Raw genomic sequence first — 144179 nt, forward strand, 5'->3', positions numbered from 1 at the left:
TTGTTGAGTCTGTGCTTCCACAGACCCCGCTAGTTTAGAGACTTACAGTGGCTTGCAAAAGTATTCGGCCCCCTTGAACTTTTCCACATTTTGTCACATTACAGCCACAAACATGAATCAATGTTATTGGAATTCCACGTGAAAGACCAATACAAAGTGGTGTACACGTGAGAAGTGGAACGAAAATCATACATGATTCCAAACATTTTTTACAAATAAATAACTGCAAAGTGGGGTGTGCGTAATTATTCAGCCCCCTGAGTCAATACTTTGTAGAACCACCTTTTGCTGCAATTCCAGCTGCCAGTCTTTTAGGGTATGTCTCTACCAGCTTTGCACATCTACAGACTGAAATCTTTGCCCATTCTCCTTTGCAAAACAGCTCCAGCTCAGTCAGATTAGATGGACAGCGTTTGTGAACAGCAGTTTTCAGATCTTGCCACAGATTCTGGATTGGATTTAGATCTGGACTTTGACTGGGCCATTCTAACACATGGATATGTTTTGTTTTAAACCATTCCATTGTTGCCCTGGCTTTATGTTTAGGGTCGTTGTCCTGCTGGAAGGTGAAGCTCCGCCCCAGTCTTAAGTCTTTTGCAGACTCCAAGAGGTTTTCTTCCAAGATTTCCCTGTATTTGGCTCCATCCAGCTTCCCATCAACTCTGACCAGCTTCCCTGTCCCTGCTGAAGAGAAGCACCCCCAGAGCATGATGCTGCCACCACCATATTTGACAGTGGGGATGGTGTGTTCAGAGTGATGTGCAGGGTTATTTTTCCGCCACACATAGCGTTTTGCATTTTGGTCTCATCTGACCAGAGCACCTTCTTCCACATGTTTGCTGTGTCCCCCACATGGCTTGTGGCAAACTGCAAACTGGATTTCTTATGGTTTTCTGTTAACAATGGCTTTCTTCTTGCCACTCTTCCATAAAGGCCAACTTTGTGCAGTGCACGACTAATAGTTGTCCTATGGACAGATTCCCCCACCTGAGCTGTAGATCTCTGCAGCTCGTCCAGAGTCACCATGGGCCTCTTGGCTGCATTTCTGATCAGCGCTCTTCTTGTTCGGCCTGTGAGTTTAGGTGGACGGCCTTGTCTTGGTAGGTTTACAGTTGTGCCATACTCCTTCCATTTCTGAATGATGGCTTGAACAGTGCTCCGTGGGATGTTCAAGGCTTGGGAAATCTTTTTGTATCCTAAGCCTGCTTTAAATTTCTCAATAACTTTATCCCTGACCTGTCTGGTGTGTTCTTTGGACTTCATGGTGTTGTTGCTCCCAATATTCTCTTAGACAACCTCTGAGGCGGTCACAGAGCAGCTGTATTTGTACTGACATTAGATTACACACAGGTGCACTCTATTTAGTCATTACCACTCATCAGGCAACGTCTATGGGCAACTGACTGCACTCAGACCAAAGGGGGCTGAATAATTACGCACACCCCACTTTGCAGTTATTTATTTGTAAAAAATGTTTGGAATCATGTATGATTTTCGTTCCACTTCTCACGTGTACACCACTTTGTATTGGTCTTTCACGTGGAATTCCAATAAAATTGATTCATGTTTGTGGCTGTAATGTGACAAAATGTGGAAAAGTTCAAGGGGGCCGAATACTTTTGCAAGCCACTGTATTCCTCATGAAGAACGAAAACAAGACAGAACATCTTCAACCGGTCTTTTACTCGCTAGCAAGGGAAGGCTGATCGGAACCAGGCTGTGGAGCTTAACGCTCCTCACCTGTCTCCAGCCCAACTCCTTCAAAGAGCAGCCCTCCTCGTAGCCTTTTATTGAAAAACTGTTACAATACACAATAGTTTACACAAGCACCTCCCCTCGTAAAACCCCCCTTGGTTACAAAGACAAGGCACTGTGTGTATGTGTGTGCACGTGTAAGCACGTGTGTGTGTGTGTGTGTGTGTGTGTATGTGAGAATGTGTGTGTCATGGAGGTGCGTTTGTGTGACCTCCTGCTCACCAAAAGGATCATAAAAGCAGGAAGCTTACAACACAACAAACAGATCTTTCAGATAGGATGTGCCTAATAAAGCCTCCCCTAGCACCAGAGTGGCTGGAGAGGCGGTCAGAGACAAAGGAATGTCTTTGATCACACAGTTTGAAACAATGTAGAGATGGTAAGCATAAAAATGACAACATTTAACAATTCACTTTAACACGACTCCTTTCCTGTTGGATGGTATCCACACAGAGAGAACGGGCACGCCCTGGCCGACATCTGCCCCTTCTCTCCAGTTTCTCTCCTCACAAAGAACACGTAACGAGACAATGGACCCAAAGCAGAGCAGTGATGTAGGACACAGAAGTAAAACAGGAAACAACACAGAGACACGGAGTTGACAAGGGGATATATCTGACAGGGAACACAGAGACAGAAACCAAAAGACTGAAAACTCTAAATAACACCGAAACCAAAGACTAGAGATTCAAAATAAGACAAAAAAAGACTATTAATAATAAACAACATAAAACACTGGGTCACTGAGCCAGGACCACGACACCCAGGTGGGAGAGGGGTTCTAGCTTGAATAACGCGATATAGATTCATTAAAATCCTGAATCGACTCCGGCTTCCTCCCACCGTCCAAAGACATGCAGTTTGTGGGGATAGGTTAATTGATTAATCCAAATTGCCCATAGGTGTGAATGCGGGAGTGAATGTGAGTGCGAATGGTTGTCTGTCTCTGTGTGTTAGCCCTGTGACAGACTGGCGCCCTGTCCAGGGTGTACCCCGCCTCTCGCCCTATGACAGTTGGGATAGGCTCCAGCACCCCCCGCGACCCTGAAAAGGATAAGCGGAAGCGAATGGATGGATGGATTTTTAAATATAAATGTATTTTGCCCGAAACGCCACAATCTCAGGTTAAACCTCGCAAAAATTTGACAACCGCCAAACAGCTGAAAAGGTAAATGAGAGCAGGTACACAGATTCTGCACAAAGACGCAAACACAAAGCGCGGACCTGATGCATCAATTAGTGAGATGTGGCCTTTCTCACCCCACGGCCCATACACGGACACACCGTCGGAGCTGAAAGCCAACAGCTCACTGATTCTGATGTGTCGGGTCCGCGCTTTGTGTTTGCGTCTTTTTTTGCGCTGATTCTGAAGCTGCAATTTTGTCTCTCTCCAACCAAATTTGACTGAACCAGCAGCAAAAGAACTCTACGCTTCACATAAACATTGTCATGAATTCTCTTTTACACTTCATGCACAGCTCTCTCTCTCTCAGTGTACTTCAAGAACAGTTTCCCATTTAAAAATCTGTTTTCTGCATTATTCGCTTGCTTATTACACACAAGTCTATCGTTCTTCACAGCGCTGTCGGCCGCTGTCTTTTTTTAAAATTTTTATTTAACTGACTTCCGACAAGAAAGCCTCATTTCTGCTGTTCAATGCTGAAGAAATTTAAACTTTTTAATATTATGCGAAATTGCAAAATGCTTAGCTGTGTCTCAAATTAAACCTATGTTTACATGATGATTCATGGTTGTCTTCTGTTTTTGTTCTACTGCAGAATATTTATAAGGTTATCTGCTATAAAAAGCAGGAACATCGCCTTCATGTTTTTCTGTGTTTTATGCTCTGTTACTTTGACACAAAGGCATCTGCTGTGATGCTTGCATCTTTGATAAAGTCTCACAAGTGACAGCTTTCTCTTTATTGATATAAAAATATGGAAATGTACAGATAAATGATCAGAATGATAATATTTCTGCCTGAAAAAGCAATGGAAGTTCTTTTAAAAAATACCATTTCATTTCATGGTTCTATGATTTTTATCAGTTAGCAGTGATAGGACTAATTGGATCAGCCAATCAAATAGTTTTGTGCTTCCACAGCAGCTCTGTCTCTGTCTCTGATCTTCACTGCTTCATTTCTCTGTTGTCTTTGTCATCAGTCCAATGACACAAGAATCAGAGGTTTAACAGTGTGTGGCTCCCTCTAGTGGATGTTGTGGAGTATTCTGTTGTCTTTGCTCCAAAGGTTTTTGTACAGAGTTTTGGTGTTTCCTGTCACTGTGGGCCTCACAGCACAGTAGTACACAGCAGAGTCTGTCACTGCAGCAGAGGAGATCTCCAGATCTACACGTTTCTCTGTTTTGTCAATGTGAGCTGAGAATCCCGACACAGCTTCATGAACTGATCCTCCCTCTGTGATGTAGAGCAGGAACTCTGGTCTGGATCTCTGGTATTGTCGGTACCACTGGATATTGTAGATAGAACCATCATATGTACAGGTCAGGTTGATGCTTCCTCGCTCTGCAACAGCTTCTTCTGCACGTTCCTGCTTTATGCTGTTCATGGAGCCCAAAGCTGCAAATGAATGATTCATGTCAGTCAGTCTTTTTCTTTCTTTGTGAGCATAATGACGCGAGTGGCAGCCATCCTAGTAGCTCCGTATGTTTCGTGTGTTTGAGTGCTTTTTTGGTTTACTTTCGCTTACTACTTACTTCGGATTATATATTCTAAGGAGTATTTTTTATTTTTTCCTATGGATATGGATCAGACATACTCTTCTGGCGACAGCAGACTTGTCTACACAAGGAAACAACTGCTCGCATTGCGGAAACACGCCGGCAACGTACAAGCGACCATCCCGGAGGAACTGTGGCTTTTTCGCGGCTGTAGGGCAGGAGACAAAGTGAGGACGAGGCAACGGGAGAAGAAGTGGAGATTTAAGCCTGCAGTTCCATCGATGGTGATGGGGAACGTGAACTCACTGGCTAACAAAACTGACGAACTGGCTTCCCTGGTAAGAAATCAGAAACTGTACAGAGAATGTAGCTTAATATGCCTCACAGAGACGTGGCTAACTAGCTGCATCCCAACAGCTAATGTAGAGCTACCCGGCTTCAGTGTGGCTCGTTTGGACAGAGACATTAAACTTTCGGGCAAGAAGAAGGGAGGTGGATTGGTGATGTACATAAACAACAGATGGTGTAATCCCGGTCATGTTACAGTTAAGGAGACTGCATGCTGTAAGGACGTGGAGTTGCTTGCTGTCAGTCTCCGACCATATTACATGCCGAGAGAGTTTTCGCACGCCATTGTTGTCTGTGTTTACGTTCCGCCACGAGCACTACCGGACGTAGCGTGTGACATCATTCACTCTACAATCGCAAGGCTTCAAACTCAGCATACAGATGCTCTCTTTGCGATCTCTGGCGACTTCAACCACATAACACTGGATTCTACGCTAACGAACTTCTACCAGTTTGTTGATTGCCCGACTAGGAAAAACCGGACAATAGACCTCATGTATGCAAACGTGAGAGACGCATACAACGCCACCCCCCTACCACCACTAGGAAAATCGGATCACAACCTCATTCATCTACAGCCACTGTACATACCAAAAGTACAGAGGCTACCTTCTGCTACACGCACTTTCAGGAAGTGGACACTCGGAGCAGATGAGGCTTTGAGAGACTGCTTTGAGTCCACAGACTGGAGTGTACTACAGAATGGAGAAGATTTGGAAGAGGTCACACACTGTATGACCGACTACCTGAACTTTTGTATGGACGTTGTTGTCCCCACAAGAACTGTACGCTGCTTTCCAAACAACAAGCCTTGGATAACCAGCAATGTCAAGACCCTCCTGAATAGGAAAAAGATGGCGTTCAGGGAGGGGAACCAGGCAGAGCTGAGGCGCGTGCAGGGGGAACTCAAAGTCAGGCTGAAAGAGGCCAAGGAGGATTACAAGAAGAAGGTGGAAAAGAAGCTGCAGGAGAATAATATGAAGGAGGTCTGGGATGGAATGAAGACCATCACAGGCCTGGGGAAGAAGAGTAGCAGCTCTGTGGAGGGAGATTTGGACAGGGCAAACCAGCTAAACCACTTCTACAACAGGTTTGACTGCCCTGCTCAAGCCTCAATGGATGCGGCCTGTCCACCACCCCCGGACACTGTTTGCATAACTGCCCAATTCACACCTCCCCTCTCATTCTCAATGCAACACGTACCCCTCCCCCACCGGACCAATGGCAACCCCACACAGACACACTCCCCCTCCCTCTCCACCCCCCCGCCTCCTCAGGGTGACCAAGACCAGGGTAACCCCTCACACCTGCCCCTCTCCCTCCCTCCCCCCCCCTTCATCACGGCAGATCAAGTCAGGGGACAGCTGAAGAGACTCCATCCCAGGAAAGCAGCCGGGCCGGATGGACTGTGCCCAAGACTGCTTAAGGTCTGTGCTGCTGAACTGGGAGAGCCACTGGAGCACATCTTCAACCGGAGCCTGCACCTCGGGAGAGTTCCAACACTGTGGAAGACATCATGTCTCATCCCTGTCCCTAAGAAACCACACCCAAGTGAGCTTAATGACTTCAGGCCAGTCGCGCTCACATCACACCTGATGAAGACCATGGAGAGACTGGTTCTGAGGATACTTAGGCCACAGGTGCGCCATGCACTAGACCCGCTGCAGTTTGCATACCAGGAGAAAGTGGGCGTCGACGATGCCATCTCATACCTCCTACACAGGACACACTCACACCTGGACAAGGGGAAAAGTGCAGTGAGAATCATGTTCTTTGACTTCTCCAGTGCTTTTAACACCATCTACCCCCCCAGACTGAGTGATAAGCTCCTGCAGATGGGTGTGGATGCTCACCTAGTATCCTGGATTGGAGACTACCTGACTGAACGGCCACAGTTCGTCAGATTGAAGGACTGCCTCTCCGACACTGTCATCAGCAGCACCGGAGCTCCACAGGGAACAGTGCTCTCTCCAGTCCTGTTCACCCTGTACACTTCTGACTTCTGTTACAACACGGAGTCATGCCACATGCAGAAGTTTTCGGACGACACTGCAATTGTGGGCTGTATCAGGGACGGGCAGGAGGAGGAATACAGGAGCCTGGTGGAGGACTTTGTGCAATGGTGCAGACTCAACCACCTACAACTCAACACTGCTAAGACCAAGGAAATGGTGGTGGATTTCAGGAAGTCTAAGCATGCCCTGCTGCCAGTCACCATCGAGGGGGTCAATGTGGAGGTGGTGAACACATACAAGTACCTGGGAATACATCTAGACGATAAACTGGACTGGTCAGCCAACACTGCAGCAATCTACAAGAAGGGGCAGAGCAGGCTGTACTTCCTGAGGAGGCTGCGGTCCTTCAATGTCTGCAGCAAGCTCCTCAGGATGTTCTACCAGTCTGTTGTTGCCAGCGTCCTCTTCTATGCTGTGGCATGCTGGGGAGGAAGCACTAAGAAGAGGGATGCTGGGCAACTAGACAGGCTGGTAAGGAAAGCTGGCTCTGTTGTGGGAGCTGAACTGGAGTGTATCACTTCAGTATCAGACAAAAGGACTATGAACAAGATACTCAACATCCTGGACAATGACTGTCATCCACTCCACACCACTATCATACAGCAGAAGAGCTTGATCAGCTGGAGACTGCGCTCCCTGACATGCGCAACAGACAGATTCAGGAAGTCATTTGTACCCAGGGCCATACAACTTTACAATGCTTCACTTAAGGGAAAAGGAGAGTTGGTCTTCTCTGCATAGTCTATCTGCACCGCCACCCTCTAATACATTCACAGGACTTATCTGCCCATATTGTGTATTGTACCTTATCCCTGCACTGCTGCTAGAACTCTTATACTACTATGTTTACTTGCACTAATGCTATTACTCTTATACTAGCCTACTGTTATTCTGTTTTATCTTATTTGCCAATATATTTATACTTGAACTGTTATATTTCCATGCGTACACTTTATTCTGTTTTATCTTTTTGCCCATATATTTATACTAGAACTGTTATATTACCATGTTTACATTTTTTTTTTTTTTTTTTTTTTTTTTTTTTTTTTTTTTTTTTATTGTCCATATATGTCATTCTTGACCAATGATTGTATCTGACTTGCACTGATGCCATAATTCTTATACTACTGCTGGTTAGTTTTTTTATATTATTTGCCCATATATTTATATTAGAACTGTTAAATTACTGTGCTTACATTTTATTGTACATGTTGACATATGCACACATTTACTGTTGGTTACTAGATTTTAACCTTGCACTGTTGCACCATTGCATTATTATCCTGACACACACTTCAAACAGGACTGCATCCCCAGTATATTATACGCTTGCTACTGTTGATTTAGATTGATTTAGATTTAGATTGATTTAGATTTAGTATATGTTGTTTTGTTGATTGTTGTGTATCATCCTGGTACATTGTAGTGAATGCTGTGTGTGTGGTGTTCTTAAGCTGCTGGAACCTTGAATTTCCCCTTGGGGATTAATAAAGTATTTATCTATCTATAATGAGATGAAGAAATCTGCTAATAATAACTCTGATCAAATCTTGTCACAATGAGACTTTTCTGTGTTCTAACACGCACCTATGCAGTGAGAGAAAAGTACAAACAGGTAAAGGAACATGTTTCGGGTGTTGAAGTCACACAGCAGATGAACAAAGTTCAGCAGAATGAAAAGACTAAGCAGCCTCTCTGCTGCACAGCCTTCTCCTCAACATCAGGCTGTAGTTCTGCAGAAAGAGACCATCTCATTGGCTGAGTTCAGCATCAGTGGGTGGAGCCAGAGAGAAATCTGTTTAGGGTCTGTTGGAAGAGCAAAACATCTGTTGGTTATTTTTACAACTGTTCTTGTTCAAGTCAATTCCGTTTTATTTACACAATGCCATATCACAACATAAGTTGCCTCCAGTTGCTTTGCACTATAAGGTAAAGACCCTTCAATAATACAAGAAACCAGAGAAAATCCCAACAATTATAGGATTATGAGCTAGTGCTTTGGCGACAGTGGGAAGGAAAAACTCCCTTTTAACAGGAAGAAACCTCCGGCAGAACCAGGCTCAGGGAGGGGCGGGGCCATCTGCTGCGACCGGGTGGGGTGAGAGAAGGAAGACAGGATAAAGACATGCTGTGGAAGAGAGACAGAGATTAATAACAGGTATGATTCAGTGCAGAGAGGTCTATTAACACATAGTGAGTGAAGAAGAAACACCCAGTGCATCATGGGAATCCCCCAGCAGCCTACGTCTATTGCAGCATAACTAAGGGAGGATTCAAGGTCACCTGGTCCAGCCCTAACTATATGCTTTAGCAGAAAGGAAAGTTTTAAGCCTCATCTTAAAAGTAGAGATAGTGTCTGTCTCCTGATTATGAAACACCTTGTATGTCAGGAGCAGAATTTTAAATTCAATTCTGGATTTAATTTGGAACCAGTGCTCAGTCCACTCCTGTACACCTCTTCAGTTACGACTGTGTCCCCTTCCAGAGCAACACCTCCATCATTAAGTTCATTGACGACACAGCCATCATCGGGCTGATCACTCGTAAAAAGGAGGCTGCTTACAGGGAAGAGGTGGCTCAGCTGGTGTCATGGTGCCTGGAAAATTATCTCTCCTTAAATGCTGAGAAGACTAAGGAGATGATTATTGACCCAAGAATGAGGAGTGAGCAGCACGCCCCACTATACATCAACAGGACTCAGGTGGAGAGGGTGAAGATCTTCAAATTCCTCAGCACCCACATCAATGAGGATCTCACCTGGACCCATAACACACAGTAGATCATCAACAAGGCTCAACAACGACTCTTCTTCCTAAGAAAGCTGAGAAAATCTGGATTAACCTCTAAACTGCTCAGCAACTTTCACAAATGCACAGTGGAGAGTATCCTGACAAACTCCATCACAGTGTGGTACGAGAACAGCATCACTCAGGACAGAAAGGCTCTCCAGCGTGTAATCGACTCATCTGTGGAGTACCCCTCCAACCACTACAGGACATTTACAACACTCGGGTCACGCAAAGGACTCACAACATCATCAAGGAAAGGCCCCACCCACAGCACACACTGTTCACACTCCTGCTATCTGGCAGTCACTACAGGAGTGTGAAAGCAAGGAAGAACAATCTCAAAAACAGTTTCTATCCACAGGCCATCGGGCTACTGAATCATTGACTAACTGTCAAACTGTTATTATCTGTCACAATGCCCTCAATAACCTGACCTGTAAATTTGCAATTTTGAGCTTTTATATAGAATATAATACAACTTCATAGAATATAAACAATTTTAATATTTGCACATTCTGAATATCTCAACAGCTGTGACAGTGTTGCATAACTGCTTACACTCTTGTGTACATAGCACTCATTTTACTTTATTATTTTCTATGCTTAGAGTTAGTTAGAGTTTGTTCTAACCTATTTTAGTCAGTTGTCCATTTAGTTGTGTGAAGGGAACTCACAAAATAAGAATTTTATTTCTCTGTGTAACCATCAGTGTTTTACGGTGTATATGACAATAAATAAAACAAAGTTAATAAAACGAAGTTATTACTGAGATGTGGTAGCAAATCTTCTCACAATTACACTGTTATTTAGCAACAGGAACAAACAAACATGAGCCTGTTATTTGCTTGACGTGGCTGTGATCTGTGACTGTGTGGTGGATGAGAGAGAATTCTCTCCACCTGTTTGGCGCCCTGGGCGAACACTCCCCCGCCGCCCCGCCCTCTCCTCCCTGTGCTGCAAGCAGCAGGCGCACCTCGCAAACGGAGGGCGCCCTTACTCCCAGCAAATGGGCGATAGAAAACCGATCGGTGCCTATGCCATCCCCCAAATGCGCTGGCTGATGTCGGAGCAGTATGGGTACGAGCATTTTTTTTTTTTGTGACCGGTACTCAGTGTTGATTTTTCTCAGTTGGAACCACCAGCTAGAAACAATCCTGTAATAACTGCAGCTAAACTTATGGTCAAGCAAAGCGTTAAAAAACATATTTTTTCCAAAAGCAGTCATCAGGCTTCATGTCGTCCATTGATCCAAAGAAGAGACAAGAAATACTGAATTATTATGAACCTTTATTTAAGTAGGAAGTAAAAATCTTAAGATGGAGAATCTCTTTTGTGAGAGTGTCCTGGACCCACAGTGACAAGAACCTTCACCTTTCAGATTCTTTTTATTTCAGGACCACTAACAGCGACAATGTTTCCTCCTGACTGTTGATGCTGAGGGGAACCACAGAGGGGTTCATGCGTCGTGTCAGAGCGCTCTGTCCACACATTCATCAACATATGTGTCCTGCTGCCTTCAGGTGTCTGCAGGGCTTCAGTGTGACAGAAATGAGGTGCAAACTGAGTCGCTGTCTGGGTATGTGTGGGTGTTACTGTGGGTTTGTAAGGACTCTGCTGCTTTGCTCCTTCAGGACTCCTCTGGTTGTGTCAGGGCTCTGCCTTGCATTGTCTGTGCTGCTGCTCCTGACTTTAAACCAGAGGCTAATGTTCAAGGGTTATAGAAGAGGACGAGGTAGCTGAGAACATTATTGCAGAGGCCACAAAAACACCAGCTGAAAGTTCATCCCACAAGAACTGTTTATTTTAAAGAGTTACTGTTATTTTATACTTCAAACATTTTTCATTTTAGTCAACACAACCTGCATCCTAACAAATCACAGAGGTTTAACAGTGTGTGGCTCCCTCTAGTGGATGTTGTGGAGTATTCTGTTGTCTTTGCTCCAAAGGTTTTTGTACAGAGTTTTGGTGTTTCCTGTCACTGTGGGCCTCACAGCACAGTAGTACACAGCAGAGTCTGTCACTGCAGCAGAGGAGATCTGAAGAGTCATCAGTGTTTTATCTTCACTCACATTAAAAGTTATTCCAGGAACTGGATCTGATATTTTCTCTCTTGTCCCTGAGTGAAAAAACAGGAACTCTGGTGGTTTTCCAGGATATTGTCGATACCAGAAGAAATAATCACCATAAACTGCAGCTTGGAAGTATTTATAGGTCAGAGTAACTGTGCTGCCTTCTAAACTGGACTCTTTATCTTTGACTGCAGTGAGTTCTTCACAGCTGACACCTGAAGAAACAGATAAATGTTAGAATTGTTCCAATAAATAATTGACATGAATGAATCATTTGAATTGAACATAGTTTCCTGTGTAGGTGAGCATACCTGTGAGAGTGAGAAGAATCAGAGGAAACACACAGTGATGTAATGACAGCATGTTGAGGAACATAAAGTTTGTTTTGTGTTGAACTCTGTTGAATGTGGAGGTTTTTCTCTCTTCTATAGTTCAGTAACAGCTCAGCTCCTCCCTGAATCTCTCCTCCTCCTCTCTGCTCTCAGTCACTCCTCCTCCTGTTGTTAACACACTTGAAACCCTGTGAGGTGGGAGGGTCACTGGAGTTAAAAATACAGGGACATACTTTCCCCCCCATTTTTCTTTCTTCCTTTGGGCCAACAATTATTTCCAGATTATGTCACCTTTGAGCTGAACTTCTTCAGAAACATTTAATATATAAAAAAACAGCTGCTGTAGAATATAAAGTATGATGTTGTCAGGTAAACAATGGAAGTAGATCCCAATCAATTTCAGCATCAGATAATATGTCAATAAAACATACACTTTATGTATATATCTATTTCTGCCATGAAGTTGTTGTGCAGATGCTAATCATGGGCGAGGTTTGGACTTAGCAGAGCAGTGACGTCATTTCATTCAGCATCCCTCTCTACAGTTATGAGCTGCTTAAAACGCTTCACCTTGTAAGCAGGTCTAGGCTACTGGTGTGTTTCTTATTCACTCACTATGAGTTTAGATAACTGTCTGCATTTTAATCAATAGTTATTATTATACTCTGGCTCTCTTCAACAGCATTTCTTTATTGTGTCTTCCTCCCCTCACCAACTGGTTGCATTGGCTGTGTCAGGTGGACTCAGACAATAACTTTTCACTCAGGATGTAAGGATGTGTCTCAAATTGTGTTTAAAAGAGAAGAATGGGTTTATAAGAGTGCAGGAAATGTGGGGAATGTTTTTATGGCTTAAAATATATAAAAATATCAGAATAAACATATAGATTGAATTAAACTGAACTGACTTGATTGTTGTTGTTTTTTTTTGGTTTGTTTTTGATTTTTAATCTTTGTGAGTTTAAATAAGTGGTTTTAATGTTTGATGTTTAATGTGCATACAAGTATGATTTTCTTTTTGCATCTTGCCCATGTTTAGCTGTACTATGACCAAATGTTCCTTTCAAATAAACACAAGCTTAAACATCTCACCCCAACAAGTTGATGAAGGGAAAATATTGACTGTGGCATCATTTTAACATCTCAGGCACGGAATAACAATTATGAAAGGACGGCAGCAAAATGATTTGCTGCTTCTGAAGGAGTTTCCACAAAAGCTTCAACTTATTGCAGCCACTGCTTATCTGACTCTGATTTTACTCCAATAATCTTCTTTCTGATGAAGATTTAAACACCATTAAGCACAAAATTAGGCACATTTTAAACATGCTAAATCTGATATATTTGTTTATCAAATATAGCTTTTCCTGTTTGACTGTATTCACTATTTTCTTTGTGTCTGAACGTTCCTACAGTTGGTTTGTGGTTGATGTGGATTTGCTGCTCATGTGAATCCTCCCACAGTGTTTCATTAGCAGCTGTAACCACAGTGACTCTGATAAAACAGGAATTAGCAGAATCCATCTGATATGAAGCTGTGCTTTGAATACCACTTCCCTCCTCTTTGAAGAGTAGTCAGATATCTGTGTTCAGCTTTTTGTACAGCCTCTTCTACACTTTGTATCACTGTGTTTGTAGAGCACAGTAGTAGAGAGCTGTGTCTGCCAGGGTTAGGGCTGTTATGGTCAGATTAGTTGATCGATCTGATGTTTGGGTTTTATAACGTTTATCAGGAATATATTCACCACTGCCTCCTTTTCCTTGTTTCCAGAGTATAAACTGAGGAGCCTGAAGGTCAGTATGATGTCTGTACCAGTAAAGCCAAGCATTACTATCACTTGTCTGATAGCTACATGTGAGTGTGACAGATTCTCCTTCTGTTTCAGTGACTTCATCTCGTTCAGGAGTGATTGAGTCTCCAGCTGTTAGTCCTGAAAAAAGTAGAGAAAATGAAGCCATCAGATTAACATTGTCCATGATGCTGAGAGGAGAAGACAGTGGAAATGAGGAAAAGTAGGAAAGACGTGAAAATCTACAATCCTCCAGACCAATGATTCATTTCTAGCACAGGGTTCAGAGCAGAGAAAGAAATGTTGCGTTCTGAGAAAGAGACAAAAGTTCACCTATGAAGTGAGATGAAAACAAAAAGAGGTGCAGCAACATGTCTTTGGAGCTGCTGAAGCCAGACAGACAGCACATGAACAATAGTATATTCACCAGTTTGTGCTTTTATTTCCTCAAACTTTTTGCTCTGCAGACAGACATCATCTCATTGGTTGAGCTGGACGTATGTGGGCGGGGCCTGTGGTTGATTTTGAACCTCCAACATCGAAGTGAGTGAAACAGTAAAATATACAGTGATGTTAAGTATTAAACATTACTGACAGGCTGGATTCAGTAGGATTGATCCCTTTTTCTGTTAGCAAATACATGAATAAACCTCTTTTCTATTTTACGCCGCTCGTTTACGCCGACACTAACGCAAAAACTTAGAATCTGATTTCCATTCTTGATTAGATGAGACATAAGTTGAATATCATCAGACAGTTTGCAAGATGAAATTCACAGTGTTTTATTAATGAATGTCTGGAAGAACAGAACGACACGTGTAGTATGTAGCATAGACCTTTTTCATCAGTGTTTCATGTTTAGAATCTTTTCGGATGTATTTTTGTTACTGAGAAATCCAGAAAAAAATATCCCAACTAAAACCTCAATGATAAGAACTTTTTTAAAAGGCGGAACACCGAGTAAAATGTCCTGTTTTGGCGGAACATCCTTGTGTAACAGTGTTTATGTGGTATAATTGACTATGTGCACGATAGCATATGCTAGTTCCGGTGCAGAAAATCCTGTGTGGAGCTTTGTTTCCGGTGTCCTATTCGCGCCCTGTTTAATGTCCAAAAGAAGTTAACCAAATGAATGAATTAAGCGTCGATTTACATTTCTATAGATGTCTTGGTCATTTACCCAATATAACTGTAAATGATGTTCATGGACTTGTCGATATTTTGCCCCCACGCCTCGGAGCAAAAGAGAAAAGGGATTCAAATGTTATATTTCTCAGCTGTCCCTCGTTTATTGCGGGTGTTATGTTCTAAAAATAACCAGCCATAGGTGAAATCAAGTAGCCAATTTTATTTTTTTGATGCGTGGACATCGTGGACATCCAGTACTGCACTTTTTAATTTAGAAGGTAAGTCACAACATACCCTTCGTACATACTAATGTATAGAAACCCTCACCAGCAATCGTTCATTTTTTGTGTGGCTTTTTTCACGGTTTGTTAACATGCTGTGTAGGTGTGTACTTGACTCGCTGATATCGACATAACGGGAAACATCTGACTGTTGTTCACCTGTAGTTTGAATGCTGAACATTTGCCTGTTTAAAGAATAAGACCAGTCACTATACAGAGATGTGCTTCTGAATGTGGACGATGTGTCTTATGCTGCAGTGATGCAGTTCTGCTTGTGTTGAGTGATGCAAACAACCGATCGATCTAAACTCTTTAAACGTCAATCACGTGGTTACCGGCTACCGGCGAAAATAATCGGGACGGTAAGCCAATTTCTGTCTTAGCGCATTTGCGCCGCTGTGTGTTTTTGTGGTCTTCTTTTGCGGCTAATTCAGTGAATTTTGGTCTGATCGTGGTGAAACTTGGTGTGTGGAGTCAGTGATGGCTCTGGGAGCTAACCAGCCTATCTTTAACCGGTTACTTTTATGAAGTCTGAAGAATTTCTGGTTCGGTTTTGTTTGTTTAGCGGACTTCTGCGCATTTACGTAACTGCTCGTTTAATCGCGGCTTATTTTCGGTGTGTTTGGTGGTTGTAGAAATGGTTTATATGACATTTTAGCTGAGATTATGAGGTTTCTGTGGATACCACACATGTCTGGACTTGTATTTCTCAACCCGCGTTATAACCGATTAAACGTGATCTCCTCCTTTTTGCCCCCGGTACCGGAGACGTGGGGCTTAAGTGGTTAAACATCAAAATCTATCATTAGATTTTTTGTGACACAACAGTGGTGAGTGTTCCCACCTTCTGCTCTTTGGAACTTAACGCAATCTTTCCGTTTTCAAGTTTTGGACATGATTTTGGAGTATATCTTAGCAGTAGCGATTTACCGTAAAGTAAAGCTACCGGAAATGTGCAACCCCACATCCGGCCTCAAACCAGGAAGTTAGCATTTTCTCGTGCACATAGTCAATTCCACTTGCCACAAATGTCAGTGTAATGGGGAAACAGCGCCCCCACCTCTCGGTGTGGCTGGTTAGGTGAGGCTGGCTGCAGTAATCGCTGCCAGTCTGCCGTAGCCATACGAGAGGTGAGTTGTATTGTTCCGCACACAATATAGTTAAGTAGTACAGACACATAAAACATGTTTGATTAGCTGATGGGCACTGAGTGTAATAACTGCTTAGTGGACACATGTCCAGCACCAGTTTTATGTACTTTTCATTTGTTTATTATTGTGTAAAACTGTATGCTAAAGCGGAATGCTAATGGGATGTTCTGCCGTAGTGTGCTGTGCGGAGTGGTGTGTGGCGAGCCTGTGCACTGATAAAACACCGTTGTTTCCATTCAGGAAATAAAGTGGCAACGATCGATCAGAGACTCTTTGTCTTCTTAAAACACAACACAACGCAGAGTCGAGGAGTCTGTTTGGGCCGAAATGTTGCAGCAGGGTGAAGCAGAAACCGGTTACACTTGTGCAACATTAGACGGAAGTGAACTACACAAAGGCGGAAGTAGCATTAACTTTCCTCCTGTGTGACTAAACAGAGACTGTTGTTGTTGTGTGAGCTGAGTGTGTGAGCTGAGTGTGTGAGCTGTGTGTGTGAGCTGTGTGTGTGAGCTGAGTGTGTGAGCTGTGTGTGTGAGCTGTGTGTGTGAGCTGTGTGTGTGAGCTGAGTGTGTGAGCTGAGTGTGTGAGCTGAGTGTGTGAGCTGAGTGTGTGAGCTGAGTGTGTGAGCTGAGTGTGTGAGCTGTGGCAGTAACAATGCCTTCAGTTCAGTCTCTGAGAGAGTTTATCAACGAGCGACTAACTGCTGCTGCTGAACAAATATTCTTGGAGTTTGAAAAAACGATCGTCCAGTACGAGGAAGAGATCGACCGTCAGCGCAGACTGCTGGATATCACCTGGAAACCCCAAATCAAGCTGCACAGGACAGGTGAGTGTCACTCTGAGGGAGGATCCTAATCACAGCTCTGCGGGACGTTTATGATTGTGAGGACTTTTTGGAGATGTGAGCTAACAAAGAGCAAACAGAGGACAGGACTGCACTGTGCTCCATTCAAACAGCAGGCGCTGAAATCAGCCTGGATTTTAGTGTTCTTTATGTAACAGCATAAAGTTAGAACTGTGAAGGTGTCACTTTAAAATAAAATGTAATGTAAAATATCCTCATGTATGTATGCATTAAGATGCAGAATACAGATGCAGATACAGCAATAGAAGTCCTCCTGTGGGTTTCCAATAATATGAATGCATCAGTGTCATTTCAGGCAGCTCATGGTCATTTTCATCACAGACATTCTGCTGATTGTGTCCTCAGTTCTCAGTAGCTTGGTTTGTAAAAGTTCAGACTCAGAGTGTGACTTAGCGTTGCACTTAAGTGCAGCATATAGGTTGTTGCTTAGTTACAAGGCATCAACTACGTTGCCTTTCTTTATCCCATCCATAAACAGAGACCAGTACTTGCTGAGTGTTTGTGTTGTGAGCTTGATTAGATGTAGGAAACATAAAACAGGTTTTCACCTTCAGATGTTTGAGCACTGAGGATGCAGCCTGGTCATGTACAGGTAGATCCATACTCTCAGTGTCAGGGCTTTGGTGCACAGGAACAACATCAGCATAAAACAGACACTATGAGAGCCGTTCAGACTACAGGTGAGAAGCAGCTGCTGATGTCTGGTAATCATGATAATCTTATTGTCAGTGTTTGAGTCACCTGCTGTACTCGAGAGTGTAAAGAGCAATGGGAGAGAAATCGGGTGGATTTGGACATGAATTTGTTGTCAGGTTTTCGCACTCTAGTTATAGTATTATTTATTGTATTGTCTTATTACTTGTCATTTCTGTTTGTTAAAAAAACAAAAAAACAACTATTTATTATAACTTTAAGAAAAAAATTTCTGTTTCTTCATTATTTTTGTTTCTTTTCACTCCGGACCGTGTGAACATAATTTCGTTCCACCTCATGTTAACATGTGATGCAAATGACAAATAAAGCTCCTTGAATCCTTGAATGAATGTGCAGCTTTGAAACCATGTACTTACTGTTTGCTAACCAGACCTCAGTTTGTTTGACAACAGTGAAGATCTCAGCTCTGACTAGAATTCCTTTAGTCTGTTTCTGTGTGACACATTATAGAGTGCTGTGGAGCCTCGTGTTTGAAACAACAATCTGCCTGCTTAGATCTCTTCTTTACATTTCATTTACATTTGGAGCTGGCTTAGATCTGGCTTATCGAAGAACAAGAAGCGGCTACAGCTGTTCAAAATCCCACAAGGCTGGCTGAGATGAGAGACGATTGGCAGGGCTGCGAGTACTCAGACTGTGTTTTCAAAGCAATATGGATAAGATCTTGGTGAAGAACAACGGGAATTGAGATAATTGGTGACCAGTGATGGACATTAGACCAACTGTAAAAATTGGATGCAGTTGTTCGCACTAAACCCAAACATTCAAATCAAATCAAATCAAATCAAATCACTTTTATTGTCACATCACATGTGCAGGTACACTGGTACAGTACATGTGAGTGAAATTCTTGTGTGCGAGCTTCACAAGCAACAGAGTTGTGCAAAATACAATAATGTAAAACAAGCAAAATATAAAAATGGCTAATCTAAAAAGTAATAAATATATGTACAATATGTAAAGGTATATACATTACTGAATGTGTATACTAAATATGTTTTTCTACGTGTGTGTGTTTGAGTGTGTATATAGTATGTATATACATGTTTTACAAATGAAATAAAGTAAACAATAAAATAAGATATATAAAATATACAGAGGTTGGTATGTGCAAAACAGTGGTATTTATATACAGTATGGCGTGCATAATGTTGAAGTTCCAGTAGTGAGGGTGAGGTGTCTATGAAGTGTTCAGCAGTCTGATGGCCTGATGGAAAAAGCTGTCTCTCAGTCTGCTGGTACGGGACCGGATGCTGCAGAACCTCCTTCCTGATGGTAGTAGTCTGAACAGTTTATGGCTGGGGTGACTGGAGTCCTTGATGATCCTCCCCGCTTTCCTCAGGCACCGCTTCCTGTAGATGTCTTGGAGGGAGGGAAGCTCACCTCCAATTATCCGTTCAGCACACCGCACTACTCTCTGGAGAGCTTTGCGGTTGTGAGCGGTGCTGTTGCCATACCAGGTGGTGATGCATCCAGTGAGGATGCTCTCAATGGCACAGCGATAGAAGGTCCTGAGGATGCGGGGGCTCATGCCGAATCTTTTCAGTCTCCTGAGAAAGAAGAGGCGCTGCTGCGCCTTCTTCACTGTTTTGTTTATGTGTACTGACCACGTAAGATCCTCAGCCAGATGTACACCAAGGAAGCGGAAGCTGCTCACTCTCTCCACAGCGGCGCCGTTGATGGTGATGGGGGTGTGTACTCCTCTGCACCTCCGGAAGTCCACTATCAACTCCTTTGTCTTTGCGACGTTGAGGGTGAGATGGTTGTCTTGACACCAGTGGGTCAGGGCGCTGACCTCCTCCCTGTAGGCCGTCTCATCACCGTTGGTAATAAGACCCACCACTGTAGTGTCGTCCGCAAACTTCACAATGATGTTGGAGTTTCTAGTGGCCGTGCAGTCGTAGGTGTAGAGTGAGTACAGGAGAGGGCTCAGTACACACCCCTGTGGAGCACCAGTGTTCAGTGTGATGGGGGATGAGGTGGTGCTGCCCAGTCTGACCACTTGGCGTCTGTCAGACAGGAAGTTAAGGATCCAGCTGCCGAGGGAGCTGCTCAGTCCTAGATCCTGCAGTTTCCTGTCCAGCTTCGAGGGAACGATGGTGTTGAATGCTGAGCTGTAATCTACAAACAGCATTCTCACATACGTGTCTCTCTTCTCCAGGTGTGACAGGGCAGCATGGAGTGTCAGGGCTATGGCATCATCAGTGGACCTGTTGTGGCGGTATGCGAACTGTAGAGGGTCCAGTGAGTCGGGTAGTGCAGAGCAGATGAAGTCCCTGACCAGCTTCTCGAAGCATTTGCTCACGATGGGGGTCAGGGCTACGGGTCGCCAGTCGTTCAATGAGGAGATGGTGGAGGATTTGGGTACAGGGACGATGGTGGCCATTTTGAAGCAGGCTGGGACTACAGACAGAGAGAGGGAAAGGTTGAAGATGTGTGTAAACACTCCAGCCAGCTGAGCCGCGCATGACTTGAGGACGCGGCCGGGAATCCCGTCCGGACCAGTAGCTTTGCGTGCGTTCACCCTCCTGAAGCACTTCCGCACATCCTCCTCAGACACAGTGTGCGCACTGACGTCATCCGCGGTGCGCACACTGTCCGGTCTCGTGGTGTTCGCTGTGTCGAATCTAGCGTAGAATACGTTCAGATCCTCACACAGAGAGGCCACCCAGATAGCAAGGAAACATTGAAACAATGTTGAGTCAATATCAGGCCACGTCATTGAAGCAACGTTGAAGTGTGACATTGACCCAACATCACTCTTGCACCCATTTTTAACGTTGAAACAACGTCAGGTTTTGATGTTGAATCAATGTTGAAACCTGACATTGATTTGACGTTATATTTTCTAACACTGTTGACATTGAAACAATGTCAGATTCTGATATTGAAACACTGTTGAGATATGGTATTGATTTTCCACCTCTTTCGCACAGTTGCTTTTTATTGAAAAAAAACAAAAAACCAAAAAAGGTCAATAGACATGTATCATTTGCAAAATACTTTATTAAAAGACAAAGTTTCCTATTTACATTTCTATGTTTCACGTCACTTTTTATTATTTACTCCGGGATGGGGATGGATGATGTGCTTCCTGCGCGCCACCCGTACGATCTGGAGCATATCTGAGCCATTTCTGGACTGCTTGAGCAAAGACCAACTCAGACATAGAGTTCGCCCCTACCTGCTGCGCCAGGCCATCTAGGACAAAAAATAGACACACACACAAAAAAAGGGAATTAGAGCACATGAATAAGCTCTTGTTAATTGTCTTCAGCAGGGAGAAAGTATGTAAACTCCTAGGCTGATAAACATGAAAGTCACCAGGCGGAAATCAGCAAACTGCCGCATTTGATTCCCAAAGAGCTATAAGCTGAAAATGCGATATGTCTTAGCATGGTGTGCCGTGTATCCTTTAAAAAAAAAAAAGAAAACATGGGTCCTCGGGCTGTACAAAGTGTACAACCCGAGGACAAAACAAGCCGAAGACCAAAGACTCCATCTCCAGATTAACCGGACATGAAAGACTTGTTATTAAGAAAGACAAAGTAATATAGCAAAAAACAGACATAGGAAATGTGAAACGCACCCAGCACATCAATTGATCCCTTTATTGTTCACTTTAGGCTCATAAAACTACAATAAATGTTAAAACTTACCAAATATGCATCTGCACGGCGCTGTCTCTTTAAATGCCCTTTTTTGCTTTGTCTGGTCCTTGTTTTTTTTCCCCTGTCCAGTTGAGTACAGAGGCCAGCTCCTTTGTAATGGCATAAACCATTACACGGCGGACTCGCACCTCCAGTGTGGTCCAGCAGCACCAATCAACGCAAAGCGTCTCACCTATAGACACATTTTAAGAGATGGAATTAGCGAGTCTCATGTCTTAAATGTGTATGCAAGTGCTTGTGTGTTTACTTCATGTAATTGATGATAGAAACATGTCATTTGGTTTTCCCTAAAGCCTGATTTTCAAGTCATACAAAGAATAAACCAAAGTATTGGCAGTGCAATGTATTTCTATTCCCTTTTGTTGGATATTCATTTGTTAGTTCTTGTAACTGCTAAAAGTGTTTACTAGTTTTTGCCTGTCACATATATTTGTTATACCATGTAAACTGTGAAATTCCAAGATTTTCAAACTTGCCTTGTAATAGTGGCCTCACAGAGTCTCTGGAATCTACAGAAAAAAAAAATCACAACAAGATGACATTCAGGAGTATAAACTGGTGTTTTGAAGATAAGAGTACAATGACATTGTGATGCAGCTTTAAAGCTTTTTTAAAAGCATACCATCTATAGGGAAGACAGACTCTGCATGCTGGCGAGATCGCAAAGCTGTGTCGGTTTGTGCCGGAGTGGCGAAAGGTGCCGGAAGCTGGGTGGGGCATTATGATGGTTGCTATCAGTGGGCTGGGGGGCAGACTGCGGAGTGATGAGGGCTGTTTAGAAAAAGATAATTTTTTAAGTATTTAAGAATACAGACAACTTGTCAAAAAAGTTTCCTCGTGTCAGACACAGATATGTACACAGACACTAGACAGTATTTTATTACCTGGTATTTTCACTCGAGGGGCCTGGGGAAACCGTTTTTTTGTAGGCTGCTCATCCTCTGAGTCCGTATATGTGTACAGGGGATTTGGTCTAAAGAAAATAAATTAAAAACGGTCTTAAGTAATTGTAAATATGCTTTTGGCATATTGTTTCCTAAAGTTAGTTTGATTTCTAACAACACACACAGGAAACAGAGACGTGCAAGAAGGTACAGCATACAATGAATTTTTGAAGTGCACAAGTGTACACGGCTTTGCATTTTTAAAAAGTTTACAAACTTCCACTTTTTGGACTATATTATGTGGCGATATTGCAGTATGCAAGCACCACAGATATGTATAAAAGACAAGATCATAAATTCTTAACAATCAAAGATATGTTTGTGAATATAAAGGTTTTACTTGTGCTTTCTTTTAAGACTGGTCTGGGTTTCTTCTTCGGACTGAAGGTCAGACGTATCACAGCGTTCATGTGGATATCTCTGAAGACTGCGTTCTGCTTCGTGAAATGTGCCTGGAAATACAAACACAATGTACGGCCAGACATACATTACGTGTGGACAAAAGGTGCAAACGCATAGAAAAATCAGCGGTTTCAAAAATACGCTGGTACGTGTGGACGTAGCCTTATTCATTATTCAAGGCACAAACGGAAAGTCATGTACGCGTGCAACGTAAAGTTAGGTGAGCGTGCAACGTACAGTCACGCATGCTGCGTGAGCATTCAAACTGAGTCTAAAGTTTTCGTGTGCGCATTGAAGCGAGTGCTCTCCAATCATCAAAAGTAACAAAGTCATTGAACACGTTTATACAGTTAACTTTACGTTTATCAATCATATATCACAGATTTAGAATTTTTTGTAGTACTAAGCAACTACAGAGCGAAAGTCTGGGTCAAGCGCCGAGGCGACGGCAAGAACAAAGGAAACCTCGAAGCGTTAAAGCTAGCTTTGTAAGGGAATATAACGAAGAAATTATGAAACGAAAATGTTTTCTTTGTTGATATACTTTGTTCGCAGTGCAATTTATTTGTTGCCGGATTGTAAGAAGTAGACACAATTTAAATAACAGTAAAAAAAAAACTCGTTAATGTACAACATTAACAAGTTTTTTTTTACTGTTATTCAAATGCAAACATGGAAATACCGAGTAGGAAAAAAAATCATTCATTCTTACCTTATACTAATCGTGGTGCAGGCCAGTGCAGTGCATGAACTGATGCCTTCTCCGGTCAATTCCGCTGAGAGTAAATTAAATGTCCCGCTCTACTGTAGAAGACAATGAATACCGGGGGAGGGGGGGGGGGGTGTACTAATGTGAGAGGGGTGCTGCGGAATAGTCCAAGTGATCGCTGCTTTAATTTCCCGGTCAACTATACATAAATTGCACGTAGACACGATTTTTTAAAGCTGGTGAACTAGACCAAGTCATTGATAACAAATGAACAATAAATCTACTTTCTCTGGTACTTTATACCCGATCAGTTGCAATGCAATTTAATGCTCAACTACAAATCGATGGTTTTTGATGGTGACCGGAGCCGAATGATCGTCAACTATAAATAGACGTTTTCTCGACGTTGTTGTTGTCACCTGGTCGACTATAAATAGATCAAATATCAATGACAAAAAAACAACGGTGAATCAACATCGTTACAACGTCTCTATAGTAAGACCGTCGGTTTACCACAGTATTTCAATGTTGTTACAACATTGGCATTTCAACCCCGACCATATACGACGGTTCGGATGAAAAATCAACATAGATTCAATGTCGTCTTGCTATCTGGGCATGGTCTGCGGTGTGCTGGTTTTCCCTCTAAAGTCTGTGATCGTGTTTAGTCCCTGCCACATACTCCGAGGGTTGTCAAAATGTTGCTCCACCTTGTCCCTGTACTCACGTTTGGCTGCTTTGATCGTCTTCCGGAGTTGGTAATGTGCGTGTTTGTAGTCCGATGTGTTCGCGGAGGCAAAAGCGGTGCTCCGTGCCGCCAGTGCTGTGCGAACATCTCCGTTAATCCAGGGTTTTTGATTTGGGAAGGATTTAACTGTTCTGGATGGGACGACATCTTCCACGCATTTTCTGATAAATCCGCAGACTGAGTCTGTGTACTCATCAATGTCTTTAGCAGCCACGTGAAATATTTCCCAGTCCGCGTGATCAAAACAGTCCCGCAGCGTAGACTCCGATTGGTCCGACCAACGGTGCACCGCCCTCAGGGTTGGAGCTTCCTGTTTCAGCTTCTGCCTGTAGGCGGGCAGGAGCAGGATGGAGCGGTGATCTGATTGGCCGAATGGGGCGCGGGGGAGGGCTTTGTATGCATCCCGGAAAGAGGTGTAGCAGTGGTCAAGAAGCCGGTCTCCACGAGTGCTGAAATGGATGTGTTGGTGGAGTTTTTGTGAAACTTTCTTCAGGTTACCCTTATTAAAGTCCCCGGTCGTGATAAACGCCGCCTCTGGGTGTGCGGTTTCCTCACTGCTGATCGCGCTGTACAGTTCCCTGAGTGCTCGGTCAGTGTCGGCTTGTGGGGGAATGTAAACCGCCGTAATAATCACTGCTGTGAATTCCCTCGGTAGCCAGAATGGCCGGCACTTAATCATCAGGTACTCCAGGTCCGGTGAGCAGAAAGATTTGACCGGGTGCACGTTCGCATAATCACACCAGCTGTTGTTGATCATGAAACATACACCACCGCCTCTGCTTTTCCCAGTAAGCTCCTGTGACCTGTCCGCGCGGTGCACAGAGAACCCCGGTAGTTGTATTGCGGAGTCCGGTACCTTGTCCGATAGCCAGGTTTCTGTGAGGCAGATCACGCAGCAGTCCCGCATCTCTCGCTGGAATGAGATCCGTGCCCGAAGCTCGCACAGCTTGTTCTCCAGAGACTGCACATTAGCCAGTAATAAACTGGGTAACGGTGGTCTGTTAGTGCGCCGTCTCAGTCGAACCAGAACGCCAGATCTTCTCCCTCTGCGTCGGCGTTTGCGGCCTCCACGGGCCCAGAACAAAGGCATCTCAGGTGAGATGAATGGGGGGTCTGCAAACGGAGGGTCCGTGTTGCAAAACTTGAACTCCGGAAAGTGATGAGAAAGTCCATCTTTTATGTCCAGTAAGGTTTGTCGGTCGTACACAAGGAGACATGTGCTACTCGTGAAAAAATAAAGAAAAAGTAAAATTAAACACAAAAAACAGCTGTTGCTTGGGGGAGCTCGCGACGAGGCTGCCATACTCGGCGCCATCTTAAACATATCACCATCTTCACTCATGCAGCTATCCCACTGGTGCCAGCTGAAGGCCTGCCAAGGTCGAAGCTGACTGGAACAACAAATTCTTCCCATGATAACAGGATTGTTGTCAGAACTCTTTGTCCCTCCTTCAAGGCCACCTGGGTCCACTGGAGACTGTTGACCTTCGCTTAACCGGGCGTGGTGACACTTTCTCTCAGCTGAACATGGGATACACACACACATGCATGAAACATGTACACTGATACTGATACGCCCTCACTATCACCCTCCCTCCCCTGAATCCAACGCCTCCTCCCATGCTTGCCTCCCATCCGATGTGGACACCGGATCAGCTGGAGGCGCAATCGAAGATTGCAGCGGTCCCAGATCAGCTGTACACACTGGAATACTCTAACATGTGGCATGTCTGTGTTTTATTGTGTTATAGTGTGTTGATATCTGTGCATTCCTGTATTATTCTTTTGTGTTACACATTTCACTGTTTTTTTTTCCCTTGCTACCTAGCCTGACCCGTCTCCCCAATGTGATGTTTTTGTATTGTATGTACGGTCGGCAAGGTCTGTCATCTCAGTTGTGGGCAACTGCAACTGACAAATAAAGTCTCTCTCTCTCTCTTTTATAGTCTCATTACTGGTCTTTTTTTTTTTCTTCCTCCAGACGTCCCTCAGCAGCCTGTCTGTAAGGAGGAGGAGGTTCTCATTGAGCTGCAGCTCTGTGACCGGGAGGAACCAGAACCTCCACAGATTAAAGAGGAGCAGGAGGAACTGTGCAGCAGTCAGGAGGGAGAGCAGCTGGGACTGAAGGAGGAGACCGATACCTTCATGGTGACTGCTGCTGAGGAAAGAGACCACAGTGAACCAGACAATGATCGGCTCATCACTAATAACTCCCCTCTTGCTGAGAGCCAAGATCAGGGAAGAAGCAGGAGTGCAGATCCAGGATCAACGAAAAATCCAAACAGAAGTAAAAATGCAGAAAGCTCTCCTTCGTCAGAGAGTCGGTCCAGTACTGGTGCAGGTACAAAGTCGTTAAAGTGTGATGTCTATGAACAAACCTTTATGCATGAGTCCCAAATGACTTTACGTAACAGAGCTCACACAGGTGAGAAGCTGCATGTTGGTAACTCTGCTGGGAAAAGTTTTAATCAGAACGGTGCTGTGTTGGAGCGCGTGAGAGTCCATGCAGGTAAAAATCTCTGTAAGACTTGTGGTAAAATGTTTTCTAGCCCATCAGTACTTAGAAGGCATACACAGATCCACACAGGTGAGAAGCCGTATTCTTGTGAAACATGTGGGAAAAGTTTTTATTTTTCATATACACTTAAAAGATATATGACTGCCCATACAGGTGAGAAGCTGTATTCTTGTAAAACATGTGGGAAAAGTTTAACACAGAAGGGTGGTTTGACCATACACATGAGACTGCACACAGGTGAGAAACCGTATCATTGCAAAAGATGCGGGAAAATGTTCCCATACAGAAGTCATCTGTTTGGACACACGAGTACTCACTTCATTGACAAAGCATATGTTTGAGAAGTCGTAGTCTTGAAGCATTTAGAGAGAACAACATCTGAGAAGCCAAGCGTGACAGAAGAGCTAAGGATTTATACATGTTCACAGGAGAGCTGTTCAGAGAATATTTATCTATCGGCTGGTTGAAACTCAATTTGAATATCAAGTTTTATATTTGCTGTCTATTCGTGGATAACTGATGGCTTTTGCTGATTTGGAGTTGGTGTCTTGTGATGTAAAACTGCATTTGAGCTATTTGTTTTTTAATAAATAGTAAATGTTGAAGGTTTTTTTTTTTTTGTTTTTTACATTTTGTAGCTATTCAGTTTATTTGGTTCATATCACTTTTGGTTATTTAGTTCATTTCAACTGACTTTGTTTTGTTTTTGTTTGTTTTTTACTTTTCAGTTTTGTAAGAATGTAGACGTTGTTATGCGATCATCAGGTTATAACAGTACCAGCATTGGGGAGGGTTTTTGTCTTGTTGTGTTTTATCTGCATAGCAGTAACTAATGAAAGAATATTTTACAGTAATAAAGTATAAAATTTGGAGGGGATGATTGTTTCCCTTGGACTCCTCCAGCCTGCAGCAAAGACATCGTTCCTGTAACTGCACATATGTTTCTCTGCTTGAGAGCACAGTGTGAGGCAAAGGTTTTTTTCCTGTGTCATGGGGACCTGCGAGAGCTGAGCTCATCTTTCATCCAGCACCGCTTTAAGAGATCAAAGAGGGTTTTAAGCAGAGTAGAATAAGATGGAATAGGGATAAGTGAAGATAAGGGTTTACTTCAATTGTATCCTTTATAACTGTTGAATAGATTTTTATATATTATTGCTGTTAGCCGTCTGCCTGCATTAAATAAATTGAATCTATGATTATATTAAAGCCCACCTGTCCTTACTTCATTTCATTCAGTAGTTTCTTTCAGTAGTGTAACCCAACTTACGAATTATTATTAAGAATGACTGAACTCCCACTAGCCAGTATCAGATAATCTAGGATCGGCAGGAGCCCAAGGTATAAACATCAATAAGGAGGGGCCACACCACAGTAGACTGTTCACAAATTTCTTATATTTGACACGCAGCAGCTGCAAACAATGTAATTAAAGCAATGAAATAAAATACAAAATATTTCCCCCAAAATAACAAACTAAATAAAAGTGCGCGCATACAGCTTTCTCTGAGTCAATTGTATGAGTGGATAATGTCTGGTAACTGATGGATCGTTGGGGCCCGTTCAGTTTGTTTAACGTTTGTCCTACCACACTCCGATGAAGGAAGAAAGTTCGTAGTCCTGCAGGTATCTGAAGCTTCAATTGGAACGAAACTTTGGCTTCAATAAAACCTTGGCAAATCCTATTCAATTTTTGGGTTGGCTCGCCATCCAGTTAACTGGAACTGTGGAATCACTGCTCCTCGATGGGGCTTGCTTCAGACTGGGTCCGTCTGTCGAGTCATCCTTTTACCAGATAACAAAAAAACCTGACCTATAAACAGGTCACAGGTCCATATAGTCACATACACCGTTGTGAAACAGCCACACTTACTTAGAACATTCAGCATGAACAATAAGTATCAGTGTAACTCTATATCTTGATTCAGCTAGCTCTGTTGTACAACAAAAATTATATCACTGCAGCATCATATCCTCTTAGGTGAGCTATAATTTTATCAAACTGAAGGGTTGACAATGTTCACAAAAACACCGCTTCTAGAGTTAACACTGTAGCTGCAGTCAGCAACTCACAGTAGCTCACCAGACTTGTACATTATAAACAACTCAAAGAACACAACTGAAAATACAAGAATCGACTTACAATTGAATTAAATTGTTACACATAAACTGATTGGGACCATTTCTTTTGTTTTAGTTTCTTTTCTTTTTTTTTTTTCCTTAAACGTAATACGGTCGCAGTCGCTAGCCATTTCACACACAGAAACACATTCAATTCTGCTAGCGTGAGCGCTAGCTGTTAGCTTAGCGGCTAGCGGACTTTCCGTCCTGTTAAGTCCGCCCTTTTATCCATAACAAATTAGGTTTTCCCCACTTTTCGTACTCACCGTTGACCGGGTGAGACTCTGAACGACCAAAAACAACTGCAGCAGACTTGCTTTTAACTCCTAGCGATTCGACTTCGGGAACATTAGTTTCTATGGCACATGGCATTGTATGAACAGGAACGAAATGGCAACACAGGAAATCATGTGATCAAGGTCAACAGCAAGGGTCACAGGGAGCTCATTGCTGATTGGCCAAGTTAAACGACAATAGATAATCTTATTTTTCCACATCTTCCTTTAAACAAAAAAAAAGAAATGACTAAATTGTTTACATCATACACGGAAAAAAAACTACTTTCCACTGCTCTTTTTTTCTAGCTGGGCTACAGTAGTCTTTCCTGAGTGATGTAAAATCCAGATTGTGTGTTAGAGAAACAGTTTTTCCCCTTTACTTCCATCATTTTGGTTTGTACACACCTGAACTTGAAAACTGTTACACAGGGGTCTATGTCTGTTCCTCAGACTCCTCCCACCTGAATGCTGTCATTGTAAAGCCACTTGAACTCGGTCCTTAAGATGTTTCAGATTAAATATCTGGCACTATGGCACCATGAATATGGAGAAGTGGAACTCACTGAATGATGATGGAAGTCCCTAAAATATTTGGTTGTCAAATCTCTGATGCAGATTTGGAGGTGTGTAGAAAACAGAATTTTGCAGGTAGGAGGCTGATGTTTGAGTTCCAGCTGCTCATATATATGAAGTTCAGAACACATTAGGCCTGGGCGATATGGCCCAAAATTCATATCTCGATATTCTTTAGCTGGGTGGCGATATACGATATATATCTCGATATTTTTTTAAAGCCATAAAGTAAGAACAAAAAGAGCTCTTAGTCTAAGCTGTGTCCCACATCTCACACAGGCACTTTTATTAACATACGCTGCAGATGTACATGAGAAAATGACTCAGAAATAAATTATCAGCATTTATTAAGTAATAATGCTCCATAAATAAAATGAAACAATGTTGTTTTTGTGCATAACAAAAGGCTCACAATTATGCAGTCAAAATGACGCTGAGCATAATAACAAAGACAGATTTCACAGCTGCTCTGTTCCCAAGTTCTACTGCGTGACTGACAGCCTGGAGTTTGAAATCCTCTTTGTAACCGTGTCTCTTAACAGGTGCCATTTATGGTCCTTATACGCACACAATACGGTAATATTACGTTGAAGCACAGTACGTATCACTCCGCAAGGCTCCTGGCTGCAGTAGCTGTGATGCTCCAACAATCCATGCACCGGTGTGGCCTCGTAGCTTACCAAAGTCGTACTGAAACATTCTTTGACAGATTGCTGAGTGCTGTGTACCACATAAAAAGGGTTCGCGGTCAGTAAGCACAACCAGAATTCATACATAAGGCGCACTGTCGAGTTTTGAGAAAATGAAACGATTTTAGGTGGCGTCCAGCCACACACACGGGGTCATCCGCGGTAACTTGTTAACGGAGATTTGCCCTGTTAATGCAGTTATGCCATTAACAGCATTTTAACGAGATTTACGCTACCAGCACTAAAATAGTAATCTCCAAATGTTTTCTTTTTACCAACCAGCTCCTCTTTGATAGCTGCGTGTCCATATTGTTGTTGCCTGCAGGTGAAGCGATGGTGGAGTTGTGTTCAGTGAAGGAGAGAGGCGAGGCAGAGTAACGTTGCGTAGAGACAAAAGTAGACGAAAGAGAGGCAAACTAGCGGCTCCACAAGTATAATTATAAGGTAACATACACAGCAAAAATGCCAGTGTTGATTTTTCAGTGTTAGTTGAATTCAACAGAGTTCGGAGTCTGATCAACACTTAATCGAGTTAAAATACCACATCGGGAGTGGATTCCTGAAAAGTGTTAGTGTGGATTTTAGTTGTTACTGCATTTTAACACTATGAGTTTTAAATTAGACCACACCCTCATTTCCTGTGGAGCAGCGCATTTCAGAATCTTCTTCGGTCGCCATCTTTTCTTGCTGCTGCGGTAAGTTTTATTCGGTTAAATATTAAGTTTTAGATTGATATTAGTACAAGTAACACGATAACTAGTAAGAAAATAGCATTTCTATCAAAATGCATGATCTTTAAGTGTCATATTTGAATTTTAACTGTTTTTTTTATTAAGCTGGTCTACTGCTAGCTAGAACTCCACCAAAGTACCACTTACTTTCCTAATATTCATTTAGCATATTCTGGCTGTTGGGAGAATATAACAACTACAACTTGTTAATATATATCTCAGTGTTTATTAAACGCCCTTTATTTAATTTCGAATCAAACTTCCCAAAGCCTTAGGTCAGGCGGGGCCACTTGCAATCCACGTCACTCCTACATGCAGCCTGTATATTTAGGTGAAGAAACAAAATGCGATTTAGCCCTTGAAGTGATTTTTTTCATTATTCATAAATGATTTAATGTGAAGGCAATATGTGCAGAGTGCTACAGGCCCTTGTAGGCAGTGTAGTCGGTGCTGCAGGGAGAACGTGTGGGACTCCCCCTCCCGTTCTGTGTGGGAGGGAGAAACTTAGGAGTTGCTACCCTCGAGAAACGCTAAATGAAAGCATGTAAATATAATAATAACCACTGCAGCCAAAAAGAGTGGTTGATGAGCCCAGCGGTAAGTAAGCTGTTAAGACTCGACTGTACACTGTGTTTGCTGACAGTAAAGCTAGTTACTGGCTACGAACCCAACCCAACCCGTTTATTGCTTTGGGAGCTAATTAACATAACGCTACATTAATCTGCCTTCTCCTGTGCGCTCACCAAAGAATTTAACCATTCCTTTGAAGATGTATATTTTAATAGGCTTGGTTGAGTTATCTGATATGACTTTTTATTATTTTTGCAATATTTACATACATTTTACACACGTCAAGCCCTAACACCTACTTTTCCTCTTTTTGGATTTCTTCTAAGATGTCATCATGTTGCTGAAAGTCAAGTACCAAAGTTCCAAGAAGTACATACGGTTACAGCCAGGTTTCACATACTTGGAGTTCATCAGTGAAGGTGGGTGGCAATCTTGTAAATCTTTATAACAAGCAGGACAAGAAAAAATATTTTTGATATTTTGGCATGAAGCAGACCTTGGAGATAGCCGAAAAATGCACAGTGTGAACTGGCCAGATTGACTGCTTGTGGGACTAACAGTGTTGAGTTAGCACACATAAATTACTCAAATTGGTTTTGCAAACACACAAGTTAGTGACTGAAATGTCACATTGCTAAACTGCTTTTAAATAAAAGCAATGTGGAATTTCACATTAGCTTTGGAGATACAGCCTTTGTTCCATTCGAATTCAATTCTGTTTCAGATATGTTTACGTCACATGTTATCATCTTCCTTTAGTGAAAAACAAGTTTGGACTTCCTGATGTTACTGAACTGCACATTTTTGATGAGACTGACACAGCGGTGGAGGAAGACATCTTTCTTGAACTTATAGAGGCCAATCCTGACATATGCCTGACTGTATGTGACAGTGCAGCAGGAGATGGTAAGGTTTCATTTCATTGTTAAGTCTTGTTTTAACGAGTGTTCAGGGATTTGCAGCTGCACATTTTTTTACACTATTTGGCTGTGGCAATTTGGATATTAAAATGTATTAAGACAAAACTGAGCATACAATTAGCAAACATTTCAAACTACAATTGATACATTATTGTATTTTACATATTAAGCACACTCTTTTCATGAAAGCATAAAAACAAATTGCTTTACATAATTAAAACTGATGAAAAAACTTTACACATGTTAATTGATCCAAAATACATGAATAAAAGCTATGGCACACATGCACTCAGAAACACTTATACCCTTATCACACTCATTTATACACTCCATCCCCCTTCCTGCAAAAAAGCTATTTTCTTTTTAGTTGAATTTGGAATATAAATAAAAATAAAGAACTTAAATGACTCTGCCATATTGTCATTCTGATTATTTTAAGTTGTATGTAGTTATGTTATATGGTAGTATGATACCCCAGAGTTGCACCCCTCTTCTAGGTCAGTCATCCATTAGTTTTGTCTTTCTTTTTCATGTTTTTAAGCTTGTTTTTTTTTTCTATAGCTCATTCAACATCATCGTCCCTCACGGATACCATGTCTCTGTCCTCAAGTGACAGTGATCTTCACAGAGATTTGGGGATCCCCGTTACTGGAAGTAGACTGAGCACTGGGGCCAAGAACAAGCCTACCACAGAAGTTTCAGAGTCAGAGGCTGCAAAAGAGGTACTTTAGATGCATTTTAAAAATGTAATTAGCTAATTATTATTGTAAGTTTAGCTTGTCACAATATAAATATGGTTTCATTTAAACTTTTAAAATTTTTGCAAGGTAAGATAAGCACGGTGGCACGGTGGTTAGCACTGCTGCCGCACAGCAAGAAGGTCCTGAGTTCAATTCCACCATCAGGCCGGGTCTTTCTGTGTGGAGTTTGCATGTTCTCCCCGTGTTTGCGTAGGTTCTCTCCGGGTACACCGGCTTCCTCCCTGTGGTAAGGAAGCCGGTGTACCCGGTTAGGTTAATTGAAAAATCCAAATTGCCCGTGGGAGTGAATGTGAGTGTGAATGGATGTCTGTCCCTGTGTGTTAGCCCTGTGACAGACTGGCGACCTGTCCAGGGTGTACCCCGCCTCTCACCCTATGACAGCTGGGATAGGCTCCAGCCGCAACCCTGGAAAGGATAAGTGGAAGCGAATGAATTGGATGGAAGATAACTTGTGTGTGTGTGGGAGTGGGGTTGCTCTGTACCCTGTTAATGTTAGTTTTTTATATATATGAACCTGTAATGGTGGGTTAGATTTATTTAATAACATACATGTGCTAATTGACAATTCTTTTGTTGAAGATGGTAGAAAATGCATTGCGCATAAAACCTGGAGGTGAGGATGTCTTGGAGGAGTACAAGTCTGAGAAATCACTGCAGCATCGCACGCGCAGGCAGCTTGTTAACATACTAGCTAGTCACATGACTGAGATGCATGGGTAAGTGGTTTTGAAGAAACAAAACTAATTCAGATCAAAAGAGGTGATCTAGGACTGCTTTGTTTTCAAGACGTGTAACACTGAATTATGTTTAGGAAACCACATTATTATTAAAGTGGCAGGGTTTATTTTGATTTTTCTGTTTGTATTTGTTTTCTTTGCTGTAAAGGAGGATTCCTTCACGTAAGCAGAAAGAGAAGTATGCCTTGGGAATCATTACACTTTTTCCTTCGCTGAAGGATCCTTTTTCTCCAAAAGGCTATGTAAGTAAAAAAAACAAACTTCATACCTGAAGACAATTTAGCTTTATAGACTGTAACTTTTCAATGTTTGTTTGACATATAATTCATCAGTTAAAAAATTGAAAAACAAAAACTTTTAGTACATTTTTTTCTTAGTTGCTTATCTAAAAATGTAATTGATTATTAAAATCTTTGCTGACAGTAGGAATTTATCATAAAATGCATAACAATTGTTGAAAACATCTATCTATCAAACTACAACCCTATAGATTAAAATGTAATTTTTTAGGTTATAAAATTATAACTGCAATTCTAAGATCACTTAGTGATTTACTTATTTTTCCACATTTTTGAAAATACATTGACAGGAGCACTTCTATGATGGAGAAAAAGGCACAGGATATTTAGCATGGCGCCTCAAAACCATGTCCAGGAGTAGAGATCGGAGGCCAGAGAAGGTAGCCACATCTCCTCAAGCGCAAGGACCAAACCGCAGAAGATCAACAGTGACAGTGCCTCAACAGCTTGATGGAGATGCCTGCAGGGAGGCACAATTTCTCTTTGGACATAATGCACGACATTCTCGAAGGGGTGGCTCAGTATGAGATAAAGTTACTGATGGAGTGTCTTTCTGAAAATGTTTTGTGAAAAAATGATCTGCTTTCAAGAGTTTACGCTTTTGATTACGGGTATTTGGAGCACAAAAATCGTCCTACAAGGATTAACCTGGACAGCAGTGGTAATAGCATAGGGCTCAATTCCATGCAGACTCTTTGCCTTGTAAGAAACCTTCCACTCATTTTTGGTGATCTTCTGCCTGAGGGAAACCCAAACTGGACTTTGCTGTTGCTTTTATTACAGATCATTAACATAATATTTTCTCCTTCTCTTACATTAGGCATGACTATACATTTGAAGCATTTGATAATAGAACATCATGTTTTGTTTAAACAGTTGTATCCAAATAGGAACCTCATCCCAAAACATCACTTTATGATACACTATCCTTCCTGCATAAGAAAAATTGGGCCTCTGATACATATGTGGAGCATGCGATTTGAGGCTAAACATAAGGTTTTCAAAAATACTGTAAAAAACTTCAAAAATGTTACAAAGTCACTTGCAAGAAAACATCAAATCTTCATAGGATACCACTGGGAGACGTCACCTTTAAACCACATCGAATATGGACCCTTAAAATCATTTAATTTGGACCGTGAGGACAATACACAGATGTTTGCAAGAGCACTGGATGCTGCACCGAGAGACTTATTTTCTTCTAGCTGGATCAAATTTTCTGGAACAGAGTACAGAAAAGGACTAATCATTTGCATTAATGTTGAAAATGATCCTCTTAGCTGACAGTACTACGTTCTTCCTTGTGGACAAACTTCTGGTTGATAACTTCAATGAGCATTTTCATGCCTACAGAGTGTTTGAGACTGATGAAAAGGATGTTATAAAAGCAGACAATCTTATCATTTACAAACCCTTTGACCTGCAACATGCACATACTGGTGTTGACTGTTTATATGTTGTTCCTTTATTTTATTTGTAGTTGTATTAAGGCAGCAAATTGGTGGCCAGTTTGTATTGGTGCTTGGAACACTTCCTTTGGAATAAAATGTTTATTGTTTAATTTGTTTATGCATCTTTTTTCTTGAGCCTTTAAATCAAGCACATTCAAGCTTGGTAGAGATTAATTACATTTATTTTTCTGTTGAAATGATATATATAAAACACTCAGTGTTATTTTGTTACACTTTTAAGTGTAACAAAAAAAACACTCGCAGTGTTATTTTGTTTAACCACGTTAACACTCACAGTGTTTTGTTTTACACTTTAAAGTGTAACAAAATAACACTGTGAGTGTTAGACAATTAACACTACAAAAGTTATTTTGTTACACTATAAAGTGTAACAAAATAACACTGTGAGTGTTAGACAATTAACACTACAAAAGAGTTAAAATATTAACACTATTGAAAGAGTAATTTTAACACTGGACCGGTGAGGATTATATAAACACCGGGATAGTGTTAAAATTAACACTAAGAGAGTTAAATTTACACTTACAATTTTGCTGTGTAGACTATATCGATATAAACTATATGAGATATTGTCGCATCTCATATCCCGTATAAGATATATTTAGAAACTCGATATATCGCCCAGTACTAGAACACATAACCAACCATTATTGTAAATTAAAAGAAATGTGGAAAGGTTGACAGTATCTGGTGAGTGTGTGGAGGTCTGAAAAAGAATGAAAATTAAACCAGTGCCAGAGAAACCACATCCCCGCCTGCTGGAGAGAAGACTGAACATTTGTTACCAGGTTTTTTTCAACAATACCACAGTGGTAACAGGTGTGCCTCCTCTCATCACCTGCCTCACAACCTACCTAATCCTACACAAACCCAGAAAAGGCAAAGACCTGAGTGGGCGGGGTTATCTCGGAAGTGGTGAAGATTATTGTGTACAAGGCTCATAATAATCTGTAAAACAGTCCAAAGCACATCGATGTTTCCACATTTACTAAAGTTTGTGAAAAGAAAAAACTTTCTTGCTGTGAGGCAGGGATGCTAACCACTATGCCACTCTCTTACCTGTGTGTTAAAGTTTTACAACAAAAGTCTAAGTGTGATTTTTTTTTTTCTGGCAGGTCTCGAAACAAGATTTCACAGCAAAAAATGGTTAGAACAAAAATACAATGTCATCTCAAACAGTGTCATGGTGATATAATTTAGCCTGAATCCTCCCTTGGTTATGCTGCAAAGGTGTTGTCTGCTGGAGCACTCCCATGATGCACTGAGTATTTCTTCTTCAGTCACCTTTCTCACTCACTGTGTGTTAATAGACCTCTCTGCATTGAGTCATACTTGTTATTGTGGCAGATGGCTGCCCCTCCCTGAGTCTGGTTCGGCTGCAGGTTTCTAGTTTTTAGGTTTTGTCATGGTCCTCAGTCTGGTGACTCAATGTTTAGGTTTTTAATTATTAATATTCTTTGATTCAGTCATTGCATCCAATTCAAATGTTCCTCTACTCTGGAAAGGTTTCTGAAGAAATCAATACTAATGAAGAAAGGCATGAAAAATGAAAAACATTTATTTATTTTTTTGTTTTATCTTTTTTGTTTTTGTGTTACAGATGGGAAGAATCCCCTTTCCTGCAGTAAAGACTTCCTCCCATACCTGCAGAGGCAACTGTTTGTTTAATAGTTTCTTTATTTTTCTTTATTTTGATATTTTTTGTGCATCATTTTAATACTGATGCTGTGCATTGGGGTTTTGTTAAAATCTAGACATGATTTGGCGACTTTAGAATCCAAAGACGGGTAAAGGGCCACCATGTGCTCGGGAGATTTTGGGGGGGGTTTTTACACAGCAGCACAGGAGTGCAGTTTCTTGTCTGTGTCAAAGATTTTGAAAAAGCAGATGCTGATTAAAAATCCTCACAGGCTGTTTTTGTTCCTTCGTACTCCCTCAGCCTGTTCCTGGACCCACCTAGAGGTGTTTGGAGGCCTCTGCTCACTTAGCCAAGGAGCACAAATGAGGCCACAGCCTGAAGTAAAGATGCTTTTTCTCCTTCATGGGGACCAATCACAGCTGACAACAGCTGCCTCATTCAACTCATTCACAATGAATCCTTCAACAATTTTTGTTTCCAACAAACAACTTTCACTTCAAACAACTGTTTGTAACTTTTGTCACTAGACTGCTTCATTAGTTTGCACCACTTCTTCAAAATAGCAACAAGTGAAACAGAATGTGAACGTGGCCAGACATGGGAAAGAAAGTTCAGTCTTATAAAGAAAAATGTGGTTGGGTCTCGTGCCACTGTAAAAGATGCACAACAGACCCGACCACATGATCGCACTTTTCAGTACACTCCTTTATTGCAACTGTCGACTTACACATGCGGCTGCAGCTTTTCAGCAGATGCTTAACATGAGGAACTAATGTTAAACATTAGTTGCGCATGGTTTTTCTGCCAGGTAACTTGTGCCCTCCCTGTCAGAACCCCACCAGTGGCGCACGCCACATACTATGAGAATAACTGTTTTAAGCTCATCTATTATCCAGCCATGTTTCAAGATCCAAGGTGGTTACAAGTACAGGAAAAGAGAACTAAGGACAGATTAGAATAGTTGACTTTGTGTTTTTTCTGAATGCATTTATAACTGCTGCAATAAAACATAAAACCACTTCTTTAAAATGTCGGTAGTCTCTCCTAAGTTATGTGAAAATACAGATTTTGTGGCTGAGTCAGATTCTTAGTTGAAGCTTCTAAACAGTTCCATCTAAATTGCACATAACTAAGTACTAAGAACATGAATTAACATTTTAGTGTTAAAAGTATAAATATGTATTTAAAATCAGTGGGTTTTGAATTTCAGCTGTGTGAATTTGCTTTTTTATTTCTTTGTGTCTGAACGTTCCTACAGTTGGTTTGTGGTTGATGTGGATTTGCTGCTCATGTGAATCCTCCCACAGTGTTTCATTAGCAGCTGTAACCACAGTGACTCTGACAAAACAGGAATTAGCAGAATCCATCTGATATGAAGCTGTGCTTTGAATACCACTTCCCTCCTCTTTGAAGAGTAGTCAGATATCTGTGTTCAGGTTTTTGTACAGCCTCTTCTACACTTTGTATCACTGTGTTTGTAGAGCACAGTAGTAGAGAGCTGTGTCTGCCAGGGTTAGGACTGTTATGGTCAGAGTAGTTGTTGTAGAAGATGTTTCTGATTTATATCGATCATCAGGAATATATTCATCACCACTGCTGTCTTTTGCTCCTTTCCAGAGTATAAACTGAGGAGCCTGAAGGTCAGAATGATGTTTGTACCAATAAAGCCAAGGATCACTATCACTTGTCTGATAGTTACATGTGAGTTTGACAGATTCACCTTCTGTTTTAGTGACTTCAGTTTGATGAGGAGTGATTAAGTCTCCAGCTGTTAGTCCTGGAAAAAGAAAGAAGAAAAGTAGTGAAATGCAGTCTGTATATCTGCTTAATGCAGCAGCTTCAACTAAACTTTAATCCCTGTTCTTAAACTCACCTATAATGTGAGATAGAAGCAAAAAGATGTGCAGCAACATGTCTTTGGAGTTATTAAAGCCAGACAGACAGCACATGAACAATGTTCTTCCACTGCAGCACAATGACCAACAAATAATGTCATTGGATGAGCTCAACTTCAGTGGGCGGGGCCAGTTTAATAGCTCTGCCAATCAAATAGTTTTGTGCTTCCACAGCAGCTCTGTCTCTGTCTCTGATCTTTACTGCTTCATTTCTCTGTTGTCTTTGTCATCAGTCCAATGACACAAGAATCAGAGGTTTAACAGTGTGTGGCTCCCTCTAGTGGATGTTGTGGAGTATTCTGTTGTCTTTGCTCCAAAGGTTTTTGTACAGAGTTTTGGTGTTTCCTGTCACTGTGGGCTGCAGAGCACAGTAGTACACAGCAGAGTCTGTCACTGCAGCAGAGGAGATCTCCAGATAAAACTCACTTTTGTCTTGATCTTTTCTAAACTTCAGCTTTTCTGTTTGATCTGAATAATCTGCCATGAGAAGCTGTGGACGTGAACCAGACTTCTGATGGTACCAGTAGAGGTTCAGGACAGAGCCTGAATATTTGCAGGAGAGAGTCACAGTGTCTCCTTCCAAACTCATCACTACATCTTTAGATGGTGTCAGTAAATCCTCAGAGGATCCTGAAAACAACAAAGACATATTTCACCATCATGTTTCTGTATCTTTAAACTTAGTTTAGTTTATAAAAAGTGAATCAATTCAAACAACATCCAAATATTTTCATGTCTATCATCTCCTTTTACATCTCACTCCATCTTTTGATGACTCACCAGTCTGAAAGGAGACTATCATCATCCAAATGAAAAGCAGGAACATGATTTTCTCTTGGACTGAATGAACAATAGAGAGAACACAGCAGCTCTTCAGCTCCTAAATGAAGCCTTTCATATTTACTGGTGTAGCTCCTCCTTTTGCTGAGCTCTGTTTCCTGCCACTGTTTCCTCATATCTGCAGAGCGCAGAGTCCAACACCCACCAGGAACAAATTCGCTTTATTGCCAGCTATGAGGATCAAGCTCTTGGAATGGTTGCAGAAGGATCAAATTGATTGATTGATGATATACCGTTATTAGTCCTACATGGGGAAATTTCATGTTAAGGCTTAATGGCTTAATAACAGACCACACACCCCATAGTCCCAGAGCACCTCCCACAGAACACTCTGAGACACAGTTGAATACCTTCTCCAAATCCACAAAACACACGAAGACTTGTTGGGCAAACTCAAATGCAGCCTCAATTATCCTTGAGAGTGTAAAGAGCTGATCCAATAATCCAGTGATGAAAACGGCATTGTTCCTCCCGTATCCGAGGTTCAACTAATGGAAAGACTCTACTTTCCAGCACCCTGGCATAGATTTTCCCGGGGATGCTGAGGAGTGTGATCCCCTTGTAGTTGGAGCACACCTTCCAGTCCCCCTTCTTGAAAATGGGATCCACCACCCCAGTCTGCCAATCCAGACCAGGGTGGTGCTGATCCTGATCGACATGCAACATTGTAGAGGCGTGTCAGCCAAGACAGACCGACTACATCCAGAGCATTCAGGAACCCAAGGATCCTGCCACCAAGGAGTTATTAACTTCGTCTGTGAACTCAAACCCAGGCTAACCATAACCTGGGTTTGGGGCTTACCACCACAACAGGCACCAACCACCTTGTGGCCAAAGCTCAGTGCAGGAGCTTCAGCAATGGAGGTGAATGGGCTCAGTGTACCCAGTCTCCCTCTGAATGCTCGAAGGTGGCAGTTAAACATCCCATGGACCGGGACCTCAGCCAAGTGTTCCCATCCTAGTTATAGGTTTAGGCATGCCAGGTCTGTCCAGCATCCTCCCCCGCCAACTGATCCAACCGACCACCAGGTGGTGATCAGTTGACAGCTCAGCGTGTCCAAAACATACAGCTGCAGATCTGATTATACGATTACAAAATTGCTCATTGACCTGCAGTCTATGATGTCCAGGTGCCACATGCATTTATGGACACCCTTATGTTCAAACATGGTGTTTGTTTTTGACAAACTGGTTTGCACAGAAGCCCAGTAACAGAACATCGCTCGGGTTAAGATCTGTTAAGATCTGAAGACGGTGCTCCTCCCAGTCACGCCCCTTCAAGTCTTATTGCCGTTGTCCACATGAGCAATGAAGTCTCCCAGTAGGACAACAGAGTCCCCAGGTCAAGCATCCTCAAGCACCCCACCCAGATACTCCAAGAAGGCCTGTGTAGATAACTCTTTGAGCTCTTGTATGTGTGTGTATGCGTGGGCGGACCTGAACGAGAGTGTGCAGCTGTTTTTTGCCGAATTGTTGGCTGAGCCACTTACTCCTTGTAAGTGGTTGGGGAGCTTGAATTGGTGGGAACACTGCGTCTGGGTTCCATTCAGTGAGCCGCTGAAAATTTTAACCGATTATTGGCAGAAAGCAGGAGAGAGTGGATGTGAAGTGCTGACAGAGAGGAAGTGTGACTGAGCTGGAACAGGAAGTGCTAGGAGAGTTTGAGTGAGTGTCTGAATAAGGGATGTCAGTTTACACCTAGAGGTTGAATGGTGACACTATCTATCTATCTATCTATCTATCTATCTATCTATCTATCTATCTATCTATCTATCTATCTATCTATCTATCTATCTATCTATCTGTGTTCAATGTGTGGGCTGGCAGATGCATGTATATTCCAAATAATACAGCTCCAGATGGGTCAGTCGTCGTGGGTGTTGTCTAATCCCATGTTTGATAACTCTAATTAACAGATAACATTAATTAAATAATTAATTTGCAACAACGGCACTAACGGAAGAACATGCAGTACCATCCTATCAAATGTCTTTGCTGGTTGGGGTCAGTGACGAATCAGGTGAGGAGGATTCAAGACTGAGGCGAGAGATAAGAATGTACACTGAATGTACTCAGCTGCATGAAGAGCACATGAGATTTTCTCAGACACAGTTAAATAAAACCTGAGGAAGGTCAAAGGTCATCACTTGTGTGTTGAACTAAAATCTTGTGATCTGACATTCTTTCACTGTTTTTTGCCAGTAGCGTGTTATTTACCATAAAGTAATTCAGAGTAATTCATACCACAGTAACCAGAGATGATAATATATTTTTAAATATATAACTTTCTACAGGACTAACTATAATATCTTTATGTAAAAGTCCAGAGCCTCTGAGGAGTATCCAAGTATTTATGACATTACACAAACCAAAGGTCTCCATCACAGTGTTCATGAAATGCTGGGTTTATCCATCTTCTGGGTGGGCCTACGGAGGAGATTTCCCTGTGAAGGAGCTGGTGGTGACCAGCACCAGAGGGTCTAATTTAATAAACAATATGCCAAATGTTTAACAGCTGAATATAATAAAAATTAATTTGTAGCCAGTCAAACAATAATAATAATTAATTAATAACTTATTCTGGCATTACTTTGTAAGTTTTTAATCAAACTTTATATATTTTGATTAGAAAGCATATTTTTTTTGTTTGTTCTGAACTCACCAGATCCAAACAGTATTTAAACCAGTTTAAGGAGGCACTGGATTCAAGATAGGAATCATGTTGAAGTTCAAAATAAGAAACGTATTCAGATAATTTCAAAACAGAAAACTTAAAATTCAAATGATAATATCTGCGATTTTCTTGTTTTCCATGGATGTAGAAAAAATTGATTTCAGCTGGAAACTGATTTGAAACAGAGAGAAATCTTCGACAGCGGAACAGTTAAAGGTAAATGCCCTCTGCCGGAGCAACACCGTGTGACACCAAGCGGAAATAAAGAAAGGAAAAGCGCGTGTGTGAACTGAGCCGAGAGTGTGGGACCGAAAAGAGTCAGCTCATCACTGTGGTGTTAGCGGCTTTACACTGACTCCCCGAGCTCTCTGTAATACTTTACATTCATTAATAAGAGAGAGAGAGAGGGAGGTGCGTTAACAGTCCCGCACTGGCGGAGCTTTATCACGTGACACCAGGTGGAAGTAAACAAAGGAAAGGCGCTAATGCCGTTAGCTTTCAACGTGTGTGTCTGAGCGCAGAGACTGTTGTTGTTGTGTGTGAGCTGTGTTTGTGAGCTGAGTGTGTGAGCTGTGGCAGTAACAATGCCTTCAGTTCAGTCTCTGAGAGAGTTTATCAACGAGCGACTAACTGCTGCTGCTGAACAAATATTCTTGGAGTTTGAAAAAACGATCGTCCAGTACGAGGAAGAGATCGACCGTCAGCGCAGACTGCTGGATATCACCTGGAAACCCCAAATCAAGCTGCACAGGACAGGTGAGTGTCCCTCTGAGGGAGGATCCTAATCACAGCTCTGCGGGACGTTTATGATTGTGAGGACTTTTTGGAGATGTGAGCTAACAAAGAGCAAACAGAGGACAGGCGAGTCTCGTTCTGATGGATGAACTCACTTCAACTCTGTCCTACGTGTTGAAATTTCAGTGTGCAGGGGGTGGACTAAAATACATATTTATTCACCACAGACTGTTATAACCCTGTTGTTTTACACAGCTCATATAAACAGCAACAAAATATGAAAAATATTCATTTCAAAAGTCTGTGAAGGTTCTCAGTCATCCAGGTCACCGTAGTCTAAGTGTAGCCGGCCTGGCCTTAAACTCTGAGTGCCGCTAGTTCTCTGCGTTGTGTTGTACGAATGACCAGAGGAGTCAACTCTCACTTTGCCAGCTGGGCGGATTTATTCTCCCAGAACTGTTTAAAATAAAAACAAAACAGTACAGCGACTTCACTTTACTGGACTTCTGCATGAACACCTCTCCTCAGTGGGGCCTCTAGGCGACTGAGGTGCAACATCACAACAAATCTAATTAACAAATGAAACTTCTAAAATGCTGCTAAAATGTATTTATAAACATATATAACAAATTAAAATGCACTTCATCGTGACCATATAGTGACAATTACCTCATCAACAAAATTATGCTTTAGGGAGACTTCATTTTCCAGTGGCAATTTTACATATTTTTTTAGTTACATATATCTAACAGTAATTTGAAACAGTGACCATGCATCACAAACAAACAAAAGATATAACCAGTACACATGACACAAAAATAAAAGAAGGAGCTCACATACCTGTTTAAAATAAAAACAAAACAGTACAGCGACTTCACTTTACTGGATTTCTGCATGAACACCTTCAAGGGAGAGAGAAGGATAGCGGACCACATGAGAAACCACCTGCATGCTCATATGCTCTCATCTGAGAATGGCTAACTAGTAGAGCTGGGCGATATGACCCAAAATTCATATCTCGATATTTTTTAGCTGGATGGCGATATACGATATATATCTCGATTTTTTTTTTTTTTTAAGCCATAAGGTAAGAACAAAAAGAGTTTAGTCAAAGCTGTGTCCCACATCTCACACAGGCACTTTTATTAACATACAGCGTAGATGTACATGAAGAAATTACTCAAAAATAAATTATCAGCATTTATTAAATAATAATGCTCCATAAATAAAAGAACACAATGTTGTTTTTGTGCATAACAAAGAGCTCACAATTGTGCAGTCAAAATGTAAACTAAAAGACGCTGAGCATAATAACAAAGACAGATTTCACAGCTGCTCTGTTCCCAAGTTCTACTGCGTGACTGACAGCCTGGAGTTTGAAATCCTCTTTGTAACCGTGTCTCTGAACCATTGACTGTAGAAAAGATGGACGACGCGACACCGCCTCCTCCCATTGTGCAAAAATGAAGCCAAAATATCCCGCTTGTGGAGGCTGCCATCTTGCAAATTTGGAGCCAGAGTCTGCGCAGTAGTGACTTGAGGTGGAGCGACTGTGTAACGCTCGGCCCACACACCCGCTGGACGTGACCGCAAACATGCCCCCTACACTTTTTACGTAGCCCGGCTGCTCGAGTTTTTTTGCTGGTTTACCGCGACTGACGACTCCTTTAATTAAGGTAAATACAACCATGTCACTGTTATAAAAAAAGACGCACAGCTTATCATCTTATAGTTCTAAAATCACTCTGTTGTTAATTCGTTAGCTAGATTAGCTGCTAGCATACGCACTGTGTTGGAGGCTTGTTGCTAGCTAGTTAGCGATGCTACACACCTAATACTCTAATAGTCTGTGTTATTGAAGGATTCAGCACTTCTTATGTTTTTTTTTTTAATCCATTTTTAGACAGCGATGAGATCATCTGCTCACTCTACAGAAGCCCAAAGTTACTGTTAATATCAAAAATATAACGCTGTCCTTTGAGATTTTAACATAAGACTGAGTGTAATGGATCTAAAACTGTTTAAATCTTCAGAGCCCTCTACAGCCTGGTAACATGGAGACTTTAAAAACATCAGCAGAACGTTTCAGTAGTGTAGTCTAATTTGTTCTTTTCATTTAATAATAGAGTCCATATTATATCAACAGCTACATTCACCCTGGAGAGAAACTAGTGAGGGAGACCATCAGGACCAAGCTGGGTTTCCTGGGTCCAGAGGTTTGGAGAAACTTCTTCCTTTTCTTTCATCACAGCTGTCCTGTGCCAGATGTTCTGTTGACCCAATGAGAGAGGCTTCATTTAAGAAACACCAGGAAGACTGAAGCTCATCGCATTGATCAAGCAGGACTCATGATCTTCACCAGCAGCTCCCTCACAGGGAAATCTTCAGCACTCCTCTGTAGGCCCGCCCCAGGAGATGGATAAACCCAGCATTTCATGAACACTGATGGAGACCTTTGGTTTGTGTAATGTTATAAATAGTCAGATACTCCCCAGAGGCTCCAGACATTTACATAAAGATATTATATTCAGTCCTGCAAGTTATATATTTAAAAATATGTGATCCTCTCTGGTTACTTTGGTATGAATAACTCTGAATTACTTTATGGTAAATAACACACTATCTGCAAAAAGCTGTGAAAGAACTCCAGATCACAAGTTTGTAGTTCAACATACAAGTGACGACCTTTGACCTTCATCAGGTTTTATTTAATTGTGTCAGAGAAAATCTCATGTGCTCTTCATGCAGCTGAGTACATCAAGTGTTTAAAACTGAAGCTGTGCAGGTCTGAGATCAGCAGCTTTGTGAAACACCAAACTGAGGTCCTGTTAATGCTGATGTATAGTGACACAGTTACATGAGTGATTAATCCTTTTGACTTTTTGTCTTTAACTTTATCAATAAAGCTGCAGCTTTCACTACAGCACGTGTGGTACTTTAACCTTTGTACTGTTTTCATCAGTTCATTTTCCAGTTAACATGTGAACATGTTGGATGATCTGTCTGCTGTCACTGGGTGGTGCTGAGGTCTGAATCTGAGGGCAGCTCCTGTAATCACAAAGAGAACAGAACCATCAAACCCAGATATAAATTTTATCCCTCAAAATTGAAATAAAGCTGATTCTTCTGTCCTCACACACTCAGGATCTGAAGTTCTTCTCTTACATTTTTTCAGTATTACAGTACACTACAGTACTTTAATCCATAGTTCCTGATTAATGAGGAGTTACTGAAGTACAAGCTTTTAAAAAAGATGTTACTGTCTTTACAGATGTGGCAAGAGACTGAAAACATGCTGTTGTTTGCACATATTTAATATTCAGCTCTGCACAGGAGCTGCAGCAGGGTGCAGCCTGTTGCTTTTACAGTATAATACTTGTAATAAAAGTACAGTAACAGTAATTAGTGACTGAGTAGCCCGGGGCGTTTCTCTTGATTTCTTTAGTAAATTTCTTTAGTAAATTCATTCACCTGCACAGATTAGCTGAATGAACCCCGACAGCCGAGTGCTCATTTTAGCTAGCTAGGTCTCAGGACCTAGCTAAGGACGGTAGTTACGGATTAGCTTACAAACACGTTTAACTTACCGAAAAAGTGCAGCGGGGCTTCGGGTCCTTCTGTCGGGTAGTCCAGTTTACTGAAGAACACCTCAGGCTGTCAGGTTAAAACAGTCGGTCGTGTTTTCGTAGCGTAAACGCTGGCCCTCCTCTCAGAGCCTACACTCTATCTGCTATTCCCGAACAGAGATACGCAAGTTTCTCCGTGACTGCAGCTGTCAGTCAAAGCTGTTATGATGACGTTTCACCCCAATTTAACATCACCGCGGTAGGAATTAGAATCAAACTTATGGGAGAGGAGACCCTTTGGACATCAATCAGCGTGATGAGAACTGTTAAAAAAAACGAGGTGGTTTATGACCTATACTGCAGCCAGACACCAGGGGGCGATAGAGACGTTTTGGCTTCATTTTTGGGGTGCTGTCGCGTCGTCCATGTTTTCTACAGTCAATGCTCTGAACAGGTGCCATTTATGGTCCTTTTACACACACAATACGGTAATATTACGTTGAAGCACAGTACGTATCACTCCGCGAGGCTCCACTACGGTAGCCGTAATGGTCCGACAATCCATAAAGCGGTGCAGCTCTGTAGCTTACCAAAGTCGTACTAAAACATTTTTTGACAGATTGCTGAGCGCCGTGTACCACATAAAAACGGTTCGCGGTCAGTAAGCACAACTAGAATTCATACATAAGGTGCACTGTCGATTTTTGAGAAAATGAAAGGATTTTAGGTGCTGCATGTTGTTAGCGCAGTTAGCTCGTTAGCGTGGTTAGCTCGCTGACACGTTGACGCCGTCCAGCCCCACGCACGGGGCGATCCGCGGTAACTCGTTAACGGAGATTTGCCGTGTCCATCTTGTCGTTGCCTGCAGGTGAAGCTATGGGGGAGGGGGAGTTGTGTTCAGTGAAGGAGAGGCGAGGCCGAGTAACGTTTGCGTAGAGACAAAAATGGACGAAAGAGAGGCAAACTTGCGGCTCCACAAGTATAATTATAACGTAACATATACTATATCGATATAAACGATATTGTCACATCTTATATCTCGTATGAAAATATATCGATATTTTTTTAAAAACTCGATATATCGCCCAGCTCTACTAACTAGCATGTTACAATAAAGTGCTGTACTTGGCAGAGAAACAATAATTCACACTAAAACATCTAGCAGAACTGTGAGACAAAATGCACAAAGGGAACGAGCAAGGCAAGGCAAGGCAAGTTTAGCACAATTCAACAACAAGGTGATTCAAAGTGCTTTACAGAGACATTAAAAACAAAAACAAATAAAAAGCATGATTTAAAATTGATTAAAACAAGCAAACAAACGAACTAACTAACAAACAAACAAAACAGTATATAAAATCAAAAATCAAAACTGTAGATAAAATCAGTAGTTAAGCTTAAATTTCAAAACTTACATTTTAAGTGCGGATTTGGTGCTTTATTCAAATGCAGCTGAGAATAAGTGAGTCTTCAACCTGGATTTAAATAAACTGAGTGTTTCAGCTGATCTGAGGTTTAATTGGAGTTTGTTCCAGATATATGGAGCATAAAAGCTGAATGCAGCTTCTCCGTGTCTGGTTCTGACTCTGGGAAGTAAGTAAGTAAGTAAAGTTTATTTATTAAGCGCTTTTCATAGACATGTAGTCACAAAGCGCTGCACACAGAGATTAAAATAAACAGTGCAATAAATAGCAAAATGCACAATATACACAATATAGAATTTAGATGTAAATTAAAAAGATATAAAAATGTAAAAAGCATTGGTCAACAGAAAGCTTGTTTAAACAGTAAAGTTTTTAACTGCTTTTTAAAGGATTCCACAGAGTCAACCAAACGTAGTTGTAGAGGTAGACTGTTCCACAGCCTTGGTGCCACAGCCTGAAAGGCTCTGTCCCCTTTCGTCTTCAGACGTGTTCTGGGAGCAACCAACAAACTCTGAGTCTGTGAGCGGAGACGGCGAGCAGTAGTGTGTTTTGTGAGAAGCTTGGATAAATAATCTGGGGCTTGGCCATTTAGTGCTCTGTATGTTAAAACAATAATTTTAAAATGAATTCTAAAATCTATTGGGAGCCAATGTAAAGAACATAAAATAGGAGTGATGTGAGCTCGCTTGCTAGAGCGAGTCAGTAGTCTGGCTGCTGCGTTTTGTATAGCTTGGAGGCGAGAAAGAGATGATTTATCCAAGCTGGTAAACAGGGAATTACAATAATCTAAACGCGATGACACAAATGCATGGACAATTTTTTTCCAGTTCAGCTAAGGAGACCATATGTCGCAGTTTAGAAATATTCCTTAAATGAAAGAAACAGGAACGAGACAGAGATTTTACGTGTGAGTCAAGGCCCAAAGAAGAGTCAAATATTACTCCAAGATTTCGAATATTTGGCTTAGCGGAAGGACAGAAAGGGGCAAGAACCTGACTGATTTTAGAATATAGATCAGGAGGAGCTATGATCATGGTCTCTGTCTTGTTCATGTTTAAAACAAGGTAATTGTTAGAAAGCCAGTCAGAGATTTGAGTTAAAGCCTGGACTAGGGTGGACAGCCTATCCAGCTGATGAGGCTTAAAAGACATATACAGCTGAATGTCATCGGCATAGAAATGATAAGAAAGGTCACTAAAAGACTGAATAATGCCAGCTAAAGGAAGCATATAAAAAGAAAATAATAATGGACCCAAAACTGAACCCTGTGGAACCCCGCAGGTTAGGGCAGCAGTGTTAGAGGAGAACCCATCAGTCCTAACAGAAAAGGTCCTGTCTGATAAGTAGGAAGAAAACCAGTCTAAGACGGTGCCAGATATACCAGCCAAAACCTTGAGCCTGTTGAGTAGGATTTTGTGGTCAATGGTATCGAAGGCTGCGCTAAGATCTAGCAAAATGATCACGGAACAATCTCCTGCATCAGATGCCATTAGTAGATCATTATGGACCCTTAAGAGAGCGGTCTCCGTAGAGTGCTGCTTTTGAAAGCCAGACTGAAAAGGGTCAAAAATCTGCAATCTGCATAGTAAGGACCTGAACTGATTTTCTACAATTTTTTCTAGTAATTTACTTATAAATGGCAATCTTGAAATAGGACGATAACTACTAGGGGAGGTAGGATCTAGATTCTGTTTTTTTAACAGAGGGGTTACCTCAGCGTGTTTAAAATAGGACGGAACACAGCCTTGCCTCAGTGAATTGTTGATGATGGATAGTAGTGTGGGACCAATGCTGGTGAGAGTCCCAGACAGGACAGAGGGAGGTAATATATCTAAGGAGCATGATGAGGATTTCATTTTACCTATTACTGCAATTAAGTCATTGAGTGTGATTGGAGAAAAAGAAGTAAATGACCCAGGACAACAAGGGGCATCTTCATAAGGGGAGGCACTTGAGGAGATTTTGGATCTCAAGTCCATCACCTTATTTACAAAGTAATTGAGGAAAGTGCTACAGTCTTCATCAGAAAGTAACACAGCATGCTGAGTTGGAGGAGAAACAATACTATTGATAGTATCAAATAGAATTCTTGGGTTATTTTTATGACGATTTATGAGATTATTGAAGTAAGAGGCTCTGGCCTCTTTAACTGACTCATTAAATAAGTGAAGAAGTTCTTTGAAGTGTTCTCGATGGAAAACCAGCCAAATGGACTTCCAGAGACGCTCTGCTTTTCGACAGGAGCGTCGAAGACCACGGGTTTGATTATTTAACCATGGTGTGCAGGAACTAACAGTGCAATGACTAGTTTTGAAAGGAGCAATCTGATTAAGAATGGCAAGACAGTGTTCATTAAAAGAATTAATAAGGATGTCAACCTCGTCAGAGGAAGGTTTAAAATTAAAAAGTGAAGAAAACTTTAAAATGACAGAGTCATCAATGAAGCGCCTGCGCCTAATAAAGCTTTGGGAAAGAGACTCTGAATTGAACAATACATTAAAAAAGACTGACTTATGGTCGCTAAAAGAAACATCATTTAAGTTCGTGTGGTCAAGGGAAACACCACAGGTGAAGACCAAGTCCAGAGTGTGCCCAGCTGTGTGAGTAGGACCTGATACATGTTGAACAAAATTGAAAGAGTCCATAATGCTCAGGAACTCCTTAGTGGTACTATTTGATGAGTCCTCTGCATGAATGTTGAAGTCACCAACGATGATGACCTTGCCCAGTTTAATCGTGGAAGTTAAAAATTCTTGTAGGTCTGACAGAAAAGATGCAGCAGATCCAGGTGGACGATAAATTAAAATGCCATATATGGGCTGTTCTCGTCCAATTTTTATCATAATCATCTCAAAAGAGTCGTAACAGCTAGAGGAGATCATCTGGCATAGGAATGTCTTTTTGAAAATTACCGCTGTTCCACCTCCTCGTCGAGATATCCGAGGTGCACAGAGAAATGAACAGTCAGCGGGACACAGCTCTAAAAGATGTGAGAAATCATTCTCACGCTGCCACGTCTCAGAGATAAACATAAAATCAAGCTTCTCTGTACAGAACAAGTCATTTAAGATATAAGACTTGTTGGCAATTGAGCGGGCATTAATTAACATCCATTTAACGCTGCGACTCACCGGGACAGGGGTAGGGTTTCCAGTAACAGAGTTCGTACTATGCGGTAAGCTGCGCAGCAAAACAGGGTTCCTGCCGCGATGAGGCATTGCTTTCCATGCTTTTAGGTGGAAGCCTGGGTGGTAAACACAGTGGGTTGTGGGGATTAATCCAGCTCCGACAAGTCTCAGGCGGATCTTACCGCTAGCAGCCCAGGAATAAAGCCCACGAAGATCCGCCTCTTTCCGAAGACGACGAAGCAGGACAAGAAAGCCGGCTCTCTTCCCCCGCTTCCTCCGACGAGGCCTCTGAAGCAAAATTGAGCTGACCGGCAAGAGTGGAGGTAAACCGGGTGCTGCGTCGCGCTCAAGCGGTGGTTGGAAAACAACGTCGTATCGTTGACTCTGAAAGTTATCCATGGCAGATTTGATCGCCAGTAGCGCATGGCGATCATAAATCCGAAGGGAGATGACACCGGACAAAACTGTAGCAAGAACACTTGCATAACATATAAAGTAAACAAACACACGGACGGAGGCAGCGGCACAGCCAAACACAGGCGCCATCTTGCCACGTCACCTCAATAGAGACGTTCGTTTTATGGGAACTGATAAAAGACCGGATCATAGGTTCATACTGGGTCAGGAGGTCACTGATGTATTTTGGTCCTAAACCATTCAGAGCTTTATAGACCAGCATCAGAACTTTAAAGTCTATCCTCTGATGGACAGGCAGCCAGTGTAAAGACCTTAGAGCTGGACTGATGTGGTCCACTTTTTTGGTCTTAGTGAGGACTCGAGCAGCAGAGTTCTGAATGAGCTGTAGTTGTCTGACTGATTTTTTAGGTAGACCTGTAAAGATGCTGTTACAGTAATCAAGCCTGCTAAAGATGAATGCATGGATTAGTTTTTCCAGGTCCTGTTGAGACATCAGATCTTTTATCCTTGATATATTCTTGAGGTGATAGTAAACTGACTTTGTTATTGCCTTAGTGTGTTTTTCTAAGTTTAGGTCTGCATCCATCACTACACCCAAATTACTCGCCTGGTTTGTGGTTTTTAGGTGTATAGATTGAAGTTCTCTGGTGACCTGTAATCGTTTTTCTTTGGCACCAAAGACTATTACTTCAGTTTTGTTTTTGTTTAGCTGGAGAAAATTGTGGCACAACCAGTCATTAATTTCCTCAATGCATTTACCAAGAGCCTGTACAGGGCCTCGGTCTCCTGGTGACATTGTGATATATATTTGTGTGTCATCTGCATAGCTATGATAGTTTATTTTGTTGTTCTTTATAATCTGTGCCAGTGGGAGCATGTAAATGTTAAACAGAAGGGGTCCCAAGATAGAACCTTGGGGAACTCCACATGTGATACTCGTTTGCTCAGATGTGAAGTTACCTATTGATACAAAGTATTTCCTGTTTTCTAAGTATGTTTTGAACCAGTTTAGTACAGTTCCTGAAAGACCTACCCAGTTCTCCAGTCGTTTGAGTAATATGTTGTGGTCAACTGTATCAAATGCTGCACTGACATCCAGTAAAACTAAGACTGACATTTTTCCACTGTCTGTATTCAAACATATGTCATTAAACACTTTGGTCAGAGCGGTTTCAGTGCTGTGGTTCTGTCTAAAACCTGACTGGAAGGCATCATAGCAGTTATTCTGTTTTAAGAAGTAATTGAGCTGTTGAGAAACTGCTTTTTCAATGATCTTACTTAAAAATGGGAGATTTGAGATCGACCTGTAGTTATTCATTTGTGTCTTGTCAAGATTGTCCTTTTTCAGTATAGGTTTTATTACAGCAGTTTTTAGTGATTCTGGAAACACACCTGACACTAAAGAAAAGTTGACGATCTGTAACAGGTCTGACTCCAAAGTCTTTGAGACCTTTTTAAAAAAACTTGTTGGCAGGACATCTAAACAGCAAGAGGAGGAGTTCAGTTGACCTAAGATGTCCTCCAGGTCTTTGCTGTTAATAGTGCTTTGGAGTTGACGTCACGCCGCAGTGCATTGTGGGATCGCGGCGCATGTCAGAAGGCCACAAATCAAAACAAACACACTGTGTTGGAAGCAGGACTGCCAGAACCACGCTTAAAATCAACGCAAAAGACAAAGGGCTGTATTGCGACCGACTGCGCCCAGACGCCAAGAAACGGTACATGGAAAAAATAGCGTGCATCGGTAATGTGGACCCCTAATAAAAAAAGGCAGTGGAGCGGAAACCCAGACAGCCTACCGTCGTTGTCCTATCCCGATATCGTCGCGTACCTTGTCTGTGGAGTCAGCGCATACACGGCGAATCATTTTCGGAATTATAAATTCCTGGATGCGCACATCTAATTCACAAACGGTTGGGTACAAGATTTGGCCGTTTTTAAGCCTCCACGTTGTGAGTACGTTGACCATATGACCAAGATACAGCCAGAGGTTGCCAGCTGTGCGTTGCCATGTAAATAGTTTGCATTTCATGTGTATGTACTTGCTAAGTACATGTCAACAGATCTTGAATAAAAAAAATAAACATACTTTTCTTTTCTGTTTCATATTTCATATGCTGGTTTGCCTGCAATAATGCCAAATAATACGCTACTCTGTCAACATGACGTGGTTCTGCAGCATTACACATTAGGATGTTTTATCTAATTATCTATGACCTCAGCGCATTCAAAATAACACTAAAAGCCTATTAAGAGAGATATGAATTTATTTAGAACTCACCGTAAAGAAAATGCCGCGAGCAAACCAACAAAAAATTGGGGATGGCAGAGAACTCGATATCCGCTCGTCTGACCGCTGCAATCCAAGCCTGACGTCTTCGTTTAGTAATATCGGATACATGAGATCCCTCCCGTTGCCTCCAGGAGGGGAAACGATGAAAAGAGAGCCAATTTTCCAGCTTCTTGCCTTCCTTATCGTGTGATCTAACGTTGCAACACAGCACGTATGAACCATAGCTGACGCTTCCGTGTGCTTTCCTTGGCCTACTGTCATGGCGGGAGGGGGCGTGGCCCCGCTCCCGTGACATCACGCTCCAAAGCCCTATAGGGTGTTGTGAAATTTGTTTATGTTGTCCTAGTAAGGCTACCATGGGGGCAGCCACTAGAGGTCGCTAGAGTACTGGTGTCATTGCAGGCCATGGTCGAATGAAGTTCAGCTGCCACTGACACAGGAGGGTTTGTTAGCCTGTCAACTGTAGAAAATAAGACCTGAGCATTATGACTGGTTTTGGTGATGATGTCAGAGAAGTAGGACCTCCTTGCACTCCTCAGTTGTAAATTATAATTGTGAAGTTTCTCTTTATAGATGTCATAATGAACCTGGAGGTTTGTTTTTCTCCATCTGCGCTCAGCTTTCCTACACTCTCTTTTTTCATTTTTCACCAGTGTGGAGTTTCTCCATGGAGACTTTTTCCTTCCAGAGATAACCTTCACCTTAATGGGAGCAATAGTGTCCATTACATTTAACATTTTAGCATTGAAGCTATTGACGAGCTCATTGACTGAACCTCTGGACAGGTCAGGTGTTAATGGGAAGACCTGGTTAAAGATCTCACTACTGTGTTCAGTTATACACCGTTTTGTGATCACTGCTGTTGATATATTTGTGTGGGCTGAGATTTTACTTTCAAAGAAAACACAGTAATGATCAGACAGGCCCACATCAGACACAGTAACCTTTGAAATGCTCAGGCCCTTGGAGATCAGTAGGTCAAGAGTGTGTCCTCTATTATGTGTGGCCTCTGTTACATGCTGAGTCAGCCCAAAGTTGCCCAGAGTGTTACTCAGGTCTTTAGTCCCTTTGTCCTGAGGGTTGTCCACATGGATGTTAAAATCCCCAACAATAATTACACAGTCGAAATCAACACAGATCACAGACAGCAGTTCAATGAGATCATTAAAAAAGTCTGTGCAGTATTTGGGAGGCCTGTAAACATTAAGAAACACAACTTTGGATGGGGCCTTCAGCTGTAAAGCCACATATTCAAAAGACTGAAAACTTCCAGGAGATAGCTGCTTACATTGAAATGATTCATTAAATAAGACAGCAACCCCTCCTCCTCTCCTGCTCACCCTGGCCTCACTGATAAAACTGTAGTTAGGAGGGGTCGTCTCGATGAGAACAGCTCCACTGTTACTTTGGTCCAACCAAGTTTCAGTTAAAAACATAAAATCAAGGCTGTGCTCAATGATTAAATCATTAATTAAAAATGTTTTCCCAGCTAAAGGTCTAACGTTTAATAAAGCCAACCAAAGTGTTTTAGAGGTATTATTTGCCCCCTCGTGTTTGGGAGCAGTCTGTGGCACACACGGTATGTTTACTATATTTAAAGATCTTTTAGAGTGCAGCTCTCTGTGTTTTGACCAGGCCACATGTCTCCTTCTGTCACCTAAAAGTACAGAAATTTTAAAACCTTCTAATAAACAGGGTCCCAGCTTCTCCTGGGAAAAGTCACCACTGCCATAATCCTCGCAGCCTGGACCCTCCACACATCACACATCAATTTCAATTCAATTCAATTGTATTTATATAGCGCCAAATCACAACAAAAGTCGCCTCAAGGTGCTTTATATTGTACAGTAGATTGCACAATAATAAATACAGAGAAAAACCCAACAATCATATGACCCCCTATGAGCAAGCACTTTGGCGACAGTGGGAAGGAAAAACTCCCTTTTAACAGGAAGAAACCTCTGACAGAACCAGGCTCAGGGAGGGGCGGGGCCACCTGCTGTGATTGGTTGGGGTGAGAGAAGGAAGACAGGATAAAGACATGCTGTGGAAGAGAGACAGAGATTAATAACAGATATGATTCGATGCAGAGAGGTCTATTAACACATAGTGAGTGAGAAAGGTGACTGGAAAGGAAAAACTCAATGCATCATGGGAATCCCCAGCTGCATTTGCATTTCAAGTTGTGAAAATGATTCGTTAAACATGTTTGTGGGTTTTACAGTAAATAACTTTTTTCTACTCGGATTTTGAATTTTTTGTCTGAATTTAGATCAACTGTGCTAATATAGTATGCCAAAATGAAAACATAACTCAAATTTCAGATATTTGAGGTTGTGCTGAAAATAATGATACCAAACAAGGCAAGAAAAACATATTTTAAAGGTGAAATATAGAGGTAAAATCAAAAGTAGTCAAAAACGGCCAATTATACCCTGGACCCCAGAGGGTTAACAGGAAGCCAATGAAGGGAAGCCAATACAGGAGAAATATGCTCTCTTTTTCTAGTCCCTGTCAGTACTCTTGCTGCAGCATTTTGGATCAGCTGAAGGCTTTTCAGCGAGTTTTTAGGACATCCTGATAATAATGAATTACAGTAGTCCAGCCTGAAAGTAATAAATGCATGAACTAGTTTTTCAGCATCACTCTGAGACAGGATATTTCTAACTTTAGAGATGTTGCACAAATGGAAGAAAGCAGTCTTACATATTTGTTTGATATGTGCGTTGAAGGACATGTCCTGGTCAAAAATGACTCCAAGGTTCCTCACAGCATTACTGGAGGCCAAGGTAATGCCATCCAGAGTAAGAATCTGGTTAGATACTGTTGGGTCTGTTCCCACAAACCCCGCTAGTTCTAGAGACTTATTCATCATGAAAGAAAACAAGACAGTCGATCGATCGATTACTTGCGCAAGGGAGGCCTCGTTGGTATCTTAGCTCATCACGAATGACCCCAAATCCGGCCTCCTCTCGCTGGCTTTTATTGAGAGACAGTTCACACAAAACACAGCAAAGCAACGCCCACATGGTTCTAAGGCATTATATGTATATGTGTGAACTTCTGTATGTAGGTAAGAATGTGTGTGTGTGTGTGTGTGTGTGTGTGTGTGTGTGTGTGTTACCTCCTGCTGACCAAAGGGTCGTAAACGCAGGAAGTTTACATCAAAAGAAGCAGATCTTCCAGATAGGAATGTATCTGCAATAAAACCTCCCCCAGCACAAAGTGGTTAGAGGTGGTTAGGATCAAAGGAATAGCTTTGATCCTACTGCTTGAACTAAGACTGTACAAATTTAAGAAACACAATGGCAACATTCAACAATTAGACCTAACAGATACCATATTTCTAAGATTTTCAGGGCCGAGTACAATAACCTCAGTTTGATCTGAATTAAAAGCAGAAAGTTAGCGGCCATCCAGGTCTTTATGTCTTTAAGACATTCCTGCAATTTAACTAATTGGTGTGTGTTACCTGGCTTCTTGGATAGAGCTGCGTGTCATCTGCATAGCAGTGAAAATTTATGCTATGTCTTCTAATGATGCTGCCTAAGGGAAGCATGTATAATGTAAATAGAATTGGTCCTAGCACTGAACCCTGTGGAACTCCATAATTGACCTTAGTGGGTGAAGAGGACTCTCCATTTACATGTACAAATTGGAGTCTATTAGATAGATATGATACAAACCACTGCAGTGCAGTACCTGTAATACCTACAGCATGTTCTAATCGCTCTAATAGGATATTATGGTCAACAGTATCGAACGCTGCACTAAGGTCTAGCAGGACAAGCACAGAGATGAGTCCACTGTCAGAGGCCATAAGAAGATCATTTGTAACCTTCACTAAAGCTGTTTCTGTGCTGTGATGAGCTCTGAAACCTGACTGAAACTCTTCAAATAAGCCATTCCTCTGCAGATGATCTGTTAGCTGTTTGACAACTACTCTTTCAAGGATTTTTGATATGAAAGGAAGGTTGGAGATTGGCCTATAATTAGCTGAGACTGCTGGGTCTAGAGATGCTTTTTAAGTAAAGGTTTAACTACAGCCAGCTTGAAGGCCTGTGGTACATAGCCGATTATTAGAGATAGGTTGATCATATTTAAGATTGAAGAATTAATTAATGGCAGGACTTCTTTGAGCAGTTTTGTAGGAATGGGGTCTAAAAGACACGTTGATGGTTTGGAGGAAGTAATTATTGAAGTTAACTCAGAAAGATCAATTGGAGAAAAAGAGTCTAAATGAATATCAATGGTACTAAAAGTAGCTGTAGATAATATTACATCTGTGGGATGATTATTGGTAATTTTTTCTCTAATGATAAAAATTTTATTTGTGAAGAAGTTCATGAAGTCATTACTAGTTAACGTTAAAGGAATTGTTGGCTCAGTAGAGCTCTGACTTTTTGTCAGCCTGGCTACAGTGCTGAAGAGAAACCTGGGGTTCTTATTTTCTTCAATCAGTGACGAATAGTAAGATGTTCTGGCTTTGCGGAGGGCTTTCTTATAAAGCAACAAACTATTTCTCCAGGCTAAATGATGATCCTCTAAATTTGTGACACGCCATTTCCTCTCCAGCTTACGAGTTATCTGCTTTAGGCTACGTGTTTGAGAATTATACCACGGAGTCAGGTACTTCTGATTTGAGGCCTTAGTTTTCACAGGAGCTACAGTATCCAGAGTCGTACGTAGTGAGGAGGTAAAATTATTAACAAGATGATCGACCTCTGTTGGAGTAGCGTTCAGGTAGCTGCTCTGTTCTATGTTGGTACAGGGCATTGAAGATGATAATAGTGGGTGGATTATATTCTTAAACTTAGTTACAGCACTTTCAGAAAGACATCTACTGTGATAAAGTCTACTCTCCACTGCTGTGTAATCAATTATTGTAAATGTAAATGTTATCAGGAAATGATCAGACAGCAGAGGGTTTTCAGGAAACACTGTTAAATGTTCAGTTTCTATGCCATATGTTAAAACAAGATCTAGAGTGTGATTAAAGTGGTGGGTGGGTTCTTTTACATTTTGAGAGAAGCCAATTGAGTCTAATAACAGATTAAATGCAATGTTGAGGCTGTCATTTTTAGCATCTACATGGATGTTAAAATCAGCCACAATAATTATTTTATCTGAGCTGAGCACTAAATCAGATAAAAAGTCTGAGAAATCAGAGAGAAACTCTGTGTAAGGCCCAGGTGGACGATATATGATAACAAGTAAGACTGGTTTCTGAGTTTTACAGCTGGGGTGGACAAGGTTAAGCATCAGGCTTTCAAATGAATTAAAAGTCTGTCTTGGTCTTTGGTTGATTAATAGGCTGGTGTGAAAAATTGCTGCCACACCGCCCCCTCGGCCTGTGCTTCGAGGTTTCTGGTAGTTAGAATGACTCGGGGGTGTTGATTCATTTAAACTAACATAATCATCCTGCTGCAACCAGGTTTCTGTAAGGCAGAGTAAATCGATTTGTTGATCAATTATTAAGTCATGTACTAACAGAGACTTGGAGGAGAGAGACCTAATATTTAATAATCCACATTTCACTGTTTTACTCTTTGGTTCAGATGTGGATACTGTATTGTTCTTTCTTTTTGATTTTTTACGTTTAAATTGTTTATTGCTGGTTTTCCGCAGTCACATCAGACTGCGGAGACAGAGCATGAAGGTGGTAAGGTGGAACTAAGGGGGGCGAGGCTGGGCAATGTAACTTCGATTGCTCTGCTGAGGGCGGGGCTCGATGGCGAGCCTTTGGCTGCTCTGGTGGGGGGTTTATGGGGGACAAAAAGGGATTGGGCCGGGGGGTAGATTTGAGCCCAGCATTGACCCGCTCCATCATCTCCTCAGTGAATGTCAGGTGTGGGGAGGAGGGAGGAAGGGAGGGGGAGGAGGGTGATGGCCTGTCAGGGGTTTGGGGGACTGGGGAAGGTCATGGTCCCTGGTCCTGGTCGTTGGTGTTGTTGAGAGAGTTGGAGGCGAATAGGGACCCCTCTTCTTGCCTCTGATGTCTCTCCTTTCTGAAGCTCTTCCCGGGTGGGGGCAGATGGAGCTCCTCCTCAAGGTTTCTGCTGGGCTTTGTCTGTTCTTGGAGTACTGTTTGTTCCTCTTTATGAGATAACTCCTCGTTTATCTCAGCCTTGGCACCAAGCACAGATGAATGACGTATGGAATAAAACAGGTTGGAGGTGAACAGTTTCACCCCAGACTTGTTAAAATTAAATCCATTTGCTTTAAACAGATGCCTGCGTTCCCAGAAAATATTAAAGTTGTTGATAAAATGCACTGAGTGGTCAGTACATGCTGATATGAGCCATTTATTCAGTGCAAACAACCTGCTGAATCTCTCGTCTCCTCCTCTGACGGGCGGTACAGGCCCACTGATGAATACAGCTGCATTCAGAGAGTTTACAGTATTTAATAATCCAGTAAAGTCCCGTTTCAGAACCTCCGACTGTTGTTTGGACACATCGTTTGACCCTGTATGCAGAACAATATTTGTCACAGTTGGATATTCATCTGCAATTTGAAGAATTCTCTCCTTCAGGTTGTTGACCATATCCTTAGGAAAGCAGAGGTCTTTAGTGTTCTTACCGCACATCCTTTGTACATCCTTTACGGCAGAGTCACCCACAATCAGAGTTTCAGACCTAGCCTTTAGCTTTCCCTGTGGCCTTTTACTTTTCAACAGATTTTCAGACCTTACTTCACTACTTTCAGATGGATGGTTGTCCGATATAGATCCAGGGTCCTTTGTCCTTTGGTCAGTTGTTTTGGAGGTTTGTTGTTAACCTTCCTATTCACGGTTGTCCAGTCCTGTTTCCTCCCATATACAGGGGTAGAAGAGCTTCTCTGTCTCGTAGGAAGTGAAGGCCAGTCGGTTTCAGAGATTTCAGCCCGCTGTGCTCTGCCTGTGATACGTCCTCCCCCTTCCAGGAGACATGATTTATGTCTTGGTTTTGCAACAAGACAGTCCAAGGGGGGATTATCGCTTGAGGATTTATAATAATGCACAGAGTCTACTTTCTTGGTCATGTTATCTGTGCTCCTTAGCTGTGCACTAGCTTGCTCATTGCCATTGTTTTGAATCAAAGGCAAGGTTGTTTCATTTCCACACAGTCCATTTACCTCCACGTTTACTTCTAAGCGATGAATTTTTGTCTCCAGTGCTGCAATCTTCTGCAGGAGTTTGTGGTAGTCATCTGCGGAGAGGGAAGGCATCATGTTGCTAGTTAGCCTAGCGGTTAGTACCTTTCCAGGCTATTGAGGCTGTTTGGTGCCCAGACGCTGTAATCAGGCTTCAGCTGTGTGTAGGCCACAGACACACGGAGCGCTGAGGATAAGGTAACTATAAAAATGTTGCTGTTTCTGTTAAGAACACTTTAGTCCGAATGATCTATAAGTGTCCAGAAGCTATCGCAGGTAAGCTCATACGGAAAAAAAGGGAAAAAATCAGCATAAAAATTAATAAAAGAAGCAAAGCATTTAAAGAGCAAAGAGAGGAAGCGTCCACACTCACAAAAGGGGGAGGAGCAGAGTTTGAATTACTTTTAGTTACTTTAACTGTGTTTATTCGCTCTGTAACTGAGAACACTAGCGTACGCTCACCTCTCCTCAGTGGGGCCTCTAGGCGACTGAGGAAAATAGCGCGCAGCTACAGGAAGTGACTTCGTGGGAAGTCAAAGGTCACACAAACAAAATAAAAGCTCCCAAAATATAAATACAGAAAATAAACATATATAAATAAACACATATACATAACCAATACTGACAAAGCAAAATAACACTGCAGGATGGATCTTTGGTGAAATATAAATTATTTTTTAATACACCCGTTACATCCACCCCTCCTAGATTTCACCAAAATCTAGAACAGTCAGGTGAACAATCTAATTGGAACACAGCCATACAGAATTTATGGCTCTTAGGCATGGGTTTAAACCTCCGAGCTATAAGCTCTAGTCTCAGCTGTATAAGCTACCTACCAGATAGGTTCAAAAAGAGCATGAGGGTGATCAGGCCTCAGCCTTTCTTAGATCAGTGTGATGCCATTTACACCACACACATTCCCAGCCATCCACACACATCAATTACCTTAAAACATATTATGTATCTAATTGCGCCATAATGACACTGTCCCTTAGAACCCAAAAAAACGAAAGATCTCTAAATACCTGGGTTTACTTAAAAAAGCGTAAGAAGAGACTGAGACCTTCTGCTAACTGAATTTGCCGAACGCTTAAAGCCAAAAGGCTTTTGAACCATGGACTCAATGAGTCGATTAACTCTTTTACTAACTCGACCGGCTCGCGTCTTGACAACATTGTCCGGGCCTGCCCTTGGCTGTCCTTGTGGACCCACATCATGACACACATCCGTTGGAGACATCTGTGCGTCGGCGACATGCACTGGGGCTACTGGTAGGGGCTTGGTGTGTGCATCACAATCTGTGTCTGATGCATGCGAGTGAGTGAGTGCAGTTTCCGGGAGTGTATCTAACAGAGACTGGGGGTCTAAGTCAGGTTCTGCTACTAAACTGTCCAAATCTGTGTCTCTGTCTGAGCAGTCCCCTCTTACCAGGGAACACTGGGTTGAATCCCCTGCAACCACCTCTGGAGCTTGCTGACTTGACTTGCCCAATCCTGAGAGTCCCTCACTCAGGGTCTCCTGACTCTCATCATCATCTGAGTTGATCCAAGCACTGGTCCTGTCCTCTGCAGTAGAGGTCTGCGCGGGAATGTTTTTTTAGTCCCGCTCCCGCCCGCTCCCGCAAGGTTTTGTACCGCACCCGACCGCTCCCGCTGTATATTCAGTCTTTGTTCACCCGCTGCCCGCTTAGAATAATTTTCTACCCGACCCGACCGTTCCCGCTAAATTTAGATCTGGTTTCCAAAATCTCACATTTAAATGGGGTACCACCAAAAAATAGAGATAACAGATAAAACTGCAGGTTGTGCAATGATTGTATTTATTTTTCTTAAACAAGATGCATTTATCTGTCAAGATGCAACATTTATCTTTTAACATGGAAAACGTGTTGCAAAAATAAAATAAATAAAAACGAATACAGCATTGTGGCCTATTTGTTATTTTTATGTAAAATACAAACGTAACATTTCTCTGTCAACAAAGTAGGGAAAGTGTCGCGAAAAAAAAAAGTCACTTAAAATTGTAAACAAAAGAACAAAATAGTTGGCCACTGCGAAATTAAATGATTGTTTAAACTATCAGTTTAACGAAAAAATGTCCCAATGTCGAATTCAAGGTCTCTCCTACAAAAGAAAATATGCATATATAAATACAACAATAAACGACATCTCAAAATTATAAACTATTAATCAAATGAACGAAACTTACTTAAAAAATCCAAATTATTTTAAATTTCCATGCAGGAAAAGAATGTCACTGACTGATGAGGGTTTCCTTAAAGTAAACTGACCGTTGTCTAATCCCAGCTGAACGTCCTTCAAGGAAATTGCATCTTCAGTTTGCTCTGCCATGTTGGTAAAGCGCGCTCTGATGCAGGTGATGCGCGCACAGAGTCACAGACTGTGCAAGTAAAATGCACGTGCAAAAAGCACTGATCCATGCGCTCAGTGCGTGTAACAGGCGTGAGCACTGGCTGTACCAGTGCTCAATTAGAATGAGGAAATCACAGATATGCTGTTCCGAAAAAATGTCGGGCACGCTATATTTTCAGACCGCCCGCTCCCGTTCAAATTACACCAGAGTTACCGACCGCTACCGCATTTTATTTGGAAATTTATTCCCGCGCCGCAAGAAATCTGGTCGGGTCCCGCGGCTCCCACGGGACAGCCGCGGGAATGCAGACCTCTACTCTGCAGTCTCCTCATCCAAGGAATCTAACTGGTCTGACGCACATTCCCCCCCCCCCCCCCCCCCCCCTCTAATCCAGTGTCACACAGTTCAGCTGTCACTACTGGCAGGAAGCTGATATTCAAAACCAGGTTGCGATGTACCACCTTTGTGTTGCCTCTGTCATCTTCCAACTTGTATGTGTGAGTCTGCAAATTTCTGTCTCTGACTGTGTACACTGTTGCATCCCACTTGTCAGCAAGTTTCTTCTTTCCTCTTTCACCCTTATTTGCAATGAGTACTCTGTCTCCTATGTTCAGATGAGTGCCCTTTACTTTTCTGTTATATCCTTTTGCCTGTTTGTCTTGTTCCTTGATGGCATGGGTCTGGGCGATCTTAGCTGCCTCATGAAGATGTGACATGAGTGTTTTCACATAACTTTTGTGATCCACAACTACAGGATCACAGAGCACCTGTTTAAACATCATGTCAACAGGGAGCCTTGGGATGCGGCCAAACATGAGCTGAAATGGGGCAAAACCCGTGGTCTCATGTACAGTTGCATTATATGCAAATGTCAGACTCTGTATTTGTTGAGGCCACTTGTTTTTTTCTCTGAGGGGCAAGGACCTAAGCATGTTGCCAAGTGTCCTATTAAACCTCTCAGTCCCTCCATTTCCCATGGGATGGCATGCCGTAGTATGGGATTTGGAGACCCCTGAGAACTTGAGCAGTTCTGCCAAGAGCTCACTTTCAAAATTTGCCCCCTGATCGGAGTGAATCCGCTCAGGAAACCCATACACACAGAAAACATGGTCCCATAGTTTCTTAGCCACCTGCTTTGCATTCTGGTTTGTGCAAGGGAAGGCATGGGCTAGCTTAGTGAAATGATCTGTAAGGACAAGAACATCTACTGAGCGTTGCTTACTATCCTCCGCTCTCCAAAAATCCAAACACACCAGCTCCATAGGGGCGGAAGTTCTGATGCTCTCAAGTGGGGCTCGAGCAGAGGGTTCTGGTGTTTTGGCCAGGATGCATCTTTGACAGCATTTGACATACTCTTTTATTAGGGGTGCAACGATACTCGTATCGATATTGAACCGTTCGATACAGTGCTTTTGGTTCGGTACGCATGTGTATCGAACAATACAAAATTTTTTATTTATTTCATCAACTTTTCTTCTGACGATGCTGTCTGTGCTGAGTGCTCAGTGGATCTGCGTTCGACTACTCCGCCTAGGCTGCACTGTCGAGCGTAGATCCACTGAGCGCAGCGCAAGCTAGCAAGACAAAAGCTAAGCTCGTTGCAACATGGCAAATTGAACCTCCCCCACCCTCATTCAGATCTGGCCTTTGGAACTATTTTGGTTTTCATGTGAAGTATGACCCTGAAGGTAAGCGCGTCATGAACAAAAGTAAAACAGTATGTCGGATGTGCCACGCAATGCTCAATTACATGGGTGGGAACTACTGCGTTAGCGCAGTTTGCTCGTTACTGTGTTGATGCCGTCCAGCCCCACGCACAGGTCGATCCTCGGTAGCTCGTTAACGGAGATTTGCCGTGTTGTGGCGTTAATGTCATTTCAGATTAACGCTGACAGCACTAGTGGGAACACAATGAATATGACTGCACATTTACTCCGACATCATCCTAGTGCAAAGACAAGTGGAAGCAGACAAAAACAACAAGCACGCATGCTACAAACTTTACCCGAGTCATTTAGACAGCCGTTAGCACATGATTCTCCTTATGGGGACCTGATATGTTTAATATGCTGCTGAGAGTATACCCCAGAAGAAGCGTATAGTATAGCTTTTATTTTGGAAAGAGCCATTTCTCTGTAATAAACTCTCTTTTCCAAAGATGAGGGATTTCTCGATCAGATAGATTATTTTTTTTATTACTTTGTTGTTTCAGCAACATTAAATTTAAAAACTGTACTTTTGAGTTAAAATATATATTTATAATTTTAATAAATGACAAATTAAAAAAAAGGCATGAACATTTTTTTGTATCGAAAAAATATCGAACCGTGACACCAAAGTATTGAACCGAACCGAACCGTGAATTTTGTGTATCGTTGCACCCCTATCTTTTATATCAGACTCCATCTTTGGCCAAAAGAACCGTTGTCTTGCCAGATATAAAGTCTTTGCTTGCCCCCGATGTCCTGCAATATCATGGACACCATGCAATGCCTTTGCTCTGAGACTGTTGGGCAAAACAAACTGATGTCTCCTTTGTTTACTTAGGGGGTCCTTTGTGATCCGATAGAGAACTCCATTTTGGATCCTAAGCCTTTCCCACTGTTTGAATAACACCATGGCTTTCGCATCGAATCCTGCCCTTTCACGCCTGGAAGGTCGCCTTCTCCTTGTGACAAATGGTAAGATCTTTGAAATACTGGGATCAAGTTCCTGGCTATGCTGGAGTTTCTCTAGTGTGGACACAGGAAATGACTCCTGTCCTGGCAACACTAGGTCCTGAACTGACTGGAACAGTTCCACAGCCCTTGTTTCAGCAGCCAGATCCCACTCACTGTGAAAATCCAGGATTGCCTTAACATCCATAGCATCACACCCAGGCTGAGACGAGGGCGGCTGCAGTCCTGTGGTGCGGAAAGGTGGTGTGTCCACGCGTTGACCTTGGACCTTCAACCGGAATGCATTTTGTATTCCCTCAGAACTGACACTCTCAGATTCAGCAAGGAGGTGACTGTACTGCTCTGTGATCAGCCTATGGCTGACTGTTGTTGCAAAGGGGTCTCTGCTGAGAGCATTAGCTACGACGTTCTTGGTACCAGGTATGTGCTTCAGATCAAATGTGTAAGGAGCAAGCTTGGACACCCAACGCTGCTCACAAGCATCAAGCTTTGGTTTTGTCATGATGTAGGTGAGAGGGTTGTTATCTGTCCACACTGTAAAGGGATGACCTCTTAGCCAGTGACTGAACTTCTCACATACACTCCATTTCAATGCCAAAAACTCCAGCCTGTGGGCTGGGTACTTTTTCTGGGAATTGCTCAGGGTCTTACTTGCAAAAGCAATTGGATGAGCTTTCTGCTGTCCAGCTGGTATTTGTGACAATACAGCACCGAGCCCATCTAATGAGGCATCAATCGACAATATCAAAGGCAAAGAAAAGTCTGGATGTGTAAGGACTACACAATTCAACAGCTTCTCTTTCAGATTAGACAGAGCTGTGTCACATTCATCTGTCCAGTCAGAGGGCTTTCAGTTTTCTGTATACACCAGCATTGGTGCCTGTTTTAACTCTCCCTCTCCTCTTTTGTCCAGCAGTGAGGGCAAACAAAGGCTTCCCCATAGAGGAGCAGCTAGGGATGAAATGCTGATAGTAGAATATCATCCCCAGGAATGACTTAATCCTCTTAACTGATGGGGTGCAGCCATCATCCTCCATCAATTCAGCCTTTGTCATCTTTGCTATGACCTCAACCTTTGCTGGGTCCACAGCCACTCCATTGCCATCTATAATGTGGCCTAAAAACTTGACTGATGATCTCATTAAGTGGCATTTCTTAGGACTTAGTTTGAGGTTATGGATGCGCAAGCGCTTAAACACAGTCTCTAGCCGCTCCAGGGCCTCCTCTTCTGTCCGAGCAAATACAAGCAGATCGTCCAGATAGCACAGCAGACTACTGAAGTTCAGATCCCCAAAAATGCTGAGCATCATTCGCATGAATGAGGCGGGGCTGTTACAGAGTCCTTGGGGCATTCTGTTGTACTCGAACAATCCCATTGGGGTTGTAAATGCTGTGTATTTCTTGTCTTCCTCTGCCATAGGGATGTTATAAAATCCCGAGGTCAGATCCATGGTGCTGAAGTAGGTATTTCCACCCAATGCAGCAAGGCAGTCAGACTGGTGTGGCAGTGGGTGTGCATCTTTGAGGGTCCTTGCATTCAGCCATCTGAAGTCAGTGCAGATTCTCAAACTACCATCCTTTTTCCACACTAACACCAGTGGAGAGGCATACTCACTCACGGACCTTCTGATGATTTCCTGTTCTTCCATTTCAGACAAAACTTGTTGCAGCTTTTGGTAATGTGCTGGAGGGACTCGGCGGTAAGGAAAGCGGAATGGCCTCCCATCAGTGAGCCTGACGCGGTGTACAAAGCCTTCGGCCTTGCCACAGTTATGTGTATGCTTGGAGAAAATGTCATTGTACTTCTCAAGCATTTTAACCAATTTCTCCTTCCCCCCTTGACCAACATGGCACAGGTCAATATCAATTTCGCTGAGCCCAACCTGTTTTAGTCTCTGTTTAAGATCAGTGAGGTGGGCATCATCCTTTTCTTCCTCCTGCTCAGATTTCTGTGGTTGACAGGTGCCCTGGAAAACTTCAGAATCCTCAACAGCAACACAAGGGGATACGTCAGCCAATTTACGGTTTCTTTTCAGAGTGACTGGTTTATCCAACAGGTTAGTGACCTTATTGGGAACCCACCTATCACCCCACAATGGCGTTATGATGCGGCCAACCATGACGTTACATGGCATGGACTTTGATGAAGTGGCTTCCCTGGTGACATAGAAACATTACTCGGCAGCTTGCCCCAGACTAGATGCTCTTGTCTTGTTAACAAGGTGACTGACTGCTGAACCTTGACTGTGCCGATCTTGTCTGGGAGCTCTTCACCTCTCCATCGGGATGAATTAGCCATGAGGTCAAGAAACTTCTTACACTCTGGGGGACAACCGCCACATGACACGAGGCGCCAATAGTCATTGGTTATTTTCAACTGGTGCATGAGAAACCGGATGACATTTGTGCCAATGATTATATCATCACGTTGACCTGGCACTACAAGGATGGGAACAATACAGGTCTCTCCATACAGTTTCATTTCAACTTCGTACATGCATTTGGGCTTGGTAAGTGTGCCACCGCAGCCTACTAGCACTATTTCTTGAGTCAGGGGAGTGGGTTCTGGCAGTATATTCTCACTCAGCATACTCTGTTCTGCTTGCTCACTGAGTGTGCACGCCATGGAACCAGAGTCAAGCATACCCTGCATGTGGTGTCTGTTATTAATGCTGACAGGAGTGTAAAACAGTTTGTCAAATGGGCCAACTCTCTCTGTGTTTTATAGTACCACCTTAACACCATCTGGTCTGGCTGCACATGCTTTAATGTAATGCTTTTCAACATCATCACTGCCGAAGGTTTCAACGTCTGTGCCCACACATCCCCTCACCAAATGTGGGCCAGCTAGTTTAAAGGCTGGGTGTCATGAGGTTGGGAAGCAGGGTGCCTTTTAATAGGTGAGCACCGAGGGCAGTTTCTCTTAATATGGTTTGGCTCAAAACATGCAAGGCATAGGTGTTTCTGCCTACAATGCGCAAGGGTAGAATGTTCAGGGGACTGGCATACTCTACAACATCTGGGTCGGGCCTGACCTGGAGGAAGCTGCTTGTCTGCAACCTGGTTATTCTGCGACAAAGCATGGTCAAAAAGGCTGATTAGTAATTTCAGGCAACTGTCGTTACAAGGGGCCTTTACTGTCTCATTTGATCCCGCCTGCACCTGTGTTTCTCCCGGGTGCGTTGATGTCGCTAGACCATCAGCTGCAGGGGTCTGGATGTTAGCTTTAACTGGTGTGAGACACTTAGACCTGGGGAGCATACGTTCTTTCATCTCAAGCTGGTACCGATTCACATGCTCCTGAATCTCACTGGCTTCCCACTTATCTGGTCCCTTGAACTTGAAAACAGCAGCAAGGGTGGGATCAGGGCAGTACTTCACAAACATCATGGCTCCCTCCTGGCAGGGATCCTCTATGTGCCGTCCGAGCCTCTTTAGGCTCTCCTCTGCTGCATCAACTGCCTTATTCAGTCTGACCCAATATTCTACAGGGGTTTCTACTGGCACTGGAACTGTGCTGTAGAAATCGGCCATAGGCATACACGAATATGTCATGTCACTGAAATGTTGCCTCAGTATGTCATATATAACATCTGGATTCTCACAAGGTTTTAACGATGGGGTGCTTCTCAGAGTTATTCTTACAATGTCCTTAGCTTTGCCCATCAACTTGAACATTATTTTTTGGTACTGTTCCTGAAGGGGTGTTGCTCGCTTCTTGAAATACATTCTCATCAGCTCCTCCCACTCACAGACTGTATGTTTATCCGACCCATCTCCTCTGAAGACTGGAGGCTCTCTCACATCTGACTGCAGGACTAGCTTTGCCCCAATCAGGTTAAGGTAAGTGGGCTCGCTGGGTGGCTGGCTTACACTGCTCTGAGCTTGTACGACCCCGTCATCCCTTTCCCCACATTCCCCTTTCAACTGATCCCTAATGGTCTACCCCACCTGTTGAGCTATGTGTGTTATCCGGTCATTTAATGCTGGGTCTGCCGTGGCTGAAGGGTCTGAGAATGATTTACCTTTACCACTACTGGAAGATGTGCAACCAAGTATGTGAGTGGAACAGAAAGCTGAGGAGCCTGCACTACGAACAGGTGTACTAGGCAACCCCTCAATTACCCTCCCTCTTCCCATGGCAAAGCTGAACCCGTCACTTGAAACTTTTTCATCATCCATTGTTCTAACATACGTACAATGCAAACAGCAGGATTAAATTTACCTTGTAAACAACAGTCCAAAAAAAGGTGCAAGTGTTTCCTAGAACACTTGGGATTTGTGTTCAAAGCTTACATTACATTGTCCTTTACAGCAACCTCTGGTGACCAAACTGATGTTGATCGCATCTCCACGAACCACGATGAGAAAGTCTGAAGTGGTGTGGATCCGGGTCACGGCACCACTGTAGCCGGTCTGGCCTTAAACTCTGAGTGCCGCTAGTTCTCTGCGTTGTGTTGTGCGAATGACCAGAGGAGTCAACTCTCACTTTGCCAGCTGGGCGGATTTATTCTCCCAGAACTGTTTAAAATAAAAACAAAACAGTACAGCGACTTCACTTTACTGGACTTCTGCATGAACACCTTCAAGGGAGAGAGAAGGATAGCGGACCACATGAGAAGCCACCTGCATGCTCATATGCTCTCATCTGAGAATGGCTAACTAGCATGTTACAATAAAGTGCTGTACTTGGCAGAGAAACAATAATTCACACTAAAACATCTAGCAGAACTGTGAGACAAAATGCACAAAGGGAACAAGCAGTGTTTGAAATATAAATTATTTTTTAATACACCCGTTACATAAGGAGCTTGCAAAGAAAAGCGTCTGGACTTCTTTAGGTTGCTTGAAGACGTTTCACCTCTCATCCAAGAAGCTTCTTCAGTTCTAGTGTCAAATGGTGGAGAGTCCCAGATTTAAGCTTTGCTGGAGTAACCCACTGAGAGGGACAATGGACCCCCTAATGATCCTCTACCTAATCACATGAGCCAAGGTGTGAAAACGGGTGTGGGTCACAATCAGCCAGGGTTTCGGGTGAGCTCATTGTGAAAGCTAGCCCCACCCTATCATGTGATTTCCTGAGGTCAGATGGCCCAGGATGTGAGTGGGCGTTAAGGCGTCTGGGAAGGGATCTCAAAACTGGAGGCGTGGCTTACGACATCAACTGTCTGCCATCTATAATCCAGTTTTGAGATCCCAACTCTTCATCAGTTCTCACATTGAGTGTTTAGAGTCGAGCCCTCGTGTTGCTCCTCAGTGATGCTTTAATAGCTTTACTGAAGCAGAGAACAAGTTTAACTGAGCTCAACTTCGTTTTCTCAGCCGTGTGTAAACAGCAAGCAACTTCTCTCTGCTGAACCTGAAACCAATAAAAGTGAAATGTTTGTGAAAATGTTGGAAATAATGAACCTGTGTGAATGTGTTAAATCCGGGGGGTCAAATAGCCCGCGGGCCACATTCGGCCTACAATACAATTATATCCGGCCCGCGTGATAATTTCATATGTCAGTTATTACAGTTTTTCTGAATTGCTAAAACACATTTCCTTAAATCTCATCTGTTTGTCTCAGAACACTAAACACAAATTGTAAAATTCAAGCTACACACACAAAACCTTCGACTTGTCTTGCAAAACCAAACATTTGACCCAAAACTATTTTAACTTTTCTCAAAGTCAACCACTACTGTCAAAAACCACACAAACCAGCCAATGTGCAAACACGACTTAGCAACTATTACACACGACAAAAATAAATACAAAACACTGTGAGATAGCGGGAAAATAATGTGAACAATTTATTCATTCATTTATTGTTGTACTCACATTTTAACAAAAAAGAACTGCAATGAAAGTTACATATACATAAATTTTTTTTATATTTTTACAGCATATTCAGATAATTTAATCTGCCTCAGCATCAAGCCTCTGTGCTGGGTCAGGCCACAGGACTTCATCCACATCATATGTTATGGTCTCCCTTGCAATGCAACGAGATGCCAAATCCAGCCCTAGCAAGATTCCAGTCCCATCTCACCACATGCTCCATTCATTGCTTGAAGTAGATTTTCCTGTGTGTAAGGGTTTCGGTCGTATACTTTCCATCTCCATGCAGAGAAAAACTCCTCGACAGGGTTCAAAAAGGGAGAGTACGGTGGAAGAAACACATTGATAAAATGCTGCTCATTGTGAAACCAGTTGCATATTCTTGGACCACGGTGAAAGCTCACATTGTCCCAAATGATATGGGATGCTCTGCCCGCTCGCGGTCTCTACTCAAGCAAAGCATCCTGTAGACCATCCAGGAATGTTGCTATAAGTTCGTTGTTGTACGGCCCAACATAAACATGACTGTGGAGAACCCCATAGCTGCTGATGGCAGCACAGTTACATTTCCACCACGCTGGCCAGGCAGTTCAATAATGGCATGTTGACCTATGACATTGCAACATTTTTTTTTTCTCCTTTTTGCTAGATTCAACCTGTATGTTGTCTTCTATAATCCACTGCTGCATTTCATGCAGTCAAATTGCATTATTCTGACGGAACATATCCACAATAAGTGTCTCCTGGTGTTGTGAGCACATGCGTGTTCTTCCACCCTCATGTGGCCGTCCTTCAATTCTAAACAAAATACCATTTAGTTATAAGTATACTTGCATAGCACATGTATACATCATACTATTTGATTTACAGAACTAAAATGAGTTTGTTGTGTACAGAGAATCTTTGACTTGACTCAATGGTTAGGCCTCATGAATGCATCTCCGTGGATGAAGCTGGATTCAATCTGGAGAAAGCAGAAGAAGAGGTTGCAACATGTGTTTTCAATTTTGAGTGGTAGTGTGTTAATGATGAAAACAGTGTGTTAGTTGTTTGACTTCTGTTGCCTGTGTGCATCGTTCTGGGTACAAGTGCACCACACCGCTAAATGTGTTGTGTGTTTGAGAATGTGTTTAGAGTGTTGGTAAATAGGAGATTCAGATTTGCAAATGGTGTCCTAACCAGATAAATAGTGTTTAGGTTTTGGCATCTGTGGGATTGATTTGATGAAAGAGTTTTCATAGTTGACAGTTTTGTTTTTACAATGGGATTTAGTGTTTTAGCAATTCAGAAACTCAAAAACTGTAACCGCCCGTCTATATGTCGGAGCTGAATCTTTAGCCTGCTGAGAATCCATGCAGACAGGGGCGAGACTTTATTTTGATGGGCACACCTGTGGCCAATCACATGGAAAGACAGACTGGGACCATACCATTATGTGGAAGAAGAAAGCCATTTTCAGCCATTTTCCACTGTGGAGGACAAAAGGTTTCAAACATGTCTGGTCTTAAATCTCATGTGCGTTCTCTCTATTAGTAATAAATGCATTAAATAAAACTTATGGAAAGACAAAATGAAAAGTGCTTGAGAAAGACAACATTTGAATATTATATAAAATAAACTATATATGAAGTGTGTTTGAATGGCACAGATGCAGAAATGTGTGCATGTAGCACAGAGCCATGGCTCAGTGTGTCTAAATGAGTCTTACAGGCCTGAATGTGCGGTTGAAGCCACCGGGACAGCTTGTGATCTGATGGCAGACTCTTTTGTCTTTCAGTTCTTTATAGGTCGTATAGGTCAAAAAATCAAAATTGTATTTAGAGAAAAAAAATATCAATGTGAAGATTAGTTGTTTCAAGACAAACTACTTTGAGTTAGTGAGGCCGTACTTGAAAATCAGTTTTAGTTAAAGGGAAGAAATGATTTGGTTTTCAGTTTATAAACACAGGGCTGAAGAGATGGTACAGAAAGCTGTGCACTCACAGACGGAAAAACACAAACATGGAGGAGTGGATTTACACAAAATGAAACAGCTGGTCATGGACAAATGTGAGGTCATCGATGGTTACAGCCTCGTACAGTAAAGAGGATCGATGTTGTCTCACAGGACTCATCTACACATCGGGGCGACCGTGGCTCAAGAGTTGGCAGTTTGTCTTGTAATCAGAAGGTTGCCGGTTCGAGCCCCGGCTCCAACAGTCTCGGTCGTTGTGTCCTTGACACTTCACCCGTTGCCTACTGGTGGTGGTCAGAGGGCCCGGTGGCGCCAGTGTCCGGCAGCCTCGCCTCTGTCAGTGCGCCCCAGGGTGGCTGTGGCTACAATGTAGCTTGCCATCACCAGTGTGTGAATGTGCGTGTGAATGGGTAAATGACTGAACGTGTAAAGCGCTTTGGGGACCTTTAGACTAGTAAAGCGCTATACAAATTACAGGCCAGGCGATTTTACACAAGGCATTTTATAGAGTACAGCAGCCACGGCACCCAGATAGCAAGACGACATTGAATCTATGTTGATTTTTCATCTGATCCGTCGTATATGGTCGGGGTTTAAAAGCCAATGTTGTAACAACATTGAAATACTGTGGTAAACCGACGGTCTTACTATAGGGACGTTGTAACAATGTTGATTTACCGTTGTTTTTTTGTCATTGATATTTGATCTATTTGTAGTCGACCAGGTGACAACAACAACGTCGAGAAAACGTCTATTTATAGTTGACGATCATTCGGCTCCGGTCACCATCAAAAACCATCGATTTGTAGTTGAGCATTAAATTGCATTGCAACTGATCGGGTATAAAGTACCGGAGAAAGTAGATTTATTGTTCATTTGTTATCAATGACTTGGTCTAGTTCACCAGCTTTAAAAAATCGTGTCTACGTGCAATTTATGTATAGTTGACCGGGAAATTAAAGCAGCGATCACTTGGACTATTCCGCAGCACCCCTCTGACAGTGGTACATCCCTCCAGGTATTCATTGTCTTCTACAGTAGAGTGGGACATTTGATTTACTCTCAGCGGAATTGACCGGAGAAGGCATCAGTTCATGCACTGCACTGGGCTGCACCACGATTAGTATAAGGTAAGAATGAATGATTTTTTTCTACTCGTTATTTCCATGTTTGCATTTGAATAACAGTAAAAAACTTGTTAATGTACATGTACATTAACGAGTTTTTTACTGTCATTTACGTTGCTCCCACAAAATGTGGGTGCCCGAAATTGTGTCTACTTCTTACAATCCGGCAACAAATAAATTGCACTGCGAACAAAGTCTATCAACAAAGAAAACATTTTCGTTTCATACTTTCTTCGTTATATTCCCTTACAAAGCTAGCTTTAACGCTTCGAGGTTTCCTTTGTTCTTGCCATCGCCTCGGTGCTTGACCCAGACTTTCGCTCTGTAGTTGCTTTTTAGCATAGTACTATAAAAAATTGTAAATCTGTGATATATGGTTGATAAACGTAATGTTGACTGTATAAATGTGTTCAAGGACTTTGTTACTTTTAATGATTGGAGAGCATCCGCTTCAATTCGCACTCAATTCAAACTTTACGTTGCACGCTCACCTAGCTTTACGTTGCACGCTCATGCGTTTGCACCTTTTGTCCACACGTAAACTGCGTTTTTGGTCACTGAAACGGAGATTTCTAAAAACGCCTGCCAGGGTGGATATTTTCGAAAACTCCTTTTTTGCATTTACGTGTGGACGAGAAAAACAGAGAAAACGCAGCGTCAAAGGTGTGCGCCTTTTTTTACGTCACACTGTGCGTATGGAAGAAATATAGTGTCATCAGAATCCAACTATTTTTAGACATTTATAACATTGAATTTTTATCCTCCAAATATTCACCTGCAAAAAATTCACCTGCAAAAATTCAACTGCAAAAATTCACCTGCAAAAATTCACCTGCAAAAAATTCACCATCAAATATTCACCTGCAAAAATTTCACCTGCAAAAAATTCACCATCAAATATTCACCTGCAAAAAATTCACCTGCAAAAATTCACCTGCAAAAATTCAACTGCAAAAGTGATGAACTTAAATGACCCAAGCCAGAGCAATCGGCACTAGATCGAGTCGAGCGGCTCTCAGCCAATTAAATTACGCTGTTTGATCACATGACACCGTTAGCCAGCAGCGTGTCTCCTGAAAAGAGAGCTGTTTAGAGGTGAGTGATTAAGTTTTTCTCCTAAATAGAGATCATTACAGAACGCCTAGTCCTACTTAAAATCCCATTCATTTTTATTTTATCATCTACTCGAACTGAGGAAAACGCTTGACTAACTCAAAGAAAATTTCCGCGCCTCCCCTGCCTGTCTGCAGAGGCAGTTTTGAATTTAGGAGCGGCAAGATGGCAGCGGCAAACCCTGGCGGTTCTCCGGTAAGTGTATTGTGTTTTATCTTCAAGTTTGTCTTTTGAAACGTTAATTTCATTTAAATCCGTTGGTCACGTATAAAGTACACAGACGGGGTCTTTGCTCAACTCGTCTGAGGCGTGTCTCGCTAAGCGCTACATGCTAGCATCCTGCTAACCGAGCTAACCTTTACATGCTGCGCTCTACAAAATAGGATACTCGGTACAAAACCATACTCCGCAGATATTGATAGATAGACGAACACTGCAAATATAATGTGGGAAACGAGAACGGCATTTGGTGAAGGGGTAAAATACACCATGAATAAAACCATAGAGTGAATGGCTGCCATTGTTGCAGAACGGCCTGATTTAATGACTAGAATGGGGAAGAGTGAGGTGAAGTGAACCAAAGTCACAAAACACGGTCAGACAAGGCGGGAATAGGGCAGTGATATGTCCGTCAGTATGAAGTTGGTGTGTGCTTTGGTGAACAAAAACTCGAGACCGGTAGCAGGAAGATGGGAGACTCGCGTTTCACTGGAATAGCGGTGAATTAAAACATCCTTTGTTGGGGAAATTTAGGTGTAAATGCATCCATACAGGCGAGACAGAGGCAGACCAGGAAGTGAAGAAAGCAAGGCAAACATTAGAAATATTAAAACGCAAATATAGGATTAATATAACATACAATTAGGGAAAATTTAAGGAGCACAATGTAAATTATATTGTAAAGTCATTAAAACAGCTCAACCTGATTAAAAGGAACATGTAATTGGGTAGGATGATGAAAATAATAATAATATTAAAAAACATGTACAATATGGGCATGTATACTTGTACCCAGAATTTAACAACTATAAAGTTGTAGCATGCCAGTACCTTACCCCATCCATTATATCCACACTTTCAGAAAAGGATATGGTCAATATCTTTACAAATACTATCTAAACTTAAACAGATAGCATAAGTTAAACGGGATATTCCTTCTGCTTCTTCTGCTTCTCGTATACACCCTCAGGGTTTGTGGTCAGCCAGCGGTTGATATGAAAATTAGTCCTGTAAAATAATCTTTCGGTTTATGAATCTGTTTACGTGGATTTCTCAATCCGTTTCCACTGTTAGCAGCAGTTGTGCATGCAGTTTTGGCATGCTGCTCTCCAAGACTACAAGCTGCGTTAAAGTTGGAAGTAACTGGCCGATGAAGATCAGCTGTGCCCATTTGTTGCACATTGTGGGAATGGAGAAGTTGAGGCCCTTGCAGGCTACCCACAAATTCCCCAAACTGAGCGACCCATTAAGAAATTCATGCTCACTGTTTCATAAACAAAAGAGATTAAATTTGACAATATCAAATTTAAATTTCTGACCTTTTCATAAATGAAACACACCGCCAGGCAATCTGTTTTCATTTTTTTTCATCCATTCAGAGTATTCCTTGGGAACACTAAACTCAAAAATCAGTTCCAGCTTTCTTCAGTAAGGTTTGGTTTGGCTTTGTTCTCAAAAACATTTAAATAAAAAAGATAAAATAGGGGGAAAAAAAAGCTTTTTCTCTTGCGAGCTTAAGTTTTAAATAAACTGTGCTATTAAAACAAAAGATGTAAGAAAAGAATAAATAAAATCCTAACCAGAAAATCAAAATACTACAACAAATGGCATGAATTACAAAATAAACTTTTTTGAAAGAACCATAAGGAAATATGATAGAATAAACTTTAGAATATTATAGCCTAAGTATATTCAGTTAACGTAACTAACATTGTGTTTTTAACTCACTTTTTGTTGGCGATTTAAAAATTACAAAAATAATTCTACCTTTTCCTCTTTCTTAGGATCTTCTCCTACATCATATTCTTCAGAGACTGCGTTCACGTTTAGAACATTGTCTTGAACACCTTCCCCTGGATCTGGACTTTTTAGATTTCATTTGCACCCAGGAACTAGTTTTTCTACAAGCTTTGTCCGGTCAAGTTGAGGTTTGCCCTGTCCTCTTAGATGCATTATGTAGGTTACATACTCTGATAAACAGAGAAAAGGATAAAATGACTCTACATAGTGCTGTCATTCAGTTTGAGTGGGGACCTACTGGGCGACTAAGAATGGCTCTTTCCCCCTATCATCTTAACAGCCTTCTGGAACTGAACTTGTCCATCCCAGCCATTGCTAAAATTTTGGGAATGTCCAGAAACACAGTATTCCGACGCATGAATGAGTTCAATCTTTCAGTCAAAGCACTCTATAGCAGCCTGTCAGATGAAGAGTTGGACCAATGCATTACAGACATAAAATCCAGGCAGCCTCACGCTGGATACCGGATGTTGAAAGCACTTCTACAGGCCAGAGGACACAGAATCCAGTACCAAAGGGTTCGAAGTTCTATGCACCGTGTTGACACAGCTGGTGTTGTGTCAAGGATGGTTTCCTTGGGATGCATTGCTCGACGTGCTTATTCCGTCCCAGGACCACAGTCTCTAATGCATATTGACACAAACCATAAACTGATACGGTAAATTATTTGATCTTTTGAAGTGAACGATATTCCTGAGAGTTTTTTCAGCTGCAAATGTTCATAACTGTATTTTGTTATCTTACTCATTACTATATTTGCATCTGGACAGACATAAATTACATCTTGCATTGCTTACATTTAAACACTTCAAAGTGATAATTCAAAAAAAGATAAAAAATATTTTGTTTTCACCATTCAGCTATAACATTGTGATCTTTGGAGGTATTGATGGCTTTTCTCGTAAGGTAAGTTTAGTTTAGTAAGTAAATCGAATGCAATATTTACATGGAAGTTGCTCATTGTTCTTTTTCCTCTAAAGATTATGTATCTCGGTGCTGCTTCCAACAATCTGGCATCAACAACACTGGCATTCTTCCAAAAATCAGTCGAGAAGTTTGGTTTTCCTCTCAGGTAATAAGTGATGCATTTTATTCTGGGTTAGGTCTTTTCTTACATACCTTTGTAAGACTACCTGTGGATATTTCATTAAAAGTTGTTTAAGATGATTCTAACTTCCCTCAACAAAAAAAAAAAAAAATATATATATATATATACATACATACATACATACATACATAATCTCAAATGTTTGTTATAGTGACTTGGGGATATTTAAGCATTAAAAAAAAATTAATTCAACACTTTTACCAAGCAGTGCTGTTATGTAATTGGATACAAGGGGTGAGATAGTAATATTTTCCCTCCTTAGTTGTAACTCCCTGACATTACAAGGGTAATCATTTTATAATGTCGGGTTCAGTGTTACACCAGGATTTCAAATACAATATCATCATCAATAAGAATTAGTATTATCATTTCAGAATTTTAGGTAACCAATTTTAAATGCCATAGACTACTTATTTAATTAATTTGATGTACATATTTTTGCTAAAATATTCTTAAAATTGTCTTTTTACACAGATCATAATGATACAAAATGGCACTTGCGTAATTTCCCTACAAATTCAATATATCTAAATAATTGTTACTGTCCTGTTAAATCCTGAAAAATGTTTTAACAGCTGTATTAAACTTTATACTGACACATGCTGAGACAATTTTTTTGATGCATTCCAGAGCAGTAGCAATCAAAGATTAGAAGGATTTTTACATTTTTTTTTGTTTTTTAAACTTTGATTAAGGCATATGATGTTTATTATTATTAGATCTAAGTTTGTTTAAAGCATTGAATGTTTTGGGGTACTTTGCTTTGTTTTCAGGGTTCGTGGCGACCACGGAGGGGAAAATGTGGAGGTTGCACGGCTGATGTTTACTGTTCGTGGCACAGGAAGAGGCAGTTTTATTTCAGGAAAGAGTGTGCACAATCAAAGGTTTGTTCTCATAAAATACTGTCAACCTCAAATGTTTCTGACATAAGATGGAAGGTGTTGCAGCTTTATTTCCATTATTTAAAAATACATAAACATTTAAAGGGTATAGTTTTATAGTAAAATGTCTTTAGAGAACAGTGCCCTATCCAACAGGATATACTGTCTCATATGTGTCAGGTGTTTGGGTTTTTTTTTTTTTTCTTTTGTTTTTTTTCCAATTTCCATTATTTACCCCTCAAGGAAGAAAATGGACAGGTCCTACAAACCCCAAAGAGGTTTTTTTTTTTTTTGTTATTCACGCACCTTTTCCAGTCTGTTCCTTCCTTCCCTGAATGTTCATTCTGTGTTAATGGTCTGGTTGTCATCTCATGTAGGGGTTAGAAACGAGCAGGGAATTTCTCATACACACAAAGAAAGGCCATACCTAATTAAATATTTTTTATATATTATTTCAGAATAGAGCGACTGTGGAGAGACCTCTGGGTGGCCGTTACAAGCATCTACTACGATGTTCTTCACAACCTTGAGGAAGAGGGCCTTCTGGACATTTCAAATGCTGCACACCTCTTTTGCTGCCATTATGTCTTTCTTCCTCGACTGGAGGATGATTTGAATACATTTTGCAGTGGATGGGACAACCATCCACTGCGAACAGAAAACAACATGAGTCCCAACCAGCTGTGGGAGTTGGGTCACAGATATCACCCTGTTCCTTTTCCAGAAAACACACAGGAACAGGTGCACATTTTTAGTACTCATTGATTCCTATATACAATTATTCTTTCCTAATTTTGTTTGTTCGTTGCAGGGCTTCCAGATTCCAGACATTGACTGGGAGGACAGTGGCCTAGCGTGCCATAACCATTCAAGCATTGTTGTTCCGAACACTGACTGCCCATTGACAGAAGAACAAATGACAACTTTACAGGGCGTTGTTAATCCAAGAGCGGCATCCCAGTCCTTTGGTGCTGACGTCTACATCATGGCTGTTCAGTTTTGTCAGCAATTCATTTAGGATAGAAAAGCTACATACAGTTGCAGGAAAAACTTCTTGAAATGTAATCTGATCTTGATCACAGTGTGCTTAAACTAAACCAACTGAAAGAATTTCCATGGTGTTTTCAATAACATAATTGCGTGGTTTCACTTTAAGCAGTTCTGATTGTTGTTGTGACTTTGAAGATCAGATCCTATTTCATGACCAAATTGTGTAGAAATCCACAGGGGTTCACCAACTATAAACTTCGCTATAAGTAACAATTTTTAAGCAAAGCTTCGTAATGTAAATACTGAAGAATTAGAGAGGGAAATTACAAATGTTGATTCACTCAGAAAAATTCTAAATAGAAAATGCTTGTTCGTTTGAATGTTATGTTGTAAAACAATATTTGACTGAAGGCTGATGGTAGGAATGTTTCAAAATTAAAACAGCACAGTAAGTCAATCTTGTCCTTTATTTTGATCAAGATGAAAGTTTACCTTGTCACTGACATCTTACATGTAAGACATTATCTTTAACAGTTTTCAGAACTACTTAAAAGGATTTTCAACCGAGAACTGAACCAAGAACCGATGTTGCCAGCACAGAGTAAATAGCATCAGAGAGGCCCAGTAGATGTGAACATTTATATTCCAAATCTTGAACAGAGCCTTCTACACCACTACCTTGCGTTATGGGAATGACTCAAATGAGTCCAAACCCTGAGTGGCAGGTTTCAGAGCAGGCAATGAGGTCTTCCTTAAAAGTAAAATAGTCCTTGTAGTGGTATGGAATGCGCAAGGTCTCATAGCAGGTGGCAGCAGTTGGATGTCTGCCATCTACTAGCTCCACTGTGAGACTTTTTGGCACAATCTCCCATCCAGTCCAGAATTTTAGGAGATTTGTCAGCTCACTTGGTGTTGCTGTGAAGAAAAAGAAAGTGTTTAGTTAAACCTCATTTATTTCAACGCTCAATGCTTAACCTCAAAGAAATCCAAACAAAATATTTTGAACATTGCAATAATATTGGCTCTCATGGTGGTATTCCCCTCCTGCAAAATGGCAAACCTACCATTTAGAATAAAATGCCTCATGTAGCCTATGATTCTGCATTTAGTTTGAAGAGGACAGTCTTCATCTTCATCTTCAGGCCACACAATCCGCTGAAGAAGGACCTGTAACAGAACATCCATAAAATATACCCTTCAAAAATACTGCTGGACATTGTGAAACCAAATAATGTCTTGCTCAACATAACTTAGTAACTGAAATAAAGTAGTAACGGTTTTTATAATAATCCATGTTTTGTGCTTTTTCTGTTCACTTGGATCCCCAAACCTCTACATAGTTGACTGTATTTTAAAAGAAGAAACTGTCTCAAACAAAAAATGAAAATAGAACATTAATAGCTAAATCTATAATTAGAAAATGATGTGTATTACCAAAGATTTACTAATGTATTTTAGTCATTATGTCTGTTTATTATATTTACATCTCACTTCAGATCTACAGAATCATTTTCTATATGTAAATCAGGCTTTTGAAGCATTTTTTGCAGTAGTTTTATTTTTACAAGACTATAAAGACAAACTGCAGTAAAGATGTATGGTCCACAAGTTGCGTCCACAAGAATATGCTCATTTTTAGTATTTGTGCATTTTATTTGTAAAAATTAATACAGTTTTTATGGTAATTTTATTATTTGATACATAATTCTTGGTAAGTGCCAAATTAAAATTTCAAATTTTTTACATTTTGTAGAATGACTCAAGTCTTCATAGTTTGCTTTGGACTACATTTTCTACAACACAGTAAAATGTTATTAATGAATACAGTATTTTAGGAGCACAAAATTTACCTCAGGGTTCACAGCAGCCAACTCTTGTGGAAAGAGTAAGGGCACCGTGTCAGGTCGCCGGGTCAGCAGGGTCCACATAGGGGTTTCTTTAAGTCCCCTTCTCAGCTGTTTTATTGACCTCGTCACTCTCCCAATGACCTAAGAAAAAAACGTTAACTAAACAGTAACATAGAAATATTTTACTTACTTTTCAATTCACTCACAGAATGGAGTAATAATTTCTCAAACAGCCATCTCCTGTTGTTCTCTGTCAAGGGAGGGAGGTCCCATGCATATGCCAGATCCTGAACACGCTTTCTCTCTTCATCTGACAGCTTTGATTGCCCTTGAAGCTGTAACCCATAAGACAGTAATTCAGACAGAAAAAAAGAACTATAAATTCCTAATTCCTCATACATAAAAAAATGTAACAAAAGACAAGTTTAGAGTCTCAGACCATGTCTCAATGGCAGAGTTTTTGATCAAGAACAATTTTAAAGGATTAGTCTAGGTTAGACTTATGTTTATCACTCACAAAGGGCAATGTATAAACGTTCCCTCATTTAAACGTAAAAACCTACAAGCTGAATTGTCCCTCTCAGGTCTAGGTCTGGACAGTCCTCGGGTGTAACTGTGGCAGTTTCAGGACTACCACCAAGTAGGACGTGCACAATGGCTGGGCTAAGTCCAGATAGGCATGGGCCTCCATGAAGAAAGGAGTGCCCTACCATTCTCCCTGCCATAAGGAACATATCACTTTCCACAAGAAAGTGAGATGCTGATGGTATGTAATGGCCTGGCTCTCCCTCAAACAGTGGAGTAACATTTGAGTTTGCTATAAGATAAGTGAAAAGAAAGGAAAAAAAAAAAGATTACTTCCACACAATACAGAGGTTTTCACCCCCCCCCCCACAAAAAAAACACAGTTAATTGAGCCAAAAACAAACTAACCAAAATTGATGCAAAAACCAGACATCAGCTTCTCCATGCATGTTGATAAGAAAAAACGTATTACTCCTTGTCCGATAGCTGTATCCCCTGTTAGATAACCAAAATAAAGTAATGAATACAAGTATTTATTTCAAGATATATGTATCATTTTCAGCAAATTTACCCTCAAGCCTGCACTCCAAAGGACGTGCCCATTCAACATTGGGTCTCTTGTAGAATGAGATGAGGGCCATGTCCCGATCAGCTACACTTTGTCTGATGTCCATTGTGAGACGTAATGGGCTCTCCATTTCATGCATGTCCAAAGCATTCTTTGCACATTCATGTATGGCCTTTGAAGAGTCCAAAACAGTTAACCAGCCTAGAAGAAAATAGAAGTGGTTAGAATTGGATTGTGGGGGGGGGGGGGGGGGGGGGGGGTAAATCAACTCTGGATAGACTGTATATAAACCTCTATCTAGATACTATTACAAAAAGATTATGTTTTATCCTTTGAAGGATTGTCTAAAGTAGTTTGAATAGGAGGCTATCACAAATAAGAAATCCATCGAATGGATACAAAGTAATGGTTTGATTTCTGGGATTTGTTCACATTAGCTGTTGATTGTTACTAATCAACTTCTTCCATACATAACCTGTGACTAAATGATTGACCTACCATCCCTGACTTCACAAGTAGTTCCAGATGGTCCTGGCATATCTGCTAGCCCTTCCTCAATTACTGTATCTTCATGCCCCTTTTCATTTCGTGAGCTACTATCAAAATATGTTGTGAAATTTCAGTCAAGGCTTAAATCCAATGACAATAAAAATTGCAATTTTTGTTGCTAAATACCTTTCTCCACATGAAGAGGCATGCAGCTCTATGATGTCAGAGGGAAACATATCTGTGCAGACAGGACACTGCTGCAATGGTGCTGTTGTGAAATAAATTTGAAAGGACAAAGTTTATTTTTATAACATTTCATTTTTCCTTCTAGCTAGCTCTTAACACTTTATGCTTTTGGGTAATATGTTAGTATGAAATTGTCAAAAAACCTACATTCCTTCTCTGTAGGTTCATCACCATCTAAATTCACCACAGTACTTTCACTGGGAGTTTCCAAAGGAGGACAGGATTTTAGGTGTTCTGACAGAAGTTGCAGTGGAACACCTATGCCACACTTCTGGCATTTTGCTTTTGGCATGCATCTGAAGGACTCATCGCTTAGTGGTACCGGGTCATTGCTAAGTTCCTCTTGAATAGGAGCAATATATACGTTTTTACCCCCACGACTGGCAGCCTTTAGGATTGTCCCTGTATAGCCAATATCAGCTGGAGGAACCAGAGAGAGTTTTCGGCTTCCCCAACCACCTGAATAAAAGCAAATTGAAGCAGATTATTCTGATCATGAAATATATCCAATGCCTCAAGAAAAGTTAAAAAAAAAAAAAAAGTATCTTAAAAACTACTCAGAATTAGGAATTCACAACATGCAGTGAAACAGAACTTTTCCTAAATATACTTATTAAACAGCAGGATCAGTTCCTAGTTTAATTTAGATAATGCATCCTAACACAGTGCAGAATTCATACACACCCCCAGGTTTGAACAGCAGCCAGCCACCTGTTACCTCCTTCAGTTTGGGAAACAAATCATTCAGGGTATCCTTTAACTGAAAGCAGTAATACAAATACAATCTCTGAGTCTACAGAAATGACACATTTAACATTAATTATACCCCTGTATAAACTAAGAAACGGTAAAAGAACCATGCATTTACAGTGCAAACTGGATGTAATAAAAAATATATTTTTCAATCCAAACTTTACAGTTCCATTTTCATGATTAATGATGAATATCCAATACTAATATTATTTTTTGTAAATGCCACCTGTGACTTGCAGTGATGGTCACATTCAATAACACTTTCATTAAGCGAAAACTTCTCAGTTTTGATCAGTGAATAAAAAGAATAAGTTTATACCTCTTCATGTGTTGTGCTCTCATCAAGATGTGCTGTTCTTTGACCCATCCCTGCCTGTGTGTGGATATATTTTTCATGTTCATTTGGGGTCTTCTCCATTTGTTTTGGGAGCAAATAAAATACCACTTCAAGAGGTTTAGGCTTCTTAGCAGGCACCAGAGATGTAGCAGGGAACCGCCTTTTTCCCTTTCCTCTTGAGAAAATACCAGGAAAAGACCTGTCACAAAGATTTTAACAAAATTATTTAAAAGTGACTATTATGAATTGTTTAGTTTGTTTATACAAATTCAACACAGCACTAACACTGCAGTATACACAGGGTTGGAATTACGGTGGAGCTAGACAGAGTTCGCCTCCCCTGAAAGCCCTCAACTGACACACTATACAGGAGCTCTATAAATAGCCTACTTTCAATTTAGTTTACATGGTGTTTTAACTACACTCCTTAGGTGTTTAGATTTTAAAAGACATCTAAAATTTTCTGTGTTAAGTTACATTTCACACATTAAATTTTTGTAATACTTATGATAATAACTTGCTTAATTTATTCTGTCGCCATAAATGCCTGGTGGCATTGTTTTGATTGATGTAGGATTGACTGAGATTGCTAATCAAGCACGTTTGAAACATAATAGCCTCTACCTGGAATTAGATTGGCCAGAGTTATCCTCAAGTTTTGGATATAATGTCTAAGCATAAACTGGAGCATTTTGAATCAATAAACTGTAAAAAGGTGAGCTGTGAAGACTAAGGACAAGTGGAGTTCACAAGTTTTCTATCTAAGAAATCTCAGAAAATTGCATGGTCTCATTGCCCAGCAGTTGTTCCCAGGACATATGGACTCAACCTCAACAATCCCTCGCACTGAGCAGCATGAAGCAACAGTGCAGAGGAAAAGCAGAACCCGGCTCAGTACCAGCAGCCATCTGGGTTTGGAGGAGAGAGACAGAGACACAGAACTACCAAAAGTATTTTTTATGTGATTGACTGTTGTTGTAATTCAAGCCCTGAGTGTAGAGCAGGTAAGATATAAAGTTGCATCCTAAATTTCATGCTCATACAGAATGTTTAGTTTACGACTTTTTCACCTGGTCATTTCTTGCTGAATGGATGGTCTTTCAGGGTTGACCGAGCTGGTACCCTGGCCACCTTGACTCTGTTCTCTGCAAGATGTTGCAAAAACAAAATCATATAGAGACAATATTGGACAAATTTTATATATATATATATATATATATATATATATATATATATATATATATATATATATATATATAACAATTTAGTTACATGTAGCATTAAGTCATAAGTCTTGCTGAAGTAAACCTTGTACTCTGATTCATCACAGCAGCAGTTCGGTTGGATGATGTCAGGAACTGCAGCAAGTGTCTTGCTGACTGAATAATTTCATCTTGCATAATCTGAAACAAACACATACAGACAGAAAAAATTAATAAATTAATGTTCGATAAAATCTAAGAATTAATCATTTATTAGATACCAATATGAATATGTCTACCATAAAACTTGTGTGGAGCGAAGTTACATTCAATCAAGATGGTCTCTCAATGTCTTTGATGGAGATGTAATAATTGGCTTGTTTGTCATTGCGCATTTCTTTACCCTCAAAGTCTTATTTTTAACTTACGCTATCTGTTTAAGTTTAGATAGTATTTGTAAAGATATTGACCATATCCTTTTCTGAAAGTGCGGATATAATGGATGGGGTAAGGTACTGGCATGCTACAACTTTATAGTTGTTAAATTCTGGGTACAAGTATACATGCCCATATTGTACATGTTTTTTAATATTATTATTATTTTCATCATCCTACCCAATTACATGTTTCTTTTAATCAGGTTGAGCTGTTTTAATGACTTTACAATATAATTTACATTGTGCTCCTTAAATTTTCCCTAATTGTATGTTATATTAATCCTATATTTGCGTTTTAATATTTCTAATGTTTGCCTTGCTTTCTTCACTTCCTGGTCTGCCTCTGTCTCGCCTGTATGGATGCATTTACACCTAAATTTCCCCAACAAAGGATGTTTTAATTCACCGCTATTCCAGTGAAACGCGAGTCTCCCATCTTCCTGCTACCGGTCTCGAGTTTTTGTTCACCAAAGCACACACCAACTTCATACTGACGGACATATCACTGCCCTATTCCCGCCTTGTCTGACCGTGTTTTGTGACTTTGGTTCACTTCACCTCACTCTTCCCCATTCTAGTCATTAAATCAGGCCGTTCTGCAACAATGGCAGCCATTCACTCTATGGTTTTATTCATGGTGTATTTTACCCCTTCACCAAATGCCGTTCTCGTTTCCCACATTATATTTGCAGTGTTCGTCTATCTATCAATATCTGCGGAGTATGGTTTTGTACCGAGTATCCTATTTTGTAGAGCGCAGCATGTAAAGGTTAGCTCGGTTAGCAGGATGCTAGCATGTAGCGCTTAGCGAGACACGCCTCAGACGAGTTGAGCAAAGACCCCGTCTGTGCACTTTATACGTGACCAACGGATTTAAATGAAATTAACGTTTCAAAAGACAAACTTGAAGATAAAACACAATACACTTACCGGAGAACCGCCAGGGTTTGCCGCTGCCATCTTGCCGCTCCTAAATTCAAAACTGCCTCTGCAGACAGGCAGGGGAGGCGCGGAAATTTTCTTTGAGTTAGTCAAACGTTTTCCTCAGTTCGAGTAGATGATAAAATAAAAATGAATGGGATTTTAAGTAGGACTAGGCGTTCTGTAATGATCTCTATTTAGGAGAAAAACTTAATCACTCACCTCTAAACAGCTCTCTTTTCAGGAGACACGCTGCTGGCTAACGGTGTCATGTGATCAAACAGCGTAATTTAATTGGCTGAGAGCCGCTCGACTCGATCTAGTGCCGATTGCTCTGGCTTGGGTCATTTAAGTTCATCAATTTTGCAGTTGAATTTTTGCAGGTGAATTTTTGCAGGTGAATTTTTGCAGGTGAATATTTGATGGTGAATTTTTTGCAGGTGAATTTTTGCAGGTGAATTTTTTGCAGGTGAAATTTTTGCAGGTGAATATTTGATGGTGAATTTTTTGCAGGTGAATTTTTGCAGTTGAATATTTGGAGGATAAAAATTCAATGTTATAAATTCAATGTCTAAAAATAGTTGGATTCTGATGACACTATATTTCTTCCATATGTGCCACGTTATTGTCTCTGTGCCATGAATTTCTACAATGGCAGACTTAGACAAAATACTGTTAATTTTAGTATCTTCAGTGTTTAAATGCTTACATATACACACGCAGTTACTGTACCTTCACACATAGGACTCGGTTTATCTTCTATGAGCCGTCTTTGTATCTAGTTATCCCTCTTTATTGACATCGCTCCCTAATTTTTCCTCTTTTTTTCAGATCTGATTTGGTAACTACCATCCAACCCTAACCCTGTCTAGTGTCTTTGTACATATCTGTGTGTGACACATGGAAACCTTTTGGACAAGTCTGTATTCTTAAATACTTAAATTTTTTTTTATCTTTTTCTAAACAGCCCTCACCACTCCGCAGTCTTCCCCCCAGCCCACTGACAGCAGGCATCATAATGCCCCACCCAGCTTCCGGCACCTTTCGCCACTCCGGCAGAACACACAAAACGACACAGCTTCGCGATCTCCCCAGCATGCAGAGTCTGATGTCTTCCCTATAGATGGTTTGCTTTTAAAATTGTTTTAAAGCTACATCACAATGTCATTGTACTCTTATCTTCAAAACACCAGTTTATACTCCTGAATGTCATCTTGTTGTGATTTGTTTTTCTGTAGATTCCAGAGACTCTGTGAGGCCACTATTACAAGGCAAGTTTGAAAATCTTGGAATTTCAGATTTTTCATGGTATAAATGGTAAATAGCCTATATTTGTACAGCGCTTTAACTAGTCCCTAAGGACCCCAAAGCGCTTTACACATTCAGTCATCCACCCATTCACACACACATTCACGCACTGGTGATGGCAAGCTACATATACAAATATCATATATATGTGACAGGCAAAAACTAGCAAACACTTTTAGCAGTTAAAACAACTTATACTTGAATGCAGAATGTTACACCATCACTTATGGATATATTAGTTTTTCGCCTCACACTGCTTAAACCATTAATCTTTCTGGAATTGTAATAGCTGTCAGATGTGATTTAAATGCATAACAACGGCATACACACAAGCACTTGCATACACATTTAAGACATGAGACACGCTAATTCCATCTCTTAAAATGTGTCTATAGGTGAGATGCTTTGCCTTGATTGGAGGGACCACACTGAAGGTGTGAGTCCGCTGTGTAATGGCTTATGCCATTACAAACGAGCTGGCCTCGGTACTCAACTGGGCAGGGAAAAAAACAAAGGACCAGACAAAGCAAAAAAGGGCATTTAAAGATACAGTGCTGTGCAGATGCATATTTGGTAAGTTTTACAGTTTATTGTAGTTTTATGAGCAAAAAGTGAACAATAAAGGGATCGATTGATCTGCTGGGTGTGTTTCACATTTCCTATGTCCGGTTTTTGCTGTATTACTTTGTCTTTCTTAATAACAAGACTTTCACGTCCGTTTAATCTGGAGATGGAGTCTTTGGTCTTTGGCTTGTTTAGTCCTTGGGTTGTAGTTTGTACAGCCCGACGACCCCATGTTTATTTTGTTTTAAAGGATACACGACACACCATGCTAAGACTTATCACTTTTTTCGCTCATAGCTCTTTGGGAATCAAATGCGGCAGTTTGCAGATTTACGCCTGGTGACTTTCATGTTTATCAGCCTGGGAGTTTACATACTTTCTCCCTGCTGAAGACAGTTAACAAGAGCTTATTCATGTGCTCTAATTCACCTTTTTTTGTTTGTGTGTGTGTGTGTGTGTGTGTGTGTGTGTGTGTGTGTGTGTGTGTGTGTGTGTGTGTGTGTGTGTGTATTTTTGTCCTAGATGGCCTGACGCAGCAGTTAGGGGCAGACTCTATGTCCGAGTTTGTCTTTGCACAAGCAGTGCAGAAATGGCTCCGATACGCCCCAGATCGTTTGGGTGGCGCAGGACGCACATCATCCGTCCCCATCCCGGAGTAAAAACTAAAAATTTATGTGAAACATATAAATTTAAATAGGAAACTGTGTTTTAATAAAGTATTTAGCAAACGAAACATGTCTATTGACCTTTTTTTGTTTGGTTTTTTTCTCTGTTACATCACATGCAGTGCTTTCTTATTTTAGGATATTAATATTGACATGATACATTGTGAAACATTTGATTTTAATAAAGGGTGTCCAATTTGAGGAATAAGTACAATTATGTGTTTAGGTGGTTTAAGTATTGATGGAAACATGCAGTAGTTTAGTATTGGTTAAAATACCTATAAAGAAAGATATATTTCAAGTCATGATTTAACTGTTGTTTTAATAAAAAGCAACTGCGAAAGAGGTGGAAAATCAACACCATAGCTCAACAGTGTTTCAATATCAGGATCTGACATTGTTTCAATGTCAACAGTATTAGAAAATACAACGTCGAATCAATGTCAGGTTTCAACATTGACTCAACATCAAAACCTGACGTTTTTTCAACGTTAAAAAAGGGTGCAAGAGTGACGTTAGGTCAACGTCACACTTCAACGTTGATTCAATGACATCGCCTGATACTGACTCAACGTTGTTTCAATGTTTCCTTGCTATCTGGGCAGTTTCTTAAAACATCTCCACATTTTGACTTTTTCTCAAAATGATCAACGACATATATATTTTTTGATATGTCCCTAATACTCCATTGTATCGTTTTGCTTCCTCCACCCTTAAAATTAGTGACTTGAGCTTAGAGAATCTCAAGTGTATTTCTTTTCTCCTTTCGTCCCTCTAGACGTCCCACAGCAACATGTCTCTGAGGAGGAGGAGGTTCTCCCTATGCAGCAGCTCTGGAACCAGGAGAGGAGCTCCAGTCTGGACCAGGAGGAACCCGAACCTCCACAGATTAAAGAGGAACAGGAGGAACTGTGCAGCAGTCAGGAGGGAGAGCAGCTGGGACTGAAGGTGGAGACGGATACCTTTATGGTGACCTTTATTCATAAGGAAAGTGACCAGAGCAAACCAGACCCAGTCAGCTGGGATCAGCTCCTCTCTCACAGCTCTGATGTAACTGAAAGACAGTCTCAGCGAAGAAGCAAGACTGTAGATTCAGGATCAACTAGAAATAGAAAAAAAAGTCACAAGAATGCAGATGATCCACCTACATCAGAGAATCACTCAGACACAAGTAAAAGGGCTTTCAAATGTGATGTTTGTGGAAAAGCCTTTAAGCAGAATTATGAAATCAAACGACATTATAGAATCCATACTGGTGAGAAACCATATCCTTGTAAAACATGCAACAAAATGTTTGCATGGAGTGGTGATTTACTTAAGCACATGAGAGTTCACACTGGTGAGAAACCATTTTCTTGTAAAACCTGTTTGAAAATGTTTGCAAGTACAAGTTCTTTATCGAGCCACATGAGGACTCACACGGGAGAGAAGCCATATACTTGTAAAGCATGTGGGAAAATGTTTGCGTACAGTAGTGATGTACGGAAGCACATGAGAATTCACACTGGTGAGAAGCCATATCATTGTAAAGCATGCGGGAAAATGTTTGGTTTTAGTTGTTCATTGTTGCGCCACATGAAAACTCACACAATTCAGAAGTAGTACTCTTTCTAGAGGGAAAATGATATCACGGAAGCCAAGGTCTTCCAGTTTATTACATGTGAGATTGGTCTAACCTGTTCCTAAACTTTAAGTTTTGTTTGTTTTTGGAAATGTTTTCCTTTACTTGCTGTATAACGCGGTTCACCTTTCACAGATTTTTTTTGTGTAATTTTACATGCTTCTTTTTTTTTTTTAAAGCGCATTGTGTTCTGCGTCCTGATTGGCTGTAGACCATTGTCAATCAATCTCCTGCATTGTCTCCTGTACAGTACAGAATGCATTCAGCTTGTCAAATTTACCTAAATCTTCAATCGCTAGCAGTGTGACTCTAAAGTGCTGTATTGTATGTTTGTAAGTTTTCTCCAACAATTACGATGAAAAGTTTTGCTCCATCAAAGGTTGCAATAATACTGCGCTTATTTTTCTATGACGGTTTAAACTTTGAGAGTGTTTAAACAAGAGAGAAAAGTGTGAAAATGTTCATGCCTGTCTGAGAAAAGTGTATAAAGTGTGTAGTGAGAGGTTTTACAGCCTTAAAACATCTATAATAATTGTAAAAAATAAAGTTGGCTACTTCGTGGATATCACCTATTGCGGGTTATTTTTAGCGTGTAACTACCGCAATAAACGAGGGACCGCTGTATATAGAACTATTTGTGTGTCTACATAAATTCATCGATTTTTCTTCCACTCTCCAGCGCTACCTGGAGCTGCGTAAGACTATCACAGCTCAGTACCCCTTGAACAGGTTGCCAGCCTATCACAGGGCTAACAGAGAGAGGCAGACAACTGTTGTGAGAATGGCAGCCTGTGGCAGCAGCTCTGTTTCTTTTCTTTTTCTTATGTGTTGCTAATCTTTTTTTTTTCTTTAATGATTACGTTTTAATAAACCATGAATATGTTTTTTTCTTCAATTTTATGAAACTCTTTGTCTTTGTTTTTGTAACGTCATACTGGCCAGAGTTGCACTGTATTTACACATACTCGGGTGCTAGCACTCCCGAAACAGTTCTGCTGCCCGGAGACAGAACAATCATCCTGTGGGAACTCGAGCTGAGATGTCGCGGGTACTAATCCAGAGCAAGACTTCTACAAAGGAGAAGGAAATATAAACCCTTAGTTTCATAGTGGTGAATGAGCAGTCTCTGGTTAATAAGATGGACGAGCTGTACCATCCAGGTGAGTATCATCTCACCTGAATCTCATGGAGCATCACTTTGAAACACTGCCTAGCATGACTGAATTCCAGGACCTACAGGTTACCTGAGCACAAGAGACAAATTGCATAAAAGGAATTGACTGAAATGTTTAGATGGGAGTAACAGAAGAGTCGCACAGTGCTTGGTGTATCCCCATAGTTCTTGTAGTGAAGGAAGATGTTTCTCTGTGTGGACTAATGAAAGGTGAATGAAGTGTCACGCGTTGATGCTTATCCCATGCGCTGGGTCGACGAGCTCTTGGACTGGTTATGCACTGCTGTTTTTTTTCACAATGCTGGATTTAACCAAGGGCAACTGGCAGATTCCCTTGTTCGCAAAGCTAAGAAAAAACTGCCTTTTCTGCACGCTACATATGCTGCTGCCTACCTGGATGATGTTGTCATCCAAAGCAACATTTGGGTGGAGCATGTGCAAGGGTGGCTGGGGTCCTGGAGTCTTTGAGGCGGGCGGGGCTCACGGCCAACCCGAAGAAGTGCGCAGTTGGAGAGAGGGAGGTATACTATTGGAGGTGGGCAGGTGCGTCCACAGAGGGATAAAACCGCAACCGTTACATCCTGCCCACATCCCAAGACAAAAAGGAGGTGAGTTGGTTCTTGGGGGTGGACGGTTACTACTGTTGGTTCATGCCCGGCTTTGTGGAGCTGACCAGCCCCTTGACTGATCTCACCTGAAAGGGTGTCCCACATCTGGTCCGGTGGATGGAGCAGTGCCAGGTGGCGTTTGTGCAGGTGAAGAAAGCTCTTTGAGGGGAACCCCTGCTACACACACCTAACTTCTCCCTCCCTTTTATTCTGCTGACCGACGCTTTGAACAGAGGGCTGGGGGCCGTTTTGTACCAGCAGGTAAGGTGGGTCGACTGCCCCATCGTACACATCAGCCAGAAACTCTGGGAGCGGGAGGCCAGGTTTTTGATATGTTTATGATGTGTTTTGATAAATTATGCATTTTCATATTGTGAGTTATACTGATATACTAGCGTTGTTATTCAAATGTTGTGTGAAAATAATGTTTAGTAGTTTTGTGCAGGATATACAGGTTAGTTTGCAGTATTGTGTTAAAATCACAATAAGGGAAGGGAAATCAGAGAGGACAGCTGTGAAACATCTGCTGACATCTAAAATCTGTTGTTTAAATCGACAAAGAGCAGCAGGTCAGCTGATCATAGCCTGTACACGAAGAAAACCTAATGGAGCTCACATTAGAAATGATTATGAGTTGTGTTTCTTTTCCCTATGCTGAGCCTCTGCACAGATCTGAGGGTTTTCCAGTCTGCTAAATGTGAATGTCACCCCTGACTCATTTTATTGTTTAGGTGCGGAGCGAAAGTCACCCTTTACAATGTAGGCAATAGAAAATAGTTAAACTTTGTAATTCCCTTCGACTGCTTGTGTCCAACATGACAGAGTCAAACTGAGTACAGGATAAAAAAAAATGTTTTTTTTTTTGGGGGGGTTTGACAGGTTCATGAGTATGTTCCAGGTAATCCAGATTGTAATGAACATCTACTTCCAAAAGCTCACAGGAGCATCACTAAAGGACAGTTTAGAGCAGTCAAATGTTGCAGACCATCAAAAAGCTGAAAATTCTGAGAAGACATGTGGAAGTTGCTCCGGAGATGCTTCTGTCCTATTTTAATGAAAAAGAGGAGAATCTCTTCCACTATGTAGAAGAAACATGTTTGGCAGGGGGGAGGTTTGCCTGTCACACCATCCATCATTGCATGCAGTTAGTTTATATTCATATTTATTGATTGAGTGTGTATGGAAATATTACTGTTCTTCATCATACAGTACATGTTCTTCTCCGTATGAGTGTAAAAGATCCTTGAAGTTTAAACTTTGAGATCCTTCAGTTTGGTGTGGATAAATCTCCATGTTGTGGGTCGTTAATTTATAATTGTTTTCATGACACTATAGATTATCCTTCATATTTATATGTGCACATGCTGGTTTAAAGATTTCAACACTGCTTTATGAATTTGTATCTTGGTTTACAACAGATCTGTGATTTCTGCAATTTCCTTTGGAATTAACCATAAGCATTGTTGGCTGCAAAATGCCAGCCAACTCTAATTTTCTGTACTGAGAACCATTCAAAAATGTGAAAAACATAAAATTGACAAAAACCAACAGTAATATCTTATTCCCCTGTGGTTATGGTAAAGTTCTAGCAACCACAGCTGCCAGTATTTTATGGTAAATCTAACTACATTTTTTTAACACATGACACCAGAGAAGACACTGAATTCGAAGGAAGATTATTCTTCTTTTATTTATCAAAATCTATTTTTGATTCCCTGCAGGAGCAACTTCTGTAATTCCGTCACCAACACATTTTTTCAGGAAGTCAAGCAGAGGCTTGGCTCCATGCCATCCCTTAAACCAAAAGAGAAAAAACAATTAACAAAGAAATACTGAAATTTTATGAAGGGGTTGGGATCTCATTTGTCAGAGTGTCCTGGGACCAGAGACACTAAAACTTTCACAATATTTAAATTTCAGATTCTTTCCATTTCAGGACCACAGACAGCGACGATGTTTCCTCCTGACTGTTGATGCTGATATAAAGTGTTGGTTTGTGGTTGATGTGGATTTGCTGCTCATGTGAATCCTCCCACAGTGTTTCATTAGCAGCTGTAACCACAGTGACTCTGATAAAACAGGAATTAGCAGAATCCATCTGATATGAAGCTGTGCTTTGAATACCACTTCCCTCCTCTTTGAAGAGTAGTCAGATATCTGTGTTCAGGTTTTTGTACAGCCTCTTCTACACTTTGTATCACTGTGTTTCTAGAGCACAGTAGTAGAGAGCTGTGTCTGCCAGGGTTAGGGCTGTTATGGTCAGATTAGTTGATGTAGAAGATGTTTCTGATTTATATCGTTTATCAGGAATATATTGACGATCACTCCGTGATCTTGCTCCTTTGAAGAGTATAAAATGAGGAGCTTGAAGGTCAGAATGATGTCTGTACCAGTGAAGGTAAACTATGTCATCACTTGTCTGATAGCTACATGTGAGTGTGACAGATTCTCCTTCTGTTTCAGTGACTTGAGTTTGTTGAGGAGTGATTGAGTCTCCAGCTGTTAGTCCTGGAAAAAGAAAGAAGAAAAGTAGTGAAATGCGGTCTGTATATCTGCTTAATGCAGCAGCTTCAACTAAACTTTAATCCCTGTTCTTAAACTCACCTATAATGTGAGATAGAAGCAAAAAGAGGTGCAGCAACATGTCTTTGGAGTTATTAAAGCCAGATAGACAGCACATGAACAATGTTCTTCCACTGCAGCACAATGACCAACAAATAATGTCATTGGATGAGCTCAACCTCAGTGGGCGGGGCCAGTTTAATAGCTGAGCCAATCAAATAGTTTTGTGCTTCCACAGCAGCTCTGTCTCTGTCTCTGATCTTTACTGCTTCATTTCTCTGTTGTCTTTGTCATCAGTCCAATGACACAAGAATCAGAGGTTTAACAGTGTGTGGCTCCCTCTAGTGGATGTTGTGGAGTATTCTGTTGTCTTTGCTCCAAAGGTTTTTGTACAGAGTTTTGGTGTTTCCTGTCACTGTGGGCCTCACAGCACAGTAGTACACAGCAGAGTCTGTCACTGCAGCAGAGGAGATCTGAAGAGTCATCAGTGTTTTATCTGCACTTACATAAACAGACAGTCCAGAGATTTCTTCTTTCATTACTTTTCCTGATGATAAATGATAGATCAGGAACTCTGGTGGTTTTCCAGGATATTGTCGATACCAGAAGAAATAATCATTTCCAGTTGCTTCTCTGGATAATCTATAGGACAGAGTACCAGTGCTGCCTTCTACACTGAACACTTCTTTGTTGGTTGGCTCATCTATGTGTCAGTGGATCTCCAACTTCCTAACTGGCAGACCACAGGCAGTAAGGATGGGCGGACACGTCTCAGCCTCCACCACTCTCAGCACTGGAGCCCCCCAGGGTTGTGTTCTGAGCCCCCTGCTGTACTCTTTGTACACATATGACTGTGTGGCCACTACCAGCTCCACCACCATCATCAAGTTTGCTGACGACATCGTCGTGGTGGGCCTGATCTCTGACAACAACGAGACGGCCTACTTGAAGGAGGTTAGGAATCTGGAGACCTGGTGCCAGAGGAACAACCTCCTTCTAAACGTCAGTAAAACAAAAGAGTTGGTAGTGGACTTCAGTACTAAGCAGGAGAGGAGCTACCAGACCCCCGTCATCAACGAGTGCCCAGTGGAGAGAGTGGACAGCTTCAAATACCTCGGAGTTCACATCACGCAGGACCTGTCATGGTCCTGTCACATCAACACCGTAGTGAAAAAGGCCCGACAGTGTCTCTACCACCTCAGACGCTTGAGAGACTTCCGACTGCCCTCCAAGGTGCTCAGGAACTTTTACTCGTGCACCATAGAGAGCATCCTGACGGGAAACATCTTAACCTGGTTCGGGAACAGCACCATGCAGGACAGACGAGCTCTACAGAGGGTTGTGCGATCAGCTGAGCGCACCATCCGCTCCGAGCTCCCTGACCTGCACTCAATCTACAGCAGGCGGTGCTGGACCAAGGCCAGGAAGATCGTGAAGGACCTCAGCCATCCCAACAACGGACTGTTCTCTCTGTTGAGGTCAGGAAAGCGATTCCGCTCCCTGAAGACCAACACAGAGAGACTGAGGAGGAGCTTCTTCCCGCAGGCGATACGGTCTCTCAATCACACCACCACATAGTACTGACCCACACATATGGTTCCTACACACACACTGGACAGTCTGGACTTTGTTTACACTTAATCACTTTAAGCATATTTGCACTGCACAAGACACCTACAATGTGGTTTGCACAACACTGGACATTATATTTCTTCATTTCCATTTAATACTTGTACAGCTGCTGTTATTGTATATATATTATATTTCTTCATACATTCTTATATATTTCTATACTGTGTATTGTGTATTTTGCTGTACAGTTATTTTATTTTAAACTTTAATTCATATATATTTTATTTTATTCCTTCCTAGTTAAATTTACCCTTTTTAATTTTCATATTTATTTCCTATCTTATTCATAGCCTTTTCTTTTTTTCTTTAGGTCACGAGCAGTTGTATAAGCATTTCACTGCATATCGTACTGTGTATGACTGTGTATGTGACAAATAAAATTTGAATTTGAAATTTGATTTGGAGTGAGATCTTCACAGCTGACACCTAAAGGAACAGAAACATATTTGATACTTTTATAAATCATCACAATTCAAATGTATTTCTTTAAACACACAGATTGTAACGTACCTGTTAGAATGGTGAGAATCAGTAAAGAAAGTGCATAATAGTCCAAAGACAACATGTTGAATGAAGGTAAAGTTTATGGTTTGTGTGCTGAACTCTGTTGAATGTGGAGGTTTCTCTCTCTTCTAGTTCAGTAACAGCTCAGCTCCTCCCTGAATCTCTCCTCCTCCTCTCTGATCTGGATTTGAACTTCTCTCACTTCCTCCTGCTTTACACACTAGTAGCAGCATTTTCACTTTCAGGTGGGAGCTCATATTTCAGCTCTGTGCTGCTTCAGTCCACAGATTATTCATGATTCAGTTTGGCTCTGGGTTCACCTGCCAGGTGTTTAGCAGCACTTTGGTCTGAGCTCATTTTCATTCACTAAGTTTTTCTGTTTTGATGTTTTTACTTTTATTTTCAGTTCTTCCACACAGAGACAGTACCGAGCACAGCCCTGATGTGCTGCTGGCATCAAAATGAAATCTAGCATTTAAAATTTAAAAAGCGCCTTGAGGCGACTGTTGTTATGATTTGGTGCTTCATAAATAAAATTGAATTGATTTGAAAATGCTCAAAGAATCAAATGTCTGAATATTTAATATGTCTGGTCAGTTCAGTTTGGGACTGAAATAATTTCATTGTCTTCCCAACATGTTTGGAAATGTCTGGACAAAAACAAGCTTTCATGGAATAAACCAACTTTCCAGATTTATCATATTTATTTTTAACATAACCTCATTTGTTTTCAGCCAGAAAACAAAAGTAGAACAAAAACACATTGAATATAACCCTTGTGTGGATTCTTTTAGCGGCCAGAAAAATTATGTAATTTATTAATATTTCATTCTCACACTCCTCGGCTTTGGCTCATTTTCTGTGAATAAACAATTCACACTTCATGTGACCACGGCTGATTGAGGTTTTGGTGTGTTTCTATGTTTGTGTGTTTGATTTTCAAACATGTAGTCTTTTTCTTAGTTAAAGAAACATTTTCATGAATTGATAATAAAATCTTAAATGAGGTCAACTCAGCCCCAAACAGCTGAAACCTGCATGGTAACAGAAAACAGGTTTGCTGAAGCACTTTGTTCAGGACTGTCACGGCTTACTGTCATAAACTCTGTGTTTTCTTTCCTGTCAAAGTGATAATCATAATTGTTGATGGGCTAATGAAACTAGCTGTAAGTGACTCAGAAGGTCAGAGTTCAACTCCAGCTCAGAGTGGAGGCAACATTTTGAAGTCTCAGTGCAGTAATGTGGTGGCTACACACGACCAGCCATCAGCTGCTGTGTGGCTCATGGTTGACAGTTCAATTCCTGCCTCCTGTGAAGCTACGGGTGCTTCTCTGCTTCTCAATTTGATTCCAGCACTACTTTCACAAAGTAGGTCAGGTGTTGCTCCTTAAAGACTTGTTACAGGAGCAGTTTGCCTTTGAGCCTTTGAGTTTGGTAGTGCTGGAGATGGTCAAGAGGAAAAGAACAGTGACTGTAAAACCTGGGATCACATCTCAGATATGGAACAATCCTAAACTGTGAAAGCTGTGGCTGGATTAACGTGGGACTGAAACATGACTGAACCAAAAACCAAGGTGTGGGACACAAAGAAAAGAAAACATATAAGCTACACGCACTAATGAAATCAAATAATATAATAATAATAAATCAAGGTCCATGTGAAATACTTTGCTGGAAATGGCTGTGATGATCACGCAGAAGAAGAAGAGGGAGGAACACAGGGTGATGTAGAGTGGAGGAAGGTGCACACAGATGGACTACATCATATGCATATCCACTGGAAGGTGGAGTCATGTAGCTAGGCAGCATCAAATGGTGGTCTTTACAATGACAGTGGACATGAAGAAGAAGAGGAGAGTGAAGGCAGAGCAAGGATTAAAGGATGGAAAAAGAAGAAGGATCCTCATGTTTTAATTGAATAAGAGGAGATTTTAATACGTGCACTGGCTCCTCCCATCTGACTGGGTGTTATGGCCCTGGCCATAATTTGTTTTGGTGTCTGTGTTTTCTTTGTCTGTGTCTTTAAATCTTTGCAGGCCCTGATTGGATGAGCTGACGGCTGCTGATTGGTCCGCGGATCATGTGGCCGCATTCAAAATCCATCACCAGCAGTTGTCCCGGGGCAGCCACTGACAGCAGCAGCAGACCTGACCCTGGCCTCCAAAACCCATGACATTTGTGCCTGTGACTTTTTGCGGTTTTCTCAGTTTTGTATATAGTGTGTACATTAGTTTTCATTGTAAATAGCACTTTGTAAATAGCACTGGAACAGAAGGGGTGAGCTGCCTATTGTTTCCTTGCACTGTTTTCTCCTGTTTATCACAGTTAGGGAGTTAGGTGTAGCGCTTGTCTTTTGTTTGGTTTTTGGTTTCACATAGGGTTTAGATAGCACCTCCTCCTGACTTAGCTTGTTTTGTTTGTTATTTTGGCCTTTGTTCACCCCTGAGCTTCTTTATTCCAGTGTAGTAAAAATAAACCACCATTCATAAAGGAATTGGTTTTCCCTGTGTATGGTTTTGGGGACCAGGGCGGGGTCAATCTTCTCAAACTTATGTTGCGTTCCTGTACCCCTAGACTGGGGCGTAACACTGGTTCAGTCCAGCAGGTGGGAAAATAAGACGCTGGATCTGTTCTGGGCTTCATGTGAAACATTTTTTCGTTGGTGTCTCAAAACAAATAATTCAGTTCGCTTTTATTTATACAGCACCAACTCACAACAACAGCCACCTCAACACACTCATAAATACAAGCACATCATTGTTACAGCCCATGGGCTCACGTGACCCGCCTTACTGTATGGAAATTCAAGCGTGCCAGGGCTCACAGGTGATTGGCTGGCCAGGGACCTATGCCCACTCAACTGCATGCAGAATGGAGAGTGTAAGTCCACACACACCATTGGCTGCTGCGGGATCCTCGGACGCAGCGGACCAATGACAAAAGGCTGAGGATTCTTCAGTTGTGGGGGACTCTTTGGTTTGAACAGACTGTCCAGGCTGTCCCTCCTGCCTGTTTTAAAGTTGCTGCCTTTGAAATGATTAGTGTTCTTGTGTTATTTGAATGAAAGAGAGTTGTTTTTTTGTTTGTTTAAATTGCCTCATTACCTAGTGAGTCGTTTCACTAACAGTTTTCAGTTGTGGTAATAAACCTTGTGTATTTTTAAATCTGACCCTCCTGTCTCTAGGCTCATTTATGTCGCCTAGCAGAGCTGGGGCGTAACATTCATCAGTCTACAATAGCAGCGCTTTCACAATGTGGTGAGACGATGGAAAAACTTCTCAGATTGAATCTACCAGATTATTGATCATGTTGCTTCTGACAGAACTGTCCATGTACGTGGTGCACCTAAAGCCTCCTGGAGAAACGGGTTAAATAATTGATCGTCTATAGTTTTGCTCACATTTTCTAGATTTTTCTCTCGGCTCTCTGGCAGGTTCTTTTTGCTGTCTTTACCTTTTCACCGTTTCTCCGGGAGGCTTTGTCATGTTTAAAGTGTGTTTCAGTTAGCCTTCACTTTATAGTGATCTTAGTTCCCCCTCCCTCAGTGTTTATCCTCTCCTGTGGTTGGTCAGTCTTTGTCCCCATGTTTGCTCGTCTCCCCACAGTCACCGTGTCAAGAATGTCTTGAGTCTGAGTCTCTTTCTGTGTTTCATGTCTTATTTTGATAGTCCTGTGTGTTCAGTTTTGCTTCCTCCCTGTCTCTTTATGTCTCATTAGCCACAGCTGTGTTCCTAGTTCTTCCTAGTTCCTAGTCCTCGTTTCCTAGGCTACGTCCACACGTACCCGGGTATTTTTGAAAACGCAGATTTTTCTATGCGTTTCCACCTTTCGTCCACACGTAAACGGCGTTTTCGGTCACTGAAAACGGAGATTTCTAAAAACGCCTGCCAGGGTGGATATTTTCAAAAACTCCATTTTTGCATTTACGTGTGGATGGGATTATTTTTTAAAACGAAAACGGAAAATCTCAGTTTTTCAAAAATACCCGTGTACGTGTGGACGAAGCCCTAGTTTCCAGTTTGAAATATGTTTTCTTGTATTTAGTATTTAATCCTTTTGAGTTTCGAGTGCTGCGTTTGGGTCCTCATCCTGCCTGCCACAGCCGCACAGGACAGAGATAACCGGCGTTTCATATTAAGTTTGATTAAAAATTCATAGATGTTTATGATCTGCATCATTGATTGTTTTAATATTTATAATATGCACACTTCAGTTATGTTTACCTAATTAATGACTTAATGATTGAGCATGTATGAAGACAAGAAGGTCTTAAAACTTTTCATGTTCTGGCCTCAGAGCAGCTCACCTGTGCTGAGGTCAAGATTCAAAAAGTTTATTTTCATATACACCGTGAAACACAAGTGGTTACGCAGAGCAACGAAACTCTTACTTTGTGAGTTCCCTTCACACAACTAACTAAAGTAAAAAATAAACTTAACTCTGAGATAGGAAATAATAAAGTAAAACTTTAAAGTAAAGCTTATATATGTAGTTAAGCTACATAAGCTTAATTTTAAAGTAAAGCTTATGAAGCTTATGTTTGAGTGAAGTTAACATCAGTCAGGACACCAGAGCTGTCATCAAGAAGGCCCAACAACACCTCCCTGTGCACCCCCATCCAAACATTTTACAGAGGCACCATCGAAAGCATTCTCGCTTCCTGGTTTGGAAACGGCACAACAGAGGAAAGACAAACTGTAAAGATACTGAGAACTACAGAGAAAACCACTGGTGCCTCACGGCCACATCTTCAGGACATCAACGCTTAGGTCACAGAACAGCCGGCATCATGAAGGCTCCACTCATCTCTCACACAGCGTGCTCACACTCAGGCAGTCTGGGAGGAGGTACACAAGCCAACCACAGTATGTGAACAAATCATTGGGACGGATGGTGTCTTCAGATAAGAATATTTGTAGCTATTTAACATTCATAATGTTTATTTCATTATTAAATATTCTCATTTATTCTTTTTCAACATTTACTGGCAGTGTGCTACTACTAAGTCTCTGATGTGTGAAAAACAACTTTGTGTTTATGTGAAGCATAAAAGTGACAATAAATGAATCTGACTCTAACAGCTGGAAGGTCAACGTGTCCTTGTGTCATCAGAGTGAGTTGGTAACAGGAAGGATGCTGTCTGTGTGTGAATGTGGCTCAGAGTGTTCAGCTCATCGAGTGTGCAAGATCAGAAAATCTCCACAGAAACAAAGTTCAAACTCTGCTGTAGCTGAAAGCCAAAATCAGGAAGCCTTCGATACACACGTGACAAAGAAACAACCGAAGCCAATGTCCTCTGATTTAAGAGGTTTGCTTTCTCCACTGCATTCATCCTCTTCATTCATTCTTCAAAGCGCCAAACAAACCAGAAAAGTTTAACAGTGTGTGGCTCCCTCTAGTGGATGTTGTGGAGTATTCTGTTGTCTTTGCTCCAAAGGTTTTTGTACAGAGTTTTGGTGTTTCCTGTCACTGTGGGCTGCAGAGCACAGTAGTACACAGCAGAGTCAGACAGCTGAAGCTTCTGGATCTTCAGAGGAACTGACTTTTGTGTTTTGTCGACTTCGGCATCAAATCTGTCCTTTGGAAACTCCTGAGCGTTATCTGCTGTTCCAGAAGTGCCACGCTGTAAAACATACTTTGGAAAGTTGTTTATTTCTTGTTTGTACCAGAACAAATATGGATATGTAGTTGTTGTTGCTTCAAAAGTACATCCAAGTGTAACTGTGTCTCCGTCAGCAGCAATGACATCTCCTTGTTCCTGGATCACTTTGTCTTCTCCTTTACACTCTGAGGAAGAACAGAACATGCAGAGAAAGAGATGGATCAATAAACATGATTGAAGTTATTGAAAAGTTCCACAGTGTAAAATGATGAAATCTCCTCTTTCTGTCCTTGTTGTGAATCGTGTGCAGAGGAAACATGTTGATGTTTGTATCTTACCAAAGAAAAGAGCAGCAAGAATAATCCACAGCCAATGTTCCATCTGTACAACAAGGTTTCAATCAACAGGAGAAACTAGCTGATGTTCAACATTCAGTCTGAGAATTGTTCTCTTCACAGCAGCACTTATTATTGACACAATGGTTGAACACAGTGCAGAAGGAGAGCACCGCCTACTGGATGATGTCGCCCTCTGTCTCCTCTTCGAGCTGGATTTTCACTTCTCTCACTTCCTCTTCCTCCTCAGAAATGTGCAATAGTTATATACAAGTTTGAGCCTTTACTGAAGGGTGAAAGGTCAGTGTAGTCTTCTTGCAGTTTATTCCTTAACTGCCAGAAGAAAGCTGCCTCTTTCATTATTCAGTGAAAAATAAATGCTGTATATGCTGTTCTGTTAAACTTCATCTCCCAGTCATCCTTAAAAACAGTTCTTCTTCCTTCATTTAAATGGAAAGTTCACACTGTTTGGTGTTTAAGGTTTTAGAGAGCACCTTTTGTGTGCTTGTGAATAACACTTTCACATTGCAGAGCTTCATTAGTTAGCTTGCTGACCACAAGAACATCAGCAGAAGCACTTTTTTTAACAGCAGCTCTTTTCTGAATGGACCAGTTTTAGTTGTTGGATCGTTTTTAAGCTGCTTTTACTGCTTGGAGAATGATCCTTTATGTTCTAGAGCAGGGGTCGGCAACCTTTCTGATGGCGAGTGCCATTTAAAATTTCCTCAGAAGTCAGTGTGCCATATGATTGCATTAGCAATAAATTTAATAACGCTCTATATTAACAGTTACACACTATATAGAAGAACTTTATAGAATTATATTTGTTCGCAGGTGTTGGCAGCTATCAGCGAATAGTTATCAGCTATTCTGAAACAAAAGAAAACAAAAAAAAAGACTTTTTATCCATAACAGCAAATGAACTGTACAACAGAAAATACAAATGCTATTTATGGTCTCCTCACAACAATGATAAGAAGAATAAACTGAGCCAATATGGCATGTTTGTTATTACAGAGATACACATGTTAATGTGATCTCTGGTCTCCCACTCAGAGACACAGGTCTCCGAGTGTCCAGCATTCAGAGGCTACCTGAGGACACTCATGTGAGAGAAAATCTGCTCACACAGATATGCAGAGCCAAATACTGTCAATAAGGCCTCTGCAATGTTCTGAAGACAGTTAAACTTGTCAGGTAGTGATGTCCAGCAGGTGAAAATGCAGCTCCATGAACACGCACAGCTGTGGATTCCAGCTGCGTTCGTAGTTCTGCAAACTTTGACCCCCACAGAGTCGAGCTTTTCAGTTCAATCAGCTGCATTTCGATGTCCTCTGTGTCCAGCCAGTTAATGTGAGACAAACCCAGCTGGTCATTAAATCTTTCTGTTTGATCAGAAAAGAAAACATTGGTCCATACACCTGAAAGTCCCAAAAACACATTGTGAATTCTGAAACAGTTTGACTGCAGAATTAAATCAAATCAAATCAAATCAAATCAAATCACTTTTATTGTCACATCACATGTGCAGGTACACTGGTACAGTACATGTGAGTGAAATTCTTTTGTGCGAGCTTCACAAGCAACAGAGTTGTGCAAAATACAATAATGTAAAACAAGCAAAATATAAAAATGGCTAATCTAAAAGTAATAAATATATGTACAATATGTAAAGGTATATACATTACTGAATGTGTATACTAAATATGTTTTTCTACGTGTGTGTGTTTGAGTGTGTATATAGTATGTATATACATGTTTTACAAATTAAATAAAGTAAACAATAAAATAAGATATATAAAATATACAGAGGTTGGTATGTGCAAAACAGTGGTATTTATATACAGTATGGAGTGCATAATGTTGAAGTTCCAGTAGTGAGGGTGAGGTGTCTATGAAGTGTTCAGCAGTCTGATGGCCTGATGGAAAAAGCTGTCTCTCAGTCTGCTGGTACGGGACCGGATGCTGCAGAACCTCCTTCCTGATGGAAGTAGTCTGAACAGTTTATGGCTGGGGTGACTGGAGTCCTTGATGATCCTCCCCGCTTTCCTCAGGCACCGCTTCCTGTAGATGTCTTGGAGGGAGGGAAGCTCACCTCCAATTATCCGTTCAGCACACCGCACTACTCTCTGGAGAGCTTTGCGGTTGTGAGCGGTGCTGTTGCCGTACCAGGTGGTGATGCATCCAGTGAGGATGCTCTCAATGGCACAGCGATAGAAGGTCCTGAGGATGCGGGGGCTCATGCCGAATCTTTTCAGTCTCCTGAGAAAGAAGAGGCGCTGCTGCGCCTTCTTCACTGTTTTGTTTATGTGTACTGACCACGTAAGATCCTCAGCCAGATGTACACCAAGGAAGCGGAAGCTGCTCACTCTCTCCACAGCGGCGCCGTTGATGGTGATGGGGGTGTGTACTCCTCTGCACCTCCGGAAGTCCACTATCAACTCCTTTGTCTTTGCGACGTTGAGGGTGAGATGGTTGTCTTGACACCAGTGGGTCAGGGCGCTGACCTCCTCCCTGTAGGCCGTCTCATCACCGTTGGTAATAAGACCCACCACTGTAGTGTCGTCCGCAAACTTCACAATGATGTTGGAGTTTCTAGTGGCCGTGCAGTCGTAGGTGTAGAGTGAGTACAGGAGAGGGCTCAGTACACACCCCTGTGGAGCACCAGTGTTCAGTGTGATGGGGGATGAGGTGGTGCTGCCCAGTCTGACCACTTGGCGTCTGTCAGACAGGAAGTTAAGGATCCAGCTGCCGAGGGAGCTGCTCAGTCCTAGATCCTGCAGTTTCCTGTCCAGCTTCGAGGGAACGATGGTGTTGAATGCTGAGCTGTAATCTACAAACAGCATTCTCACATACGTGTCTCTCTTCTCCAGGTGTGACAGGGCAGCATGGAGTGTCAGGGCTATGGCATCATCAGTGGACCTGTTGTGGCGGTATGCGAACTGTAGAGGGTCCAGTGAGTCGGGTAGTGCAGAGCAGATGAAGTCCCTGACCAGCTTCTCGAAGCATTTGCTCACGATGGGGGTCAGGGCTACGGGTCGCCAGTCGTTCAATGAGGAGATGGTGGAGGATTTGGGTACAGGGACGATGGTGGCCATTTTGAAGCAGGCTGGGACTACAGACAGAGAGAGGGAAAGGTTGAAGATGTGTGTAAACACTCCAGCCAGCTGAGCCGCGCATGACTTGAGGACGCGGCTGGGAATCCCTCCTCAGACACAGTGTGCGCACTGACGTCATCCGCGGTGCGCACACTGTCCGGTCTCGTGGTGTTCGCTGTGTCGAATCTAGCGTAGAATACGTTTAGATCCTCACACAGAGAGGCCGTGGTCTGCGGTGTGCTGGTTTTCCCTCTAAAGTCTGTGATTGTGTTTAGTCCCTGCCACATACTCCGAGGGTTGTCAAAATGTTGCTTCACCTTGTCCCTGTACTCACGTTTGGCTGCTTTGATCGTCTTCCGGAGTTGGTAATGTGCGTGTTTGTAGTCCGATGTGTTCGCGGAGGCAAAAGCGGTGCTCCGTGCCGTCACTCTCCGTCAATGGTTTGATCGGAATGTTTCTGGGTTTTTTTTCTTCTCGTTTTTTCTTCTCTCCTTTTCCCCCTCTTGTTTTTATGCTGCTCACCCTTGTCCTTGGTTTCTTTCTTTCTTTCACTGCTTCGATCACCTGCTTCCACACTCATCCACAAACAACATCCTTTATTTCGACACATACGCACAGCACGATCACGCACAGTCATGTGCTCAACGGCAGCACATTTACATCAGTCAGACAGCACACACAGTTGTATAGGATACACACACTTAAGCCAAGCGTACTCATATTAGTAAATATGCACACACATAGTCAGACTCAGGGAGCATCTCGCTACACATTTTTTCTCTCTCTCCCTCTCTTTATTTACGAACAAGTGATGTATTCTCTCCACCTGTCTAAGCGACACACACAGCATACACCCCTAGTTATACACAGACATCTATGGGTGCACTGAGGTTTGTTACATGGAATGTAAATGGAGCTGGCTCCAGAGAAAAGAGGTTAAAAATATTTAACCAACTCAAAAAACTACAGGCAGACGTTGTCCTTTTACAAGAGACCCACAGACCTCTTAGAGGTTCGAATGAACTTAAAACACCTGAGTTTCCTAATGTGTTCTCAGCTTGTTATAATTCTAGACAAAGGGGAGTAGCAATTTTAATACATAAAAAAATTAATTTCACAGTACTCGATACAGTTATAGATCCAGAGGGCAGATTCTTAATCATTAAACTATCTATACTTGATAAAAAGCTATGTATTGTAAGTGTATATGGTCCAAATGTTGATGATCCCTCATTCTTTCACGGTTTTTTCAGTGCACTCTCTGAACACTTAGATGGCACACTTGTTCTTGGAGGCGACCTCAACCTGGGACTAAATGAAGAAATGGATAGGCTCAATACAGCAGGAACTCAGCGTAATTGGCAGTCCACAAATATAATCAAACAGTATATGAGCGACTTTGGTCTTTGCGATGCATGGCGCTCCCTTCACCCCACCAGTAAGGAATATACTTTTTTCTCACATGTCCATCACTTCTACTCTCGTCTGGATTATTTTTTGGTCAGCAGCTCACTGCTGAGTGACATTTCAGACACTGAGATTCACCCTATAGCTGTCAGCGATCATGCTCCTGTATCTTTAGCACTAATGCACAAGAATAATACTACGCCAAGTAAAAACTGGAGATTTAATACATCACTGCTTAAAGATGAAGACTTTATTAAATATTTTAAAAAAGAGTGGACTTCATATTTAGACTATAATGACACTCCTGGAACATCAGCATCTGTTCTATGGGAAGCAGGGAAAGCTGTGATGAGAGGTAAAATAATTTCTTTCTTATCACATAAAAAGAAAAAAGAAAACAAAAATATTCAGGAATTAGAAAAAACCATCAAATCCCTAGAAGAAGCCTACGCGTCCCACCAAGATCAGGAAACATTGAACAAAATACGCAAAACAAAACTAGAATTAAATGAGATAATTGATAAAAAAACAAAATTCTTAGTACAAGGACTACGCTTACAAAATTATGAACATAGTAATAAATCCGGTCAATTTCTAGCAAACCAGCTAAAAATAAATAAAGAAAAAACAACTATATATGCTGTTCAAGATTCATCTGGGAACCCAGTATATGACCCGAAACAAATAAACAACATTTTCAGGGATTTCTATAAAACCTTGTATTCACCACAAATAAACCCATCTAAAAAGGAAATTGATCAGTTTTTAGACAACATAACTCTCCCAAAATTATTAGACACTCAAGCAATGGCACTGGATTCGCCACTGACACCAGGTGAACTCCTGATAAGTATGCCCAATAATAAGGCTCCAGGTCCAGACGGCTTTCCTGCAGAATTCTACAAAGAATTCTGGACGATTCTAGCACCAGTTTTTTACAGAACGTTGTTGGAAATCAAAGAAAATGGCATACTTCCATCAAATATGAATTCTGCAAACATTAATCTCCTGCTAAAACCAGGCAAAGACCCTGTATATCCCTCAAGCTATCGTCCAATATCCCTTATAAATGTAGACCTTAAAATAATCTGCAAAGCTCTCTCGAAGAGACTAGAGAAAATAACCCCCCTCTTAATTCATCCTGACCAAACTGGTTTCATAAAAGGTAGGCACTCATCAACTAATACACGTAGATTACTTAATTTGATAGACTACTCATACAGTAAAAACCTTGAAACTACAATATTTTCTTTAGATGCAGAAAAAGCGTTTGACAGAGTTAACTGGAAATTTCTATTTGCAACTTTACACAAATTTGGTTTTGGATCTTCTTTCATCAACTGGTTAAAAATATTATATAATTCCCCAACAGCTTGTGTCAGAACAAATGACCAGACATCCTCCAGCTTCTGTCTCCTGAGGGACACCAGGCAGGGATGCCCACTCTCCCCTTCACTGTTTGCAATGTTTATTGAACCACTAGCAGCAGCAATTAGACAGAATTCAGTAATTAAAGGCATAAAATGCAAGAACGTGGAACATAAAATCAGCCTTTATGCGGATGATGTGCTACTCTTTCTCCAAAATTTACAAATCAATATCTCTGGGGTGATTGAATTGATAAACTCTTTTGCAAGAATATCAGGTTACTCAATTAACTGGTCAAAATCTACAGTCCTTCCGATTAATTGCTCCTTCTATAATTCCTCTTCTACTCCACTGCAATCGGGAAATATAAAATATTTAGGTATTAATGTTTCTCCTAAGCCTGCAGATCTAATAAACCATATCCCACTTTTAAAGAAAGTAGAAGGTGATCTGGCTAGGTGGAACTGTCTACCCATATCACTCATGGGAAGGGTTGCCGCTATAAAAATGATGGTATTACCAAAAATAAATTATTTATTCTCAATGATCCCAACTAAACCACCACAAGATTGGTTCAGATCTCTAGATTCATACATGTCCAAATTCCTTTGGAAAAATAAGCCCCCACGTATAAGCTTAAAAACACTACAAAAGACCAATGATAAAGGAGGATTAGAACTACCTAACTTTCAGCACTACTTCTTAGCCAACAGGCTTCAGTTTATCTCAGGATGGCTAAAACATACCCTCTTAGATGAACCTTGGCTAGATGTAGAACAAGCACTTTGCAATAATCTAGAGATTTCAGATCTACCATTTATCAGCTCAAACATCCAACGACATGAATGCTTCAAAAGCATCAACATCAGCTCCTCTCTGACAGCATGGTGGGAGTTTCTGAAGTTGACAGAGTCTTCATTAATCCCATGCAAACGTACACCTATCTGGAACAACCCTGACATATTACAAAACAATAATATGATAAACTTTTCAGATTGGAGTGGTAAAGGAATCAAATACTTAGAACATATATTAGAAGGAACAGAATTTATTTCATTTGACAGACTAGTTACACAATATGGGATCAACAAGAAGAGATTTTTAGAATATCAACAAATTAAATCCATAATAAAAAAGAAATTTAAACCGGGTCAAGTTGAACTACAAACACCACCAAGTGTGGTTCAATTTCTTACTCTTAAAACCCCAAAATTACTATCCAAAATATACAGAATGCTTTCTAAAACAGATGAATCAATATCACTTCCTATTGCAAAATGGGAAGCGGATTTATCAGTTAACTTAGACCAAAACTTCTGGTCTCAGATTTGCTTAAAAACCTTTCATCTAATTAGAAATCCCAGTCTTCAATTAATTCAATACAAAATACTACATAGAGTGCACTATACAGGTCATCGGATGTTCAAGATGGGCTTTACGTCTACCAACAACTGCTCACACTGCCAAACCAATTCACCGGACAATTATATCCACGCTCTTTGGTTCTGTCCACCAGTTCAGAAGTTTTGGCGCAAGATATGTGAAGACTTATCAAAGTGTCTGAAATGTAACATTCCAACTTCGCCTTTAGTATGTTTGTTGGGCAGCTTAGATAATGTCACTTCAGAAAAGAATATAGCCCATATGGTTTTCACTGCCCTATGCATAGCCAAGAAAACAGTCCTCATGAACTGGAAAAATAAAAATAATCTTAATTCTAACCAATATAGAAATTATCTATTAGATTACATTAGTCTTGATACAGCATCTGCCACCACATCAGATCAATTGCTCTGGGCTCCTTTGATCAGCTCCATCACTTAGTGGGGGTGGGGGGGTCATAGTTTGGTCCCACCTTCACTGTTGTGATTGGTGTGGGGGTAGGAACAGGCTTAGGGCGTCGGGGGGTTCCCCAGGAGCATCTTCCTTGGGGGGCTCAACCCAGGGTAGCGGTCATGGCCAATTAAGGGCTCTGTTGGCTCTTAGGTGACGGTTTCCTCGTGGCTGCGTGCAGCGGGGCTAGGGGAGGGTCTGTGCTGACGGACGTGGGTTACTGACCTGGTAGCCTGGCTGCCCCTGGGTGGGTCCGGGACGGGCGTGGGGTTCTGGGGGTGCTCCGTCTCTGGGCTGGGGCCCTGGCCGGGCCTCGGGGGCTCGGGTCCTGGTTGGTGTGTTGCCGGGGTTGTGGGCGGGTGGGTGTATGGGGGCCCAGCCCTGGCGCAGGGTGCCGCCAGTGCATCGAGCCACCTGGGGGGGCTCTTCAACTGGTGGGGGAGGTTGTCACATCTTGCAGGAGCTTTCCTCTCTTCAGGAATTCTCTCTGCAGGAGGGGGAGATATAGGAGAGGTGGAGGAAGATCTCAGCCTGGGCGTCTATTGTCTTGTGTAGTCTGGAAGATGAGTGGATGATGGGGTGGGTGCAGTTTTCTCTGTGGTGGGGTCAGGTGGGCTGTCCCGGGCTCTGTTGGGCCGGGCGGCGCTGCTGCACTGGGCCCCGGTCCGGATGGGCCTGTGCCCCCTTTCCCTGGTGGGTTGCAGAGTATGGGGTGCCTACTGGGGTTAGCGGGGGAGCTGGCCCCAGGGAGGGGTCACTTGCCCCTCCCTTCCTTCCCTCCCCATCTCCAGCTGCCTCCCTCTTCCCGCTCCACCACAATCACCCACACATGCAGGGCCTTGGGGTAGGGGTGTGTCACCAGGGTGCAGAGGAGGCACCCCCCCCCCCCCCCCCCTCTGTCCCCTTTCTGGCTGCCTCTGCCTCAATTTTATCTCACAACTTAGACATTCACATTACTCACACTCTCATAACACATACATATAGGATCTTGGGGGTGGGCACGCAACACGGACTCCAAATTACCATCAGGGTGTACACCTCACCCCTGGCGCCGTTGCCCACCTCTCAATTTTAAATACACGTAGACATTGAGGGCTAGCAGGAGGGGCTATGCGCTTACCTGCTGCTCTCTGGCAGGTAGCTCCATGCCCTCCTGGGTTTTAAATGCACCTTAGAACACACATACATCAACACTACATATGAGCGGGTGGAGGGAGGTTTGGAGTCTTCTCACACCCCCGTTCTCTGCGGCCTGCTGGAGCGGGGGGCTAGGAGGAGGAGTTGGCCGTCCGACTGGGGTCTGGAATGTGGGGCCTCCCTGCTGCTGCGGAGTCGGGGCGGTCTGCTTCTCTCCACCCCAGGGAAAAGGGTAACACCACCTGGGTCTGGGTGCAGTTTCCCCCTCCAGGGGCAAGGGTACCTAGACCCGGTTCTTAGAGTACGCTTGGGGAGTGTGATTGTGTGTACAGTGTCTCTTTATGTCTGTCTCCACGTTGGTTGAGTGTGGAGTAATTGCTTATGAGAGCATGAGGGTGGGAATGGATGTTTGTATCTGTGTGTGCCTGTATGTCTGTGTCTATATGTCAGGTTGGGTATCAGACGCCACCTCTCTGGGGACATCTCAGGCCCTCCAAGGTATGGAGGCCTATCTCCCCCCACCACTTCCCCTGCCAGTGGCGGACGCCCTCAGACATCGGTGTGTTGGGGGTTCTTTGTGTCCGGGGATGGGCGTCCAGGTACACACTGGCTCACTCCTTGGTGGCTGCTTATCGGGGCCTGGAGCCTGGGGCTCGCTCGGGCCACTTCGGGGATGGGGTGCCCTCGGCCTCTGGGCCTGGGGCTCGGTCACTCAGGCACAGCTGGCTGCCGGCGGAGCTCACGGGCACGTCACTGCAACCCCCCCTGGCCTCTGCTCCGTGGCTGCTGAGTGATCCCTCATCTGGGACTCTCCTCAGCTCTTTCTGGGACAGTGGCGCGGCTGCCCCTCTGTTGGTCTTCCTTGGTCTCTTGTGTTCTGGGGGCCTCTGGATGTCTGGAGTTTTGATCTCCTCCATACCTGCTTCATGCCCTGGAGGACGGGGGAGTGGCCCCCCACACCCTCTAGCAGATCATTACATGAAGGAACCTTTTAAAAACAAGCGCGTCCATGCTCACAGGTGTACACACAGGTGCTCACACACACAAACTACACCCTTTTCGGCTCCTACCTCAAAGCACACTGTGCGCTGTCAATCTTACGTGCTGCACAATAATGTTTAATATTAAGTATTTACTGTCATTTTCCCATATATCATTGTGATGTTGTTTATTCTATTACTCTCGTTTTCTTCTGCTTGTTTTCTTTTTTCTTTCTCAACAGGTGATCCAGGTGATTGATAGATGTATTTTTTGTCTGCTTATTCTGTTTGTTTTTGTTTTTTGCCCTTTTTCCCCGTCCCTCTTCTCAGCTGTTTTTCTTTCCCTCTTTCTTTCTCCCCTTTCTTTCCCCCAGTCAAGTCTGTCCCGTATTCAGCAAGTGAAAATAAAATAAACAATAAAAGGTGAATCAAATAGACCATTACGGCAAGGCTGGGATGGTCCATTTGGTAAAGTAAATCCGTTGGGCATCTTTCTTCGCCTTTAGACAATAATTCTGATGGCAAAAGAGCCAAACGGGACAGGCACAAAAAAAAAAAAAAAAATTAAAACAAGCCATTAGAATCTTGAATCAGAGTAGAAGATTTTTGGAGCTGCCAGAGACATCTGTACAGATATGTTTTAATCATGATGTTATGTCTCCTTGGCAAGATAAGAATTTTCATGACTGGAGAGAAAAGGGTTTAGTGTCTATTAAGGATTTGTATATTGATAATAAATTTTCTTCTTTTAGTCAACTAAAAGGGAAATATAATCTGCCGTGTTCACATTTATATAGATATCTGCAGGTCAGGCATTACATCCAGTCCAAGTTTAAAGATTTTGCAACTCTACCGTCAGAACATGGCATCTACAAAATATTCAAGACCTGATTCCAGACATCATATCACAAAAATTGTACAGTTATTTGGTACTTCTGTTGTAGTGCATACAGCTGGGATTAGGCAGGCTTGGGAGAATAAATGGGGGATGAAGGTGCCTGAATCTATGTGGAGTAAGTGTCTGTCTAAAATCCATTCTTGCTCCCTGAACATTAGACACCAGTTAATTCAATTAAAATCCTCCACCGGTTACACTATTCTAAGCTCAGACTGCACAACATTTATCCTTCTATCTCCCCAATGTGTGACAGGTGTAGACTGGCAGAAGGTACGTTGTACCATGCCTTTTGGTCTTCTCCCTCATTAACAGGCTTTTGGTCTAAAATATTTGACTGGTATTCCAAGGCATATATGAAACCTGTACAGCCTGAACCTGAAGTTGTCATTTTTGGATGTTCTCTGACGTCAGAGCTGCTCCCGTTTAAAGTGCAGCGGCCATTGGAAGTAGGTTTGATTGCTGCCAGAAGGCTAATCCTGAGGCAATGGAAGTCCCCCACTCCTCCTTCCTTTCAGTTGTGGGTAACAGACATGATGTCCATAATATTAATGAAAAAGTTCAACAAAGACTCAAAAGATTCTCTTGGAAGTGTCTGGAACCCCTTCTTGGACTAAACTGGACCCAGATTTGTAAACTCTAATCAACTCCAGCTTTTGGTACCTGTGGTGTTTGTGAAGTGCATGGTTGTTTGTTTTTGTTTGTTTTGGGGTTTGTTTTGTTTTAAATTTTGGAAAAAATATGTTTTAAAAATAAAAAAGAAATATCAAAAACAAAAATAATAAGCTGGTGTGGAAGACTGTTAAAACTGCAACTCCTGATCCCAGAACTGGACAGTCACTTTTCTCTGTTGTCTTTGTCATCAGTCCAATGACACAAGAATCAGAGGTTTAACAGTGTGTGGCTCCCTCTAGTGGATGTTGTGGAGTATTCTGTTGTCTTTGCTCCAAAGGTTTTTGTACAGAGTTTTGGTGTTTCCTGTCACTGTGGGCTGCAGAGCACAGTAGTACACAGCAGAGTCAGACAGCTGAAGCTTCTCGATCTTCAGAGGAACTGATCTGATGCTGGAATCCAGTGTGGATGAAAATCTCTCCTTGAACTCATCTGCTGTGTCTCCTTGGTCCCCACTAACACGACTCAGGATGAATTTGGGGCTGTTCTTTCCATCCTGTTTGTACCAGAAGAGAGAAGGAGCTGTTGTGCTGCTGTTATAGAGACAGTGAAGTGTTACTGTGCCTCCTTCAGCAGCAGTCTCTTCTCCTTTTGCTTGCAGCACGTTGTCTTTTTGTGCTCTGCATTCTGTAAAACACCAACAAACAGTATCAGTGTGCTGTTAAAGAATCATGTCAATGTTGGATTGATATCAAAGAAACAGAGTTGTGTTCATACCGAGGCACATAGCAGCCAGCAGCACTGAGATGAACAGAGGCGTCATATCTGCAGTGTAGAGTAACTGTGAGCTACAGCAAGTATAAAGAAGCTGTGATCTCTCTGTTTAGTCTTCATCAACACTAAGTTGGTGGATTAGAAGGAGGAGCCTGATCACAGTGACAGGTCTCATTCACAGCCCTGTGTTATTCCCCCTGCTGACAGCTTTACACTCAGCACGTCTTTCTGCTGCTCTGCTTTCATTGGAGATCTTGTCTTGGATGTAGGTTTGTAAGTTCTCAGTCATCCAGGTCATGGTAGTCTTAGGAGCTTGAAAGGACGGCAGCTGGACTTCATTATATTATCTGAAGACGTGTCAAATCTCATCCAAGAAGCTTCTTCAGTTCTAAATCCAAATGGTGGAGAGTCCCAGGGATTTAAAGCCCAGTGGGAGTTGCCCTTTAAGAAGGTCATTGATCCATGATTAATAATGTTTGTCATCACGAGCCAAGGTGTGAATCATTACCACCAGAGGTTCCAGTGAAACCATTCTGAGACCTCATCCTATCATCTGATCTATTGAGATCACCTGACACAAGATGTGAGTGGAGGTGAGGCGTCTGGGAAGGATCTCACACTACACTGTAGGTAGCTGACGGTTGGTGCCATAAGCCCCGCCCTCTATTTAAAGGGGGTCGTTTACAGTGGACATAGATGCTTCTTTCACTCGGCTTTCAAACCATCTGTCTTCTCTGTCCAAAATGTGAACACTGGCATCCTCAAGAGTGATTTGACCTTTGACCTTTAGGTGCAGATGTATACCTGAGTCTTGTCCTCTTCTATGTTGTGTCATGCATTTATGGAGTGGCTGTTTGTTTTCTCCAGTGTAGAGGTCTGAGCACTCCTCACTCCACTGCACAGCATGCACTCCATTGTCTCTCTGCTGGACAGTCTAACAGATAAACTTTGCCCAATGTGTCCACATGTGTACAATCTAACATAGATGTTATTCATTGCCTACAGGTATCCCCTGCTGGAGCTGTAGTTTTCCACAAAAGCTTCAACTGATTGCTGTCACTGCAACATGAATGAAAAAAGGAAAAGAAACTCTGCCTGTTTGACTCTGACTTACCTCTGTTTATTTTCTTTATGATTACAATTTGTGCACCATTAACCAGTAAATTAGAAACATTATTGTCAAGGTCCTGCTTCGCTGACCCAGTGTTTTGTGCATTAAATGGTAAATGGACTGATTCTTATACAGCGCTTTTCTACTCTCCCAGAGCACTCAAAGCGCTGTATATAACATGCCTCATTCACCCAATCACACCCACTCATGCAAGCATTTCTAAACATAAGTGCAAACTAATAAACATTGACACACAGTCACACTCCGATGAACACATCAGAGGGCAATTTGGGGTTAGTATCTTGCCCAAGGACACTTGATATGCAGACTGGGGAAGCCTAGGCTTGAACCACCAACCTTCTGATCAGTAGCTGATCTGCTCTACCACCTGAGCCACAGCCACCTGCATTATTGCTCAGGTTCAGGTTTATTCATTTATATAGCACATTTACAAACAACAGGGTTGATCAAAGTGCTTAACAATCAGCAAAAAACAGCAAGAGATTAAAAGTTAACAAACAAACAACAAACACACCAACAAACCTTGTGGAAGTTTTTCCACTTAAATAAAGCCTGCAGACGAGCGGTGAGCGGTAGTTAACATTCTTTAATCCAGACACACAAAGACAGACAACCAAGCTTGATGGAGAGTCTGCATGACGTGGGGCAGGGTCAGCAGAGTCTCCCTGAGCCTAACATGGCTCTCAGTTTAAATACCTTCTCCAGAAACAAAAGGCAGTACACAGCTGTTTCACACCTTAAGGTTCACACTCCCTTGCTACCTCCCAGAGTCCTTGAAGAGACAAAAGACTCTTCCTGTGGAGTGGTCTGCTCCCCCCCAACTTCCCTCTTACAGTATGGGTGTCAGACATGTTATTATACAATAAAATAATGTGATTAGTACATAAGTGAAAGAAATTCCATTACAATCCCACCCTTTGATTCTCAAGAATCACATTAAAACCAGAATTTCTTTCCTGACTTTCTGTATATCACATCAACATTATTTTACACTTAAAGGAGTTTCACACTGTGTATCCTCACTTCACTGTTCTCTCACCACCCTTTGTTCATCTTTAATCCTCCCCACAATCTAAGCTCTCACATGCAAATGGCTACAACAATGATACAGAAGAAAGGTCTTCTCCAGAGTGTCAAAGTACTTTGCATGGCAAAGTGAAACAGCATTAGGTGGTCATTCGGTCATGGCTCCTGGTGTCTGTGCCATTGACAGAGTTGTAATTCCAACGCTGATCTCCCTCTGTGCTGTCACCTTTGGAGCTTGGCACGCTCTCTTCATCCCTCGATTTCTGTTCCAACGCGGCTGTAGATTTAAGGCAGAGCACGTCGTACACCTTAGTTGTCTTCCTCAACGTCAACGGCGAAACTCTTTCATTTTATTTTAAGATTTTGCTGTTCAAAATCTCCTCGTGACAATCCTTTGGAAGCCCAGTGGTGCAGCCCACTGTCGTTTGTCTGCTGTCTTGCAGATGGTCCCTGCCTCTTACTGGTCCTGTTGAAGTCTTCTTTTCTGGTCATGGTCTGTATCTGCGTCAATCCTTCCATATCCCTCATGTCACGGTCTCTGCAATTTGAAAATGAAAGCTTCCACGGAAAACCCTTTTTTGCCCTATGTCAGCTTAGCACAATTAGACATGCACAATGAAGTTGTGCATTGTCTCTTAAAAATTCCCAGGGATTCTCCCCTGGAGTAGTTTCACTCCAGGCCCTGTCGTACGAAAACATTAGCCAGTGGTGTGTCCTGCTGTGAATCATGTGATTAGATCATATGATTAGCCCTCTGCTGTGGAAAAAGTGATGTAGGTGTTAGCGCAGCGCATCTGTATGCACACTTTCTCACAGTGACCTCTGCACTGTAAACAATACAAGGTCATGAATAACACACCGCTGATAAATTCACAAAGACACAGGAAGTGGCAATCAAAGGTTAAGTCTGCATGCCCCAAAGGTCACGCAGCCTGTTGCTGTCATCTTTCTGCTCCTGTAAAAAGAAACATACATACATACATCCACCCTTTTGTCAGGTCAAGGTGGAGGTGCAATCTTGCATACTGGTGTCAAGTCAGTCAAAGCTTTTGTCAGTCCAGTCAGTCCCCATTTTTATTTGCTGACAGTAGAACCTCTCGTGACGCAATAAGTTTCTACTGCCTGCAATGACGTCATTTCAAAAAAAAGAAAAAATAATTTAGACTGGATTACCTCGCTGAATCCTTTTGGCAGGGACTTGTTTTCTGATTGTCCCAAATAAGTGGCTTTCTCCCGAGCCCATTTAAATTTTTGGAGAAACTCACTTGCGATTGTTCAACATGTTGTGTAGCGCTTTCGATCCCGATCTTGCAGGCCTGCTTCAAAAGAGAAAACTGCTAAACAAAAATCTCAGTGCACTGTTAAAAGTCAAAAAATATGAAGGCCTCTTTTTAGAAGTTGTCTAAGCATACTCTCTCAGAATGATAGATCAAAACAAAACTAATTGGTAGGTTAAAAGTGGTACCAAAAGAAAATGCAAAGAAAATGCATCAGCCAAGTAAATCCCCAAAACTTTCATCCACCAGTCACACACCTCACACAACAATATTCTATTAGACAATGAGTTTTGTTTTCCCCCATGTACCCAGATGTGTGTTATGATAAGACCTCCCCCACACATCAGAAACAAAAAACTCAATAATCTATTAGTCCCCACTCATCTGACCCCCCTGCAGCATTCTGTTCACCCCTGCAATGATTTAATCATCCTTCCCCAAAATAATACTAGTTCACTAGTCTATGTATCACTTCTTAACCCACTAAGTGAACCGGACAAGATGATGGTAACAGCAATGCATGCTTAAAATGCTATTTGGTCTTCATGAGCTTCATTGCATGTGTGTTTGTGTTAGTAGGATTAATGCATTTTCTGTTTGTGTAATTTTTGTGTGCCTCTCCTCTTTGCGGTGCTCCAGACACTTTTCAATTCTCCACGCAAGGCAGTTGTTTTTTCTTCCCAGTTTCCTAAAACCAAATTTCATTCCCCACACTAAAACAGCCATGTTCTCCCCTGCTCCTTCCACTGTGGTCTCATCTCATCTCTCCCCCTTGCAGCAGTCCAGTGAGAGTCAGTTGTCTTTCAGCTTTGTCCTGTGTTCTCCACTGTCTCATCTTGCCATTTTGCTCCAAAAGTGGCAAATGTCCAACTCAGACAGTCTTTTCAAAAGTCCATTCACACACGGTGAAGTTGCAGCTCGTTGGAAATGCACATCCATCCATCCAGTCATGATGATGCCATTTTTTCTCCTTGCTGTCGCTGTCTTGCACAGCTGTTTGCTGCTGCTGCTGCTGGACCTTTTCTTCACTGCTCAGGGTGCTGCTGTGAGCTCTTGAGATCCATCTCGTTGTTCTGGAACTGCATTTCTTGTCTTCAGGGAGAGATTCTTGGAGCTTGTGTTCTCAGGGTGACAAACACATGGAAGTTAAGCTGTAAAACAATTCAGCCAGAACTTGGCTTGAGTGTTTCTAATGGTGTTGACCTATAATTTTTCCCGACTGCTGAACGTGGAAAATTGATCCGGGTCTGCTCTTCACCTGCAAGTGACACACTGAAACATTTTGATCATTCTTCTCATTGCTTAAAACAACACATCTCCTCTCTCTGGTTCTGAACTCCCCTTTCTTAAAAACCCAGAGAGATTGTAGTTGTTCTACATTGAAAATCACCAAACCCTCTTCCTATTTTTGCTTATTTTCATCAAGTCTGCTAAAAAGAAATTTTGTGTGTCCACCCTAGGGGAGCTGGTGGCCTGCAGTACCACCTTCTCCCGCTAGTTGGAAACAACTTTTGCACACATTTCTACACTCCTCTCTTTTTTTTTTTTTCGTTGTTTTTGTTCCCCATTTTCAACATTTTTTTTTAACCCCATTTTCACTGTTTTTACACACACAATCTTTTCCCACACAACCATTCTCTGCAATCTTACACACCACACATTTACTCAGTTCTTACCATACAGTCGCGCATTGAGTTTTGTCTCTGGCCGCTCGGTGCAACGTCCGCTGCTACTGGATCTAGATCCTATATTTACATTCAGAGCGTCCTCTGCAATGGCCTTCTTCCCTTACCGGCAGAAAAGTGCTAAAATACCGTCACTCCACACACTGTATTGTGCAGACGTGATTATCAACGGTGGACTCGAACCACCGTTCCCTGTGATGGACCAGTGTTTTTGCAATTACTCTGGCAGACGACTGCTTTTCTTTTGCACAACACCAGCACCGAACACAAGCCTGGGGACTCGAACCCCAGGATTTTCCCTCCGGAGACTTGAACTCCGGAGCAGCAGGCACTTCACCGCTCGGCCAGACAAAAAACCTCCTCATGACTGTATACAAAGTTAGCTACAACTCACCCATCTGCAGGAGTCCCCTCAAAGTCGATGGTCTCGGTGGTGGCTGAAACACACGGCTCCGTGACTTTCCTTTGCTTCAACAGCCGGTAGGACAAAGGTACCTTTTTCCTCAGGGGTGATCAGCCCATCCACGGAACCGTTGTTCAGCGACCACACGGACCACCCTGCTCACAGCGCCATTCTGTTGTGGGAGTTTTTCCACTTAAATAAAGCCTGCAGACGAGCGGTGAGCGGTAGCTAACATTCTTTAATCCAGACACACAAAGACAGACAACCAAGCTTGATGGAGAGTCTGCATGACGCGGGGCAGGTCAGCAGAGTCTCACTGAGAGTAGCATGGCTCTCAGTTTAAATACCTTCTCCAGAAACAAAAGGCAGTACACAGCTGTTTCACACCTTAAGGTTCACACTCCCTTGCTACCTCCCAGAGTCCTTGAAGAGACAAAAGACTCTTCCTGTGGAGTGGTCTGCTCCCCCCCAACTTCCCTCTTACAGTATGGGTGTCAGACATGTTATTATACAATAAAATAATGTGATTAGTACATAAGTGAAAGAAATTCCATTACAACCTCAAAGGTGACAGACAGAAAACAGGCCTGATGATAGTTGAAACTAATTTGATCCGAAAGCCAAAGTAAAAAAAATGAGTTTAAGACGCGATTTAAAAGAAGTATAGACTCAGAAGTGTGAATAGAGCAGGGAGACTATTCCAGAGTCTAGGTGCTGCAATTGCAAAGGCCCGATCACCTCTGGACTTCAGTCGGGATCTAGGTTGATCTAAGAGCATCTGGCAAGAGGATCTTAGTGCCCTCCTGGAGTCTGGAGAGTATAGAGAGTTACAGTAGTCCAGTCTACAGGTGATAAATGCATGAATAAGTTTTTCAAGTACTTTTAAAGGAATATAGGGCTTCGGATTTGATATCAAACACAACTGATAAAAGCTAGTTTTTACCACTGAGGACACTTGCTTCTCCAATTTAAGAGAGCTATCCAAAAACACTCCAAGGTTTCTTACCGTGTGAGAGAGATGCTGGCAAGAGGACCAAGGGTGTCTGTTAACTGACCCAGAGGGGTATGACTGTCAAAGACAATTACTTCAGTTTTATTTTCATTCAAAGTGAGAAAGTTTTGTGATAGCCAAACTTTAACATCATGAAGACAGCTGAACAAAGGTTGTAGTGGGTCAGAGACATCCAAGTTCAGGGGGAAGTAAATTTGGATGTCGTCGGCATAGCAGTGGAAGGAGATGTTATATTTGTTGAAAATAGAGCCCAAAGGCAGCATATACAGGGAGAACAAAGTAGGACCATGAACAGACCCCTGAGGCACACCACAGTGGATAGGGGCAGAAGAAGAAGAGTACTGACCCATAGCAAGTCCTCTCTGAAAGATATGATTTAAATCAAGATAGTACTGTGCCTTTGAGACCAACAACGTGCTCCAGCCTCGATAATAAAATGTGGTGATCAACCGTATCCAATGCAGAGGTCAAATCAAGTAAAACCAAAACCACAGAGCAGCCTGAGACGACAGTTAAAAGTAAATCATTAAAAACTCTTACTAAAGCCGTTTCTGTACTGTGGCGAGGTTTAAAACCAGACTGGAACTTTTCACCAATATTGTTAGCGTCTAAGAAGGACTGAAGTTGCTTAAGAACTACTTTTTCCAAAATTTTAGACATAAAAGGGAGTTTGGAAATTGGCCTGTAACTGGAGAGAGCACTAGGGTCGAGATTTTTCTTCTTAATAACAGGTTGTACAGCAGCATGTTTCAAGGCAATCGGCACAGAACCTGATGACAGTGATGCGTTCAGCAATAGTAGAATATAAGGCCCAATGGTGTTCAAAGCTTCCTTGAAGATGCAGGAGGGAAGAATATCATGCGGGGAGTTAGAAATTCTACGGTGACCAATTATCTCCTTTAAGGTGGAGAAAGACACTCAAACTGCTGAAAAACAATCTGAACATGAGAAGCAGGAACTTGGCGAGCCAATGTCGGCAAATATGGAGCCCTTAGGGCTGAGATTTTATCAGTGAAATACTCGAGGAAGTTATCACAGAGTGCGGTTGATTTTGATGCTCCAACATGGAGGAGAGTGAAACAGTAAAATTTACAGTGATGATAAATAATCAAACTGTTGCAGTGAGTCTTTCTGAGCCTGTCATTCAGATCGTCTTTGTTATTTCATATCTCAGCTGAGATGAAGAGTGTGGACACACCGGACTCCAAGATGGCAGCATGTGAGTGTGTGTGTGAGTGTGTGCGTGTGTGTGTGTGTGTGTGTGTGTGTGAGTGCGTGTGTGTGTGTGTGTGTGCGTGTGTGTGCGTGTGTGTGTGTGTCTGTGAGTTCTTTCTGAAAATTATCAGTGATTTTAGTCACTGAAGCCTCTTCAACCATCCACTGTCTCACAATCTGGATCTTCCTTCTGAAGGATCCCTCCTGTTTTTAAACCATCTACTGAATCTTCTACATGAGAGGTGGACTCACTCAGTTACCTCCTTCCAGAGTTGGACTCACAGCAGGCTTGATAAGCCCAAACCTCCCATGATACAGGAAAGAGCTTTTTTCTTGCTTCTTACTCCACCTCTGACATGTTCTACCTTAGTGTGTAAAATTAAAAAACACTGAATTACATTTTTATTGTACAGCTGTTTTCTCCTGGTGATTTCCTGTTTACTTGTGATGTCATCATACAAAAGAGGAGGGTGAAAACCCAGGATGGATTTTCAACATCACTGACTTTAATTTAACTCATTTACCTGCATGATTTCCAAGGAAGGAAAGAACACACAAATAATGTTGCTCCTTCCTGTGCTCAGTCCAAAAAGCTCTGTTTTGTTGCACGTCTGTCTTTGTGACTAAAGCCCTGCTAGTCTGTCTCTGATCTTTACTGCTTCATTTCTCTGTTGTCTTTGTCATCAGTCCAATGACACAAGAATCAGAGGTTTAACAGTGTGTGGCTCCCTCTAGTGGATGTTGTGGAGTATTCTGTTGTCTTTGCTCCAAAGGTTTTTGTACAGAGTTTTGGTGTTTCCTGTCACTGTGGGCCTCACAGCACAGTAGTACACAGCAGAGTCTGTCACTGCAGCAGAGGAGATGTTGAGATCGATTTGTTTTTGATCATCCACAACTTGAACAGACAGTCCAGAGATTTCTTCTTTCATTACACTTCCTGATCCCAAATGAGAGATCAGGAACTCTGGTGGTTTTCCAGGATATTGTCGATACCAGTAAAACTCGTCACTTCCAGTTGCCTTTTTGGAGTATCTATAGGACAGAGTAACAGTGCTGCCTTCTACACTGAACACTTCTTTGTTGGTTGGAGTGAGATCTTCACAGCTGACACCTAAAGGAACAGAAACATATTTGATACTTTTATAAATCATCACAATTCAAATGTATTTCTTTAAACACACAGATTGTAACGTACCTGTTAGAATGGTGAGAATCAGTAAAGAAAGTGCATAATAGTCCAAAGACAACATGTTGAATGAAGGTAAAGTTTATGGTTTGTGTGCTGAACTCTGTTGAATGTGGAGGTTTCTCTCTCTTCTAGTTCAGTAACAGCTCAGCTCCTCCCTGAATCTCTCCTCCTCCTCTCTGATCTGGATTTGAACTTCTCTCACTTCCTCCTGCTTTACACACTAGTAGCAGCATTTTCACTTTAAGGTGGGAGCTCATATTTCAGCTCTAATATTTTTTTGTAACTTCATCTCAGCCAATCAAATAGTTTTGTGCTTCCACAGCAGCTTAGTATGATTAACAGAGAATGGTACTCATGACCATTGATCAGTGGATGTTGATCAATGGTTGTGACAATTTGCATATTAATGATCATAAACTGACCTCACAGCCCATTGTTCATTCAGTGGTGCTGGTTTCAGTCATTGTGCAAAGGTCAGCTGAGACTGAAGAAGTCACCTGATGATGATGAAACGTTTCTCCCACTGAAAACATCCAGATGAACAGAATCAGCTTTTTAGGATTTGCTTACCTGGATGACTGAGCGTGCATGTTGGTGTTCCAGGATAATGTTAATATCAGAAGATCATTTATACTCATTGAAGGGTTTTTTTTCTGAGGTATTCATAAACTTGTTCACTTTGCCCCTTCATGTGGCAGCCCTGATATCACACCATCATCTTCACACAGGAAATATTCATATTAATTTCTCTCCACTACGTTTAATACATGACTTAAATCACTGGAGCAACCTCTCAGTGTCATGATTACAGGAATGCATCGACTCTAAAGCAGCCCACATGAGGCTAAAGCTTTACATGCTTTTATTTTGAGAAGGTTCAAAGACAGGGGGGGAGGTAAGTAGGTTTCCTGCAGAGGGACAGAACAGGGAGACACCAGAGAACTGCCCGAGAGAACGACTGCTGAGTATCAGTGCAGTCAGAATTGCTTATATAGTATTTATTAGAGTCCTTTCTTGTGTTTCACACATAAAGTGTTTCTATGTCAGGGAGGTAAGTGAAGGTTTCAGAAGGCTGAGTGGGTGGAGAGTGGATGGGCAGGTGAGTTTTCCAGATGAGTTTTCCGGGTGAGTTTTCCGGGTGAGTTTTCCAGCTCTGTTACAAGTCAGTCCTTTCCAAACAGCAGACAATGAGAGAATCCTTCAGGTTTCAGGTAACTCAAGTCCACAGAGCTATGAGCAGACACAAGAGAACATGGTGAGGTAACAGAAGCTACAAGCACAAACTCATAAGTCATAAATTAAGAGCTGAATTTCCACCAGAATGAAGACAACAATCTGACAAAGAGTGGATGTTTCAGCTGCACCTTTCATTCCCCAAAACATGAGGAGTTAATGAGATCTGGTTAGGAGGTCACCAACACTACAAGCACCAACCAGCTTGCAGCCAAAGCTCTGCACAGCCTCATCAGCAATGAGTCCCCAGCCTCACTCAGACTGCTGCCAAAGCTCTGCTGGAGGTGGGAGTTGAAGATCACCTGAACCACTTTGATACGCCAGGCCTGTCCAGCATTCTCCCCCACCACCTGACTCAACTCACCCCCAGATGGTGATCAGATGACAGCTCAGCTCCTCTCTTCACCAGAGTGTCCAGAACATACTGCTGCAGACCTGATGATGCAATTACAGAGTCAAACATCCACCTATACTGTGGTTAGCACACAAGTCCAGTAAAACAGAAACCACCATTCTGTCACTCTGACACATAAAGTCCTCAGAAGCACAATAGAGTTACCAGATGATGCAGCGTCCAGGATCCTGCTCAGAGACCTCAAGAAGGCCAGGCACTCTGAAATGTTGTTCAGAGCACAGACGAGAGTCTGGACCTGCCAGAGGGGGAACATCACAAAGTACCAGAGCAGGACAATGATGAAGGAGAGCATCATCATCTGATGTGATGAGTTCAGAGAGAATAAATGGAATAAGCATGAGATGGTCTTCCTGGTTGGACTTTTAGCTTCATGTGAGAGATTTTAACTTAAAGAGATAAACCTCTGTTACTCTGTTTATTTTGCTTCTGCTGCATTTTTGCATGTCCTCATCCACTAAATATAAAATAGTGTAAATGAGCAGCTTTTGATGTTTGACAGTTTTTATTGTGTCTGAACGTTCCTACAGTTGGTTTGTGGTTGATGTGGATTTGCTGCTCATGTGAATCCTCCCACAGTGTTTCATTAGCAGCTGTAACCACAGTGACTCTGATAAAACAGGAATTAGCAGAATCCATCTGATATGAAGCTGTGCTTTGAATACCACTTCCCTCCTCTTTGAAGAGTAGTCAGATATCTGTGTTCAGGTTTTTGTACAGCCTCTTCTACACTTTGTATCACTGTGTTTGTAGAGCACAGTAGTAGAGAGCTGTGTCTGCCAGGGTTAGGGCTGTTATGGTCAGATCAGTTGATGTAGAAGATGTTTCTGATTTATAACGTTTATCAGGAATATATTCACCACTCCATGATCTTGCATCTTTCCAGAGTATAAACTGAGGAGCCTGAAGGTCAGAATCATGTCTGTACCAGTGAAGGTAAATATAACTATCACTTGTCTGATAGCTACATGTGAGTGTGACAGATTCTCCTTCTGTTTCAGTGACTTCAGTTTGTTGAGGAGTGATTGAGTCTCCAGCTGTTAGTCCTGGAAAAAGAAAGAAGAAAAGAAGTGAAATGCAGTCTGTATATCTGCTTAATGCAGCAGCTTCAACTAAACTTTAATCCCTGTTCTTAAACTCACCTATAATGTGAGATAGAAGCAAAAAGAGGTGCAGCAACATGTCTTTGGAGTTATTAAAGCCAGACAGACAGCACATGAACAATGTTCTTCCACTGCAGCACAATGACCAACAAATAATGTCATTGGATGAGCTCAGGTTCAGTGGGCGGGGCCAGTTTAATAGCTGAGCCAATCAAATAGTTTTGTGCTTCCACAGCAGCTCTGTCTCTGATCTTTGCTGCTTCATTTCTCTGTTGTCTTTGTCATCAATCCAATGACACAAGAATCAGAGGTTTAACAGTGTGTGGCTCCCTCTAGTGGATGTTGTGGAGTATTCTGTTGTCTCCAAAGGTTTTTGTACAGAGTTTTGGTGTTTCCTGTCACTGTGGGCTGCAGAGCACAGTAGTACACAGCAGAGTCAGACAGCTGAAGCTTCTGGATCTTCAGAGGAACTGATCTGATGCTGGAATCCAGTGTGGATGAAAATCTCTCCTTGAACTCGGCTGCTGTGTTTCCTTGATCCCTGCTAAAGCGACTCAGGATGAATTTGGGGCTGTTGTTTCCTTCCTGTTTGTACCAGAAGAGATAATTAGTTGTTGTACTGCTGTTATAAAGACAGTGAAGTGTTACTGTGCCTCCTGCAGCAGCAGTCTCTTCTCCTTTTGCTTGCAGCACGTTGTCTTTTTGTGCTCTGCATTCTGTAAAACACCAACAAACAGTATCAGTGTGCTGTTAAAGAATCATGTCAATGTTGGATTGATATCAAAGAAACAGAGTTGTGTTCATACCGAGGCACATAGCAGCCAGCAGCACTGAGATGAACAGAGGCGTCATATCTGCAGTGTAGAGTAACTGTGAGCTACAGCAAGTATAAAGAAGCTGTGATCTCTCTGTTTAGTCTTCATCAACACTAAGTTGGTGGATTAGAAGGAGGAGCCTGATCACAGTGACAGGACTCATTCACAGCCCTGTGTTATTCCCCCTGCTGACAGCTTTACACTCAGCACGTCTTTCTGCTGCTCTGCTTTCATTGGATATTTGCTCCTATTGCAGGAAGCAGGTTTAGAAATAGAATTAGACTCGTTATTGTCATTTTGCTTTAAGAACAATGAAATTGTGTGCAAACCCATTCAGTGCAAGTAGAAAGAGTGCAATTTTAAGAGAAAAAATAAATAAATATAATATATGGTATGTAGAAGACAAGAAAAACTACTATATATAAGAATGAATAAGTGAAACTATGGTTATCCTGAAAGTTAAGAGGTTTTTTGGTGTGTGTGCTGTTTCTCAGTCTGTTTGTTTTGGCCTTAGTTGTCCTGTACCGCCTTCCTGAGGGTAACAGCTGGAACAGGTGATTTGTGGGGTCAGATGTGTCCTTCAGGATGTTGCAGGCTTTCCTGTGGCAGTGGGACCTGTACAGGTCCTCCGGGGAGTGGAAAGCGCAGCCGATGATCCTCTGGAGTGATGATCTTTCCTGAGCATTCTGCTGGCAAACCACACTGGGACGCAGTATGTCAGGGTGCTTTCAATTGAGCACCTTCTTGATCATAGCTGTGGTGTTTATTTTCCAGGGTAAGTCACCACTCAGGTGCAGGCCCAGGAACTTGAAGTCAGAGACCTTCTCCACACAGTCCCCATTAATGCGTATGGGCTGAGGGTCGCATTTGTTCTTTCTGAAGTCAGCAGTTATTTCTTTGGTTTTTGTGGTGTTGAGAACCAGGTTGTTTTGGCTGCACCATGGTGACGGTTCTTCCACTTCATCACTGTATGCAGACTCATCTCCGCCCATGATGAGCCTGACCACAGTTTTATCACCTGCAAACTTCACAATGGTGTTGTACAGGTGGATGCAGCATGTAGTCAAGTCTATAGGGTCTTGATAATAACCTACTAATTGTATTCAGGTGTGTTGCACCAGGGACACATGGAAAAGTTTCAGCACAGCGGCCCTCGAGGACTGGAGTTTGAGACCCCTGGTATAGAGTGTACAGCAGGGGACTCAGCACACATCCCTAAGGGGAGTCGGTGTTGGGGATGAGTGCTGAGGACAGATGGGGCCCTACTTTGACTCTCTGTGAACAGTCTCTGGGGAAGTCCTTGATCCAGAGGTGGATGGAGCGAGGGAGACCGAGGTCATGTAGTTTGGTTACCAGCCTGACAGGGACGATGGTGTTAAAGGTCGAGCTAAAATCAATAAAGAGAAGTCTGACCTAACTGTCCTTTTGTTCTAAATGATTTAGGGTTGTATGGAGGGCTATGGGTATGGCCTGTTGAAATGTTCTTCCTGTATACAAACTGTTGGGGATCGAATGTGGCTGTGAGTCCTTGAATGATGTGAGTTTTGACCAATTTCTCAAGACACTTTGAAATGAGTGGAGCAAGAGCCATTCTCCCTCCCATTCTACTTTTAAATACTCTAGGAACAACAAGTAAGCCTGCAGTGTGAGAGTGAAGTGCTCTAATAGGGTGATATGGTACTACAAGGTCATTAAGATAAGATGGGGCCTGATTATTTAAGACCTTGTATGTGAGGAGCAGGATTTTGAATTCTGGATTTAACAGGAAGCCAATGAAGGGAAGCCACTACAGGATGAAACAGCTGCGTTTTCAAAAATACCGTGTAGGTGTGGACGTAGCGTAAAAGAGTTAGTAGTTTATTTTATTACTACCTGTAATTTATTGCAGATTACTTGTATTTGCTTAATTGTTTACTAAATGTTTGAGGTGTGAAATAAACGCAATGGAGCAAAATATGGGTGTGTGTGGTTGGAGGATGAGTTTGTGCATGCGTGTGCGTGCGCGGAGGGGGGGGGGCAAACATTTTTCTTGTAAAACAAAGGGGGGCCTCACAAAAAAAGTTTGGGAACCGCTGGCCTACTGGATGATGTCGCCCTCTAGTGGAGCTCAGAAATGACAATATCTACAATAATTGGACCTTACCGTCAAAATTTCTATTAAATAACAAAGTCATGGAAATAGTTATTCATCGTTTTTACCCAACCAGATCTTTTCTTGTACTTTATAAAAAGGACATTGATGCTAACTGATCATTTTGTACTTGTGTGAAGGAAGATATTTCTCATTTATTTTGCTCCTGCTTATACACAAATCTTTTCTGGCAACAATTTTGTGTTTTTGTTGATTTTTTTTATCTTTTCTGAGTTCTCTCTTTGTTACGAGAAAATCTTATTTGGTTTCTTTAAGTGCCCCACAGACAGGGCAAACATATTTTATTTCAGTAAATTACTGATATTACTGGCTAAATTTCATATACATAAATCGAAATTTTCTAACACAAAAACATCCTTTCAGTGCTTTTTAAACCAAACAATATTTTAAAACCACACAACATTCCCAAAATGTAAAAGCTGTCAAAACCATAAACTCATCTTCCCTGTTCAATATTATCTGATTCTTTACAGTCTAGTAAAGAATCCAATTTTTTTCTAATTTGTTTTATTTACAAAACCCTCTGACACTGTTTTGTTAATTTGTATCTGTGTTTTGTGATTTGTCAATAAAGCTTATTCAAAAAACAAAACAATATCTACAATAAAGAGATTGTGTTGGATCTGTGACCCAGTGTTGCTGTGTTTTGGGGGTTTTCTAAATTTCTTTGATTCAGTGTCATTTGTACTTTTCTGGTTTTCTGCTTGTGTTATATTTAAAGTTTCTTGTCTTTAGTTTTCTGTCACTTTGCTTTCGCTGTGTTCCACATCTCGCGCTCTTTTACCCTTGACCTGGTGTTCCATGTTCCCTCTCTGTTTCCCCAATCACTCATGTCCCCATGTTTGTTTCCCTCCCGGTTTCAGTGTTAAGCTTGTGTACAGAGAGGCGGTCTTTGTCCACCCCTCCGTATGTGTCTTGCTTCCTGTTTTATTTTGATAGTCCCGTGTCCTGTGTATTCAGTTTTGCTTCCTGCCTGTCTTGTTATGTCAGGTTAGGTTCGGCTGTGTTTGCCTCCTATTGCACATTCCCTCGTTACCTTCTGTGTGTATATTGTGTTAGTGTCATTTGTTTGTAGTCGGCAATTTCCATGTTTAGGTCTCATGTCATCATGTTTTCAGGTCTCATGTATTTAGGCTCTAGTTGTTTTCAGGAAAGCTCGCCAGCGACTCTACTTCCTGAGGAGGCTGAGGAAGTTTGGCACGAACGCCAACATCACCTCACATTTCTACAGGTGTGCGATCGAGAGCTTGCTGACGAGCTGCATTACAGTTTGGTACGAAGCTGCTCTGCAAGCAGCCGTAAATCACTACAGAGGGTGGTGAAGGCAGCAGAGCACATCACTGGCACGAGGCTTCCTGCCATTCAGGACATTTATCTTCAACAGTGAAAAACCATATCCTTGCAAAACATGTGGGAAAATTTGCCTTTTAGAAATTAGTTGTTGAAGCACATAAGAATTAAACACACATGAGAAGTAATAACCTTGTAAAATGTGCCAATTTTGTTTTTGCATCTTGTAGTGTGTTGTTGCGTCACATGAAGACACACACAAGTCAGAAGCCGTAGCTCTTCTAGAGAGAAAATTATATATGGGAAGGCAGAGCCCTAATGAAGGTTCAGAGTCGAGCTTCTTTTCTGACTTTAACGGTTATGTGCTTTATGTGCTCTCAGTTTGTAAATTTAAAATAAAGCATGCAACATTTATGCAGGCTTTTTTTTGTTTTTTCATGTATTTTGTATTCTAAATATTAAAATTAGTAGTTTGTATTATTTTTGTTTCTTTGTGTCTGAACGTTCCTACAGTTGGTTTGTGGTTGATGTGGATTTGCTGCTCATGTGAATCCTCCCACAGTGTTTCATTAGCAGCTGTAACCACAGTGACTCTGATAAAACAGGAATTAGCAGAATCCATCTGATATGAAGCTGTGCTTTGAATACCACTTCCCTCCTCTTTGAAGAGTAGTCAGATATCTGTGTTCAGGTTTTTGTACAGCCTCTTCTACACTTTGTATCACTGTGTTTGTAGAGCACAGTAGTAGAGAGCTGTGTCTGCCAGGGTTAGGGCTGTTATGGTCAGATTAGTTGTTGTATCTGATGTTGTGGACTGATATCGATTATCAGGAATATATTGAGCTGTCCGTAATTTTCCTCCTTTCCAGAGTATAAACTGAGGAGCCTGAAGATCAGAATCATGTCTGTACCAGTGAAGTAGAGAATAACTATCACTTGTCTGATAGCTACATGTGAGTGTGACAGATTCTCCTTCTGTTTCAGTGACTTCAGTTTGTTGAGGAGTGATTGAGTCTCCAGCTGTTAGTCCTGGAAAAAGAAAGAAGAAAAGTAGTGAAATGCAGTCTGTATATCTGCTTAATGCAGCAGCTTCAACTAAACTTTAATCCCTGTTCTTAAACTCACCTATAATGTGAGATAGAAGCAAAAAGAGGTGCAGCAACATGTCTTTGGAGTTATTAAAGCCAGACAGACAGCACATGAACAATGTTCTTCCACTGCAGCACAGTGACCAACAAATAATGTCATTGGATGAGCTCAACTTCAGTGGGTGGAGCCAGTTTAATAGCTCAGCCAATCAAATAGTTTTGTGTAACAGCGACCCCTGTGGTTCACTATAAGAAATCTCTATCAACTCCAACCAAATCTTATTTTTACATTTAATATTTAATAACAATAATGTAACATAAGGTAAGACTGAGCACATGGAGGCCATTGTTCAGCACTCACAGCTCCTGTGTTCAGATGCCGCTCTGTGTCACATAATTCAACTTTGTCATGTTTACAGGATCATTGATGAGGAGTAAAAACTTTCCAGTTCTCGTTGGTGTAGCTGAGAATGATCTGATGCTCAAAGAAACAATACATTTAACAAACTGTGTGCAGAACATCAGCTTCTGTCAGATCCAGGCTCGTTTCAAATGACCCAAAAACAAAAGAAGTTTCTTATGAAACTCAGCAGAGTTCTTGTTCTGAACAAAGGCTGATGAAGGTTTAATACACTGATGAGAACTACCTTCTCCACAAACTAACTGGCTCTATGGGAATCCCCACTGATACACACTGAGCAAGAAAACACGTACACGAGAGTCTGTAGTTTGAGAAACAGACGCCTCACAGGTCCTCTGCTGGAAGCTTCACTAAAGGTGCCAGTAAGAGAAAGATTGTACTGGTTTAATGGGAGATTTACACACTTTTCATTTCTTTCAATATCCTATAAAAATACCTCCAGTTTCTTCAAACAGGAACGCTCTGATGCTTCTTTACTGTTTCCTCTAAAACTCTTTCTTCATGACTGTCTGATGACTGAAAACTCTCTTAACTCCATCCTAACAAACTACAGAAGTTTACAACCACTGATTCACACAAGAATCAGAGGTTTAACAGTGTGTGGCTCCCTCTAGTGGATGTTGTGGAGTATTCTGTTGTCTTTGCTCCAAAGGTTTTTGTACAGAGTTTTGGTGTTTCCTGTCACTGTGGGCTTCACAGCACAGTAGTACACAGCAGAGTCTGTCACTGCAGCAGAGGAGATGTTGAGATCGATTTGTTTTTGATCATCCACAACTTGAACAGACAGTCCAGAGATTTCTTGTTTCATTACACTTCCTGATCCCAAATGATAGATCAGGAACTCTGGTGGTTTTCCAGGATATTGTCGATACCAGTAAAACTGGTCACTTCCAGTTGCCTTTTTGGAGTATCTATAGGACAGAGTAACAGTGCTGCCTTCTACACTGAACACTTCTTTGTTGGTTGGAGTGAGATCTTCACAGCTGACACCTAAAGGAACAGAAACATGTTTTATTCTTTTATAAATCCTCACAATTCAAATGTATTTCTTTAAACACACAGATTGTAACGTACCTGTTAGAATGGTGAGAATCAGTAAAGAAAGTGCATAATAGTCCAAAGACAACATGTTGAATGAAGGTAAAGTTTATGGTTTGTGTGCTGAACTCTGTTGAATGTGGAGGTTTCTCTCTCTTCTAGTTCAGTAACAGCTCAGCTCCTCCCTGAATCTCTCCTCCTCCTCTCTGATCTGGATTTGAACTTCTCTCACTTCCTCCTGCTTTACACACTAGTAGCAGCATTTTCACTTTCAGGTGGGAGCTCATATTTCAGCTATGTGCTGCTTCAGTCCACAGATGATTCATGCTGTAAATATAAATCAGTGAGGGGTGGCTCAAGACTTTCACACAGTACTGTACAAAGCACTGACAGCCTCACATTAACCTGATCTCACATCTACACAGACACTAACCTCATGCCTTGTAGTCAGGCTGAAATGTCTGTATTAGGCAGTTAGTCTACTAACTGGAAGGTTGATGGTGCAATTCCCTGCTCCTTCAGTCTGAATATTTAGTTTAACTCAGTTTTATTTATAAAGCACTAAATCAAAAAGCACCCCGAGGTGTTTTATGTCATAAAGACTCGACAGCATTACAGGGAAAATTCCAACAGCTGATTCCCTGAGAGCAAACACTTGGCAACATTGGGAAGGAAGAACTCCCTCAACTCCTAGAAAATACTACAGTTACAAATACTGGTACTACAATAATACTACAATTACTTCTGCAAAGAATAATAATTATTATTGACATGATGTGGAGTTGGAAACATTGAAGATTATGTCTATATGTTCATCGTCTATGACTGAATTTGAAAGTGGAATAATGTAATTGGTTGGTTGAATTTCAATGGGCGGGGCCAGTTACATCTTAGTACCATTAGTTTTTGTAATTTCATCTCAGCCAATCAAATAGTTTTGTGCTTCCACAGCAGCTTAGTATGATTAACAGAGAATGGTACTCATGACCATTGATCAGTGGATGTTGATCAATGGTTGTGACAATTTGCATATTAATGATCATAAACTGACCTCACAGCCCATTGTTCATTCAGTGGTGCTGGTTTCAGTCATTGTGCAAAGGTCAGCTGAGACTGAAGACGTCACCTGATGATGATGAAATGTTTCTCCCACTGAAAACATCCAGATGAACAGAATCAGCTTTTTAGGATTTGCTTATGTTACGGGTTCGAAATTGAGGACGAGAGTAAAACAATGATGGTCCAGAAGAGGTCGGTCAAACAATTGATTTTAATGAATGCACGCAGCGTGGAGAGGTGCAAACTGCAAAACATCAGTTGTACATCTCTGCCCAAAATACACTCTAGATTGCTTTTATAACATCAGGGTATTGTAACGCCCCCTCTTGCGTTTACAAGCACATAATTTGCATGTACAGAACATTCATGTATTTTAAGAGATAACTGCAGACACAGAAGTTCCCCATCCATCCAAATATGGTGAAGATCTCAGGCCTTTGAGGTCCCCATGGACTGGACATCCTTTCGTCACCTGTAACTAAGCAAACTCAAATACCACAAGAAGCTGAATACATTCAGGCCTTTGCTCAGCTACTATTTTACTGTAACAATATACTCAGGCTCTGAGTTATGATATATATATATTAACTCAATCATTTTAAAGTAGTTATAACTGCACCTGTAATAAACATGTTAATATTTGATTATGATAACCCCTATAATATAACTTATAACATAATGCCAGCAGCTTCAATAAACACTTTGATGAAATGATAATTAATGTAATGTTAAGGATGATGGTTAGATACAGTTCAGCAGTGACCTAATTTCTTTAAATATTACAATTCCCTCTCTTGATGTCTCTCCAGAGACATCACCACACCATTTCCTTGGGTCACTCCTCGACCCACTCTGTCACCTCTACATCCATTAATGGCATCATGGGCCCCGAAACCACCATTCCCAGGTCCACTGCCTTCGCTCTGACCCTCTCTAGCCGTCCTCTGACTCAGCAAATCAGAAAACCACCTCATGTCCTCTAGGTGGTCCAGTAATAAAACACCAGCTCCCACTTGAAAACACTTCATGCTTAAGTGGTCTCTGCTCCTTTTCTGGGTCCCTCTCTAGTGGAAATCTTCTCCTGTAAGGGATAAAAAACAAACAGCCTCTCTCTGCTACACCTCACTAACCTACTTTGTTCATCTAATGTTCCTTTAATTATTCAAAGTTGGTTGACAATATCATGTTCTGGGCTCTATCCATTATATTAACTTTACCTAATCTCAATACTCTTTATGTGTGTGAGCAACGCTTTTAGTTCTATTTAAAAACACCCCGGGTAAAATATACACCATCCCTATGTCAGCCTAAATGTCCGCTAGAAGACACACTTCAAAATTTTCTATCATCATTTACTCCTCTTTTTGCTTCAAGCATATACATAACATGCAAAAGTTACTGTTCATACCAGTTTAGACAAGTTTCCATTATCTACAACATTTTGTTTCACCCGACTCAGCAGTTGCTAAGCAGAAACAAAGCAACATGTGGTCCACCTTTACCCTACAAAATAAATCCATTTCATGTTTGTGTCTGTAAGCATGTTTTGCATTCATTCATTACACTCCACGCCATTCCTGCAAGTTAGGAGCTGTAAATTTAAAAGCTACATAAAGTCCAGGCCTTCGGCCTGGCCTATATTTGAATCATGTGTGTTTGTAAGCGTGCATGCAATTAACCTGCTATGTTCTCATCTTCCCTCAACATGTATCACCTGGACACTCTCACCCGTGAAGCTTAAAACCCTTTGGACGGAACATCAACTCTAAACAAGCACAGTTATGCTTTGTGTATGAAATAAACTCAACCTGTAAATAGAGACATCACTGTTATCACAAACATATTCAATATTATTAAAATTATACTGTACAACCTGTTATTAATGCAGTCATCATAAGGCACCTTATATCATAGCAATAAAAATCTCTAAATCCCCAATCCCAACAGGTCCTGCTTTTAAATCTTCCCTGACTTTCCCTTCAAGTTCTGCTTTCTTAGTACAATAATTAGGTCCTCCTAATCCCATTAAATCTGCCATATTGATTTCTTCATGAGTAAGTGTCAGATTTCGAGCATCTAAAACTTTACTCAGTCTCTGTTGTGCTAATGATGTCATAGTGAACGCCTGCAAGTTCACATAAGCCACCACACTATGTGTAGTCAGAACTTTTAGTGGGTGTTCTCTCCCTACATGTGCTGTTTCCTATATTATTTTGGCCACCCCTGCTGCATGCTGTGCACATTTAGGGCGCCTTGCTTCTGTTGGACTCAACCTTATGCTAACCTACATAAGTACCTGTCTTAAGAGCGACCTCTGCACAGCTCAGACGCCAGTTGCAAGAGCTCTCTAACATTAAAATCATCAGCTGTGACTTATATAGTGTTATTTCGGTACTTTATACTTCACTCATTTGAATGTTGTTTATATGGGGAGTTCCTCTTTTTGTGTCTATATTTATTAATATGCCTTGTGCACTAAAACTTCCTGTTTTTCAGTCTGGCTGAGCACTTGTTTGTGAGTAAAAGGTGGCCTTGCTCTACAAGCCAGCCTTCATTATTAAAGTACATAAAACAAGATAATGAGGAGATTCATATTAAAAATATAGCTTTTATTCCTAACACCAGTCCCCGTTTTTTCATTTCTCCCCTGAGAAATGAACTAATTCCTAGTTTATGACATTTAAGTTTACTTCAATACATTCCCATTTAATTTTTTTTATATAGCGCCAAATCACAACAAAAATTGCTTCAAGGTGCTTCATATATACAGAGAAAAACCCACCAATCTTGTGACCCCCTATTGAGCCAGCACTTTGGCAACAGTGTGAAGGAAAAACTCCCTTTTAACAGGAAGAAACCTCCAGCAGAACCATGCTCAGGTACGGGCAGCCATCTGCTGCGACCGCTTGGCGTCAGCTAACAGAGACTTTTGAAGAGAAATACTTAATATTTAATAATCCACATTTCACTATTTTATTCTTTGGTTCAAATTTTTATTCTGTATTGTTCTTTATTTGTTATTATTTATGTTTAGATTGTTTATTGCTAGTCTTGGTTTGTTGTTTTCTGTTTGGGAGCTGACATAGTCTCTATGGATAAGCGTCTTTTGGTGGGGTAGCATCAGGAGAGAAGCTCCAGAGAGGCATCTTTCATGTTAAACACTAAAATATAACATAAGAGATCTTCTCAACGTGTTGTATATTTTAATATTTCCTTATTATTTTGTCATAAAATAAATCAACCAAATAACTTAAGCTGTGTGACAGCACCTTGCGTTTACGCCGGGCTGTGAACTGCCCTGAAGCTACACCCCCTTTTACCCCATTTAATTTCTCAATCTTACTTTAAACTATTCCTGACCTTCTCCTTCTCTCATCTGATCATCTCAAGTACGTCCTGTACCAAATTTGCTTCCTCTTTTCAAGTCCCACATTTAATTACAAGCTCTAACACATTTGCCCTATATGGCTGTTCCGACGTGTTTCCTGTCAACTTAACAGAGTTATTCTCAAAACTCAGAGCTGAAGTTCCCCTTTTCTAAGTCTGTATGTTCTACAAGAGAGCAAGTCGGTAAACAAGTTTATCATCACAAAGGTTATTAGGTAAAGGTCACGTAGACATTTGCTTAGTAACCCTAAAAGAGCACATTTCATGTAGCTAATCGCATATATTAAGACCCCCCTTTTTGTGACACATCTCATGTGTTACAAACTCAAAATCCTTCACTCAGGTTAGGGAATTAAAAGAAAAGTTAATCATATCATATTAGGTATAGTTGCTCCGGGCCTTCAAACCTGTGTTTAAGGAATGAAATCAAATTAATCATCATGTCAAAATCCCTTCTTGGCTCCATCCACAGCCTGCATCCTTGAAACGTCCTATAAACAAAAGCCTGTATGTTAACTAGAACATCACCTTTTATACTCACTTTCTCCACTTATGATCCAACCTGTGTTATAAAGGAAAAGTTAAAACAGAACAATTATCAGTCATGTGTCCAACCTTAGTCCAGTCTTTTGTCAGTGTCCAGTCGGTCCAACCTATGGTCTGCCTGGTCCGTCCATTCACCTGTCCATTCCCACACATTCACTCACACGCATTAACATCGGGTGTTGGTAGACTTCCGCACAAATAATCAGATTTACCACCTTCAGCAAACTCAGTTTATTTATATAATCATTTATTTTCTTTTTACTCGTTTCTAGGAAAATAGTTCTTTATACTTTTGGACTGGATTGGCTCGCTGCAATCCTCTTAGACAGGGACCCACAATCTGACCCATTGTAATTCGGAAAAGGTCACCTTACTTTTTATTTTCCTGAGACTACTGTCGGCGCCGTTATTCATTGTTGTTTTTTGCAGGCCTGCTTAGAACAAAAATGAGAAAAAAGAGAGCTGAGTATTAGCTCATCAAAGTACAAAACAAAATCACCTGACAGGTTTTTTCTTTATAAGTGCACTGTTACAAAACCCCTTAAACATGTCCATGTTTATTAAAACTCCCTCTTTAAAAATAAAACAACAACCTCAAAAATCTTCAACAATCTTAAATTTCAGCCATAGAACACACCCAAAACGTAAAAAACTACACCGTTTCGTACACAATATCCCCCTTTAAGCACTTTACCAAACTCACATTCAACCAAACATATAAGCACGTTCTCACAATATGTCAACACTAATTTATATACCTCTTAATCAAATTTTCACCTCGTAACAGTCTACTTCTCCTCTAAGGTCTCAATCACACACACACACACACAGGAAGCTCCTCTGTCGTCACTCACTCCCTTGTCATACAGCTTCGTTTCAGTTATTCCACAACTCTATTTTATCCAAGTGTGTTTTAAGTGTATTTTCTTCAACATTCACACTATTTTAACACTCATAAAATTAGCAAGCTCATTTAATTACATATGTTTGTGTTCTTAGCCAGGTTTTAATCACTATCTATGCATTACTCTTCACGAGCTTATCTCTGTAAGGTTAGTGCATTTTCTGTTTGTATGTGTGATTTTTATAAATGTTTATTCGTGATCTTTGTGATCTTGTAAATGTTTCTTTTGCAGTGTTTCAGACTCCTTTTGACAGGGTGTATTTTCTCTCTCTGGCTCATCACTGGTCATTGTTAGTGGCATTTCCCCTTCGCCTGTACCCAGCAGCTTTACCCATTGAAGTCCCGTCTCCTCCAGTGACTCCAAGGTCACTCCGGGACTTAGGTTCAAGCAATCGTGACTGCGCCTTGCCTTAGGTTGTCCCAGGGTTTCGAGGTGGGATCTTACCCGTCATGGGCTGTCCAGCCTTCCATGCTCGCCTGATACGGGGGCCAACTGGGCAAGGGTGTTATCAGGTCTGGGGGACACACTTGTTCTGGAAATTAAATGAGTGTAAACTGCTTTCTTTATTTCATGTGTGTATTAAGCTTTCCAACAATAATTTCACCTGTAACAGTTTGTGTACGTGCGTTTTCAATTCATTAATGTAATTGTTAGTTCATGTATTTATTTCTCTCGGTCTGTCTCTTTTCTAAAACCTGTAATTAATATAATTTTATTACTTTATTACTTTTCTTAAAACATGCATTCGCTTCATCTTCTTAGAATTTAACTCGTCTGCCTATTTCTCTGGGTGATCCCCTGACATCATCAGTCACACACACACCTTCCTCTCACACACACAGCAGCACAGTATTTCATGTTTCTACAGCTTCTGCAGAGACTTCCTTTTAATTTCACAGTCTACAAATAATCAGTAAAAATAAACTCAACCTCTCATAACATCACTCAAAGTCAAATATCTTCATAGACCCAAAAGTAAGCATATTATTTCCCTAGTCAAAAGTCAAACCGTTACTCACAGTAATTTTTAATCTCACAGCCTTTGTGTTTTGAGTCATGGTCAGTGGCCCTGTTACGCCCCCAGTCTAGGCGGGTGGAGACGCACATAAAGGTTGGAAGAGAGAGAGACAAATACCCGCCCTGGTTCCCAAGCCAAACATCCGAAACCAGTTGTGAGTAAAAAGGTGATTTTATTAAAGGTGATGAAGCATAGCTCCAGGGTGAACCCAGGCCAAAACAATAAACAAAACCAACTAAATCCCACCAGAGAAAACTAACTAAACCCTACGAAAGAAACAAAACAAACAAATGACAATATTAACCCTCGCTCCCTAACCCGGAAAACAGGAGAAAACTTGTTCCAAAGAAAAAGGCGGCTCACCCCTTCTGCTTCAGCCTATGAGTGCCTAAGCACTAATTTAACACACTAGGAGCTGCTCTCACCGAACACGCTCACACAAATACACAACAAAAGGGATAAGCTGGAAACCAGGGCCAGGACCGCGCCGGCTGTCAAACCGCTTGCTCACTTCTCTCTCTCTCTCTCCGGAGCTGTCAGAGCGGCTTTTTAAACGTGGGCACGTGTTCCACGGGCCAATCAGCTGCTCGCTACTCTTCATTAGAGGATGGACCTGCAAAGAGTCTAAAACACAGTAGAGAGACAGAACAAGACAGCACACAGTGGTCATATGGCCGCAGCCGTAACACCCCCCTTCCCAAAATCAAAGACATCGCCCTTATAGATGTTTTGACATTCACGTTTAAAGGAAGGTACGGGACAGTGCATCCGCCAACACATTCTCTGTCCCCTTTTTATGGCGGATATCCAAATTGAAATCTTGCACCAGAAGAGACCATCTCATAAGCCTTTGGTTCGAGTTCTGCATACGCATTAGGAACACCAGGGGATTGTGGTCGG

The 144179-nt window shown here is 41.7% G+C and overlaps 3 protein-coding genes, 1 long non-coding RNA gene and 2 gene segments (V, D, J or C); 3 read left to right on the forward strand and 3 right to left on the reverse strand.

The window, feature by feature from the left end:
* Positions 1 to 20902: 20902 nt before the first annotated feature.
* Positions 20903 to 22558, reverse strand: LOC134616467 (uncharacterized). Its single transcript, XR_010091451.2, has 5 exons — positions 22470 to 22558; positions 22208 to 22356; positions 22062 to 22094; positions 21574 to 21757; positions 20903 to 21115 (listed from the first exon to the last, which is right to left on the reverse strand). It is a non-coding gene; the product is annotated as an uncharacterized LOC134616467 (long non-coding RNA).
* An 8524-nt stretch (positions 22559 to 31082) lies between these two features.
* Positions 31083 to 35109, forward strand: LOC134616409 (uncharacterized). 2 transcript variants are annotated; one of them, XM_063461280.1, is made up of 7 exons: positions 31083 to 31259; positions 32192 to 32284; positions 32625 to 32771; positions 33347 to 33507; positions 34126 to 34262; positions 34432 to 34525; positions 34873 to 35109. In XM_063461280.1, exons 2-7 carry the CDS (start codon positions 32200 to 32202, stop codon positions 35107 to 35109), a joined length of 861 nt encoding a protein of 286 aa, XP_063317350.1. In that variant the 5' UTR covers positions 31083 to 31259; positions 32192 to 32199. The 2 variants fall into 2 exon arrangements, with proteins under 2 accessions (XP_063317350.1, XP_063317349.1); XM_063461279.1 differs by lacking the exon at positions 31083 to 31259 and having other exon boundaries at positions 32142 to 32284.
* An 8277-nt stretch (positions 35110 to 43386) lies between these two features.
* Positions 43387 to 94223, forward strand: LOC134616396 (zinc finger protein 135-like). 2 transcript variants are annotated; one of them, XM_063461264.1, is made up of 5 exons: positions 43392 to 43858; positions 90162 to 90320; positions 90433 to 90465; positions 90898 to 91075; positions 91589 to 91707. In XM_063461264.1, the coding sequence occupies exons 1-4, from the start codon at positions 43687 to 43689 to the stop codon at positions 91044 to 91046; spliced, it is 513 nt and encodes a 170-aa protein (XP_063317334.1). In that variant the 5' UTR covers positions 43392 to 43686; the 3' UTR covers positions 91047 to 91075; positions 91589 to 91707. The 2 variants fall into 2 exon arrangements, with proteins under 2 accessions (XP_063317333.1, XP_063317334.1); XM_063461263.1 differs by lacking the exons at positions 90162 to 90320; positions 90433 to 90465; positions 90898 to 91075; positions 91589 to 91707 and adding an exon at positions 92510 to 94223 and having other exon boundaries at positions 43387 to 43858.
* LOC134616384 (uncharacterized) lies at positions 77052 to 81997 on the forward strand. Its single transcript, XM_063461243.1, has 7 exons — positions 77052 to 77066; positions 78875 to 79548; positions 79751 to 79796; positions 79871 to 79962; positions 80772 to 80882; positions 81338 to 81620; positions 81691 to 81997. Exons 2-7 carry the CDS (start codon positions 79085 to 79087, stop codon positions 81895 to 81897), a joined length of 1203 nt encoding a protein of 400 aa, XP_063317313.1. The 5' UTR covers positions 77052 to 77066; positions 78875 to 79084; the 3' UTR covers positions 81898 to 81997.
* Positions 94224 to 97911: 3688 nt separating the features above from the next.
* Positions 97912 to 99893, reverse strand: LOC134616458 (T cell receptor alpha variable 3-like). The segment is given in 3 exon segments: positions 97912 to 98385; positions 99723 to 99754; positions 99839 to 99893. Coding segments are annotated over 3 exon segments (435 nt in total).
* Positions 99894 to 117343: 17450 nt separating this feature from the next.
* On the reverse strand, positions 117344 to 118029 carry LOC134616424 (T cell receptor alpha variable 19-like). The segment is given in 2 exon segments: positions 117344 to 117786; positions 117877 to 118029. Coding segments are annotated over 2 exon segments (435 nt in total).
* Positions 118030 to 144179: the final 26150 nt, after the last annotated feature.

Source organism: Pelmatolapia mariae, linkage group LG18 (genome assembly GCF_036321145.2).
Source record: "Pelmatolapia mariae isolate MD_Pm_ZW linkage group LG18, Pm_UMD_F_2, whole genome shotgun sequence".
NCBI lineage: Eukaryota > Metazoa > Chordata > Actinopteri > Cichliformes > Cichlidae > Pelmatolapia > Pelmatolapia mariae.

Excerpts from the sequence above, each read along its gene's own strand:
- LOC134616409 (XM_063461280.1), top strand. The coding sequence starts at position 32,200 with ATGTTGCTGAAAGTCAAGTACCAAAGTTCCAAGAAGTACATACGGTTA. Across the intron at positions 32,772-33,346 it reads TGACAGTGCAGCAGGAGATG|CTCATTCAACATCATCGTCC; the intron begins GTAAGGTTTCAT and ends TTTTTTCTATAG. Across the intron at positions 33,508-34,125 it reads AGTCAGAGGCTGCAAAAGAG|ATGGTAGAAAATGCATTGCG; the intron begins GTACTTTAGATG and ends CTTTTGTTGAAG.
- LOC134616396 (XM_063461263.1), top strand. The coding sequence starts at position 43,687 with ATGCCTTCAGTTCAGTCTCTGAGAGAGTTTATCAACGAGCGACTAACT. Across the intron at positions 43,859-92,509 it reads AATCAAGCTGCACAGGACAG|ACGTCCCACAGCAACATGTC; the intron begins GTGAGTGTCCCT and ends TCGTCCCTCTAG.
- LOC134616384 (XM_063461243.1), top strand. The coding sequence starts at position 79,085 with ATGACTCTACATAGTGCTGTCATTCAGTTTGAGTGGGGACCTACTGGG. Across the intron at positions 79,963-80,771 it reads AAGTTTGGTTTTCCTCTCAG|GGTTCGTGGCGACCACGGAG; the intron begins GTAATAAGTGAT and ends CTTTGTTTTCAG. Across the intron at positions 80,883-81,337 it reads AAGAGTGTGCACAATCAAAG|AATAGAGCGACTGTGGAGAG; the intron begins GTTTGTTCTCAT and ends ATATTATTTCAG.